Raw genomic sequence first — 144,179 nt, 5'->3', positions numbered from 1 at the left:
CAGTATTCAACCTGTTCCGTTCTGTGACATTTGCGTCACGTTTTGGGTTTTTCTGGGCCCTCGCCCAAGTGAGAGTTTCCTCTGGCTAACACAGAAGGAGAATACGGGCACTTCCTTGCCACGACTGTGCCTGACATCTGTGACCACTCAGGGGGTGCACGCCCACTCAAGATGTTACTATCTTGCATTTCACATGATGAAATAGAGATGGAAATGCACATTGGCCGCAATCACACTTTGTTGTCTGCTTGAATACATCATGCATTTGCACAGAAGACCGTGCATTGTCATTTATCACCATCATCAGTCCACATTGACCCCTGTGGCTCAGATAGCTGCTTATCAATGATGATCATTTTAAACAAGAATGTGGAATTTCAAACGAAATTCAATTTAATTACTCAAGTGTAACATTCAACTACTAAACCACTTTTTTTTTATTTCACAAAAGCTATCATTTGACTTTCTTAAGAAATTTAATGAAAAAAAGAAAGAAAAAAAAGAAAGAAATTTAATGAACAGTCAAATTAAATATTTCGTGAATAATGATGAATAACAATTATTATATTTTAGTACTTAAAATATTATCAATTACACAGCCATAAAACAATATTGGTATTTAATAAATACAAGTTAAAATGATTAAATTTAGTACAGCAGTTGCATAAACCTTACATTGGTTGTTGGTCTAATAAATCTGTTACGCAATACAACTACACTTGTAAGTATACTTGTCAGGTGTTCATCTGTGCTCGATATATTATGTTTTATAAAAACATAGGCTACATTATCACTATGATAATTTGTTTATTTTTTTTTTTTATTTGCATACAGTCTGGTTTAAAGTGAAATGTGGTTTTGTCTTTGCTACATTGTGGGGCCCATACATGTGTGTTTTTTCAGGTTTAACTACGATTGTGGGGACCAACTTGAAATTGTGGGGACATTTTGGTGGTCCCCACAAGTTCAGACCTCTTTTTGAGGGTCAAGACTTGGTTTTAGAATTTAGGTTTGAATTGGGTTATGGTTAAGGTTAGGGTAAGGAATGGGGGTAGGCAATCATTTTTGATGGTTGGGGCTGAAGAAGTATCAAGTCAATGAGATGTCCCCACGACGATACAAAGACAAGTGTGTGTGCGGGCGTGTGTTCGCATGTGTGTGTGAGTGAAATGACTGTGCTCACAATACATTTTGCCTTAGGCTACATCCTTTAATCGGCTTATTTTGCTGTGGAAAAAAAGCATGAGTGCACACACAGAGATACTCGTGAACATGATCGGCTATTGATTGAATTTGTTGTTCCGAAAATGGATGAAAATGATCGAGAGAGAAAAAGAACAACAAAACAGATGAGACGGCATGAAAATTAAACTAAAGTTGAACATATTTAAAGAAGAGTATAAAAGCTTATTTACTACCACCCCTATCCTTCTCCCTCCAGGAAATAAGAAAGAGTGTTGTGATTGTTTTTCCAATCTAAAAAGTGTCTTGCTTTGGCATTGCAGAGATTCTGCAAAAATAATTTTGTGAGAACGTGTTTTTTGTGAGTCTTCCAGCATATGTTGTCATGTATTATTGCCCCAAAGAATTAGATTTTGTGCACCCTTTTGAAACAACGCCCTCTAACTGCACCTGCGCTTGATGAGTTGTTGGATGTTTTTGCTACCAAATGGTTTTTAAGTACGTGTTGTTTTGAATAACTTTAAAACTTTGATATTATTGGGGATATAGTTTAAAGCTGTACATAATCAACATTCATGTAACGCTTATGTGTGGACAAATCCAGATTCCCCTTTGCGTGTTCAGCTTGACACTGCCTACTAGTGGTCTTAGTGTGACTTGCAGGTTCCTGTCGGTCTTTTGGACGCAGAGAAATTGCTCAAACATCTTCAATGTTTCATAGAAGTTACATTGAATGAAACTGCTGACCCTTCATAACCTATTCAGCCTCATAAAATGCCGCCATTACTATGCTTAAACTAGATTAACAATACACACTAGATGGCGCTAGAGTATTAAAAATGAGCAACATGAGAGAAATTCACATTGATGCAGTCGGTCGATGAATGAGAAGACAGTTTGACTCTTGAAAGGTGCCACACACAAAAAAAAAACCGAGATCGTTTGTAATAAATACAAAAACAATTATCTCAATTTGAAAGAGACAGCATTTTATTACATGCTTTTCATTAGGCATTTCATAAGTGAGGCGCATGGCAAGTGTGTGAGCGTGAGCGTGTGTTTGCGTGTATCCATCATGTGTTATCGGTAAACAAGCAGAGCTGACGTCTGGCCGCTCGTCTTATTTGGCAGACACACTGACAAGCGTGGACGTCAAGCGCCCATATTTCTCACCTATGATTCATACTCACTTTATTTGGTTGGTGATGAGGGCTGCTGCCGGCAGCCGACTTCCACTCGTCTTCTCAACCACTCCCTCATTTCTTGGCACATGACATCCTGAAGGTCTCCCTATCTTTACTCTCCAAGGCCTGTGATGAACTTTTATCAGCGTGTTGAGATTAGCGCTCGTTTTCAGAGTCTTTCTATTAACTTCTTGACGTCACTCACTGGGCTTCATCCAGAGAACAACGTAAACATTTAGCAGCCTACCAGGTGTATGTGTGTGTGTGTTTATGTATTATTTTGAGGGAATTTTAGATATCAATTCATGCTTGAATTTTATTCATTAGTGATTTTAACTTTTTAAATCAAATAGCTTTCAGCTAATTTGTCACATTATGACACCAAGTACATTATCATAGTACAATACACACCAGATTTTTTATTATACAAATTTTCTGTATGTACTGTAATTTTATTTTTTTAAATAATTATTCACTGAGGATACAAAAACAAAACTTTGATTATACAAGCTAAGGAGTAGCTTATTAGTAGACCCATGTGAAAAACAATAAAATAATCACAAAAAGTGTATGAGGGAGTGAATTACAGTAATTCAAAGTAGTTTATGATCAGAGCAAGGAATAGCTTGATAGCCTTAGTGCATCTCATTTTGTATTCTTGGCCAGGGATGCATTATAGAATACAGCCAATAGGATTCATGTTAATTTTGGTCTAATTGTGTGCACGTGTGAGGTAAACAGTCACCTGACACAATCACTTAATATACATACATCTCCATTGTGGGGTCATTAGTATAATTTTTCGTGACGAGCTCCTTTCAACCCCGTTAGCATCGTGTATGTAGGTGTGTGTATCTGTGTGGTTTGAAGGAGGCTACCACATGTCTCGTGTTTATGTCATCAACAAAACAAAAAAACAAACGTTATTTCATCCCACAGGCCACTTGAAGTAATATTATGTTAACAACACAAATCTCCACATATGTAAATGAGCACTCATGCCCACTCGACTGTGTGCTTGTTGAAGACGCACGCGCACACACTTCAATTTGCAGTTTTACAAGATTGGACAGTGAAGCGTTTGCCGAGGCATAGTGACGTCAGCAAAGCAAAAGAACGCTTGTGAACCACATGCTCGTCATCGTTGCCTTCCTCTCCAATTACACATGCACAAATCTAGGTCACAATTGAGCAGCAATATAAATGGGCAGGATTTGTATTAGGGAGAGACACATGAGGGTGTGTATGAAATACATTTTGTGCTTTTGGTATATTACAATCAGCATTAGGGATGGCCATTTGACTAAATTTCTTCCTCCTTCGACTAAATGAACAGGACCGCTGTTAGTTGAAGCATTTCACCTATCACTTCCAATTATTGAGCATGACCCCAATTAGTATATTTAAATAGTACAAATACAGTAGTTACTGACATGCTGACGTACAAAATGATTTGTCATGCTTTCATTATTGGTTTACTGTAAGTGGTTACAGGCACATAATATGGATTCTATATAAAGTTTCCAAGTCAAATTGCCTCCCTCTCGTCTTAATAGTCTTAATAGGTCATAATGTATCGACACAATTTAGGATGAGCTTTTTGTTTTTCACCAGCTACATCATTAGGTTTACCTCTTGTACAATAAATGAGATCGATGGGAAATTCAGTTTGCTAGCGTATCAAGTGAAGTGCTCTTCACTTCAATTCATGTTTACCCACGCGTGCAAATTTTACTAGCATTATGGATTATATATATTGTGGAAACAATGACACAATTTAGGATGAGCTTTTTGTTTTTCACCAGCTACATCATTAGGTTTACCTCTTGTACAATAAATGAGATCGATGGGAAATTCAGTTTGCTAGCGTATCAAGTGAAGTGCTCTTCACTTCAATTCATGTTTACCCACGCGTGCAAATTTTACTAGCATTATGGATTATATATATTGTGGAAACAATGAATTGGCTTAGTCAAACATGCTGCTGCTTTTGCAACATATAAATGGGCGTTGTTTGTTTCTTCGGGAATATTCAGTGCGATGGACTTTTTTTCCGTGTCATCTGGAAAACAATGTGAAAATGATTCAGCTTATGTTGTCTGTTTTTGTCGCTTTTTTTGAATAAAAGTATGGCTACAGGGGTCAGAAAAGTCACTAATGTAGCGTCCAAATCAGTATGTTTTGTAAATTAGCTCCTCTCTGTTTGCGGCCATGTTGTTAGTGAGCTAAGCTAGTAAGATAGTAGCTGTAAGTAAGTTAGTAAGCTACTAATGATAGATACATTTATTGAATATTATTCAGTTTGGATGAATGGATTTGGCTCTTCTCTGTTGCGGCCATGTTCTTAGTTAGCTAAGATAGTAAGCTAGTAGCTGTTAGTAAGCTAGGAAGCTACTAATTATTGAATTTTCAGTTGAATTTGGTTGCTTGCAACTTATTTTCTGTTCAACAAGTCAACAATATTTAGGTTGAAGCATTGGTAAATTTCCAGTGGTATTTAGTGTGCACATGGTCGTGGTTACGTCATTTTTGCTGAAAAATCTCTCCCTGTCAGGGGTCGACCTTTATCTAGGGTGGCAATATTCCATATTTTCATTTACCAAAAATGGGACACTTGGCCCAGCCTCAACGAGACACTTAAAGGGTACTCAAAGTTTACTCAAAGATGCCATACCTTCTAAGTATTTTAACATATGCGGTACACTCCGTCTCCCTTTTGCCGTGCAATGACAAACGGACATTTTCATGAATTTATTGAAAACAAGCCCGGACAGGATGTAAAAAAGTGGACGTCCATGCAAAAGATGACTTTAAAAAAATACAAAACATTTATTTAGTATTTTCAGATTTTTTTTTAAATCCCACAGGTAAAGCTAATCTTTTACCATGTCAAAAGTCAACCTTTGTTTTTAAGTAACATTGTGACATTAGTAGTCATAACTGTAAGGTTCATCTTTGTATAATAAAATGAAATTTGATGGCACCATAATTGTCAATATTCGCAGTTTAAAATACTCAACGTTGTTGTTGTTGTGAAATATTAGCTTCTGTTCTCATGTGCATCTTTTGAAAACCACTGCTGCCCTTATGAGGGAGCTCTACAAAACAAAACAAAAAACCAAACACACATCTATCTGTGGATTTAATCGATGCCCAGTCTCATGAATCTCGCTGACGCCTTGTATGACATCACACACTTTTATGGCCTAGTTTTTGGACTGAAGGGGAAATTTGACTTGGGATCTTCCACTTAACGACACGTAATCTGTAATATGAAAATACAAATTAGAAAAATCCTCTCGACATGAGTGCATTTTGACAGACCAAATGTTTCAGTCTACTTCAGTGGAATAAAACACACAATGCTGGTGTCATTGAAAGGTCATTAAAAGGTGTAGTGTGCGTGTGTGTGTAATGCACATAAATTCCATTCTCCATCAAGTGTGCGACACAGTGAGCCGGGCATAATTAGTGGCAGCTCTGTGACGTAGACGACGTGAGGCCCGAATGGCTTCTGTGAGTGGCCGTAACAGCATCTCCTGCTCCAGCCCGCCTGCCCCCGCCTCTGACTTCATTTCCTCTCGTGCTGACGCAGATGCCCACCTCCCCCCACCCTTACGCCCAACTTACACACACACACACACACAACCTAGCCTCCCAGCATCCATCTCTCATCATGTTTTTTTTTTTCTTACTCAGTTAAACGTCTTTTTCTGTTTTTTATTTTATTCATACGCTAAGCCTTGCTCTGCACTGCTCCACATACCTGTGATGTATTCTGTCTACACAAGCTTAGAGTCATGCTTTCAAATTGCAAACATATTCTCTCTCAGAGTGTAATACTTCACATGCATCTTTAAGGTCTTCAGAATTTAAGGAAGCGACGTAGTCAAGTTAGAGTAAAGCAGACTCAAACCGGAGAAAACTGGTGCCCAATTAACACAGCACAAAAGCACTTATTTCATGCAGGATCCAATGTATCCCATAATGCCTCATGATGCAGAGAACAGTGTTTTGAGAGAGGATGTATGACCCCACACCAAAGTTGGTCACTCTTATCCTCCGCAGGTTGCCATAAAAGGCAACCCTTCACTTGATCAGTCTGTTTCCTCTTGACGAGTCCGCGCTGCCTGCACTTCTGCTACAAATCGTATTCATTCAATCAGGGATGGGCAACCTCTGGTGCCCCATTTCGAGGTATTGATAGGGAAACGGAGCAATATTGTAAAGTTTGATAAATACCTGGTGTTAATATAATTCTGCTAGTTAATTTTAATGCTTGTTGCCATGTTGGGGCGGATGTGACTTCACCACTTTGACAGGCCGTCAATTAGTTACTCTTGAGTGATGCCAGATCACTTCCATATGGATTTAAATCAATCATCCAGACTCAAATATTTAACAGTATTTGTTATTTATTTAAATGGAACAGATATGACCTGACAGCCTTCCCGGCTTGCATACGGCACGAGATGACTTACTGTACATGCGCGTACAGCACCTCGTCTGTCGTGTCTCATTTCTCAGCAAATGGGAGTTGCCGGTAACGGATTGACGGCCCTTCCGTCAGTATCGACTAAAGATTCACTATCTTGACCCAACAACAAAGGGTGTGAAACAAAAAAAAAAAAAATTCTAGTGCAAAGGGCTCTCGTGCATAATAATTGATATTCAAAGACGGCACAAAACTGCTGGGCAAGAAACTGACATTAAGTGCAAGAATACATTTTTCTCATAAAAATCAACGCACTCAAAATTTTAATAGTTTGGAGGTACTATCTACAACTTGCATATCATTCCAAATCCGCATATTATTATTTTTTAGGCCTGTTCATGTTGTAATAAAGGACAGTCCAGTGTAAGTGCATCTAACACTGCCATCAAGTGGTGATTTGTGACATTACAACTTAGATATTACAACGACCCCTTGCATTTTTTTCATATTTTTTTCCAACCTCCAATATTTCAACCCGTTTCTCAAGTATTGAATGTTTTTTCTGTCTTTTTAGAAGATTTTTTTAGCTTTGTAAATAAAAAGAAAAAATAAGTTAGATGCATCATGTACTCTAATCAGTGTAATACCCACAATCAGAATGTCAAGCATGGAGTATTATAATCTCAAATACTGAAATACAGTTTTTTTAATAGCTACATTTTGCATTTTAAAAGTTACATTGATTAATTATCGCAAAAAGAGAGGGAACACTGTACTCTTGGTAAAAGTTCTTCAAAATGTCTCTTTCAAAATTAAGCTAATTAGTAAAATAACATTGTGTAATATCTAAAATTGTATTTTTATATTTATATATATTTATAAATTTTATTAGTACTGAAAACATGCAAAGTCCACTCAGGAAGGCCACAGCCCCGATTTGAACACCAAACTTCAGAACTGTGATGCGGACGCGCCACATCCACTGTTGCTGCCTTGTTTTCTAAAAAAAAAAAGTTGGTTTCATGGCAGAAATCAAATCATCTGCATTATTATCCTTCTCACAAACACTCACTGTTTCCTTCATATTTGTCATTCCCAAGCTTGTGTTTTTTTTTTTTTAACTTATATTATAGGCAACATTATGGTACTTTTGTGTCCATTTCATCATGTTTTAGTAAGTAAAAATGTGTTTTTAATCCAAAGATTTTAGCATACCACAAAGAGCAGTAGAGCCAGGCAATGACTGTTACATAATGTCAGATATACTCTCGATGACAGGAGAGAGAAGTACAAGATATAAACGCCTCTCAAGTCCTAATGGCGACTTTGCAGCAAAATCCAAACAAAGATGTCGAGAACGTCGAATTATAAACAAAGATGTCATCTTTTCTCCGGGGCCCGCGCGTCTCCTTTGGGTGTGTTCATTTACGCCAGGCCGACAGTCCCGCTACTTTAATGATGTGCTGTGATGTGTATGTCCATTAACCTAAATTATGTACTTATCTCACATTTGTCCTAATGGATCACGTTGCACGGTGACGTCCATTGACGTCACAGTGAGATGATCCGCAATGCAGTCGCATGCAAATGTGTCCACGCCGGTCTTTGTGGAAATGGGGCTCTTCTTCTTCTTCTTCTTCTTCTTAAATGAGTGCATTTTCAGACAAATAACGGGCCAAGCGTAAAAGAGTGATCCGCCGCTTGGTTGTCGAGCTAGTTACGAGCCAAGCTGTGAAGATGTGCATAGCTCCCTCAGCCCCCCAGGGACCCTGTATTTTCATGGGCCTGCCTCTGACGTCAATGCGCCGGCTGTCCTGTGGATTGTCAGTACAGACTATTCATTTGGGGGGGAGGGGACTGCAAGTCTCTGTAGTGTGTGTGCATGTGTGTGTATGTGATGTGTAAGAGTGCGCCTGTGTGCCTCTGTTAATGTGACCAAGCACCTCTGTGTATGTGTGTTCATGTTTCTATGCTCGCATGTGATCTGTAAATGTTTCACTCACTCATCTTAGTCCTGCGCGTAGGCAGTATGTGAAAAAAAAGCGGCTCGATTTCCTTGAATTGGAAACGTACTTAAGGGGATGATAAGGGGTAGGGGGCGAATGTGAGTGTGTGAACAAGCGCTCGTGTCTGGGGATGCCGGGAGACAGAGGTTGCAGTCATCAGTAGGATGTTTGTTCGAAAACAGCCAAGAGGACAAAATGTTTCATCATGGTTGCCGACCACTTTGAGTCAGATGGTGATCCCACTGTGGACCGTAGGAGCTACTCTGTACATGTGACAGACACACTGTGGCTCGATGATGACACATGTAATACTGTATGATATTTAAAAAACAACATCATTGTTTTATTATTATTAATTATTATTATTATTAGATATTGTTTGTTTTTCTTATTTTATTTATTATTAATGATTCTCAAATCATTATTGTTACAGTGAATGGCATTCTACATTGAGTCCTATTATACTTAGTTTGAGCTTTTCCAAGTACTAATTGAGCTCGGTATTAGTGTAGCACAACGTACGTTTCAAATGTATGTGTCGAGACGAGAGCAACTCCAGTGGCTGGCATTTCTTTGAGTGCAGAAGAGCGACAGCCACAGGGATTAATAATATAAAGATTATTACTACATTGCAACTTTAAGCAACAGTCCAGCCGGGACAGTTGTGTTTCAGTTGATGATATTATGTTATGGCATGGTTAAGAACTCAACAAGAAAGTTTAATTTGCAAAAAAATGTTTTTTTTAATAGGATCAATTATTTAAAATGCCATATTTTATTAACCTAAAAGCACTTGGTATCAATTGATACCAAAATCTCAAGTATCGCACAGCTCTAGTTGTGACGTCCCTTGTGATCTCCCACGTTTCCCTTTAGGTCAGGGGGGTCAAACGTATGGCCTGCGGGCCGAATCAGGGCCGCAAAGCGGTTTAATATGGACCGTGAGACAATTTTGTAAAAAATTTTTTTTTTGTAATGTTGGACCAATTAATCAGCTGGCCACCATCAAAACATATACATTCGTAAATTCACAAGCAGACCTCAGATGAGCAATGCAACTTGGACACGGAATCATCCTGTATGTCATTATTTTACACACAACCTAAACTTATGGTTTGTTTAAAAAATAAATATATATATAATAATAATAATAATAATAATAATAATAATAATTGACAGACTGTCAATTGTTAGACTGTCATTATTTTACACACAACCTAAACTTATGGTTTGTTTAAAAAATAAATATATATATAATAATAATAATAATAATAATAATAATAATTGACAGACTGTCAATTGTTAGACTGACATAAACGTGTTAAATACGACACAAATTCACTCGGTAAAACGCCAGTGAGAAGCGACTCGGACACTTACCCCCGCGTTCGCTGTTTAATTCAAACAGACGCTTGCCTGCAGCGGTTTTCTGCTTGTGTCACCGCAACATCCAATTCCGGCCATATGCCAATGCCGAGAATGGCAAAAATAGCCAAATATTTTCGGTGGCCGAATATTCTGTGCATCACTAGCAAGGGGCATAGATTTTAACCTGGATTTAAACGCATTTAGACTTTATTGATATGTTTTAAATTTTTATTCATTCATATTATTCTCTCTGATAGATTAAAAAAGGATACCAGCAAATCAGGGGACCGTTTTATACACAAATACGAGAGAAAAACAACAACTTTTTGTGGTGATCGGATGGTACTTGCCACAATTGTTATATCATGAATGGACTGGCTAATAAAAAAAAAAATTGGAATCTGAGTTCATTTTCACTGACCACACTGAAGGCAGATTACAGTAATTTCTTGAAAATAACACACCTTTCAAAGGCATTCTTTTTCATGAATTCGTGAATATTATTACCTTCTCTGTCAGTACCTAAAACTCTCTGGACCATATCGAGCAAACTGGCCGCTGTGTTCAGCTCATTCAGCTGGAAACTCGCTTCTCTTTGTCCGGTCGGTACCTTCAAAGGTGCAGATGTATCAACCAAATAGACAGGACGTAATGGCCCGTACACATATTCTTATGGGTCGATTTTTCTTCTATGGCTTTTTGTCCCTCATGCCCTTGCGCACTCCTCTTAACTGTCACACACCTTCTTATCCCACTGAGGGTCAAACATTCGCGAAGGGAACAAATGTTGATTTCACGTCAAGGTTTACCAAAGTTCTTTCAAGGTCTCAACTTTTCTCAAAACGTTCTCCGAACATTCTCCAACACTCTTAATGTTTTTTCTTGTCGCAAGGAAATTTTGTGCATGAAAGCTTGGTTGGCAAAAAACAACATCTGAATGATTCCCAAGACTTATGGTAGAATATTCTGTGGACTGATGAGACAAAAGTTGGACTTTTTTGAAAGTGTGTGTTTCGTTAAGGTTAAGGTTAAAACCTCATTCAGGTTTTGGAGCAGCCTAGGGAAAGTTAGGGTTTGAATCTGATTGAAATGCTGTGACATGACCTAAAAAAGGATGTCCATGCTCAAAACCCACCCAGTGTTGCTGAAATAAAGCAATTGTGCAATAGAAGAGTGGACCAAATAACTCCACAGAGACGTGAAGGAATCATTGCGAGTTATAGAAAACACTCGATATCAGTTGTTGCTGCTGAGGCGTAACCCGACCAATATGAAGATCATTTTTTCCCCCTTGGTAAATAAAATCACCATTTAAAAACGGTATTTTATGTTTACAATCGTTGGTTATTGTTAGCTGATATTTACATTTGTTTGATGATCTGAAACTATTTAAAAAAGAGAATTTGAGAAGAGGGCAAAGACTTTTTCACGCCACTGTAACTTCTGTTTCTGTCACATTTTCCATTTTTACCTTATACAAAATAAAGTAAAAACATTCTTGTGTTAATCCTTTAGATGTTCACTGTCCTATGAAATTTTATATAGTTTCACATTTATACCCCCTATTTTGACAAATAGAGTGCATTTTTTGGGGTACAATTTTAGGGCATTTAACTTTGGTATTTGGTATGGTGAATATATATGTAGGTCGTACTTAGCTCGATAAAGAGGCAAAATATTCAAAACAACTGTCAATATGATGCAGTGCAGTTCTAAAAATAACTACCACTGGCAATCAGAATCAAAACTGAGTATTACAGTGATACCTTGACTTACGAGTTTTTCGAGTAACAAGACGATTTTTTCCTGTGACTTACAAGCAAACTATTGCGATACGAGCGCTCGAAGGTGGCAGCAAACTCAACAACTAAATTTGCCCAATTGCGCCATTAATAAAAAGGGGAAAAGAGTCACAAGCAAGTTGTTTGAACTGTTTTCTAGCGAGCGACAGAATGCGTCAGAGATAATTCATTATGTTTCTACTGTACGTGACCTCTGAATGGACCAGCTGCTGGAGAGTGTAGGAATGCCAGTGATTGATAGCGCACACGCTGACGTAACGCGCCGCCGCTCCCACACCTTCCTCTCTGACTCTCGATATGATCAGAATGTAGCGCTGCGGCACAGAGGGTTTATGCTGGATCATGTTGCCTGACCACTCTGGCGAGCTGCTGTGGTGCACTCAGCGCTAATAAATCAAGTGCACATCTTTGAACGCCGGGCAGCTAAGGAGCTCTTTTCATTTCGGACACCAGGACCTGCTCACTGATAAAAATAAATAAATAATTGTAATTAAAAAAAACTTTTTTGGGGGGGGTATTGTTAAGACTTTCACTTACCAGCCCATCTTTTCACAACATATTTGAAGAGTGTTAGCATTAGTCTAATGTACTTCTAATGTACTAAGGGCCCAAGAGTGCTAATTTGAGCTGCACCATAACAGAAAAATATGCAGCATCCAATACTTTGAATTTCAAGCCTAATTTAAGATTTATGTAATTTTTTTTCATGACTTTTTTTTTAAAAGATAATTTTAACACAAACCTACCAAATAAACCTTATATGATACATATTCATTAGGCTAATAAAGCCTATTTATTTGAAATGCATAATCCTCAGGTTTATGTATTTAGTATTAATAAAGTATAATTACTCTAAATTAATAATAATGAGAGTATTTATTTAAAATACATCAAGTATATTGTTTGAATTGCATAATAATCATGTTACCTATACACAATAAATATACCGCTGTGTAAAAAACACTTATGTCCATTTTTTGTTTTTATTTTTTGCATTTTTATGTTTTTGGGATGAAACTGCAGACATCCCCAAAACGTTTAAAAAAAAGTAATTATACTTTATTAATACTGAATACACAAATAAATAGGCTTTGTTAAACTAATGAGAAAGTACATGGGAATTTGTTATGTAAAAAATTACATAAATCTTAAATTAGGTTTGAAATATTTTTGTGAGTGCTTTTGTCTTCCATTTTTTTTTAATTATATATTTTTTCATGCTTACTTTTTATAAATTTTTTGGGCTTTTCTGCCTTTCTGTCAAATTTCTTATACTTTTGATAATTTGATGGACATACCGGTAATGTGGAAATATTCTCTCTCGTCTTCCTTTTTTGGACATTCTGGCTAATTTTTGACATTTTTTTTCTGACTTTTTTGCTATGAATTATCCTATTTTTTTGGCAATTTTGTGGACATTTTATGGTAATTTTCAGGATTCCTTCTTGTTTTTGGAGATTTTATAGTTACTTTTTTTGAAATATTGTTCCCTCCTTTTCTTAAATCAATGTTCTGACTTTTTTTCGGGGGGGGGGGGTAATTTTACGGTAATTTCTGTGATTTCTTCTTCTTTTTTTTCTTTTGACATTTTACAGTTACTTTTTAAACATGTTCTTTTCTGCCTTAAAAAAAAATTCCGACTGTTTGGCCAATTTCATGAACATTTTATGGTAATTTTCTGCTTTTCCTCTTCTTTTCTTTTTTGTAAAAACTTTTTCATCTACCTTTTGTCTCTTTTTCTGACAAGTTAAAAATTTAGACTCTAACATTTTTTTTTTAATTATTTAATTATTAATTTTTTTAAATATATATCTAAATCTAACCTGGTAATAGCTAAATTGATAATTGTGATTCACTCAAGGGAATTCTTTACAAAATCAATCTGGGACTGCTCGGGAAAGGCGGGACAATCTGTACAATACTTTGAACTGATTGGACGACTTGGCATCTTGTAAACGTTTGTTTTGACCACTCAGGAAAACGGCTTAAAATGTCGTTTCCGGTCTCGTCTTAGGGGGAAAAAAGCACGAACATCTTTTCCAGATAAAAATGCACGAAGTGCCTCTTGCTGTTTAACATTCAACAAGGAACCAGTGAGTAATTCTGCAAAACAGAATTAATTGCAGCGTCCATTCGTCTATGTTTGTTTCCCCTGGAGTCAGCGCTTCCTGGTTTCGTCATAGCTTCATGTCAACACCTGATTGGTCCGACCCAAAAAAGGTCGGTTGCGAACGGATCCACGGGAGCAATACAAGATGGATTCTCGTAGTGTTTGTGAACAAATAGAGCGAGAATTCAGCTTGCTAGTAAGGTTGATCTAAATCATTAATTCATTTAAATAATATTTTATCTAAAAATAAAGATAAATATGTATATAAAAAATAATTTGTACTATGTTTTGTGTGTTTGTGTGTGTGGAGGAGGGGGGGGGGGTCCACAGGGAGCCACAGGAGATGGACTAAAGAGCCACAAACTGTAATGTGTATGAAAGTACAACAGGAGCCTTGGGAGTTGCACAAGCCAGGCAAATGTTTTTCACATCACACAAGAGAACTTTACATGGAATCTCTTGATAGATAAGAGACATAAGACCTTGGTATATCGAATATTTAGACTAATGCTCCATGCACTCACTGTCACGCCATCAAGTGAATGTCTCATACAACAGCTGGCTTTCCACTACAGCTCGTGCCCAATTGGAATTTAGGACCATACTGTTCAGACTTGCATTGACAGGGTTTATCAGATCTGTCCATTTATGCTCGCGCCCGCTGGCAGATCTATTCAAACAAGACTGATTGTAATCTAAAGATATATTTTTTACCCTGCCTCAATGCACATTTGAAGTGTGTCTCCTGCATGGCAAAGAAAAAAAATGACATGGCAATTGTGGCATTTGTGCTTGTTACGCTTCTTCAACAACTTACATATACAAACGTCAAGTCTTAAAATACCTTATATTTAAAAGGTCATTTTTCAATAAGCCCCAGAAAGACATGCAGCTGCGGGCACATGTGTGTAGTTTCTTTACCCCACACTAAAGGTCCGTCATGCTATCATGTTGTTAGTTGTAATCGTTACTGTGCGAGTGGCACATTATGATTTTCTGTTTGCACAACCTTGACCGTTTTTAGTAATCCATTGTCCGTAGGTCCTTTCATTGCAATTTGGTCATTTTGGTGATACTTGCAGTAGTCTAGCACAAAGCTTATCGGTACACTCCCCTCTAATATTTAATAACAGTAGCCTATTAATAATAATAGGCAAATATTTAATAATAATGAGTTAACCTGATTTACGTCTTTACAAAGAACATAACTCACTGCACTGGGAGCTGTATCCATTAATCAATTTTCTATGATCGTGTCCTCATTAGGGTTGCGGATGAGCTGAATCATAACTTAGCTAACATTGGCTGAGTGGTTTGAAAACCGGATTGCGCCATTTAAATGCTGGAGGGGGCCACAATTTTTCATCAGCACCACTGTGGGCCACATAGGACTGCGCACTTCCTGTTGTATGACAGATGTATGAAAAAAATGATTTTAAATGATGAAATGTGTGAATGTGTCTGTTTTTACTGAACCAATGTACAGAACTGCATCTGAATAAATTTTAATGCTGGAATAAAGCACGCTTAAAAAAAAAACGCTTTAATGCAAACAAGAAAAAAACGACTTCATCAGTAAAGCTCACCAGCTCCATTGCCCTCAAAGAAGCCAAGAAAGGCGCATGTGTCGTTTTATTGTGAAACAAAATAATCGGAAAACGTTTGCTCATGGCTGACTTGACACCATGCATGCACGCTCTTTCGCTCTTCCCCTGTGCGCGTGCGCGCGTGTGTGCGAGCGCGTATTTGACTGCGCTCGCTTCCCCCGCCGTCGCCCCTGCTCGCCCAGTCTTCTGCTGCACATCCACGGCGGAGCTAGACGCCGAGGAGGCGGACGGACTGGAGCTACACCTCGGCCAGCGGTGCTGGGTGGAGGTGCGGTGGCGGCGGTGGTGGGGGGCAAGCACACGACCCTCCGCGCCCTTCCTAAAGTCGAGGACCCATCTTGTCCTGGAGTAGTTTCTTTCTTTTTTTTTCCCTTTCTTTTTTAAATTATACAGTTTTTATTGTTGTTGGGTTTAGCGCACTTTTTTTTCTCTCCGTGGCTCCTCTCTCAGTTTGCGCACACTGTCCGAAATGGAAGATGGTCCGTCTTCGACAAGCTGTTTCAGAAGGTTCACGGACTGCTTCCTTGGGGCAAGTAGGTATACTTTTATTTTTAAGAAATAGTAAATTAGAAAGATGTTCCCCAAGCCTTGGAGCGTAGCGCGCGCAGAAGCAGTTCCGTGCGAACGCATCAACATTTTTGACGTCTTGTCTCCTCATGTGAGCTCACTTTAGTTTATGAATGACACATTGATGGCTCCTCCACGGGTGGGGACCTGGAAGCAGTCTGATTCGCTGCTTGTATAGTGTGTGCGGTCCGGTTTAATAAAACATGCAGCGTGTTGGTTGTGAGTCACGCTGAGGATATGAAGCAACGCTGTCACCAATCAAGAAATGCTAAATAATTATTTATTATCATTTAAATATGAGTTTTAATCAATTTCTGGGCATGTGTTAATTACCACATTTCATGTACAATATTATTATTGTAAGAAATGTGGCCTCTAAATTCAGAGCTGGCCCACACCCCCTTAAGCAAAATTATATATATATATATATATATATATATATATATATATAATTTTTTTTTTAATTTATTTATAGCCTAGAATAAAAAAAGTATGTAACAAAATGTCAAGCAAATAAATAAATAATAATGTACAGTAAATAAATAAAAAGGCACAAAATAGGGGACAATAATGGTCAAATATTGTCATTCCTAAATGTAAAAACACAAAAGCTTTAGTTAGAATAAACTATACCTTTAATCCAAACATTAAACTTTTTTGTTACTTCCTCATTACTCTCTTGACTGTTGATTGTTCTTGAATGGTCACAGAACCACAAGCAGGTGCTTTGTTTGCTCTGTATAAATTCACATAACCTCACCAAATAAACTAACTAGGAATGCGTTATTTAACTACCGCAGAATGTAGCATTAAAACAATTTCCTAAAGTAGTGCCATGCACTTATTACCTTGTGTAACTTTTTAAGCCCCCTCCACCCCGTCTCCCCCCAGATACACTCACATACATGCTTCTCAAAATGTCCAGTGTGTTTGATCTCCTCTTTTGTATGTGTCACTCGGCTGTACAGTCTACCACAAGGATGACGTTGTGTTTGATAGTATTTGCGATTAGCTAGCACGCATTCTATCACGCCACTTGAGATATTCCGTCACTGAGTCCGGTGACCTTTAGGGAATGTGCATTTTTTGGAATGTGAGTGATGGCAAAGCACACATACTAAAAATGTTGTTTGTGTATTTACTACAAGTATAAAGTACTTTTTTTTTGTGCATGAGTTGAGTTTCAGAGGCCACGCACAATATGCAAAATGGCTTAATTTATCATGTTATTGGGTGTCCATGTATACTATAGCTAGTCTTTTTTTGTTTGTTTGTTTGTTTTTGAATGTTACAAGAATAATGTCTAATGTGAAGAGTTGGAAAAGTTACATTCAATATTGTATTGTTTAATATTGACATTTGAAAGTATTCAGCGGTATTATAAAATGACTATCTCTGAATTGTAATGAGTTAGACAGCACCACATTACTTTTGCCAAAACAACTGTTATTCTGTAAAGTACGGCATGACATTAATGGAACATTGCCCTTTAAGACGGCAACAGTGGATAAAGAAATGACACCCTCTTCCACAAAACCTAGCGTGACATCAAAACCAATCATTGGTTCTGTTAATTGCAACTGCAGGCCCCAAAGCAGACGGGGAAGTATTTCTAAGTCTTTATTATATTAAAGTTCAAACAAAAAAGTTTGGTATGTTCACACAGTAAAAAACAGGCAAACCCATTAGCAACTCTACTAAGGAGAAAGCGAAAAATGCCAAATTAAAAGACTAATAAAAAAGGATTAGTCTCAGTAGGTAAAAATAGGTACAAAAGAAAACAAAGTGCTTCTGATAAGTTGGGAGGACATGCCATCAAAATAGCCAGCAAGGAGTAGAGACAAAGGATTACCAGGAAAACACCAGAATGTAACGGGAAGAACAAAGAGGAAAAATCAAAAATCAATTGTGAACAGAATCCTGGGAGCGAAACAGGATGAACTGCACCAACTAGTGGAAGAAAAAACAACAATTTAACTTATCGGTCAGTGAGAACGCTTCTTTGATTGGCTACATTCCGTTGACGTCACAGTCAATGTCATACACTTCTTCTATCAGGTTATACTGTGGGATGCATGGGGAATAAATGCCAAGTCACTATTTGCTTGTTTTGCAGCAACAAGATGATGTTTGCTATTGTTCGCGACCTCTGAAACGGGACTTGATGCAAGAGTGTCCGGCTAACGCAGACTCGAGCATGTTGACGTCGCTGCTTGCTCATCTCATTGTAAACCTTACACACAGTTACAGTACCATACTGCCCAGTTGTTTGTAGTGGCTTGTATGGATGCATTGTTGGACTGCCGCGTTCATTTAAGGTCAACCCTAATGTGATCTCTCAGGCATTTTTTTTTCCAACCCGATTGGTTTTTTAAACAAATTGCTTAACTGGATGAAGAACGCTGAACATTGTTAGGCAGGAAGCGCTCACTCTGGATATTTCCGGCCTGACTGCAGGCCTTCTCGCTTTTACCAACATCTTTTCCTGACACTTAGTGAAAATGTAAACACATGCTCGGCTTGGTCTTATGGAATGAAAATAAAAGCTGGATGTGAATGACTGAAGATCCCTTTGCATGGTAGATATTTTGCCGTCATTGATGTCAATGTATTGTTTGATTTTTTTTTTCAAGAATTATAACACACTTCAAATATCATATTTCTGTACTGCATAGCCTCACTCATATTGCTGGGTCCGGCTTTTGTAACCATGATCAACAGGGTTAAAACTAGGGCGTTGTGGCTAAGCAAGCAGTTTCTCATTCCAGAAGCAGAAAGCAGAGGCAACATAAAGCAAGTGTTCGTAAAGACAATTAAAGTGATTATTCATTTTCATTTTTCTATCCACATGTTGATGAACACTTACTGGTATTCTGGCTGTGAAATCTACATACAGTTTTTGAGAATTGATTGAACCTCGTCTCTTGTGTTAAGGTTTTGATGGGCTTCTGAGGTTTTCAGATTTCAAATCGGGCCCTGGAACTCATTAGGTTTGAGAATGACTTGGGTTACTATGATAGCATGTCAGAAGCTGGCCAAAAATGATCAGACCACGCCGATGTCCATGTTTTGCTTGAAAGACAAAGACAATTTGTCTTATTTCAAGGAGGACTAAGGAAATCCGAGGATTTGGATTTTTGTTGTGTTTGAAAATGGTTCTCAAGCGTTTCAGTTCCTTTCACTTTTGTGCGCAAGTTGAACACAAAGAGGTCTGCAATCGAGTATGTGCCGCTTGCCTGTGCATCCGCCACAACTCAATGCAGCTCTGCTTACCTTTGGCTTTGACATGAAAGTGTTTCCGACGTGTAGCGTGGCCATCACTCGAGAGTGGCATTTTCAAGCAGCCTAGCTTCCGAGAAACACCGCATAGGGGGTTATTATGTAATTGAGCTGAATTGGGATGGAAACATTAGCGATATTCTGAATGGTTCGCTCGCTGACATCTTTTTAGAAATTTGCCGGATAACTGAACATTTACACTGGCTTATAAAAGGGACAATAGCATCTTTGTCATCCCCACGGTAGCCCTGGATCAACGTCTTTGTGGTATGGCGTTCTTTAATGCTGTATTGTTGGACCAGCTTGTGTTGTTTAAAAAAACATTGCTATACAATATAAGGCATGCATTTCCAAATGATAACAGTCTTTTGTTTTCATTCAGAACACACACAAAAAAAAGTCATTTTAGTTGAGTAGACCAGTAAAATATACATACTTTCCAATTGACAGCGACTAAATGAACGGTTCCCTCTGATATTTTTGTATTCACCGCAGTGACTTGAATGCTGTTTACATTTAACACCTTAAAGGGGAGCCCTTGAGCACCAACTTTTCTCTTGCTTTAAATGCGTCAAGTTGAAGCCAAAGAAAATAAGCCTGAGATGCGCTTTCAAACCTTTTATGTCAAATTCTGGGGAGCACTGGATCAGCGCCAGGGCACAGTGCGCGATATTAGTGACAAAACAGATGACATTCTCCTCAAGGCATCCTCCATCCATTGACCCCGCTGTCAGCCGGTCAAAGTTTTGCTATCTGAGGGGATGGGAAAAGGCCAAAGACGGATAGATTCCTTTCCAACTTGTCCTCATGTTGGAGCTCATCGAAAAACGTGATCCAGGAGAAGACGCAGGATCTGAGTTCTGTGGTTCTCATTAGCAGCTTCCCATCAGTTCAACATCAGTCCAGATGTGCGGTGACGAACGCGACCCCGTCGTTGACAGGGCTCTGGGAAGCAGTGGAGGTAGTGGGAGGAGGGGTTGTGGTATCGCAGCATTCACGTCAAACCGGTGGTTTGGACAAGATGCTGACTCTGAGGAGTCGTGATTGGTGCCATCCTCACAATTCTGTCAATATAGTGGTTCACACTCACTTTCATGCATTGGCGCAGGCTCAATTCTAGCTCAGTGTCACGCTCGTATTCACTCAGTCCAGGATGGAATCCGCTGTCGCTTGAGTTTGACTCAACTTTTCCTCTAACCCTGAACAGGATAAGCGCTATAGAACATGGATAGATTGCAGAGCAATCACCGAGTTGAAAGGTGATGTTGCATTTGATGTGTCTGTGGCGTGTCACTGCTTGCAAGATGTCTTATCTACATCTCAGCTTGCCATTTATAGCCCCTACCCTTTATGTGTAAATGACCTGGGCCAAAGAAGTGGAAATAATGCAAATTACATTTCCATGGAGATTCTCTCTCTCTCTCTCTCTCTCTCTCTCTCTCTCTCTCTCTCTCTCTCTCTCTCTCTCTCTCTCTCTCTCTCTCTCTCTCTCTCTCTCTCTCTCTCTCTCTCTCTCTCTCGCTCTCGCTCTCGCTCTCTCTCTCTCTCTGATATGTTAGCATGTGTGTGCAGCAAGGTATAAGTTAAAGAAAAAAATACAGCTAAAAAAACATTCATGAAATAAAATAAAAACGAAAATGCTTTTCAAAAAACTAAAGTGAACTGATACTACATTTTATGTTTATAAAACTAACTACAAATAACTGGAATTATAGCAAAAAATCTTTTCATTGTTGTTAATACACAAGACACGTGAGCTTTCAGGGTTCATTTTAAATGTATTTATTTTGGTGTAACTGTCCAGCCTTACAGAAGAAGGAAGAAGGTCAAACATTTTGGGAATTATAGTTAATTTTACTGCACAATACATTAAGCCTTTTTTTTTATTATGTTGCACTCGACACTATATATAAAAATAAATAAATAAAATTAATACTAAAACTAATAAAAACTCAACTTAAGCATTAAAATCATCTAGTGATGTTAGATACCACTTTTTTTCAGACCAGTACAAACACAAGTACTCAATTCTTGAGTAGTTACCGATATTGTTGCCAGGTACCGATACCATTAGTATTTTTGATACAGCCTAAACGATTAATGCATTGTCCACAATATTGTCACAATTATGATGTATTTGCTGTTAAAGAATCATTTCTCAACTAAATTATTTATCTTTTTAAAATAGTATTTTTTTTTATGGACTGTCACATTGAGCAAGTAATGGAGGAGTTGTCATAACAGAGGATTGTGTCTCTGTCATGTTTTCTTCTTTAAGCAGGAAACTAATTGAGACTAGCTCAGCAGTGCCCCTGCAGGTTGCAGCAGGTAGTGCTTTAAGACGTTTTGTCCCACCCCTAATCAAGAAGTGTGACGTTTATCCATTCAATCTGACACCTTTGAACTGACTCGTGTTGATTTAGCAGTGTAGGTCAGGACACATTCTGCAGAGGAGTACAAGAAGTATGTGTGTGCACTCACCTGTATTTGCCCACGCACACACACACAGTCCTCATCTCCTCCCAGCTTGATGAGTAAATGAGGTGAAAAGTGGGAGAGCGGAATCCAAGCCTATTCACCGTCACTCTCAGTGGCCACTGAATGTCGGCGTTGGCCGCTGTGCTGCGCCCCTCTCACACGGTAGATAAGATAAGAACCACATGCTCTTCAAACCTCCTGGCAAGGGACTCCCAGACGGAGCTGCTGACGCACGCACCCTGCATCCAGGCCGACACTCCCCACCCCTCACACATCCTCTCCCTTCCTGCCACAGACTCTTGTCATGAAAAGTGAAAAGTAGTACCCTGGCACCTTGCCCTTGACTCTGTGCCAGGCAGTGTAAGCTTCAATACAAGTGGTCCTTTCCCCTTTTCACTCATTTTTCATGAGTGTAGCAGAGGAGAAACATGCTGCCCACTATAGATCAGCTAGACTTATGACGTGACCACTTGACATCATCTGACCGGAGCACTAAAGGCACAAGCTCACTTAACATGCTCCTGCACAGCTCACTAAGGTCATGACTATATCACCAGCACTCATATATATTATTTTTTTACAAAAACATTTACTTGCTACGTACATAGGGGTATTTCCAGGGCTACACACATATATATATATATATATATATATATATATATATATATTAGGGGTGTGACTTGCCTAGTACCTGGCGATTCGATTTGTATCACGATTCATAGGTCACGATTCGATTCGATACCGATTAATCCCGATACTAATTTATAAATAGATTATTAAGATTTTTTTTTTTTACTCAAATTTAGAAAATACTAATCAGTAAACTTGTATATGTACACTGTAAGATTTGTATGAAAATGTATTTATTTATCTGAAAATTCAGGCTTCTAACTGAGCCACTGCATTTAACAAACAGGTTGCAGTCTGTTTCATGTTTGGACAGCACTGAAATAAAATATTAAGGCTTAATGTTCGATTAATATAACATTCTTCCATGCTTAATGTCTGAATCCTAACCCTAAGTAAGACGTTTTGTTGAATATTCCCCCCAAAAATTAATGTTTAAAACTCGATTTGAGAATTGCACACTGTAATATCGCGATATATTGCAGAATCGATTTTTTCTAACACCCCTAATATATATATATATATATATATATATATATATATATATATATATACTATCAAAAGTTTACGAGAAAAAAACTCGCAAATTTGCAAGAAAAAAACTCAGAAACTTGCGAGAAATGGTAGCATATTGGCAGCCGTGGTTCAGGGTGTAGAGACGGTCGTTCAGTAACCAGAAGGTCGGTTGTTCGATCCCTGCTCTCCCCAAGTCATGTGTTGTTGTGTCCTTGGGCAAGGCACTTCACACACATTGCCTCCTGTGCTACTGTTTGGTGGTGGTCAGAGGTGACGTAGGTGCACACTGGCAGCCTCGCGTCTGGCAGCCTGCCCCAGGACAGCTGTGGCTACTTAAGCAGCTTACTGCCACCACAGTGTGAACGTGTAAGTGCATGAATAATGTATCCGTTCCATTGTAAAGCGTCTTTGAGTATTTATTAGATAGAAAAGCGCTATAAAAATCTGATGCATTATTATTATTATTAGCGTACTCACATGTTTGTGCCAGTACTTTTCGGTCGGGTTTTCAAATAAGGAGATAGTAATTGCTTCAGCAGAGGTGAACCATATCATATTAACTCATTCACTCCCTGCCATTTTCACTGAAGCAACCCCTTTCGCTCCCGGCTGTTTTACTGGATTTTGACTGATTTTGCAAGGCCCACAGAATATTGTGTTCTATTGCTATAAAAACATGGAATCTATCAAAAATAAAGAGTCTCTTCTTTCATCAGGAATAAAAAGTATATTTCTATCTGTTTCTGTTTTGCAATAGAATATAGCTTAAGTTTCATCATTATTTAAAAAATCTATTTAGAAATGTGAGTAATTTAGGTTTTTTTCAACATGGCCCTGGTTAATCTCTTTTGCTCTGCTGCCACCTGCTGGCCGTTTGTGTAGTAACTTCCATTTCTTCAACCGTTCTTTGCAGTTGAGAGGCTGCATCAAAGCCTTCTGTATGCTCTACCATACAGGGGGGGGGGGGGGGGGCGCAAAACGTATAAATACGTCTTTGGGACACTTAAAACATTTAAAATGCTATTAACATGTGGACAGTTATTTGGAGAATGTATTGGTACGCCATTTCTCATGATCCTCCACTGTAGCATTGCATTGATTACATGGATACTTTTACTTACTGGTACATTTTCTCCATTCTGCCACCTCACCGGTCAGGCATTATTGCTGGGCATGGTCCCACGCAAGCCCCACCTGTGCTGAGAAGCTTCCCTCACTGAAATCTCCTCATAACTGGATGCTTTCCATCAACAGCGGACTGGATTGAACTGGTAACAGAGAGCCAACAGCACGAAAGTTTGTTTAGACGGCTGAGCAGGAACTGTTGTGTGGATGTTTTACTGAGTATTAGATCATTCGCCTTGTGAGTAATTTGATGTTTAGTCTTGCTAAATGGTTCCTGCCTGAAAACTTGATCTTTCGTGAGTAAACCATCGCAATCACAGTTTTTTCTTCAGATTTGGCTCATTTGCCAGGAAATATACAGAGTAACTACCAATTTACAGGAAACTAATAAACTGCTAAAACTGTTGTTAGAATCCCCCTGCACTATTTTTTTTTTATTTGCCATTATTTACAAGTTTCACCTTCTGCACATCTACACCACATTCATAGCAGCTGTCTGTTGTCAAAAGATGGTCATTTTCTGAGTCAGCTTGAAGCTTTGCCAGCTTGGTTTGTGATTGAAATGTCATTCCTTTACTCTAATGAATCTAGCAGCCTTGCAACAGCAATAAAAACATAGAAAGTCAAATATGTTGCTCAAGAGTAGAGAACATTCCCATGCAATCCCAATCATTGTTCTACACAAAGGCTGTGGCTAGAAAAATAAGGCCTTGCTTCATAGCACTCTTTTTTTTCCAGCAATTCTCTAAAGGAGGCTCATATAAAAGAAATGTGGCGTCAAATAGACTCATGGGCATTTTCTTCTTGTGTGAAAGTGTAACAGGTCAGATGTCATCAAGCAGTTCGACATTTTCCAGTCCTGATTGAGAAAACGGGGGGAATACAACAGAAGGATGTTGGATTTATAAATAAATTACACTTCAGATAGGTGGCTTGAGCTCGGCTTCTTTCAAATGCTTTAATATCACTAGACTGTAGAATAGAAAGCCTGCAAAGTACTTAATGAAAACACTTCCCCGTGCAAAATATTTACTTCCATATTAAGTCAGCCCTTAGCTAATTGAATAAAAAAGCCTCGAGACTGGGATTGTACCTGACAAAAATCTACAGTTTTGCTCAAATCTGGCAAGTGTAATATTGATTGAGAGACTTTTCATGCTTCAGTTTGAAATGATGACAGCAGCGATCCAGACAGACTGCGACTCGTTTGGCCTTCCCTTTCCCAGTGTCAGGGTGCGGTGTGTTGTCGTCCAGATAAGTATTACGTAACAATACCTCACTGCATGAACTCAGGCTTCAGCTTTTACACAGGAAGCACAAGTCTGAGTCAGGCACCGCATCGCTGCCAAATGGGCTCGACTCACCCGTGAACACGCAGCGCAACAAGCTGCTGTCCGCCGATACAGGACTGGGAAGGTACTGCTATTCAGTCAATATATTTAGTCACTCAAGTTTTGGTGCATGCTATTGTCATTATACTAGTCATACTTCAAACATCAGGGAAGAATCTGCTTCATGGTGTTTATGGTTTAATAGCGAACAGTTTGATATTGTGGCAACATGCCATTATAATAATGTAACCCGGATGGCACCATTTGTTATTAATAATCCTTCCTCTATTTCCACATTTTGGTACTTTTCTCCTTATATACTGGACAAAAATATAAACGCAACACTTGTGGCGTTTGTGCGCCCTGTTTTCTTGACTTGAACTTGAAGGTCTAAGACTTTTTCCATGTTCGCAAAAGGCACACTTCTAAATGTTTCACCAGTTCATGACCTCCGCATTAAGCATCTTCATTTCCAGAATCATCTGAGACCAGCCACCTGGACAACTGTCGCAACATTTGGTTTGTTCCTGAAACAAAGAATGTGTGCTTAAATGGTTAGAAACCATTTATGGGAATCTCATCTGTCGTTTTAAACGACCTAAGAGGGTAAATGATAACATTTAATGGCGACTTTGGAGAGGTGTTCACTTCATGGATGAATTTTCACAGTACAGGACAGTTTGGACCGAGTGCATACAGACACCTTGACGATATCCTGAGGCCCATTGTTGTGCCTACCATCCATTACCATCACCTCATGCTGCGACATAAAAATACATGGCCCCATGTTGCAGGGATGTGTATAAAATTCCTGGAAGCTGAAAACATCCCAGTTCTTGCATGGCCAGCATATCCACCAGATATTGAGCATGTTTGGGATGCTCTGGATCAGCCTATATGATGGCCTGCAGTCCCTGGCAATATCCAGCAACTTTGCACACCCATAGAAGATGAGAAGGCCACAATTAACAACCTCTCTGCAAAATACATATGCATGTGAAATAGTCAATTACATTACATCAGTTTGCCTTGACGCTGCTTGACCTGCACAATCCCCCCGAAAACACACCGTCACATTGAAGTAAAACACTCTCTAGAGTACCAATTCCACGGTTGAACGTCCTCCAAAAGAAACATCCTGTTAACATTTGCTAAAACCCACAGAGCTTAGCTTTTTTTTATTCTTTTTTTTTTTAGGGAAATGAAAGCATGTACTCGTCACCTCGTTTTAAAAGCGGAAGTGTCTTGTGTAAATAAAATGCTTTGCTCATGTGCACACACATAATTTGTATGTAACTTATTTTATCTATTTGTCTAGCTAACTCTAGCTAGCTAGCTAACTCTAGATAGATAGATATCAATATATCTATCTATCTATCTATCTATCCATCCATCCATCCATCCATCCATCCATCCATCCATCCATCCATCCATCCATCCATCCATCCATCTATCTATCTATCTATCTAGAGTTAGCAAGCTAGCTAGCTAGTGTTAGCTAGACAGATAGATAGCTAGATAGATAGCTAGACAGATGGATAGATGGATAGATGGATAGATAGATAGATAGATGGATATCCATGATTCGTAACGTGTTGATAAATCCTAACAGACTATTTGCTTATAGGTCAGTACCTTCCTTGTGTTCCAAATTGCACAAAAGTTTCAGCAATGTTGTGCTCCCGTTTCTGTCTAAAGCAGCTCTCGTCTTCCCTCCCCCACCGCTTAAGTTGCTTTGATTTATTAAGCCATATTCCGCCGATTTGCGTCAGAGCTGGCCAGGAGTTTCATGAGGCCTTGCGCTTCTGAAGCCCTGCGTCTCGTGTCTGGACAGTGTCAGACTGCAGAGCTGCATCCTGCGCCCTCTAAAGCCTCCTTACATCTCATCTACCTTCCATTTCCTTATTTGCCTGCAAATGCAAGCCCTGTGTGACCTTGACACGCACGTATGTTTAATTCTGTGTTTGAACTAATATTTAATTCATATTATAACACAGTCACTGATGTACAAGCGTGGGGTTAGTTTCTACTCAGTGATGTTGTGAAAGTGTGTGAATCATTGTTTGTCGTTTGTCTTTTTGTGTGCCCTTTACCTGACTGCCCACCAGTCCAGTGTGTAGTTCACCTTTTGCCCCAAATGGGCGAATATTAAAAGAGCTGGACTTAATCCTTCATATTAATTTATTTTTGTGTTTTAAAATGAGATGAATGCACAATATATGCCATTTTTTTCTGTTTCATTTAACAATAGTTTTGTGTCATGTTTTTTTAAAATAGTACAATATACATGTAATTATTTCTTAGACATTTCAGAGGGTATAAGAACTTGGATTTGACAACTGTCAATTTCAAACATATTTCCGTTACGGATGAAGTGATGCTAATGTTGTTGTGCAAATAAAAGGTACAGAACTGTTGCATAATTATATGCAAAGGACAGAAAAAAAGCAAAACAGCTGCTAACCGTCTTCAATGTGAAATACTGTACAGTATACTTAAATTGCTCGAACCGCTGCCACTGTCAAACCTAAATCAAATGGAATTCTGCTAAATGTCACCACATTGTTACTATGGAGTAGGCTACATGCTACTATTTGCTGTTTTACTTTGTTAAACCCCTTTTTGGTTCATGCATGGACAAATACATAATCCTTTTGGGACTTTTTCTCTGATATTCTATTTTTATTTTTAATTGTTGATTTTTTGGGAGGCTGGGAAAAATAGACTCAACTTATTTCCTCCTTTGTTTGATGGTCAATTTTGTGTTATGCTTCTTCCAATTCAAACTAGTATTGCTTTTTGCATAGTATATTTGATTTGTGTGTGTGTGTGTGCATGTGTGTGTGTGTGTGTGTGTGATGGCAGACTGCCTTTCTTTACACAACAGCCAGGAGCACTTGTCTAGTTGGTCACCATCCATCCGAGGTATGGCATTTGTTTGATTAACTGGATGGCATTAATTGTTGCACGGTGTCGATCCTTGGTGTCTGTATAATGCTGGTTTTATATTTAAAAAAGAAAACTGTTGTCAAAAAGATGTTATTTTGGCTCACAGTTGAATGATATTCTCGTCCTGTCCTGAATCAGTAGTAGGCCGACAGCCCTTGATGACAGCGGATGACCTAAACATGTTGCTTTCTCCAGCAGACGCCAGTGGTGTATTAAAAACAAATTCCCCTCAACAGAAATGTGGCAAAAGACTTTTTCCCTGACAACAAAAACGTTAACCGCAGCACTTAGCGACCTCTCAAGAACCTAATTGCCTATTAAGCACAATTGAGTTCTCCTTTATTCTGCTGCCTCTGTTGGGGGCTCCCATCCCTTGAGACACAGCTTGACTGTAAACATATAAGCATGGCCCACCTGTATGAGTACTTAAGGTGCTTACCTTACTGTAACAGCATGTCACATGTTGTCACACAAAGTAATACTTCCTCTTCCTGTATCTTGTTTTTCTCCGAACTTCCCTAATATGTTTTTTCCCCCCCCAAAAAAATCTCCTTTCATTAGTTATTCATGAGCACGGCTGTGCAGTAGGTGAGCTAAAACAGTCTTTTGCTTCTGTGCTTCTCAGGCTTGACAGATGACAAAGTGAAGGCCTACCTCTCTCTGCACCCGCAGATGCTGGATGACTTTGTGCTGGAGAGCGTGAGCGCCGAGACGTTGGACAGATGGCTGAAAAGGAAGACCAGCAGCAGGCCTGCAGGTACACCTACGAACACGCACACTCGTCCTCAAACGTACTTTTCGGCATCACTCCAACGTCATGATTGGAACTGCTTACTTCAGTTTCAGTTTATTGACAAGATTTGTAACGTCTGTCATGTGTTCCTTAGGATATGTTTGTACGTTTGAGCACACCTAATCCCAAATAAGTCAACCACTAATATGTGTGATATACAGACAAAAGAAAGGGTACAGGGTCGTCGGTTGTTTACAGGTTGTTGGATGTGTTTGAGCGCTCCATGTTGAGTGTGTGTACCTCACCGCACTCAGCTCGCTGTTTCCCAGACCAACGGCATCCATCAAGGGCCCACAGTGCTGGCGCACAGCCCAGTCGAGCTGCTGACGTCAGAGGCGTCCTCCAGGGACATGCAGCTCGGCTGAAGGGGGCCCAGGGGAGGGGAGGGGGAGGTTGCTTGGGTTTGGGTTGTCGGCGGTGGCAGCGAGGGCGCTGGCTGTGGGTGTGTTGTAGCAAAGGAGGAAACTGGCGCAGGGTAGATTTGTCACATTTTTGTAGCAGCTCTCTTCATACAAATAGAAGGGTGTCCGTTCCTCAAGGCCCTGGTGGTAATCAAACTCTCTGGCGCCAAGTAGGAATAACTCACCGAAGTCATTCGGCTTGGGTCAGTGCAGAGGAATCAGAGCAGAACTTTATCACAGAGCAGTGAGGGAGAAGATGTGAGATCATTTTACGGAGGAGTTTAGCCTGCTTGGTACAAAAACATAGAGGCAATCAGTACCAAAGACGATTTTGCATTTTCTGGCACTCGGACCGTTTGCTGGGCCTTGTTTCCACCAAGCTGTATGAATTTGTTCTCTTTAGTACGCTATATATTTTTTATTGTGTTCCCATGGGTCCCAAAGGGTCCCAAAGAACCCCTTTGTTGGGGTCCTCTCTGCAATTTGATACACTTTGTTACACTTACAATCAAGGAAGGTATCAAAGCCATGTTTTTATACATCCTGACTTAAAACTTGTAATATTTGGTGTTAATGGAAGAGGAACGTGAGTAGAATATTCATTAGAAGTGACAGTAATGGTCGGTAATGCGTGATAAAGCAGAAAGACCCTGGCGATGTTAAAGTACTTTTGTTCAATTTTAGCGAGTGATTTAGAGCCGCACCAATCGGAGATGACTTACAGTTACTGGTTTTATTTTAGCCTCTCAATCAAAGCCACATACTGTATATTGTTGACCATTATTTGTGAACAAAGGCCTTTGATCTGGATCATAAACAACTGGTGTTGTATTTGAGTACAATCTGTTTGTGATGTTTGCCAAGGAGCACCGAAGATATAGACTGCTTTAAGCTTCTTTTACATTAGCTAGCAGCTGACTAGCTAAGCTTCTTTTACATTAGCTAGCAGCTGACTAGCAAACTGCTACATGCTTGTGGCGTCATCAAATGATGGCAACAGAAGGAAACCTGAAACAAATTATTTAAAATGTATTTTCTCTCAACAGTAACTCAACTCTGGATGTACGTCATAGCAATTGGCAATCCAAATCTTACCATGGTGAACCACATGAAACCGTGCCACTTGGTTAGGTCACCATTAAATGTGCATTCTAAACACGTTTTATTATTTGCGAGGTAGTGGTGTGTCAATCGGGGGCAACTAGCTTGGACTAGCACCAGTATTGAGCCATAGGGGTATTCTTTTTGTACTGTATTTTTCTCTTTTCCCATCTGCTGCTTCTTCAGCTATATCCTATTTTTCTACTTCACATCTTAACATTGTTTCATGCGTAACACCTAATCGTGAAATAAGGAATCACAAAGTGTTTATGAAAAGCAAATACGGTAGGCTACAGTTGCAAAACCCTGCTGTTTGTATTGTAACCCTTGGTGTCCCTAATGAAGTCTTGACCTGAAGACCAGAAACTGTGTATGGTGATGCTAAATCTAATCGATATGAAGCCCCCATACCATTAAGGAAACAGACTTGAGAAGAATTGGCAATAGGCTACATATATGCACATACTGTAATGCTTTCCACCTTATCTATAAACAGATACCAGAACAGGGCATCCGAACACAGGGATCAGTCAGGATTAGGCTCTCAAGAGACAGACACCATTGTTAGCAGGAGTCGATGCATTGTCAGGGTCGGGATCCAAATTTCCAGTATAATGAACATTGTTGCATTTGCTCCACATGCCGATTTTGTTCCTTAATAATAAATATTCTTTCCGCAAGTAGTGCAGGCTTTAATGAAGTAGAATCTAACGTTAGGATGGGAAGTAAAGGCGTAATTATTGTGATGTTTCTCTATTGGTAAGCCACTTAGTGGTGGTGATGTTGCTTGGACAACATGTGTCCATAAATTTAAGGGGTGTGGAAGCCAACCTCATCACAGCCCTAGAGGAGCCTAGCTCCTTTGGTATGAACAAAACCAACTGCATGCCAACCATGTAAAACCCCCAGTCTGCTGGTTTTGCCTCAGGAACCGTGACGCCAGCCGACCTCTGTCCATCACATGGTCTGGAACACCACTTGAGCACTGCCCCAACCCAATCTATCTTGGAGTCACCCTGGACCGCAAACACTCTTACAAGAACCAACAAGGCCAAATCTAAAGTTGAGCCCCGAAATAACATCTTACGGAAATTGAGAAACTCAAAATGGGGCTGTCCTGTACTAACAAACTTCTGAAGAAATGGGGGACTGCTATATAACAGCACTTGAAGAAACGAAAAAAGGAAGCGGCGGCGCCTCTGAGTTAGTAACCTTTATTTTGTTGCAGTAGTTCTTAAGTTCTATCAACAAAAAGTTCAAATTTAAATAAAATCCCACCTTTAAAAAAGTTTCTGTTAACTTACATGTTAACTTCCTCACAGAGCCTGTTAGCATTACCATCCTAACAGTTCACGTTAGCATTTTATCCTGTTACATGAGGTGTATAAAATAGTGCCTGAATACAAGGTAGGGCTCAGCCATTAATACATTTTCTTGATCAATTTGGGTTTACTTGACAGGGCAATGTTGTTTTTTTCAGCTTTTGTTGTTCAAAGGCTCTCGTACGCAATAGCTGCTAACTAGCTTACAAAAGCAGAGCGTGTGTTGCCCATTTAGCGACTTTTACGACCCCGTTAGCGAAAAGTTTTAATTAATTCCTGCTAATTCCAGACAAAATGAGCAAAGTCATTTTCACATTGTTTTACGACGTGACCATTAACATGGAAATACGGGAAGTTGCTAACATGTTAATTGTTAATTTTTAAAATAGGTTTTTCATAGCAGCAACAGAACAATTGGAATCACAAAAAGGAATCACAAAAAAGTGACACAACCCTTTACTTAATGCTTAGCCTATTCAAACATTTTGGGAAAATAGACTTTATATGTACGGATTGTCAATTGACACTCTTTTTCGTCTTTTGTTCTCTTTACACATTTGTGGCAATAAAAGCAGTCGTTTCCGTTTTAAAGGTCTAATTCTCTTTCAGTCATATTTTAGTGACACTTTTAAGAGCTGAGTTTTTGTATTGTTTCTAAGCTCAGCGGGCCCAGTCATCATGTGATCAACGCTGAGTTAACTGCTTCCTGGAAGCAGTCCCTGCAGCGTGTCCCGTTCTTTCTTATCATGTGATGGACAACATTGGATTACATCAGCTTTACCCACAAGTGTGTGTGTGCGTGTGTTTGAGAGAGACATTTTGATGTACATGTCTATTTTTGCACGCACGTGTTTACTCTTTTTGCATATACTATTTTATTCTATCATCTCATAGGTTTTTATTTAGTCCTTTTGCTACAGATGTTAGATGATAACTTTTTGGGACGTGTCAATAAAAGGATACTAAAAGACCATGTTATGTACACATACATGTCTAATACTGAAGAGGTCTCTGGTGGAAACTCTTGGCCTGTGTTGGTCAAGATTCTGTCATTGCAATAGCTCAAATCTTAAAATATGATTGGTTAGAGACAAGATCATTTGATTTTTCCTTTGCAAGATGTTTTCAAGTTATTTTCATCCTTCATCTGCAATTGAACAGCACCCATGTTAGATTTGTGATTGACAGTCAGTGGTAGAGGATTGCTGTAATGGCGGTGCCAATGCTTCCTTTGGCTTATGACAGTTTTGCCAAACTTAAGGCATCAAAACCACCATTCCATGTTGTCACTGTGTGGAGCCAGTGGTTTCGGGAGAGTAACACTGAAGCGCTAACTGCTACGTTAGCCCAGATGGCCATGCAGTGGCGGACTTTGTGCATCTGCACAATTGATGTAACTCCTGCTCTTTGTTGTGCTGTGAAATGTCCATTGTTTTATATCAGACTGTACCATCATCGTCAGTATCATAATTATAGAGACACTGTTCGTACAGGTACTGTACGTTGTGTAATGCATTCTTAGTTTGTAAGCTGATTATTGTGCTGTACGGTTTTTAAAGATATTTGTACACATTTAAAATGCTATTTAAGTGATTTGGGATCTTAGTTTGTGTTGTATTGATGGTTAGAAATATATATATATATCAAAGACAAATTGATACGTATCACTATCTTAATATATTTTCAGGTAGAATGATTTAGTTCAGTTCAATGCACTCACATCTGAATCAAAACTGATTTTCCAATTCAAATCGGTTTTCCTTACATCCCTAATAATTTTTTATCATCATTTTTAGGGGAGTGTCAATTATTCACAGATATTCACGATTTGTGGTTGTGCTCAGTCCCTATCTCAAACGGAGAGCAAGAGTCCACTGTAGTTCTATTTAACTCATTCACCGCCATTGACGGTTATAAACGTCAAAAAATAATAATTGTAACTATTTCTATTAGTTTAACTTTTTTTTTCTACTTTTGTTAACAAGAGTTGTGAAAACCTAGATTTTTTATTGTACATTTAGAACAGATATAAAATGTGTGATTAATTGTGAGTTAACTATTCAAGTAAAAAATAATAATAATCTATCATCTCAACAGACGATAATTTTTTTTAATTGTAATTAATCGCATGACTTCACTAGTTAACTCACGATAAATCGCAAATTGTACTTATTTATTAGTTAGTTACTTATTTATTTATTTTACTCTTGTTAACAAAAGTGGGGGGGAAATGTTAAACTAATAGAAATAGTTGAAAGGAATTTTTGAGATTTATAGCCGTCAATGGCAGTGAATGAGTTAAGTGTGGTAATCCAGATCAGGCGGGTTGACCATCCCAATGCCGCTTTGAAAAAGTGCTTGAAAAATATGTATTCTGTTTCAGATTAGACGCTTTCAACTGAGCCTAAAGGCCAAGCGTGTTAAGCAGCTGATTCCCCATTTTAGATCACAGTGTGGATAGCACTGACACACAGACAAAGATGTGTTTGTGTGGCATGCCCCAGTTCCACATACCCCCCACTGGTGGGATAAGAGCTCCGTCTCACCTGCAGGGCTTGCCACCAGGGCGAGGGAGGGGATGCGGGTGCGCATGCCAGCACAACAAAACACTCTTGGTTCAGCTTCAAATGCTGGAAAAGTGTTGTCTGAAATACAGCTAATTTAAAAATAACTACAATGTGTGTTAGTTGATGATTAACGAGTGTTGGGAACTCCAACTCTGGGTGGCATTCTTTTGCTTTTTTCAAAGGTGCAAATCTGTCATTTCAAACTTGCCAGTTTCCTGGAAGACAGCAGACGACATCTTCACCAGCCACTACAGTATGTCCTCCATAAACGAGGTCAATTGAAGACCACCACTAGGCTGACACGTATCGAGCGCTGAGTCAGTCTGGCCGCTTAGTGTCCTGTGGGAGATTATGTAACCGTGGCAGCAGATCAATAAAGCTCCCGTCAATGATCTTGCAAGTTAGACGCAGCCAAATGAGGGATTGTGCATAGCTGAAAGGTCTCAGTCCAGAGTAGTGTCCACACACCTTCTCATTCATGTTTGTGTCCTCAACAACAGTTCACCAAAGAGCTTTGAATTTGGCTATACTGACTCTCGTTTAGTTTTTTCAGTTTGATAAAGTCTGAAAAACTCGTATTCATTTAAAGTAATTTTCATAGTTCAGTAGACGTGTTCTCTAGAGTTATTGGATGGCTTTGTTCACGCCCACGACCGCAGCAAACGGCAATTTTTAAATGCAGCAGCTTGCACGCGTCTGGAAATTGCCAACACCCGGTCTAACCTGCCTCTGCACATACTTAGACTAAATATTAATGAATACAGCGTTACCTCGTTTTCCGCTGGGGTTAGGTTCCAAAAAATACCCACGATAAATGAAATCCGCGAAGTGGTTAGCTTTATGTTTTATATTTATTATAAATGTTTTAAGGCTCATTTTCTCACATTTCTCTCTTGTCTAAACATTCTCAATGTTCGAACCTTCATACATTTTATAAAATAGGTACATAACTGTAAAAAATAAAATAAAATGCATGCATGATTGCACCAAAAAAAATGAATCTTTAAAGCAGATTTTACTTGAGGATCATGCTGTAATTTCTCAAGAATAACGTCCTTTTTTTTGTTTGTATTATACACGAGTACACGCACAATTAAGAAAATTATATGTAATATAATATCCTATAACACACAACTGCATATATACATACTGATATATGCACAATTCTGACTATGACAAAGAAACATTTTATTTATTAGTTATATATTAGACCGCAAATGGCCAACGGGTCGTAGTTTGGACACCTTTGATTTAGACAGTCTAACATCTTGCATAGTTTCCCATCCTTTGTAATCTAATATTTCATATGGACTACATGTAGCACTGGATATAACATTAGGTCTTACTGCATCCAGACTGTGTTGGAATTCCTGCCATTCATTTAGCATTGAGTTTCATTCCATTATTATTCAAATCAAATTCCATATTGGATTGTTCAGTAACAAAGACTCACGTGCTATACTAGTTTACGGCGTTTAAATCTTCTATGCAACAGGCATCAAAAAGTCATTTTTGAAACAAACAAAAAAACTGCCTGTAAAAAAAAAAAAGAACGATGATTTGTCTTATTTTTCTCAAAGGCTTTGCATTCTTTAAGTGCAGTTCCCTGTCCTCTGTTTGACGGCACACATGGCCAGGGGTTGACTTTAAATAGCAACTCACGGCTAACTTAGGAAACTAAGGGAGGCATGTTTAAAACAGCAAACAATGTGGCCGGCTCTAATTCTTTCTTCACATGCACAGAGGGTTGTTTCAAAGCTTGCACCAGCTTGAGTCAGCAAGATTTCTTTTCTCCAATGCACCCGAGGCTTTGCATGGTTGGATCACATGAAATGATATCAAAGCGATCAGAGCACTTTCTGCTCTTGTGCTCTGTTGACTCATGTGCGCTGAAGACTGCTCAAACTGTGTGAATGATTTTATTTTCATCCCAACTAGTGTAAATCCAGTAACTGTTATCATTGGCTATCATCAAATACTGTCATGAATGTCTACATCCAAAGTCAATTTTCGTGTGTTTAGTGTCTTCCCAATAGCCTCAAATCCCTCCAGGAATTTGCACAAGAGGTCTCGGAATTTTCTACTTGTCAAGTCAAATGATTTCTCTCTGGATTTTGCTTTTAATAGCATCATAATTGAAACAAATGTCTCCCCGAGTAAAAGAAGAGGAAATATAAATCCACAATTTATGTGCAATGCGTCCTTCTTTTAATTTATTCATTCATTTTATAGTCTTGCAAACAGTGCTGAGAATTCACCCAGCCTTCAAATGGACGTTTCCTGTTGTTTGCATTATTGCTGGAAAAACTGGATGTGCATGTTTGTGCGATGTATGGACTCACATCTGAGAATCTTTTTTTTATATATAGACTACAAGTGGTTTGCAAGTAGGTTGTTGAACTTACATGTTGGTCAAGAGCAACTGTTCTCCAGGTTACACACATAAAATATTTCCAGATATTTCTTTCATTGGCCAACCAATTGCTCACTCATGTAGTAATAGCAAAGAAAGCCCGCCAGAATGGTATTAGCATACAAATGTCCAATTAAAGGATTATTTCAGGCCGAACACTTCCTTGTATCCAAAATGTTTCTTCAGGTCATAGTCCCCAGATTTAATTCTCTGGAGGGAGTGGCAACTACAGGGTGGTCACATGTGAGTCGTTTGCTCCTAAAATGTGTCTGACGAGTGTTTGGCTTGCATAACGAAGCAGACGCTGACTAAAAATAAATGTTGTTATGTGCTACTCGACACTACACTGACATTAATTGTAATTCATTATTGATAAATACCAATACTTTGTTTGGAGCATCCATACAGCAGAGTTGGTAAAGTGCAAAATCCCACAAAATAAATACTCATAAAATAAAATTGTTACTCACATAGTATTTTTGTTCTGTTTTGCACGCGTAGAAAGATAGTCAGGGTGATTTAAAAAATGATTGCGATCAATGTTGTGGGTTGTGTCTGCTGCTCCCTGATTTGCTACAAAATGTGCACCGATCGGAAATGTCAAACATGTTCAATATTACTGTAAATTGATTTTTTTTTTATGAAGGCTATGTGGTCCTCATCAAGTACGGATGAGCCATGACTCAGTGATTGTGATGAGGAACGGAACGATAGCTATCAGGCAGTGCAGTGGGACTTCAGAAATGAAAGAGCAACTGCTTAAATTGAGTTGGTGTCCCGCAAGTCATCACCACAATACAAATTACCTACAGATGTGTTGCTAAAATGTGTAAAAAGTGTTATGTTACCACATAAGCTAATAGCTAGAGGAGCCTATTCTACTTCTTCTACTACTAATTTATATTTGCATGTAGACTGTATTTCCTGTTGCACCCGGCTGTCTCTCACTGGTCAGTTTAAGCCGGACAAAACTGACCTGACCTGACTTTATTTAAAGTTAAAGTACCACTGATTGTCACACCCACCTAAGTGGGGCGAAATTCATTCTCCGCATTTGACCCATCCTCTGAGGGAGCGGTGAGCAGAGACGCTGGTCCAAAATTGTGTTCAGGTTGCTTAGTTTCTCCAACATAGGGTCTTTGTCCTTGTAGTGAGCCATTATTCACCATTGAACCCTAGAAATAAAATTTACTGACCAGTTTGTCAGAATCAGATTTATTGGCCAAGTATGTAAAAACAGTCATGAAATCTGTCTTCAGTCACAACCTGTCTGAGAAAGAGCAAAAATAAGAATGATCAACAGAGGGCGACAGAATGGGAAGCCTGGCAGCTTGCTAATTAGCGCCCCGAGTTTCTTAGATGGGGAAAAAAAAGGAAACATCAAGAAGGAGGGAGGGAAACAAAAACAAGGCACAATCTGTGCTCGTAAAAGGGGAGCACAGTATAGACCTGGGAAAAAAACTGCACATAGTAAGACAATGATGAGTGGGGTTTAACAACATAGACAACACTGACCAGCTCTTATTAGATCATGAAAGACGGATGAAGATGGATGCTTATTGCCTAGTAATCCTATACACAATGCTAACTAACGATTTTCCAGTGATTTTGTCTAATACGGGTTTGTTTTCTCTTCACAGATGACACGTCATCCAAAGAGATCAGCAGGGTAGGTTTTGCCTCAATGTGATCATAAACTTTTGTATGTTACATAACATGGCAAAATATGCCAAATGTTGCAGGTTTTGTGTGACAATCTGGAGTCTCTGTCATTTGATGGTACACAAATATGAACTTGACAGTTGGACAAATGTCCCTTGCGCAACCACACCTGCCCACAGGAATCAGAACCTCAGTCCGCTTAGTGGGATCCATGACCTCAATGAAAGCGACGTACAAACCCATATACGCAGAAAAAATGAGGGTCACTCAACCTTTCGGTGCGTCATCCATACGTCTGCGCAAACAGGATGTGGGAGGGTCAAATGGATCCCTAGAGGGAGGCTTTCGAGTGCGCCGCTCTCCCCGCCGCACCCCCGTCCTCACCCTCCCTTCAGGCGTAGACATGACAGGTCTTCGGCCCCGTGCGAGGCAGGGGGTCTGCCTGTTACGTAAGCACACTTTTAAGATGAATGTGAGCATCAAAGCTCGACAGCGCTTTAATCAGAGCTGTGAGGCTCCGATGGCCCCCTCTCGGGATACGGGGTTGGTGATCCCTCAGCTAGAATGCGGCGGTGAGGGAGCAGGTTAAGGGTGAGGATGCGGGTAATGTTGTGATTATAGGAGAATGGTGGGAAGATCCTGGTTCGTTCGACAACAAAAATCCTTGCAGTTGTTTTCTATCTATATATTTCATTGTTGTTTACTTAAGATGGATGGTATGGAAAGTAATTTGTGGGTGTTTTTGTGTCTAGCAGTACCAGGATGCGAACATGCAGGGTGTGGTGTATGAACTCAACAGCTACATGGAGCAGCGCCTGGACACTGGAGGAGACAACAAGCTGCTGCTCTATGAACTCTGCAACATCATTAAAACAGGTACAAGATGGTGTTAGGTTTAGTTAGATGCTTAAATTATTATTATTTTTTTTTGTCCATCCCTTTAATAGACACAAATAGCATAAATTAATTGCCAAATGAGTCATACACTTAAGAGAAATAAACGTCTCCTTTGGATACTTTCCTATCCCAAAAAAAGATAGTACTAGTAACTGTAAATATCTCAGCTACTGTTCACACAGACGTTACAAAGTTACCGTAACTACTAAGTTCTGTTGCCAACCTAAACAGAAGCACAAAAGCACGTACACAGGTTTTCAGATTTATTGGTGCAGAGACTCAATGTGCCAATATGAAGCAAGTGAGCATCCAAGCTGATGATGTATTGACAGTTAGTCTTAAACTCCAGTCTTACTTGACATTAAGTATTATTATTATTATTTGTGAAAATATGGAAACAACATTACCCGCGATTGTGTGGCAACCATTTTAGACTGTAGAGTCATCTGGGATAGGTTCCAACTCACCAGCGTCCCTAATGAAGACAAGTGTTATAGTACTGTAAATGGATGGATGGAAAGTGGTATCTACAGAGCTACAATAACTATGTCAAAACAAACAAACAAACAAAAAAAGGATCACAGAATCACCAAAGTTAATCACTATATTTATAAACGATGTACCGGTACATTATAAAATTTTATTTTTGCCGTTACAACATTATTAGTTAATTAGTTAGAAAAACTGCCTTTATTTTAGAATTTATTTTAAATAAATTATTTTTGTTAAGTGAAGTCCAAAAAGACTCTTTTTATTTATTTTTTTAATTAAAAACAATTAGGAAATTTATGTTAAGTGAAAACTTGAAAATACTCTTTTTTTTTATTACAGTCAATAAGTTGTCTTTATTTTATTTTTAGTAAAAACAACGTTTTTTTATGTCACTATTAAAATTTTATTTCTAATTAAGTGGCAAAACCGGTATCTGATAAATGTAACTAAGTTACTTTTGAAGCGAGTAATCTATAAGGTAGCTAAGTTACTTTTAAAAGCGAGTAGTGTGTAAAGTAACTATGTTACTTTTTAAAGCAAGTACCCTATAAAGTAACTAAGTAACTTTTTAAAGCACGTAATCTATAAAATTACTTTTTCAAGGTAACTGACAACACCAACAACTCTATAAGGATCGATTTAAAGGAAGCTATCAACTATCAACTAACCTGTTGTATTTCCACTTATTTTTTAACTGATCATGTTTGTCATGTTTTGTGACTGCAGCAACAAAAGCTGACGGATTTGCACTTTACTTTTTGGGAGAATGCAACAATGTAAGTGCGAGACAATTAATAACACAATTTCTGAGCAACTGTAGTCTTGACATTTTTCTTCATACTTTATCTGTTCTTTCCCATGCTTCCAATCAGAGTTTATGTTTGTTCACCCCAACAAGGACCAAGGACGGTCCCCCAAGCCTTGTCCCCTCTGGCCCCATCGCATTCGGGACAACCATTGCAGCTCATGTTGCCAAGACTCGCAAAACACTTTTAGTAGAAGACATCATGGGGGTAATATCTGCCAGTCCATATTTTGTGTTAATTTAGGAAGAAAGGTGTATATACTTTTTTTTTTTTTTTAATGAAGCACTATGTTATTATATTGGGATATTTTCTCAACAGCATGTATTAATAAAAATATAACTGCAAAGACATTGAAATATTTAACCAGAATTTTCATGTGGTTAAAGTTTCATATTATTGTATGACTGGACCATAGTGAACTATATAAGACCGCTTTCAAAAAGGACCTTCATGGTCTTTTGTGTTCCAGGACGAGCGCTTTCCAGATGGCACAGGGCAGGACTCAGGGATCCGTGTTCATTCTGTCTTGTGCCTTCCCATCCTCACTGCCATCGGGGACCTCATCGCCATACTGGAGCTGCGTCGACACTGGGGAAAGGACCCGTTCAATCTCAGTCACCAAGAGGTCAGTTCAGTTAGAAAGATTTAGCCAAGACTGGCATTCACCCTAATCTGAAACTCAACTCGGAAGGGAGGGATTCTGATTTTTTTAATTTTTACATTACGGGTCTTTCTATGAAGCAAATAATTCCCATGATAATAGTTCATGTAGTTATTGTCAAACGAAGGTTTTGGAACAGTGATGTCAATTCCTTAATTAGGGTTTGCAACTAAATATTAAGTTTCACTCACTCAATTTATTAATTTCCGAAAACCTAAAAATGTGGTGTTTTGTTACAAATAATGTCCTCCTAGCAGTGCATCTGATCCAGCTGTAATAACTGGAAATAAAATCTGAACTGTTGCTTTCTTATCTCATATTTATTTTTTGAAGTCAAACCTCTTTAAGGCCAAAATCAAAACACACCTGTTCAGCATTTCATACTCCCCCTCATCGAGTCTAGTCCATTTACGACAATGATGGTTTTAATGTATTTTTACCTTGATTTTACTGTTTGAAAGTATGGTGTCATTGTGTACTTAGAAAGGTACCTTTTATATAATAGTGCTGTTATTGTGGTAAAACTATAGCCTACTTTTAAAGGGGAGTAATTAAAACTATATTAGCATGAATGTTCATGTTAACTATTCCAACAAAAAATCCATTATAAAAAGGTTGGTAGGTTACATAGAATGCATTTAAATTGACATTTCCCGTGTGGAACTAAATTATATTAAATCTAAATTAAAACTGAATATCCCTTTAGGGAAATTTGCATCAGACAATGCCCTTTTCACAATCTCATACACTGTCATGTAACTAAATACTAGCGTAGCCCATTTTCACCCCATGCATGCAAAAAAAAAATTTTTAATAATAGAATATAAAGTTTGGCAGGATATATCCATGTGGTCAAATTTTAAAAATCAAGCATTCAAATTCAAAATGAGAAAATTTTAACTTTCTTTAAAATACATCTTATTCAACAATCCTACTAATTCTTGTGAAAAGTACATGAAACAAATTGACTTTTATTCATTACTGTTCAAATGTGAAAACGAATTAGCAACACTGTTTTCAAAAGTGTCCTTCGATTCATTTAGTGTTACCACCAAATGTGAGAGTAAACTTTTACCTCTTTTTTTTTCAGGTTGCAACAGCAAACCTAGCGTGGGCGTCAGTTGCCATTCATCAAGTACAGGTGAGCAAATGTCCACAGGGACCTGTGCACACTGTTGCAAATGCAATGCACTTGATTATTATGATGTTAGCAACATTGTTTGTTCTGGTTCGGCTCTGCTGTTTTTAATGGAGAAATCCACTGTGTACTGGAACGGGGTTGTGACCGGGCCCTGTCCAATCAGCTAAGCCGTAGATTCAACAAACAGGTCTCCGAGGACGTCATTACGCCCTGGCACTGTTTTTATGCGAACCCGTAGCATAACACCTAAGAGAAACGGCGTCCCACTGCAGAACTGGCCGCAGTGGGCCTCTGACTCTCTGTGAGCTGCATAGGACTGCAGCGCACGGCACTCCTGGGCTGGCTGCATGCTGCAAAACACTGTCACTAGATGGACATGTTGGTGTGTTTGGAGTACAAGCAGGATTCTGCGAGTGTGCTATGGGAAATGTGTGACTTCACGTATGACCTGACCTACTTCTTCTTCTTGTAGGTGTGCCGAGGCCTCGCTAAACAGACGGAGCTCAATGATTTCCTATTAGATGTGTCAAAGTAAGAGTCACACTGTCTTGACAACACTTAATTAGCATTAGCGTTGTTGGAAATCATTTCCTTGATTTCTGCGTGTTCAAATAAATTCAAAGTGGAAATCTGTGAACAAGTTTGCCAGCTTTATTTCAGATTCTGAAAGTCACCTGTGGTACTGCTCAATCATCGCAGCTCACCCACAGATGTGCTCTTTACAAAGTTCATGCATGCATATATACATATGGTTCCCTCCCCCTCTTTGACCATTCGGCCCTTTCTCAGCATGTGATATTTCCTGTCACCCCAATTCTACACACCCCCTCTCTTATCTCTTCCTTCGGGATGTGGACCACACTTGGCCCCCCTTCTCCCTCTACCAGGCCCCCCTTTTGATCTTGTCCTGTCAGCAGAGTGAGATACAATCTGGCCAACTCCTATTGAGTTCTTCCAGTCCTTAACAAACATGAGGTATACAATTGGCTTCCTAGATAAACTATTGACCTCGGGAGAGCTGGCTCCAGAGATTCTCGCATACCTGCTGTGTGGATTCTGACACCTCACTTCCTTAGGGGGAAAACAGACCACATTCTACCACAGTTTTATTGATCTAACTAAAATCAAAAACACTTTAAAGAATATATATATGTAAAACAGAAAAACAATATTAATAATTGTATCAGCGTAATAACAAGCTAAGAGTGCGCTCTCACTTTCACGTCTTGAATGTTTTGGCAAACGTCTGGAATATTTTCTTCTCTTTTGACAGAACATACTTTGATAATATTGTGGCAATAGATTCTCTACTTGAACACATTATGGTAAGTGGGATTCTTGATTACTTCGTGTTCCTCAAAGCACCTAAAACTTTATTCATGTTGACATCTACAATTGACATTCAAATTGAATCGCATCTAGCATCTCTCCTTCCCCCACAAAAAAATAAAAGAAAGAAAAAAAGTCATAGTTGTCAAGAAGGTAAAGTTTGGTGGAGGAGCCAGTCGCAGGGAAGCAGGGCAAGGAGGCGAAGGTGAAGTGAAAAAAAGGGACTTTAATTTCTACAAAACAAAAAGCGAACTCCAAATTACAAGATAAAACAAAACATGGGGAGGACAGCAAGGCAAAAACGGGCAGCATGACATGAGGGAAAGACAATGAACCAACACAGACAGAGGGGAGACAGGAGACTAAATACACAGACGCTAATGACACAACAAGACACACCTGGGGCAAGACACAAGTGGCTGAGGGCACTGATTGGTTCACACGAGGAAGGGCAGGATCACACACTTGACAAGACCAAGGGAGAACACACAAGGAAAACAGAACCCAAACATGACAATAGTTAAGGTGACCAGACGTACTGGTTTTACGGGACAGTCCCGCATTTGAGCCTTGAGTCCCGGCGGGTTTCACCGGCCTTGTGCATGTCAATCACACAGTTCTCATAGTGATTCATACGACAAACCAATTAAAAAGGAATTTAACTGTTAAATCGCTAGCAGGTGTGTATTTGTCAAACCAGAACTAGAATTACTTCCTGCTTCCATATCTAAGAATCATGGGAAATGACGGTCAGACCCAACACCAGCTGCGTTTTTCTGGCGGCATCGATCCAATGTCACAATACGGTAAAGCGAGGTAGACGGCACAGCCAGCTTCCAATAGATGAAAGGTTGGATAATGAGTAGTGACTATAGTGACAGACTTGACTTGACATTGACAGCTGTTGAACTGCCAACCAAGATACACAGTAAATTCTGTTACGTAAATTTTACTCAAAACTTATTTGGTCCACAGAGCCGAATTTACACTTGGAAGAGAGTTTTAAAAAAAAATAGTCACTCAAGTGTTGAGGAACAGACCCACAGCTTCAGGTTGGGAGACAGCCAATCTGCTCCCTGAACCACGCAGCTCCTACTGTGTGTTAGTATATCGCTCGTGTCAGCTGGAATCTTCGTAACTCCACTCTCATTTTGGATATAAGAAAGAGTAGAGGTGGCATAGCTCAGGTGATAGAGTGGCGGTCTCCCAAGCTGAAGGTCGTTAGTTTGTTCCTCAACGCTTGTGTAACTTTTTTTGAAATAAACTTTCAAATGTAGTCAATCTCTCCTTGCAAATGTTATTTTTTTCATGGGATAGGCACATTCTCTCGTACACACTAAAAATACTTAATATTTAATATTTTACTCTCTTTCAAGTGTAAATTAGAGTGGGACCAAATGGACTCTGTGTAGAGTAAAATTTACTCTACATAATTTACTGTGATAGAATTAGCATGAACTAAAGTAATAACCATATTGAGAATTTATTGTAAATTTTATTTTCAACTAAATTGAAGTGTCCCGTATTCCGCACATAGGTACTCCAGGAAGCAAACTATTGCCATCCTAAAATGTGTACAAATGATACTAATAAATAGTACATCATTATGTTGTGCCTAGTGGTTCTAATGGCTATCTTTGCTTTCTTTGCAGATATATGCAAAAAACCTGGTGAATGCCGACAGGTGTGCACTCTTCCAGGTAGATCAAAACAACAAAGAACTGTATTCTGACCTGTTCGATATTGGTGAGGAGAAAGAAGGCAGGCCAGTCTTTAGGAAAACCAAAGAAATTAGGTGTGTAAAATCATCTTTCTGCCACCCTCAGCTACACGTTTGATTTGCAAAGAATTTGTGAATAGTGCATCTTTGACTGTCTGATCGTGAATTGTCATGTTAATTGACTGCAGGTTTTCTATAGAGAAAGGAATAGCTGGTCAAGTGGCTCGGACAGGGGAAGTCTTAAATATCCCAGATGCCTATGCAGACCCGCGGTTTAACCGGTAAACACTCAAAGCAATTTCATGAACAACTCACCTTCTTCTCTCCCCTCAAAACACCATCAAACTGACTTTGTGATGATTGGATCCTACTCGACAGAGAGGTGGACCTGAAAACCGGTTACACCACGCGGAACATCCTGTGCATGCCCATCGTGAGCAGGGGGGCTGTTATCGGAGTGGTGCAGATGGTGAATAAGTTAAGCGGTAGTGCCTTCACTAAAACAGATGAGAACAACTTCAAGATGTTTGCTGTCTTCTGTGCCCTGGCCTTACACTGTGCAAATGTGAGTCAGTCAACAAATACGCTCATTTACAGCAACAGTACGCATCTATAAAAGATTCATAATGAGATGTTGCTTCCATATGGGAGTGTTTGTTTGTATTAGGATTTAGTTGATTGTTGCGGTGAGTTAACATGCTTGTTGATTTCAACTATATGGACAAAAAGCGTCGTTGCACCTGTTCATTACGCCAGCAGGAAGATAAAATGGAGTCAGCTGGAACACATTCCTGGGAAGACTTTTGGAGCGTGTGGAACTTTTTGCTCATTTAGCCACATGGTCTCAAACTATCAAACTCATCCAACTGTGCTTTTATGGAGTAGGCTGGGACAGTGAAACGGTTCCCACAAAGATAAATTGAGTTATCCGAAATGTGTTGCTAAGATTCTGGAGGAAGAACCGCTGGTTAAAAACTCATTCACTCCCAGCAATTACCCCCTTCCCTTTCGGCTGTTTTACTGGATTTTGACTGATTTTGCAAGGTCCACAAAATATTCTGTTCTATTGCTAGAAAAACATGAAAGCCCTACCAAAAGAAAGATTAGAGTCTCTTCTTTTATCAGGAAAAAAAAAGTATATTTGTATCTGTTTCCGTTTCGCAGCAGTTAGCATTAGAATATAGCTAAGTTTCATCATTATTCACAAACCTGTTGAAAACACTGGCAAAAAGAGCTTGTTGCAACATGGCCCTGGCTGATCTCTTATACTCTGCTGCCACCTGCTGGCCGTTTTTTATAATAACTGCCATTGATTTAAGCGACCTCTTCTGTATACCCTAGCATTAAAAAAAAAAACATTAACATTATAAAAAAACAAGAAAGAAAAAAAAAGGAAAAAAACATTTAAAAAACATATAAATACGTTTTTCTGAGTGAAGGACAAAGTATTAACAACTTATTTAGACGTTTTTGGGTTTAAATGAGTTGATGGAGATATGCCTCAAAACCTTTGTCCATATACTGTAAGATGGATTTATGTCATTGGTTATACTTTCTGCCTTTTCAAGCCTTTCCTATGACTTTCCTGTGTGTGTTTTAGATGTACCATCGAATTCGCCACTCTGAATGCATTTACAGAGTGACAATGGAGAAACTGTCTTACCACAGCATCTGCACCTCAGAAGAATGGAAAACACTCACTCAGCTCAACCTTCCCACTCTCATTTATAAAGAGATCGAAACGTGAGTCTTCTTATGGGTTTCACCTCATGTGGCCTGCAGAAATCTATTAGTCGTGCGACAGTACAGAACCGAATCCAGTCCTCATTTCATCTGTGCTGCTCTATGTTGTCGCCTTATGCTGAAGTTGTTGTTTTTTCTGCATGTATTTACAGTATTTTTCAATATATTACTTTCTATTTGTCTTGATTATTTTTCAGATGTTACTAGATACAATTGATAAAAAAATATATATTTTTTTTCTTTTACTGGAGTAATATTTAAATATGAAGGATGCTTGAACCAAAAAATATTTTTTTTAAATAATTATTATTTAAAAGATGTGAGCGCATCGAAGTGAAAAAAAATGAATCATTCCACTTTGAAACATATCGAGAAACATATCAAATCATCTTTTATTGGCTTTCTCTTCTTCCTCCTCCAGGTTTCACTTTGACATAAATCCCTTTGAGGAGATCTGGCCTGCAGTTTTCATCTACATGGTTCACAGCTCCTGTGGAAAGACCAGGTAAGGTCTTTGCTGAGCTGTTAAGGCGCCGGTATCTGATTTAATGGTCATTTTATATTTGTTCGTCCCTTTTCTCACTTGCTATAGCTTTGAGCTGGAGAAGCTGTGTCGATTTACCATGTCCGTACGCAAGAACTACCGGCGTGTGCCCTACCACAACTGGAAGCACGCCGTGACCGTCGCCCACTGTATGTTTGCTATCCTACAGAAGACCCCTGGGACCTTCACAGAGCTCGAGGTCCGCTGCTCATTGGGTCACGAATGAAATAAGATATGAATCTTTGTTGTGTAGCTGCAAGAATTCTCTTTCTTTTACAGAAGAAGGGACTCTTGGTAGCCTGCCTGTGTCATGATCTGGACCATCGAGGGTACAGCAACACTTATCTGCAGAAGTTTGACCACCCGCTGGCTGCTCTCTACTCCACCTCCACTATGGAGCAGCATCACTTCTCCCAGACTGTCTCCATTTTGCAGGTAGAGCTCCACTATGCAACACTAACTTTATGTCTAGTCAAAATATGTACAATTACAGTTATTAATTACTACTATCCATGACGCGACACGCATCCAACGTGGTAAAGCCACCTTCAAAATTAAATCTTTCCAAACACAATAATGCATTTTTTATTATTATTATTATTAATATTATTTTGAGTCACCATAGTTGCGGCGTCTCGCAAATTGTTGCCACCAACGCCAACAAAGCAACGCTGTCCTGATATCAAGTTTAGTCGCTAATTAAAGGCGAAGTCAACCTTAAACATTTCTTGACAGTAATATGTTATATGTGACCTCAATAGCCTAAACATGACATTCTGATCAATATTACGTTTGTGTAATATGAGTTATGCTGCAAAATCCAGCAGTTGTTATCCATTTCAGTGGGCGGCCATTTTGCCGACTGAAGATGACATTACAGTTGCTCAGGGCTCAGGCAATGACCAATCACAGCTCACCTGTTTTCTGAAGCTGAGCTGTGATTGGTTGTTATCTCAGACCTGAGCAATTGTGATGTCATTTTCAGTGGACAGCAAGTGGCAAAATGGCCGCCCCCTGAGATGGATAAAAACTGCTGGATTTTGCTGCTTAACTCATATTCCTCTAACACAACACATATTTAGACTAGTGGGGCTACATAGAACATATTATTGTCAATAATTTTTTGGGGTGTTGACTTCCCCTTTAAGGGTGCTAAAAAAAAAAGTTTTTAAACAAAAAACAGCAGTGAATGAGTTTGGTCCATCCATTTTTCGGGTTTGGTTGGATAAAACTACAGAAAACGTTATCTTTTTAGTTTAAAATCCCATACCGTAACTAGATTTCCGCATCACATTGTGGCCAAAAGTAGAATCCTTGCTATATGACACATAAGAGCCATGACTACTACTACTACTTCTTCTTCTTCCATTTCTTCCTTTTTTTGGTGAGTGGCAAATACATTTGGTGTATTACCACCTCCTTCTGGCCACCAGTGGTAATGCACCAAAATATTTTGACAACTCCCAAAAGAAAGTTAACACGATAAGAAAACGGGGATTCTGGTTGCCAGTCTGAGTTCTAATGTTACAGTACAAGTTGCAGGACCAATCTATGGGAAAAGAAGTGTGACACGCTGATAATTGAAAATGACTATTTGACTGTCCTACTGATCACTTTTTAAATAACCAAGAAATGGGGATCATTTCCTGATTCAGCAGCTCAGAATTACTCACATTTATTAAAATATCTTTGGCACCTTATAATTTTTTTTATTGTTGGCCAGTGCATTGATGCTAGCAAATCGGGACCGTATTATACAAACGAACACAAAACAAAATTATCGTATTATACACGGGTGCATATTATACATGTGATTTTTTTTAAGATGCAAAATATAAAATAATAGTAATGGAAGATGCTGTTCCAAACTTATTCAACCAAAACTCAGTATGCTCAAGTTATAGGCACACATTACTCTTATAGTGAGATGTTATATATGGGCAAACAAATCAAATAAAAAGCAATCTACCTTTACTAACAAACACTGAGCAAAGGTTAGGGTTATCAGAGCAAGACTCAAACAAACAGACTTTTCTTCTCAAAGTACGCGAACAAATGGTCAACAGACCTGTGCTGGTTAAAATCTTGTTCATCTCTTGTAGTCTAGCTGAAGTGAACGCCTCATAAGTGGAGCCTTTGCTTTTTTATTGATCTCTTTGTTTCTCATAGCTGGAAGGGCACAATATTTTCTCCAACCTGAATTCCAGCGAGTACGAGCAGGTGCTAGAAATCATCCGGAAGGCCATCATCGCCACGGACCTGGCCCTTTACTTCAATAACCACCAGCAACTGTCAGATCTTCTCACCTTAGGTGATCTAGACTTCAACAACCACTCACACAGGTGAGACCGCAGTTGCTTGGAATCCTTCAGGCTTTCGACTTCGGTTCAAAGAATGCTTGCACACCTTTTTAATCGAGTGCTTTGTATCTCTTCTAATGAATAACTGACTGACTGACTATAATACAATAGTTTCCTTGTTACATGCAAAAAGTCACAAGATCTTGGTTTGGATCTACCATGGAACATCATTTGATTATATTCACTTGTTACTTTTTAATTGTCATTATGAGACACTTTGGAAAAGCGTATGAGCTTCTATTGCTGGCTTTGAATCTTTTTCTTATGAGTTGAGTTGGTTTCACACAGAGAAACACGAGTGAACAGTATATCAGCACTCAAGGCGATAACGTAGCTTTGCTCGCCTCCAGGGACCGTGTGATTGGTCTGATGATGACAGCATGTGACCTGTGTTCTGTAACTAAGCAATGGCAGATCACACGACTCACAGCCAACGACATCTATGCGGAATTCTGGGCCGAGGTACAAATTTAGAATGATGTGCATCTGTTGCAAGAGGTTCAATAAACTTTATTTATTTAAAATTTTGTATTTTTTTTTTGTATAAAAAAATATTATTATTATTTTTTTAATAATAATTTAAAAAATATATATTATATTTGTTATATTTTTATTATTTTGTATTTTTTATATATATTTTTATATTTTTATATTTGTATTTTTTTAATATATATATTTATTTTATTTATTTTATTTATTATTATTATTATTTATTATTATTATTATTATTATTATTATTATTATATAAATGTATGCGATCTGTATTTGCTTTTTGCTTTCCCACAGGGCGATGAGATGAAGAAGATCGGGATGCAGCCCATTTCAATGATGGATCGAGACAAGAAGGATGAAGTCCCTCAAGGCCAAGTGAGACCACAATTTTGACTCACTTTACAGATTTCATTGTTTTATAGCCAGTACCTCATAAATATGTTGTTAATTTGTGTTTCGCCGGCGTTGGGCCAAAACCTTGTAAGTTATTATTTGGTCAATTTCGTATATTTTCTCAAAAATCTATAATATCGGTCAGGTACAGGAGGTACAAGGTTTTGGTCGATGGCAGCGCTATGCCGATCGGAAATTGAAAATTCAGTTACATTCAAGGGGTAATTGTATCCCACCAGCATACATTGGATATACATTCTAAAATTGCTATCACACTTTTGCTTCAAATACTGCACGTTAACATTTAGTGTGTGTATAACAGTACTTGAGATATCAACATTTTCCCTTTGTGTCAAGGTTACTGGGTCTATTGGTCTAAAAATAAATAAACACAAAATTAGTTACCACAACTTGTGTCCACTTTTGTATTGGAACGCACGAGAAATCTACAAGCTGTCCCTTAGGATATATTGTGGTCATCTATGACTATGCATTTCTTGTTACTGAAAATGTGTTGAAATGAACAAACCACCAGTAGAAGTGATGAATAGTAACTGTGTTAGACTGATTAGCTCAATCTTTATTATGGTTACAAAGATGCCTTTATTTGTTGCCAAACCTTTAAAGTAGCTTATGGACATGCAACATGTTTTTTTGCAGTGATGAATAAATCACATGAAGTCATGTTGTTGTTCCTGGAGTTTGATTCTGTTGAATGCTTTCTAATTATGCTCCCTTTTTTAGGTGGGATTCTACAATGCTGTAGCAATTCCATGTTATACGACACTAGAAGATCTTTTCCCTCCATCCAGGCCACTTCTAAAAGCGTGCAAGTAAGGAACCTGTATTACACTCGCTCTAAAGAGATTTGTCGGATTGTTTTTGCTTTGCATTTCAATGAGCTTTATTGTTATCGCAGCCAAACTAAATAAAATAATATAACGTAAAATAATTGTGTCACTTTTCAAATAATATTATTATATTACGGGTGAACACAATTTTTTTTTAGAGTTACAGCTATTTTTAAATAATTTTTGGGTGCGAAAAGTGATCTCATTTTTGTTTTAGTTATAGGATGCCTGTAATATTAAAATAAATAAATAAAAGTGAAATACATGCGTATGCATGCAAATAAAACATTAAGATGAAATACTTAACAAGCTTTAAAAACTTTTTTTTTTTAAACCTTAAAAAACAGCATGAAACAAAATAGAAATGACAACGCTATGCTTCTTAATTCCTGCTATGCTGTTTTCTTAAAATGAATAAATAAATAAAGTAAATGATTCAATAAATAAATACAAGTGGAATGAATGTGTATGCATGCAAATAGAACATTAAGATGCAATACTATACTGTTTCTTTAAAATGAATAAACAAAAAAATAATGAATAAGTAAATAAAGTAGATAGATAGATGGCTGGCTGGATGGATGGATGGATAGATAGATAGATAGATAGATAGATAGATAGATAGATAGATAGATAGATAGATAGATAGATAGATAGATAGATAGATAGATAGATAGATAGATAGATAGATAGATAGATAGATAGATAGATAGATAGATAGATAGATAGATAGATAGATAGATAGATGGATAGAGGGAGGCAGGAAAGGAGGGATGGATAGATAGATAGATACATACATAGATAGATAGATAGATAGAGAAAGAGAGAGAGAGGGATGGCTGGAGGCAGGCAGGCAGGGATGGATGAATGGATGGAGAGAGAGGGAGGGAGGAATGGATGGATAGAGAGAGAGAGAGAGAGAGAGAGGGATGGATGGAGGCAGGCAGGGAGGGAGGGAGGGAGGGAGGGATGGATGCATGGATGGATGGATAGATGGATGGATAGATAGAGAGAGAGGGATAGGGAGGGAGGAATGGATGGATGGATGGATAGATAAAAGTATATTAAATGTGTATACATGCAAAAGAAACATTAAGATGGAATACTCAGAAGCTTTGAAAACAAAAAAACAAAACAGCATGAAACAAAATAGAACTTAAACGCTATCCTTTTAAAATCCCGCTATGCTAGTTTTCTGTTTGCAGACATTGATAGTACTGACCTTTTGGGAGCTACACGCCTCACCGCACTTTCTCGGAAAGGGGGTTTTCTGCGGGTACTGCCATATTCCTAAAACGTGCATTTTTCGTTCATTGTTGGCTAAGTTGCCCGTAGATGTGAGTGTAAATGGTTGTGTGCTATCCCAAAGTCACCTTGGATCCAGCGTGACTGTAAAACATGTGCCGTGCGTGTTGCAGGGAGAACTTGAGCCAATGGGAGAAGATCGTGCACGGCGAGGTGGAGGACGTTGTTCCTGTCCGGCCTTCTGATTCAGGACCTGTCAAGGTGGACAACTGACTACCAAAGGGTTGACTGCTTGTCAAAACAAGTTCAACCTCAACCTTGCCACAGTCATGAAGCTTTTTTTTTTTTTTCTCCTTTTTTGGGGGGGAGGAGCGGGAGCGGGAGCTGGATCAGCAAAAAAAAAAAGGCGCCTTGACTTAACAAAAAACACAAGTTACCTCACTGGGTGACGGAGGTGTCAATGCTGATGGTCGTACCGATCCCAGAGACTGACTGACAGCTAACGGGGTGGGACTAAAACCCATCACCCTTCATCCACTCCGTTTGGGAATTGATTTGTTCAAATGGATTTATGCCATGTTGGTTGTTTATTTGGCTTGGTTTATGTTTTTATTATTATTATTGTTACTATTATTATTATTGTTATTATTTGAGTTGATTCTTTGTGGTCTTGCATTTGAGAGGCCTTACACTGAACCTTTCACAGGAAGGTGATGTGAAACCTTGTTGTGAGTGGGTTCGAATCCTTTTAAAATGGTACTGTTTGCCTCCTGTGGTAAATGAGTCACTACTACTTCAGCAAGGTATTCAGAGACAGAAGGAATGTGTAGTACATTGAACATGCATGGTGTAATAATGCCACCTTATAGACGGGGTGGGGGCGGGGTTTGGGGGGGGGGGGGGACGTCAGAATGTTTTTCTTTCTTACTTTTTAGCAAAAATCCTTTGCAGTACTTGAATAAAGACACACAACCTGTTTCAAGAGGGATGGCAGAAATCCCGCACGCTATATCGTACAACTCAAAGAGGATGAACCGCGACCAGGAGAGGTCGGGGATTACTGTATGGCCAATGAAGTTGACCCCCGTCGCCGCACTGCCCCCCCCCCCCCCCCCAGGCCATCACGAGCACTTCTGCAAGCAGTCACATATGTTTTAAGACGGCTTGTAAACATTTCACATGGGATTTCCACACATAAAAGATAAGAGGTGATTGGTGGAAATGAGACTTGAGCACTACTCCGTGTCGTCAGTGTCAAATCTGATAAGCTGCATGTAACTCTGGGATTGTTCCGCAAGATTGTTGCTTGACTTCTTCGCCGTCCGCTCGTTCTACTGCAAATGATTTTTTCCGAGATCTTCCTGAGGACGTTTTCTCGGACCGTTCTGAGCGGTCATTCCAGTGGACGTGGTCCCTCTAAAAAATTGGATTCACAAATGCTAAGGTGGCCCCAACAGTGTGGATGTATAAAAAGTCTACACACCCCCTTTTGAGTGCCAGGCTTAAGAGAAGTAATTCAAAACTTTCTATTAATGTGACCTACGGGGGTAAAAATGTACCGGGGAATAAAAATTTAACTGAGATCAAATGTTTGCATAAATGTGCACACCCTGGCAATTGAACTTGGCTGTGTAGACTTTTGAGTGTTCTGTTGATCCCCTGAATGTGGCATGTGCATCGGTGTGTTCTGTCTTACTGTTCAAAATTGCTTCCAGTAAGTTCCAACCAAGAGCAACAATCAGCATGCACTTAAACTCAAGTTGATATATCATTTGCATATAAAGTACAGTAACAGGTGTGTACTGTGTACAATCTAGAATCCATATTTGCTCAAATGGTGCTAAACTGAATGGCAGTCATGCACTTTTGTAGTGTGCGTGCGTGCGCGCGCGCGCGCGTGTGTGTGTGTGTGTAAGAGTATGAGAGTCTATTAACTTTCACCCCACATGGTTGAGAACACGGTGAAGTCCACAACACTGCACTGTTCCTTCTACTTTTCAGCACCAGTTATATCGTTATCTGCACTATGTTTAGCATATCTTTATCATTATTGTTGGTGATGATGATGATGATGATGATGATTAATATTATTGCTATTATACCTATTATTTTCTCAATTAGAATTACATTTAAATTAACTTATATTTTTTATACAAGAAAAATAATGTTGGCCTTTTTTGTTTGAGACAAACAAAATGGTTCATACATGTTACTGTTACCCAGAATAATTGAGGAATGTTTCAAATGTAAACATAAGAGCAGTAGCCAAAATTACTTTTATTAAATACCTGAAAACACAACATTGTGTCGGATCTTTTGTGTGTGTCATCATGTTTATCAGGTGCAAAGTTTAGTACTCACAGACCAACAGTGTATTTATTGTTGCAAGACATGATATACATATAGAAGTCACGCATATATATATATATATATATATATATATATATATATATATATATATATATATATATATATATATATATATATATATATTAGGGGTGTGAATTGCCTAGTAGGTTGCGATTCGATCACGATTCATAGGTCACGATTCGATACCGATTAATCCCGATACAAATCTATAAGTCCATTATTATGATTTTTATTTTATTTTGAACTCAAATTTAGAAAATACTAATCAATAAACGTGTACATGTACACTGTTAAGTTTTTTATGAAAATGTACTTCAGGCTTATAAACTGTTGTCCACCGTATTTAATAAACAAATACAATTTTAAGGCTTAATGTTCCATTAATATAACATTCTTCCATGCTTAAAGTGTGAACCTTGACCATTTTGTTAATTAATGTAACCAATTTCCATCAAAAATTTATCTTTAAAAATCTATTTGGCTGCATGTTGAATCGATACGAGAATTGTGCGCTGTAATATCGCGATATATATATATATATATATATATATATATATATATATATATATAATTTGTATTGAGGAAAAAAAACATCACCCTTGCACCTTGGCCTATAATTGTAATCACTTTCACACCATTGTAATGCTGATTAAATATTGCGCCATGCGTGTCGTCGTCAGGATCTGAAGAAAGTGTCAGAGCAGAGCAGGTCCAACAGAGAGCGCCTGGCTGTGTTCACTAACGTCTTTGATGATGTGTGTGAAGGCTCATCTGTATTTGGATGCATCCTGAGGGAAATTAAGCTTGTTCCATTTCCACTGTACCCACCGGCTGTTTTTTTCCTTCTTTTCTTTCTTCTTTTTTATTTTTTTTCCGAGCATGTGCCGTCACATGTGTCAGATGGGACGGCGAGCCCCTGGCGTGTTGGGCAGGCGAAAGTGGCACAACAGCAGTCCTGTTGTGCCAGACAACGGGGTCAGGAGTGGACTACGACTCAATCGGTGCTTAGTCCTAAGTGACATGACACATGCGGGAAGTTATTATATTATATTGTATTACATTATATTATCCATCCATCCATTTTCTTAACCGCTTTTCCTCACAAGGGTCGCGGGGGGCGCTGGAGCTTATCCCAGCTTGCTTCGGGCAGTACACCCTGAACTGGTTGCCAGCCAATCGCAGTATATTATATTATATTATATTATATTATATTATATTATATTATATTATATTATATTATATTATATTATATTATATTGTATTATATTATATTATATTATATTATTGTTGGGATAAACTCCTGATACCAAGATCGTATGCAATTTTTAATTAATAAATATAATAATAATAATGAATATAATAATAATAATAATAATAATAATAATAATAATAAATAGCACTGTATTAAACACCTAATAAAAGGATAAAAAAATAATGTAAAGGCATAAACTGCCAGCATAAATAACGTTTGTTGTGTGCCTTTCAGGGGCCGATATCGGAAGGCGGAATCGGTTTGGCCAGTTAGCCTCCATGTGAGTGCCTGTGCTCGAGTTGTGACTAAGAGCAGCTCCTTTTAACTGTTTATATCCTTTTATAAATGGTTGAAAGTGTATCGGCAACTATGGCTCTCCTTACCCACATGTGAAGGTATACATCCTCTTAATTTTTTGGGGGGGGATTTTCACTTAACTCGAGTGGTGGCATACTTGACGTTTTCTGATAACAGCTCATAACAATCAACCAAGCAACACCTTGTAACTTGGAAGAACTCGTAAGGTTATGTACTCATAAGTCATGGTGCCCTTGTATTATAAATATTGAACGATGCGTCATAGACTCTCAGTAGGATTGAGGTCAGCGGATGATCAGATTGTTTATAGCTAAAGCTTCATTTGTAGCTTCTGCAGCAATTTGAAACTACATATTTTGCAGAAGTTATGCACCTTTACGCACAAGGAATTAATCTACCATTTTGTTCCCCGATATTCCAAGTCAAGTCAACTTTATTTATATAGCACCTTATCATGTAAAGAAACAGCACAAAATGCTTTACACACCCCAAAAAAAAAAAAAACACCACAAATGATCACTCTACTGTCAACATCTTCCTTGTGGACGTTGAATGACATTCAAAGCAATTCACATTTTGCATAAAAAAAAAAAAAAAAAGTCATAGTCCATCCAGGATCCATCCATCCAATTTCCGAGTCACTTATCCTACACATGAAAAATCAAATTTTATCAAAATGTTAAATGCTAACATAGGCTACAGTGCACTTATATAGCGCGTTATCTTCATCAAACATTTTACAAAGTCATATTCCCTTATCTTATTCAGATACAGTATTGAAGTGTAGCCTACACTTTTTAGTTTAAAATAACTCACTTTAATCATTCTCCAGTGTCCTGTTACGTACCCTAGCCAGCGGTCCCATCTTAAATCCATCCCCGTCCAGCCTCGTCCTGACTCCTAGCTAGCACTCATCGAGTTGTCTCTTCAAGTCCAGCATCCAACTGTGCAAACTCACGTTAATTTGTTGCTAAGATGATTGTCTTGAAGTGCTTACTGCTTTCATACCTTTTGCAAGGCATTGGAAAATTCCGTGTTTTTTTGTTCTTGTTTTTTATTTACGAGACAAAAGATTCCCCCCCTCCGATTACGCAAATCCAAAAACTGTGACTTGCTTAATAATGTAGAATGATCTTTGATGAATTTACTTCTAATTAGGTTGATTTGGAAATCTTATGACCAATGCTTACTGAGATCCTGTAGTACAGAAGCGTATTGCATTCACTTGAAAACAAATAATCCTGTTTTTCTGACACATTTTTGGGGGGAGCTTTGTTTTTTTGATTTTTTTTTTAATTGTCTGTTTTTCTGAATATTTTTTTCTGTTTTACTGATTTTTTTTTCTGTCAAAAAATATTCAGAAAAACCGGAGGAAAAATTAATCTGGAAAACAGGGGGGGGGGGGGGAGTATTCAAAAAAACGGAAAAAAATGTTTTCAAAAAAACTGGAAAAAAAAAATTGCTGAAAATTTTTTTTTATTTTTTTTTTTAACCTCTGAACTCCAAGTGACTTGTTGCAGACTTGCTAACTTGCATACCTCCATATGCAATAAGATGGTCATGTTTACTTACTGGCTCTCAATAAAGGAATGAATGTGTATACTGTATTGTGGTTTGTTCTCTAATCTCTGAGGTTAAACCCTTTAAAAAAATATTCAGAAAAACTGAAAAAAAATATTCAGAAAAATAATTATTTTATAAAACAGAAAAAAATTACTTAAAAAAACAAAATTTGTCAGAAAAACAGGAATTTTTTTCCCCCAAGTGAATGCAATACGCTTCCGTACTGTAGATATCAGTTGATCTCTAAACTGGGAAAACTACGGCGCCCCTAAGGTGACATGGTAGAGAGAAAAAAACTTTGCATTTCCCGTTAATTTTTTTTTTCTCCCTACCATGTCACCTTAGGGGCTCCGAAGTACGAAAACAACAAATCTAAATAAATTTTTAAAAAAGTATCCCAGAAAAGCACATCTTTTTTGACTGATAGGCAGTAAGAAATCAAATGCTTCTATTACTGGTACCTTATAATGAGGCGTGGTGGCCATTTTGACGAGAAAACGGGTTGCCAATGGCTTCTTGGGTCTATAGACGGCTTACTAAATGAGAGTCAAACAAAAGAACACACACTCAATAACAGAATATTCTATTTAAAACAGGCCCGGAGGAGCGATACATAAAGCGTAGTTGTTGAGACACTACACTGCTCTATGCTGCATGTCAAACCACATTTAAGTCAGTTATCCTTTGGGGCTATTTATTGCACATGCTAACTTGAAATCATATGTCTGTGGTGTGCTGTGAACAAACCATCACTTTGTCACTGCAACAGGCATAAAGAGAGTCCAGTGTACCACGTACTGTGCAACATGTTCTCATATGAGAGTTCAGTTGGAAATCATTTGAAAAGTTTAGCGCTTGAATTGAATTCAGGGAATCTAAACATTTTTTCAGTTAACATGGACATATGGGGGTTTTATAGAAGTATCAGGAATAGCATAAAGGCTGCTTTGACTTCATTTAAATGAGGCTATACCCATCCATCCATCCATCCATCCATCCATCCATGCAAATGCTTTTTTTTTGTTTAAGTCTGGAGAGTGACGTGGTATTTTATTGCGAACGATCTCGCAATCAGTTGAATTGCCTCTTTCTTTGAATTAAACCAAATTTCAATTCATTGTTGGTTGTTGTTTTTTGCAGACTTCAGAGTTTGTTTTTCTGCTGCTCTAATGCATGACATCATTTATAATTCATCAGGCCATCCCAGCCCAAGCCATGTCGAGACTGTTTCACTGATGAGCATGCATGCGTTGAATCATGAGCAAATCCTTTCTTTTGCGGAGCTTCGGCCTTTTCATTACTTCAGTAAAGGACCATAAAACCGATTTTTATAGGCAAACATAAGTACTTTTTTATTTGTATTTATTTTTAGCAATTCCAACCTGGCCTTTTGATTCTTCTTGGTAATGAGTGGTTTGAGTCACAGTATCATTAAGTCTTCACTCCTGCCCTGTGGAGGTTGTTACTGACTGTCACGAACTGTTGCTTTATGGTCTTTGTTCTCAGATTTCACAATGTTTTGGTCATCAAAGTGTAATCGAGCTGTTTGATGGCCTGTTAGAAGACCAGTGACGGAAGTGGAAGCTTTTACGACAGGACCGAATGCTTGACAATTATTGCATGCAACTAAAGTGCTTGTCGAAACTGATCTGTCTTACAAATTACCGCATTTTGTCCGTTTGCTTCCAGAGTGAGATGATGACCCTTGATTTCTTCAAACTTAACTCATTCACTGCCATTGACAGCAATAGACGTCAAAAATGTATTTGAACTATTTCTATTAGTTTCACTTTTTTTCCCATTTTTGTTAACAAGAGTATAAAAGCCTAGATTTTTTTTGTACATTGAGGAACAGATATAAAAGTACTAGTGAATTCATGCGATTAATTATGATTACAAATTGTAATCACCTGATGCCCCTAATTTTTAATAATCTTTTTTTTATTTTATTTTTTTAAATAATCTTTTCTATTTTTTTTAAATAAAAGATTATTATGACTGCACTAGTTAACTCACGATTAATCACAAATTGTATATCTGTTGTAATACAATAAAAAAAATGTCTTGGTATTCATACTCTTGCTAACAAAAACTAATAGAAATAGTTCAAATGAATTTTTGACGTCTATAGCCGTCGATGGCAGTGAATGAGTTAAGACAGATTGTCTGAAAACAGGAGTTCGAACTTTTAGTCTCCTTGCCATCACTTCCATTTCAGCTTTGACGATAACAACAGCTACTTGTAATGTATCTTGACTCAACCTGAATAATCTGGGGGAAAAAATATCAAGGCAGTGCTGAGAAGGGAGAACGCGAGCAAGGCTGTAAAACAATAACATGAAATGTCTTAAACACAATAGAACAGTTAGAAAGGGAGTTGTGACTTTTTTCTCCTTCTCATGGTGTTGTGTAAAAGTGCCTTGTAGTTGTGACATATATGATGCTCACCTGTAATGGGGTGGGGCGGTTGGGTGAAAGATTTATTGAAAATATTTATCTGTCCTCCTATTGTGGGTACATGTTAAAATAGTTGAGATAAACAGTCATGCAGTTTATTCCTCTTTGGGCAAATCTATTCGTTTTTAAATATTTTATACAGATGTGTTTAAAAATAACAACATACTTTAAAACCTTAAAACAGTGACAATAAAGGCGAGGAAACAAATATAAATTGATGTAGACAAAGTGCTATATAAAAAGCAGTCTATTACCATTTATGACACCGGAGCACCTCTCCCTTTCAACACTAGAGGGCGGCAGTGACTTGAAAATTAATATTTTTGAAGTACCGGTATTCTCACATTTCTCAACCAGCACAGCAGTGACATAATTCCTAATAAAGATTAATATTCTAACTGCCCGAAATTGCTTCAAAGATGAGTAATTGCTGATTTTGTTTTGAAGCAACTGAGCTGGAACCTGGACTGTTTAGCTGCAGCCATCATGTGATGTTGAGCGGTCAACTATTTTGCAGTCTGAAGAAGAACAACTATTTGGTAATCCAACACTTTTTTTCCGCACTCACTCACACAAACACGCACACGTACAAACATGGTCTCCCAGGCGGGGAAGCGAACCCACGCCAACCTGCATCGTAGGCAAGTGACCTGGAGAACCTGCTGACCCAACACTAATTTGGTTTTGGCAGGTCAATTGCATAGCTACTAATCTGTCAAATTAATTCAGGGATTTAATTACTGTAATTTGTTTCGAATTACATTGCATAATATAATTGCTGAAAACTGGGGGGGGGGGGGGAAAGGAACTACACAATATCGAATTCTGGAGTGTATAGCAATAACAGTTCTTTATCATTTCTGTTTTCCCTCAACACCCTCTTTATTATATGATAAGGACTTGAGTGCTTTTGCTCACATCAGTGGTTATCATCACTTCTACCACAGCAGCCTGCAGTTAGCTAGCTAGTTAGCTACGCCAACAAAATGTATTTTCCCTTGATGCCACAATTTACAGTAGGCCTACAGCTCAAAATAGAATAGAATAGAATTTAAAAACAATTGGGTCAAAAGTAACCCAGTTGTGGATCAAAAATGGGCCGATCCAATTTATGGGTCAATTTGACCCAACTTTCTGGGATCCATATTTTTGACCCAAGTAAAGGATCTGAACAATATTTATGAGTATTTATTAATATATATTTTACACTAAGATACCCATTTCGTGACTCAAAGTTGGGTCAAATTGACCCAAGTAGAGGATCGGTCCATTTCTTACCCTAGTTGGGTTATTTTTTAGAGTGTATGTTTTATTGCAATGTATAGGCTACATGTAAAATACCAGGTAAAAAAAAAAAAAACAAGTACATAGGAATTCTTGTGCGTGTGACTGAGTGAAGTAACTAAACAGTAACAAGTAAGCAGAATGTATTAAAAGCAAGGTACATGGATAAAAAACTAAAACCTTAAGCATAAACAAACATAAACATCTTTTCTGTGAGGTAACAAATATAGAAGTTTATTTTCACTTTAAGGGACACAAGCTAGTAGATCATCAACATCAGTCTAAAATAATAAAAGACAAACATGTGCCATATGAATTACGTTGTTGTTATAATAATAATAATAATAATTATTATTATTATTATTATTATTATTATTATTATTATGAGATTGGATGGCAACCAGTTCAGGGTGTACATCGCCTACTGCCCGAAGCTAGCTGGAATAGGCTCCGCAACCCTTGTGAGGACAAGTGGTTAAAAATGTGTATTATTATTATTATTATTATTATTATTATTAAATTAAAATGAATGACTTATATATTGAAGCATTTTATATGATTGCTGTAATTAAATACACTTGTAGCGTTGTGGAGTTTTCATGCCGATGACATGGGACTGATCAACTGAAAGTCACAATAACTTACTGTAAATTAGTTTATTTTTCTTACATAATTACATTTTCATGAAAATTTAACTTTTCTTCACTTAGTTATTTTTGACATTTTAGTATTTGGTTTTATGATTTTCAGTAGTTATACTAGTGTGAATATTTACATCATACTATTATGCGACATTGTTATTGAATAATATCTATATATTATATTATAATTATTATTATTATATAACATTATAAAACATTATTAGCATTGGGTTTTTTTTTATCCCCCACGATGGCTTTTGTCTAGGGATGTCATGATATCATCATGATAGAGGGTACAGTATGAGTAAAAGGCGAAGATGTTTCACTCTTACCAAATAAATCATGGAAATCCCGTTCGCCTTGAGATAACTTTGTGATGACATCAGCTACTTGACGTGCTCAATAACCAGAAAGGAGCAGATTAGGTGCGCATATAGATTGATGAGAGTTGACTTTTGCCCCCTTGCGGGGAGCGAGTGCCCCGCTGTCTGCTGCAGCCTAATCACAGGTCAAAGTCTGCTTCCAGTAAGAGGCGAGTGTCGTTGTCGTTGTCGTCGCTCACTCGCAAAGCTCCTCTCACCCTGTTGACAACACATCTGACATTCTCACCACCATGCTTCTCCGGACCGTTACTCTTCTGCTGCTCCTTTGCGTGTCTGCAGGCGTGTGTGCCACACTGGGTCACTACCAATCCACACTAGCAGAAAAGGAGGTGGAGGCTCCGGGTGACAACCAACTCTCTGACGTATTACCAAACAAAGCACCAGAAGCGGTCGAAGAGCCGGGAGAACGTAGCCAAGATGTGGAAGCCCTGCAACAGCCCAAGGAAGAAGACGCGAGCAATGAGATCCAACCAATCCAGATGAACATTTCCACACCACTTGTCAAAAACAACGGCAGCTGGAGCCTCATGTCAATTCGAAACAGTTTCCAAACCATGCACGGCTACTTTGACTCCCTGGTGGAGCTGGTGGGGGGCCACGATGGCGTGTGTCAGTACCGCTGCAGATATGGTGAGTATGCTGTCTTACACACACTCTTATAATGCGTAGGTGAGGCGTAAGTTGTGAATGTTTATCTTCTACGTCGTCTTAGGTGACCGTCCGCAACCTCGTCCTGGCTACGAGCATCAAGAGCCCAACGGCTGCAGCAGTTCCATGGTGGGATTCCAGGTGGATGTTGCCCTCCGTGGCCCGGCAGTGGCACCAAACAGCCAACACGCGCACTTATTGTTTATTTCTTGACGCAGCCGCCATACGGACCGGCATAAACACACGTGTTTCTTTCTCCTGTGCCAGATGGATCTTGGCATCCCAGCCATGACCGAGTGCTGTAACCAGCTTGATGTTTGTTACGACAACTGCGGCATCAACAAGTACGACTGCGACACCAAGTTCCGCTCTTGTCTTCAGAACATTTGCTCGGACCTGAAGAGGAGTCTCGGATTTGTGTCCAGAGTACAAGGTGAGGCATTTAATCACATCCCATGCGAATAATCTGCCATTACAAAGAGAATAATGCACTTTTTTGACAGACAAACTATTGTTAGTTATATTTGGAATTTTGACGTTTCAAACTTTATTGAAGACTACAGAAGATTTTGATGATGAAAGGATACATTTATCTTTAGAGTCAACAACTACTTTGGAAATATTTTATTATACATACCCGTATGTAAGACTCAGAGTGTGAATTATTGTTATTAATTATGATTTATAAATATGAAATGTATTTACTTTAGTTTTATTATCAAAAAACAATATATAACATAAAAAAATACCCCAAAAAATACAGTACAATAGATACAACTGTACATAGAAGAGAAAGTAGCATTTAAATAAATGTAAACAATTATCCGTACTTTAAAGTTATCATTCATCTATGATTGTGCAAATTATTTTATTCAATTATATCTATAATAATAATACATATACGTATTTATATAGCGCTTTTTGGACACTCAAAGACGATTGTGAATGTAGTATGTGAGTCTTCCATGTACAACATTTTTTATTTTATTTTTTTGTGATTCATAAAAATAGCATTTTTATATTCAAAATAAAACCCATTGCAATGCTTTGGAGGCATGTTTTATTTTGTTTCAGCAATATTTAATCACTAAACCTAATTACATTTATTTACATGGCTAAACAATAACACAACCACCTCTTCGTATTATGTGGCGGTTTTATATTTCTGCACTACTATACGGTAATCATCATGTTATTAAAACAATACTCCTCAGACGTGTAGGACTTCATTCGATTTTTTTTTTGTATATTTAATGTGAGTCTACTCTGTACTAATAAAATGCTGCTTGTTGCTTTCCCGCCTGTTAGCCTGTGAGTCGATGGCAGACGCCTTGTACAACACAGTGTGGACACTTGGATGCCGGCCCTACATGAACAGCCAGAGGGCAGCATGTGTGTGCGATGGAGAAGAGAGGGACGAACTGTGACGCTGGAAAACCATGGACAACTTTTGTATGGAGAAAAAAAGAAGAAGACAGTTTTGCACATATTGCCCAAATAATGAACTTCAATGTCATTCATTATTTGGACATTACAACACATAATCCATGCTGAAACATGCCAATTCTTTGGCCTGCATAACTCCATTAACATTCATTTCTTTAAGACTCCAAACAAAGGAAGTGTTTTGTTGCTATGAAACACTTAGCAAGCTAATTGTGCTCAGGAAGTGAGTCAGTGTAAGTTTTTCGCTATTTATAAATGTAAGAGGAACTACTTCTCATTTACGCTCACCAAACGCAGCATTAGGTTCATTGCAGTATACCGTAATTTCATCTAAAAACACTGCTAAAATTAATATATTAATCTCATAATTAAAATTTTGATACAGCTGTAGAAATGCATCGCATTATCAGCAAGTCATTACCTAATGTTTGTTACCTTTAAATGTACAGTAATGCATGAGTCGTTTCTATTATTATGAATGCTCAGCGATGGCGTGAAAAAAAAACGACATTGATGAAAGCCACTCAGACATTCCTGAACAATACAAAAAGCTTTATTTGACATTGTACAGTACTTGTTCCAAATGTCTCCATGTTGCAGTTGTTACAGTCGAGGCACCGTGACCACACTGATGACTTCATACACAGTAAATGTCACTTACTATAATGTCTGCAAATTGCGATGTCAGCAAAAGGGCACGCGTGCTGAGTTGAATCCACTTTCCATCTTTGCTTCAGATCATCACAGTATGACATGGAAACCATAAACCATGCTTTGCATTTCTCGATATGTGTAAGCATGATGGCATAATAACTGTGTCATGTATTTACATGTTTGACCTCCTAACCGACGATGAATTGGGCAAGGGAGAGGACGCGAACGCAGCACAGTGCACAATGCTGATGTCAGCAGCTATATTTTATACAACGCCAAGCTGCGTTCCACTCGTGGTGCTGCAACACTGCAGTTGCTGTTTGAAAGGTTGCCCAAAAGCCCCACCCGCTACGCATAGACAATTAATCAAAACAATACTATATTTAATACATTGTCAGCTTCTATATAGCGTTCTCCCACATATTTGCGGATGTTATTTATTTATTTATTTGTTTACCTTAAATTCAAGTATTTTCTGTTTTTATGTTCAAGTCAAAGCTATGTAGCATTTCAGCTAGAAATAGACCGATATTGCTTTTTGAGGGCCCAGTTGCAACAGGGCTCGGGTAAAGACCAATCACGGCTCAGACCAAACTCAGAAAACACGTGAGCCGTGATTGGCCCTTAGGCACTGTGATGTCATTTTCAGTCAACAGCAGGTAATTTAAATTCCACAAACAAAATAGTCATCAGAATTCTGTGTTTACACCAGTGCATACAAGATTTTATTGTAAAAAAAAATCTTTGGGTTGACTTTCTCTTTAAGCAAGCCTATGACGAGCAGGGGCGTGGCTACGTGGTGGCCAGTGGAGGCCGCGGACAGGAAAGGACCGGCTTCCAAAAGCTTCCAAAGCTCACAATGTTTTTAATCAATTCAATAATATTTTACTAGTTAAATCAATTTAGCAACCTGATATTGACCTGCCTGTATTGAACACATTTGGTCAGGTTACAATACGCACAGCTTTATTGATATTGTCTTGAATACAGTGGGAATGGAAGAGGTGTGTCTGAAGTGGAAGTATGTTGCCACAAAGAAAGATCTTCATCATTAACATAGCATTTTACTGTAAAGTAACAATACATGTTGGAGAACACAAAAACAAACTTCAAACAAACACAAATTTCGACACACGTCTGGTTCCATCAGTGGAATTTGAGTCCATCTGGCTGCTTGGTTCGGGCAAGATGAAGATGGGCCCCCCGCTCAATGTGTGCTGACGCTGAGATGGGGCACCGCGACGGACACGTCGCCGACATGGCTGAGTGCAGCGAGAGTCTCCCAGGCTGCACACCAACACCTGACAGTGGAGGAAGACCTGCTGCAAACACACAGGGGAAAACCATCATCATCATCATCATCATCATCATCATCATCATCATCATCATCATCATCATCATCATCATCATCATATAATGAATACTATTTGTATGGAACATTAACTCATTCACTGCCATTGACGACTATAGACGTCAAAAATTAATTTGAACTATTTCTATTATCTACTATCTAGTTTAACTTTTTTTTCCATTTCATTTTTTATGAAAACCTAGAAATAATTTTTTATTGTACATTTATAACAGATATAAAACTAATGAAGTCATGCGATTAATTTTGATTACAAATTTTAATCGTCTGATGCCCCTTATTTTTTGTATATTTTTTTAAATTTGCGGCGTCAGGTGATTACATTTTTTAATTGTAATTAATCACATGACTTCACTAGTTAACTAACGATTAATCACAAATTTTATATCTGTTCTGAATGTACAATAAAACAATTCTAGGTTTTCATACTTTAGTTAGAAAAAGTGGAAACAAATGTTAAACTAATAGAAATAGTTCAAATGAATTTTTGACGTCTATAGCCGTCAATGGCAGTGAATGAGTTAATTGATCTAAGCGTTACAAGGAAGACATATTAAAAGTAAATAAATAAAATGATATACAATTACCCAAAACAGACAGTAATCCACATGTCCAATAGTCGCAGTCAATAATCTAAACAACAGACTGTCATGCAAACATAAGCCCACTCACTCTCTCTGTAGCCATCTGTCTCCCAGCAGTTTGCTTTACTCACCCGATTCTCCTTGCCAATGAACTTGAAGACAGGGACCTGGTAGTGCCTGGAGAGCTGGTCCTTGGATGTGTACTGAGTCACGGTTTCATCCGAGATACACCTGTTCACAAGACGCACATCTTAAGCCTTTACAGGGACGCTCACTGTGTCCTATCTATCCCTCCATTCTCTCAACTGCTTATTGTTATAAAGTCGCGGCTGTGCTGGAGCCTATAACAGTTAATTAAGTATTGATTATTTGCGGGATAGCTTTATTTGACTTTTTGTAATTTTATGTACAGGCTTGGGGAGTAACACAATACATGTACCGCCGTTACGCAATCATATTGCAAAAAAATTTTTTTAACAGTTACAGGAAAAAACATGTAGTCAGATTACAGGTACATTTATTAAAAATGGGGATTACTTCGAGGGATTACAATTCCTACGATGAGAGAGAGTGCAAAAGAGGGCGAGAGAGAGAAAGAGAGACAGAGAGAGAAAGCGAGAGAGAGAGAGAGAGAAGGACAGAGCGAGAGAGAGAGAGAGAGAGAGCGCGTGCACACCCGCGCGAGTGGGACCGTTGCTGCATGTCGGGAAGGTGGGAACGAACGAACTGACGAGTCGTGTCCTCCACACGCAGTCTGTCTGTCTATCTGTCTGTCTGTCTGTCTGTCTGTCTGTCTGTCTGTCTGTCTATCTATCTATCTATCTATCTATCTATCTATCTATCTATCTATCTATCTATCTATCTATCTATCTATCTATCTATCTATCTATCTATCTATCTATCTATCTATCTATCTATCTATCCATCCATCCATCCATCCATCCATCCATCCATCCATCCATCCATCCATCCATCCATCCATCCATCCATCCATCTATCTAACTGTGAGGTGTGGTTGCTTTCGGTGACAGTTCGAAAACAGCATATGGCCTTCAATCAATCAATCAATCAATAGCCTACATGCTTTTTAATTACACAAGGATTTTTGCTATTTGAATAGCAGCGGCACATTGTATAGAATATATATTGCGGTGATATCTATTTCTATTTTGTCTTCATGAGCATACTCAATATTGGAGTAATCCAAAAGTAATCCAGTTACATTACTTTCATATTATGGTACTTGGATTACGTTACTAACTACATTTTTTAGCAGGTAATTAATAACTGTAATGGATTACATTTTAAAAGTAACCCTCCCAACCCTGGTTGTGAAGCAGTTTGAATAGCCTAATTGCCTGAAAACGTTGACCTGACAGTCAATTGGGGGTAATATAACAAAAACAATTCTCAACAGATCATCAGCAGCCAAGGTCAGTGGTGTTTGACGTTTGATGCGACACGTGAGTTTCACTGTCCTATAACTGTCAATCATTTGATTCCCTCGACAGCAGACACTTCTCCAACAAATTTTCTCACAAATAAAATTAAGGAGTAGAATGAATGTAGTAGCGCAGCTTCTTTTCACACGTTATGACTTCAGGCCGCATGTACTGTAAGTCTTTGCATAAAAAAAAAAGTTTTTCAGACATTGAAAAAGAAAGATTGCTGCTTTTTCTTTTCAATGATCGATTCTGCTTATCTGAGCGACGTCAATTACTGGGCTGACAGTTGCAAATAACAATTATGGTCCCATTCTTGTGTACATTCGTATATGTGTGTAATGTCAGTATACATGCTTTTGTTTCCTGATCACAAATGATTAAATTGCATCTGGTGGAATTGAATTCAAGAGGAATTTATCCTCCTGTTTATTTTAAATGTTCATTAGCTAGAAAGGTGCGACATCACAAAGAGTGGGAGAGGGTGTTAAGCTCTTCATTTTTATCTGCTTTCTCGCATTCTGGACAGAAAAAGACAGAGCAAGTATGTTATAAGACAGCATTGTTGTTAACAAGCAGAGGCACTTTAAGGTTTACTACACATGTTTTTGTTTTTCCAAGTTTTGCTGACAACAGTTATTTGTATAACCATACAATTAAAGTGGTACTTTCTTAAGTGTCAGGACACTTTTATGTGCTCTCCTTGTTCCAGGCCTTTATTACAGGTAATTTATTTGACTGAAACTGCCTCTTAATTCCAACACTGTCAATTAAACAGCAATTAAAGAGACCGTAAATGCTATACAAAACAGCAATCCTGTATAACAGCATGCAAGTGTGCCATGTACATTATCTACAGAAATTTTGAATCAATATTTGTCTACTAACATGACAAAAGAATAAAACATTAAAAACAAATTGCATCATACTCACCAGATATTCTGATTACTAATGAGATTAATTTAGCATTAAATGAATAATTTTATTATTTTTATTTTTTTTTTAATCATGGCTACAGGTGTGTTTTGCAAGTCCAATTCTCATTTGCTATCTAGTTTAAAGGTGGAGTCAACCACCCAAAAATCTTTGCAATACTACTACTACTACTACTACTACTACTACTACTACTACTACTACTACTACTAATAATAATAATAATAATAATAATAATAATAATAATAATAATAATAATAATAATAATAATAGATTTTAAGTTAAAAAAAATCAGGAATAAAAAAATAAAATAAAAATAGAAACCAACCAGGAAATATAAATAGGACTAATAATATGTTTTATGCAGCCAAAGTAGTCTAATCACAGCATTCTGATTAATATTGAGTTTATGGAATATGAGTTAAGTGGTGGTAACGACCAATCATGACTCATTTGTTTTCTGAAGCTGAGCCGTGATTGGTTGTTACCTGAGCCCTGAGCTACTGTGATGTCATTTTCAGTCGACAGCAAGTGGCAAAATGGCCGCAGCCTGAGATTGATAAGAATGGGTGGATTTTGCTCTTTACTCATATTCCACAAACACAATATTAATTGGAATGGCGCGTTTAGACTCGTGGTGGAACGTACAACATCTTATTATTTAAATAAAATAATTTTCATGGTTGACTTCCACTTTAAGTTACATCGGCCAGCACTGCTTAAGTTATCAGACAAAACTATTCTAACATACATGTACAAGCACAACTTGAAAAAAATGCATCCAATAGAAATATGTATATTATTTCATGGAAATAATATTACAAATAGGTTGTAAATGTTTCCTACCACTGCCATTTTCTCATTTGTGCAGCAGCTGAATTAGACTCTGAAACAACTCACCCATCTTTTATGAGGTAATACTTGATGGCCTGGTCGGGTTTGGGCCCTGGCGTCGCAAAGCAGCTCTCTACCAGGGCAGACAGTCCCTCCACTCTCTCTTTGGGCTCCACCCCGAAGAAGAGCGAGTCATGAAGGTGCAGATGAGGCGGCGTGTGGTAAGGTTGAGAAAACTCAGCGTTCTTGAAGAGCTCCAGCGAGAAGGGGAAGACTCCCTCGCTGAAGCCGGCCAGCTCCAAGGCCGAGCCGCGCTGACTTGCCTGGTATCCATCGGACACTTGGTACTCTCTGGGGAACTCACAGGTGATTGGCACTACTAACTTACTGGTGCGTACTATCAAGTCCCTGCTGCTACCTGGATTGGCCCTGGGAAGGCCTGTCACCAGGTTGGTTGCCACAATCTTGTCATCTGTCACCTGCGAGGGAGTGTCTACTTCGTAATTAGTTCTATGAAGCACACAGACAAAACTGACCTCTACAGCGGTGCCACACGTCTTGAGGCTGAAGTTGAGGTTGATGTGTGTGCCATTGGAGATACCACGACATGATGAGTTGGAAAGAAAGAGGTCCAATCCTCCAACAATGTCCTTTGGTATTGACACTGTAATGGAACTTGGGTTGCACTCCACTGGAACTGCAACATATTCACATTAGAAGGGAACTAAATCCACAAATGTTTTTGAATTAATACGCTGCATGTGCCACCACTAGTAAAAAAATAATTTGCTAAATAAGAATTAAACAGAATAATTTAGCAATCTAGTAAAAGCAAGCTAACACAAGAGGAAGGTTAAAATGCCTTTAAAAAGTAATCTGCCGGCTGTCGCTCTCTGGACAAGAGTCGAAGGCCAAGCAGCTAGCTGCTAGCAATAAGCCGCTAAAGCCAAATTTTGTTGTATACCTTTTTGATCAATGACAGCATAATAATTGCTGGTGTAATAAATTGGCATGATCTCAGGATGGTGTTATGTGACATTAGTGGTAGCAGTATATTGTATGATGGCAATAAAGTAGGCTACTACAGACATTAGCCAAGATTCCGCAATTAATAATATGCTGCCTTCATGTGGTATGGAAATTATGGTAAATACCACTTGTCGAGTAGAAAATTGCACGTGAACGCTCCCTCATGTCGTATTTTCCACTGGACAACTGGGAATTTATTTTGATACCCGAGTTTCCGAGTTGAGAGAACCTTTCAAGTTTTCAACATGGCGGAGAGTGTCGCAGGATTCGTGAATGGCAAGAAATATTAACACTTATAGGGGTGTTGTCGTCCACTAGCAGGTTGTTTTAGAATCTACACAATTACATAACATACACAATTCAATGTCCTGTCCTTTACAACTCATTATTTGCCGTAATTGTTTGGTTTTACGAGCAAATACGACGTCAGCTGCCATGTGTATTTTGTTGCTACAACAACAAAAGCGCATGAACAGAACTCAGTCGTAATTAGGAGTGTCCGAGTGGTAAGGTCCATAGCACGTGAAGGCAGGGTAATGTCTGGTAAGTGGATCTGTCTAATAAGCGAGTTAGATGCTTCAAACATATATATATTTTTTTTTAGAATAATACTACTACTAGTAGATTTAGATAAATAGCAGCTGATAAAGAATATATACCACTCAGAATATAACTGAACGTTTGGACATCTTGGGTTCAGTTTCCCTTTTAATAGCAATTAATACTGTAAAATGAGTAAACTTATCAATTTTATACCTTTCTAAAATATAGTAAGAGAGTTATACCCAATACCCCAAAATTTTTTTTGCTTTATTTTGTTTTAAAGAATTTTTTTGTTGTTGCTGCGGACAGCATTGTGGTCTCTGGTATATCTGCCTCACAGTTTTTTTGATGGGGAGGGGGGAATCCCCCAATATTTGTGCTGTGATGAAATTCTAATTTGACAGAATTTCATTTGAGATGTATTTTATTTGAAAAATAAATAACGGTCTGTTATTATTGACGTTGTCATCAAAGTAATAGTTATTATTATTATTATTATTAGTAGTATTATTATTATTATTGCTATACATACCCAGACATGTGCGTGTATCATGGCTCAGCTGCAGTCCGCGTGGACAGTGACACCGGTAAGAGTTGTGCAGCGTTGAGCAGCCATGGCTGCAGCCTCCATTGTTTACATGGCAGCCTGCCATCTCTACAAGACACGCACGACAGCGGAAAAGAAAGGTTACATCAAAGTATTTCAAAAGAGCCAATGTAGACATTCTAGAATTGAGTACAGTACCTAGACAGTTTCCGGCCTCATCCCGCACTCGGCCCGGACCGCACTCACACCGTCTGGATCCTTTGGTGTTGACGCAGACCTCTGCACAGCCACCGTTGGCCTTCTCACACTCATTTACGTCTAAACATAACACAAATGCACACCTGGGTCACACAGCCCATGGCTTTTAATTGGTTTGAGTGCGGGCGGCACGAGAGTCACCTACGGGGATGAGGATGACAAATTTCTTTCAAGGTGGACTTTATAATACTGAAGGGACAAGTAATAATAAAGATGGATGAAAGAAGAGATTTGTTACGGTAGAGTGAGGTCATTATTATGTGTCCTTCAATCATGTACCAGCCAAAACATTAGGTACACTTGAAACTAAAAATATACAATATGCAAAGATAACAATGCTAGTTTATTAAAACGCTACAATATTAGAACTAGCTCACAGTATAGGCGCAGTGCATTTTTACACCACTCTGAACTACAATGACAATAATAAATAGTTTGTTAACCCCCCCCCCCCCCTTTGGCAGTGTCTTTTGAAATAGCTCTTGAATTGGAGCTCATAAAGGTGTATCTAATGAAGTGTAATGAAATCAGTGATTAGTGATGAACTACAACTCAACGTATAAACCAGAGGTCGAGAATAGATAGCAGTATATTTAAAATCAGCCAATAAACATAAGAGAAGGAGAAGAACAAGTAGAGGAAGTAGTAGAAGAAGAAGAAGAAAGAAAAAAAAAGAAAAGAAGAAGAAACTTTTATTTTTTTCTTGTGTCTTGTTTGACCTTTCGGTTTGTGTGCTCAGTTTGAATTGGTGTTTGAATTAATAAAGAAAGCAAAAAAAGAAGAAAGAAGAAAAAGAAGAAGAAGAAAGGGAATAATAATAATAAGATTTGATTTTGAAAAATGACATTTATTTACCGCTCTTATTTACATTATTTTCATAACACACAGCTCGGCAAGAGCAATTAAAGAAGAAGAAGAAGAAGATTTTTTTTTTTTTGATTTTGAAAAATGACATTTATTTGCCGCACTTATTTACATTATTTTCATAACACACAGCTCGGCAAGCGCAATTAAATAAATAGATAAAAAAATAAAAATAAAAAAGAAGAAGAAGAAGAAGAAAGTGGGCACTCACAATCGGTTGTTCTGTTATTGGTTAGTTACTCTTGTCTCATTTTCCTGTAAATTGTCATCCATAGCAAATCTTGTCTACTCCACTCTTCCTTCTTGTCAGTGAATCTCACCCAGGCATGTTTGTCCGTCTGGTCCCAGGACAGTTCCAGGAGCACAGCGACATTCCGACTGAGGACATGTTGGACCGACGCATGGAACTTCATCGCAGATGTCATAGAAATCTGTGCGACATAAAAATGGCAATTCACAAGTAACAATAAAAACAAATAAGGAGAAAGATGAGTGCGACGATGCATTGAAGGTTCGACTTACGAGCACAGTAGACATGGAAGCAAACTGAAGGTCTGGGCAGGCGGTATACAAAGTAACCCCCAATGCAGGCCTTCACATCCACGCTGGCGTTCCACTGGCAGCAGTCGCCTCCAAAGCTGGCGCACACTGGCAGCGTGACGATGCCTTCCTGCGGCCGGGGGTGGTTGCCATTGAGCCAGATGGGAGCGTGAGTGCCGCAGTGGTTCTCCGAGATGCAGAAGGTGGGCATGGCGTCTCCTGCCATTCCCGTGAAGCGATACCACTCCCCGGACATGTGGCTATCACAGAGAGATCGCCCGGAAGACTGGTTGATGTGATATTCCGTGTTCCTCCATGGCTCATTCAAACTGATGTAGGCAGAACATGGGTCCGGAGCTGAGGGTGACGATAATAGATCATAAAGCGATGATAGCAAAATGATATTAACCTTGGATTAATGCGGAACCTTTTCTGCAAAGGACACTTTATAATATTATGTCTGAGTGATTAAGTTGATGACTTTATAAGGGCGTAATGAGTTTGGATGGTAGTTCGAAAAGTGTTATGAAAGGACTCTAATGGTTTAGCAACCGGCTTCCCAACGTGTGGGGTGAGACCAAACGGGCCAGATAATCACAGTACTAAGTAGTTGTGCCAACTTCCAAAGCTAAGGTAAAAATATACTGAACAACATTTAAAGGGATTTGCTAACAGAACACAGAACAAAACACATATAAACTACACTACTCACAAAAAATGTTTTTGCCCTTCAACTGAAATGTAAGAATTTCACCTTCTCTTAAGCTTTTGAATTAAGATTTACAACAGTTTTATGTTTAAGTAGTTCTACATACAGTGTGTATGTATAGTATATGATATATTATATTAATATATATTCATAAAAGGAATGCTTAGCATGCTAGCATCAAAGCTAATCATCCAGTTTAATGATGTTCAATTCAAAATGGCGGCCGCGCGGGCCCCGGTGGCCCATCGATAACAGTATATACACAGTATATATAATGCACAGCGTAGGAAACGACATCATTATTTAAAATGTATTCAACTCAAGCTGTTCTAACCAAAGTTGGTGCACCATAGCATATATTGCTAATTAGCATGTAATTCTCAGTGTCAGCTTGGTTGGTGTCCTGTTGCTTTAAAAATTGCCGTCGTAAATGATTATGAGTAGCCCAACTAGTATTTTCTTTCCTAACATACATATACATATGCTAAAGCTGCGTTAAAGGTTGCATTGAAGAACCTTTCATACGTATTATCAGAATTTGAACAACCCTTTCCTCTCAGCACTTCCTGGTCATCTCGCCCAGTTAGGAAAGGCAGAGTGTTTTCTTCTTTTGCATTCTGTTGATTATATTGTTTTCAGATTCTTGTTTTAAAAGTGCAACATTGTACCTTCACATTCAAAACAAACTCAGGCCCATTGTTTCATCAGTGATAAACTCTTTAGACTCTTTATGTCACCTCCTTAGTTCTTTCCTTTTCTCAACGCTCCGCTGTCAACTCATTGTTTCATGAAATGTGTTCAAATCAAATTTTCTGTAGCGGGAAAATTCCCTTTATATCCACTTGAGAGGAGTTTAAAGTATGACCTCCAGTTCCATGCTTAGTTAAATACAACTGTAAGCAGGCGAGGCAATATTATTTTAGCAATTTGTGTTAACTAACCATATAACTGTGGGTATTGTATGTCCGGTACAGTTGTCTCCTAGGAAGCCGAATGACAATCCAAAGCATACAGTAAATCCAAATCATCAGAAGAATAGCTTCAATAAAGCAAATGAACATTTTAAAATGGCCCAAGTAGAACAAACCGAAATCCTTTTTTTTTTTTTTTTTACAGTTCACTTTTAATATCTATTGTAGTTGATTTAAAGTGAGCTTGATTAATTATTTATATTGTGCTGAATGATAACAGAAGTTATCTCAAGGCGAAACTGCCTGCTTCCGTACAGAACAGAACCATGACTCCATGGGGGAAGGGGGGTGGGGGGGGGGGGGCACCATCTGCCTCAAACAATTGGCTTGAGCCAAACATACAGGAAAGGAGGGATATTGGTATTCGTATTGATGTTATTGCACATAGCAATAACGGTATACGCATGCAATAGTAATGCAAGGCTACCATCGGATTGCTACTGATAATGCTTGTGATATGAACTCATTCACTGCCATTGACGACTATAGACGTCAAAAATTCATGTGAACTATTTGTTTTAGTTAAACATTTTTTTCATTCAAACCTAGATTTTTTTATTGTATCTTTATAACAGATATAAAATTATCATGCGATTAATTACGATTAAAAGACCCTTATTTATTTTTATTTTTTTTAATTAGGCCCGTCAGGCGATTACATTTTTTTTATTGTAATTAATCACATGACTTCACTTGTTAACTAACAATTAATCACACATTTTACATCTGTTCTAAATTTACAAATACATTTTTTCTAGGTTTTCATACTCTTGTGAGCAAAAGTGGAAACAATGTTAAACTAACTAACTAACTTTTTGACGTCTATAGCCGTCAATGGCAGTGAATGAGTTAACAATGAACAATCTGTTGTTGATTCAGATCTGGAAACTTAACAAGGTGAGATAAATATCCTTCTGGGTTTTTAGAAAGGAACAAAAGCCAATTGAGGACAATCAACAAAATGAGCAGTTGATGGTCTTTCTCTTCTTGTGTAATTAAGATGCAAAAGGAGGGAAACCAGAGGGACGTGACGGCATTTTATTATTGCTGCTGGCTTTCCATTTACTTCAATTGATACATAAAAGTTTATGGTGACATTGACAACAAATTGCATTAAAGCCTACTGAATTTACCACAGTTTCTGGATATAATACAATACTTACGCTTTACTAAATACAATCACATAAATAACATAACAATACTTCTTTTTTTTTTATACTCACTGGCAGCTGTGACTTGGAACACTTCTTGGAGTAGAACAGTAACCCAAAAAAACATTATGCTGGCAAAAATGATATTGCACCAACAGGTCAGAGTGGAGAAGCACTAATTGTTCATCCCTTGGCTCCGTCTGCCTTTTAATAGGCGCCTCTTATCTGGAAGTGTGTAACTGTCATGGCTCACCTTGACCTCCTATTTGCCAAATCACAGAAATCACATTCCCATTGTTTCACACAGTATGTCCATCCCATCGCTCACTACTTCAATTTCCTTTAGCTGTAAATAAAGGTATTTTGTACAATAGCGCGGCAGCATTAGAATTAGCCAAGGAGACAGTGTTGTGTTAAAGTAGTGTAAGGGTTTTGAACACTTACCATTATGTGAAGAGGACTAAGACTGTGCAGGAGCTTAGTATTCAAGATAACAAGTGATTTTATGAGGGGCAATTAGTGCAGAGACATACTATAATTCGGGATTACTTTTCACACACACACACACAACTAAAACTTTCACACACAGCCCACATAGATTCTTCATTATAATTAGCTCTTTTTTGTTTTGACTTTTGCTTTTTCAATTCAGTTAGTTTTAATTAGTTTTTAGAATCGGTCAGTTTTTTATTGTGAGAATGCTGAACAGCATTCACACATATGGTATTCGGATTCTTTATTATTATTTCAGGCACATTTTATTCTCCACACTTTTCCGATGTGCAAAAACTCCCACATAATATGATTTCCGATTGACACCGTTCAAATTTCAACTCGCTTCAAAAATTCACGCCATCTTGGGTAAATATCATCTGATTCCACATTACTTACAGTTGGCACAATTTAATGTTAAATTTCAACTTTTCCCCATTTATTTTCAATAGGACTGACATTAAACTTTTTCTTAAGCTCCACTTTCCACGCCCACTCCCATACATACAACTGATCATCATTAGCAGCTGTCTGATACGGCTCAGTGGCACATTTGGTAAGTTGCCTTGTCCACTAACCAGGAGGTTGTGGGTTCAAATCCCACCTCTGACTGTACATTGCAAATATATCCATGGCAATAATGCTGAGGGATATATGCATGTATACCAACTGACTATCAGAGTTCCACTTTTCCATCTATGAATGGACGGTACTGCATGCCTAGATGGCACTATTGAATGATTTATTTTTTTTATTTTTTGCATTTTTCCATTGGATATCATTAGTTCCACATTTCCATCTAAATGAATGGAGCGTACTTACAGATAAATTTTTTTTTTATAACACACTTGTTTCAAAAATTCACACCTGCCGGGTTCACGTGTTCTTTTCATTCATTTACCTTTCAACTACAATTCATACTTTGTAATTTTCACATAATTTATCTTTCAATTTACTTCATAAGCATTCATCTTAGTATTCAGCTTTCTGCATTCCCACACAAATTCTGCAGAAATTGCACTTAGTCTAGTTTTTCCCCCCGTTTCGTTTTGATTGAGTTTATTGGTTTTAGTGCTAGTTTTATTTTTTTTAAATCTAAAAAATATTTGTTGCAAAATAATAATAATAATAATTAAGGTCAGAAAGTATAGTGTGATAAAGTAAAGTACAATTTTAACGACTGTTGGACCTCCCTTCTTCCGAACGGCCATACAGTAATACCAAAATAAATATGATCAGAATCAACCCCAAAAGCAATTATGAAATGAAATGACAAAAACAAAAATGAAGGGTAGTTTGTTAGTTTTATAAACGTAACATTTGGTTTTATTTCAATTCCAGTTAATTCTGTCATTTTTGTTAACTGCAACACACTAGGCACCAACACGCAATTAAAATGCTCTCTCACACTACTGAAATTCTTATGCACATCATTTTTAATGCATCCGTATAATATACTGAAATGTGCATGAGTGTATATAATGAGTGTTGTTTCAGTAGTGTGTTTCAGTCATGTGTAAAATGTGCTTTACAGTAGTATATGAGTTTTAGTTGTGTATTTAAGGTACAGAAAAATCGTGTGTGTGAGAGAGAGAGAGAGAGAGAGCGAGAGCGAGAGAGAATTTCAGTAGTTTGTGTGAGTGAAAGAAAAATTTAGGAGCGTGTGTGTGAAGGGTAATCATGAATTACGCAGTTCCTGACGGCCGCTTGTACTTTGTCATAAAGATCGCTGACATGGCAAGTGGAAGAAAGCAGCAGCTTCACAAACACACACGCTTACTTAAAGGCTTGCGTTTTCAGTTTCTTATATGTAATTAAATCAATGAAGACATTAATTCAAGTTGCTATTTAAGGGTAATGAGGTGGAAAATGCCACGCTTTTCTTTTGTGACTACTCCTGGAAATAAGACATTGATTTCCTTCTTGGCTCAGGCAGGCTTAATCAGCTTCCACTGTGGACACAGAGGAAGCGTTGCAGCCCAAAACACAAGCAATGACTGGTACAACTTAACTCATGACAGCCTGACCCGTAACAATATGTCTGTCTTTTACAAAAAGATATATTTTCCCCTCCAACTGCTGTTATATGTCACACTACACTATTTGAGGAAGTGTTGCTTTTGTTTCACTCTCAACAAAATAAGATTTGTTGTTTTTACTGTTTTAAGAATCCATTCCTGGTGCATAAGTGCAAAGTTCCTGTCACATCTATCTGACAGGATGTGCAAAGGAAGAGCCTGAGAAGATAGTCAAGGTCTTGTAAACATGCAGACAAAAATAAAACAAAAGAGCCAGCGGACCACAAGCTCCAAAACCTGGATAAGGATTTTATTGATAATTGAATTACATTTCTCTTTTATACATATTTCATAAATGATACAGGATTTTACACTTTTTTTTGGGCCAATATTACAGCATCATGTTAACAGAAACATAACGTCCAGAAAGAAATAATAATAATTAAAAAAAAAAAAGAGGTCAGAATGGAGTACAAGGTCATTTCACTCGTATATGCTTCACTCTTAAGTGCACAGCAGAATTTAAAAAACACGCATTCAAGACAGAAGAGTAATTTGGACAACAAAAAAGGGGATGAGGACGACAAGAGCGGTATGTGTTCGGAGGTGTTCCCCTCCAAAAGCTACCACGTGGCACCTGACATTTTCCTTTAGAATCACGTTAGGAAGTGTGGTCAGCAGTCAAAGAGCCTCTTTACTGGTGCGCTGAGGATTTTGGACTTTTGTCATTCTGGGAGGATAAATGCAATGCAGTAAAGAAAATGGATGTGCTTGAGGTGGGATGGCGAGCGGCTGATCGGCGAGGATCAAGTTCGGCAGAACTAATTCTAAACACGCAGGCCGGTCCACTGCTAGGAATCTCTACTAACAACGTTCTGAAATTAGCTTTTCCATTTTTTGTCTTTTGTGTACATCTTTTTTTTTTCTTTTACATAATTTCCCATGTAAACATACATTCATGCAACACCCTCTTTATATAAAGGTCTCTATAGTTGATGTATTCAGATTTTCAAAACACATGAGGGCCCGGGATAAGTAAATGGACGGTGAGATTAAACAAACAAACAAACCAAAGCTAATGAGCACAGTGAGGACAAAGATCACCTCCAACAAGGGAACAACTTCACTGTGTGTGCAACAGGAAAATTATTGTAAACCAGCGACAGATATGAATGGGATGAGGCTGGAAGGGATTTATCACTATTGACAAGCTGCAATGGTGGCAAAGGATTCACATCAGTGCTAATCTCATGGTTCACTCAACGCATCTTCTCACTTCAAGAGGAAGTCAACCCCAAAATGTTGTATGCAGCCCCATTCGTCTAAACACGGTATTATGAGTAATAATACGCTTGTGGAACATGAATTGAACAGCAAAATCCATTTGTTTTTATCCATATCAGGGGGCGGCGGCCATTTTGCCACTTGCACGGGGCTCAACCAATCACGGCTAAGCTTGCAAACGTTACATGACCGAACTCAGAAAATAGGTGAGCCATGATTGGTTGTTACTTTAGCCTGAGCAAGTGTGATGTCATTCTCAGTCGACAGCAAGTGACAAAATGGCCGCCCTCTGATTTTGCTTCTCAGTTTATATTCCACAAACAATATTAATCAGAATGCTGCATTCAGACTTGCATAGGACATATTGTTGTAAAGAAAATTTTGGAATTGACTTCGCCTTTACAACACTCCAATAGTTAGCCATCAAGTTTGACCTAATTGATGATTCCTTGTCAACACTGTTAAAATCCTTAATCATTCCAAAAGGCACCTAATCCCTTAAAGATAATGCGCATGTGCACACACACAATAAACAGATTAGACCAATCCTATCTGCATGGGTAACTTTTAATTGATGTAAACATGCATTTTAGGAGCAGATTTGGAGTTAAATAACAAGATCTGCTCATAGGATTAAGTCAACTGTCGGCTCTCGCTCACACACACGATGTTTGTTCACAGAGGGGCGAAAAATGAGTTTAGACCTTTCTGTACAAAGGAGTATTGCGGTCACAGAGAAAAAGAAAGAAAAAAAGAAAGAAAAATAATATGAGAAAAATGTACCAAAAAAGTTGTAAAGCAATTTTACAGTTAAGGAAATGTGAACATTTCCACATAAATGGAACTGAGATCAGCAGTCTCTTGAGACCTTCCATGTAATCATTATTTAATATTAGTGAAGATTTACTCAATACTAACAATTCTGGTTGATAATGCATTCGTTATCAATATTATCATAAATTACATTTTCACGAATGTATTCGAATAAAATGTTGGTTGCTCGCAAACCTTTTTCCTCATATTCGCATGATATCTATTATTTATTTTCTGCATGGTCCTAATACTCCTTTGTATTTTTGGAGGCATTGACAAAACAGTCAGAGCGAGAGAGGGCCACCAATCCTCACTCAAAAACACAAAAGATTTAACCAATCAAAGGATGACAGAGTGCCTTATACACAACTAACTCTATGAGACAAAGAAGTTTCCACTGGAGTAGAAAATGACTATGGCGCGTCTAGACATTCACAAACTTCTACTGAGGGCATACCACAGCATGCAGTCTACCCTGCCGTGTCATGGAGGGAGCAGGGAGGTGGAACAGCGACAGTGGGGAGAGAACGCTCGCTCACAATGAGCGGAAATTCACGCGTTGAACCCACATTGGGGGGGATGTGATGACATTTTGCTCGAAAACGTGCACATCTTAAAGCGAAATCTACGGAAGCATGAAACTGCCAACGTGACCTAGTAAATATTTTTGAACGGCAAATACGTTGGAACGTATTTAAATATTATTGAGTAGGTTTAAATATACTTACGTTCGAACGTAGCATACTTGAAGGCTAAATGCTAAAAATTTAGCTTTTTTTTTTTTACCCCTCCATAATGCCACGGGGTATTAACTTCAGCCATTGCCTTATGGGAAAAGTGATGAACGGAAATCAAGCACAATAAATATAAATCATAAAAATGTATTTTTATATATATATAATATATTGGTATAATATAGGCCAAATACAAAAAAAAAAATACCCCCTGCCATTATGGGAAATCATGCTAACTTTTTAGCATTTAGCCTAGAAGTACATCCGAACTTGCAAATGCGATCAAGTCTATTTAAATATATTCAAACGTATTTGCGAGTCAAAAATGTTTACTCCACATTGGCTTCCGTAGAAATTCCCATTTGGAGTGTTGACAGGAGTCTGACAGCCAAATCGGGCTTGTTCTAGTGAAACATTCGAGTTAAAGAAATCATGTGTTTAATGCTTTTTGTTCTGTATGACAACATGATGAATGTGATGATAAACGAGCTCCTCCCCCCACTGGGAAACAACTAGCATCTGGTCATTCAGTTTATTTGATTGTATACATATAGATTTATTTCATATTCATTTCATAACAAATATACTATGGCTTTCAAAATAAAAAGTGCCAAAATATTTTTTTTTTGGGGAATAAAAGAACACACAGTGATGTTGTTGTCGGTAGTACTCTCATACTTGCGCAGGCTGGGCTGACCGAGAAGAGGAAACGGGTTTTTTAGACGGACTCCTATCAAAGGTCACATTGAGGAAGGATGGCGGTCCGTCAACCTGGAGGAGGCGTGGCCAGAGTGTGAAGAGGCAGCAGAGATCAGCCACAGGAAATCAGCGTCTCTTTGAGCCTTGCTTGTAAACTTGTTTCATGTGTGGGATAGAGATACTCCCCAGAACCTGGCCCCCGGTGTGTGTGTACTGTTGTATCAACTCACTGAATGGCCATGTTGGTTCTGCCTGCATGTGACACACACATACACAAGTAGTACACAGAAATAACTTCCTCCGTGCTGGAGGGTCAGGTTGTGGTATTTCCTTGCCCCTCAGGTTCACCGCAGGCTGTCCATTCAGAGGCTAAGCAAAGTAGCCAAGTAGCAAGTTTCATTCCACCATCACTGAGTTTTTTTTTCAGCTCACCATGATTCCCTCTTGTGATTTTCAGTTGCAATTCCAAACAGTTGGTTTAGTCAGGGAAGTAAAAAGGGGAGAAAAAAATGTGGGGGAGGGGGGGGGGGGTACTCCCAACTTGAAGAGGGGGATGCAGGAGCGATGGAGAGGAGGGCAGGTTTCATATAAGGCAGGGATGGGGGACGTGTGGGCTTGGCTAAGGGTAGAAAAGGGAAGAGGGAGGCATTACTCTTCCCATCAATCTTTACCACCATTGAGCTGTTGAACCGGGAGCTGGAGCTGGAGCGGGTCCCTAAGACGTTTCAGATCCAACTCCACCTAGAGGACAACATAACAAGTCAGACAAAAGCAAAATACATTTAGTCTACATACCCCTGTTCAATTGCCAGGTTTTGTGACATAAAAAGATGTGACAAAAAATAAAAATAAAATGTGTTTCTGCCAGCAATGTAACAAGGGGAATTAAAAACAAACGGAAAACGTACACACCACATCCTCTTTCAATTGTGGCTGTAGCTGTCCAATCAGATTCAAAGTCATGTTAAATGGGACTCGGCACCCACCTGCCATCATTTAAATAAATCGCTTCTGATTAACCGCAAACAAAGGTCATATGTTCTAGTAGGCTTTTCCGGATATTTTTAATCACATCTTACTTAACAAGCTACGGTCCATTGATCCATTGCCGATCACAACAATCACCGGCGGCTCGTACTTTGGCCTGCAGCCAACGAGACACCAGGCTGTGTGCAGTGTAGCGACCTTTCGCAGTTTCCTTAATAGCACACGACGTGACAGACCAAACCAGTAACTGAATCATTAATTAATAAGATACGATATGTCAATTTGAAATAATCCCCTATTGTTGTATAATAAACGGATGGAAATTTGGACAGAATGTTTTTTTCCAATTAATAAAAAATTAATAAACAAAAAAATAATAGACAGATTTATCGATTATAAAATTATCATTAGTGAACAGCACTAATATTAAAAAATGTGATGGATATCGGCTGAGCTCACTCCTGTATGATTGCTATCTGAATTGGCAGCATAAAATCCCGAACACCAAAACGTCTTATTCCAAAACGATTCTCGATTCAGACTCTCGTAGGGAGCAGCGGCAACGAGGTTTGCATGGTTTAAATCAGTTGTGTCAAACATACGGCTCGCGGGCCGGATCAGGCCCACAAAGGGGTTTAATCCGGCCCGCAAAATTATTTTGTAAAATAAAAAAAAGAAGAGCATATAATTTCGGAATTTCACAAGCAATCCTCAGATGAGCAATGCAACTTGTACACAAAATTGCTCTGGAAGTCGTTATTTTACATGCAATTTAAAGTTAGTTTGTTTAAAAAAAAACGGACCAACATAAATGAAACACAAACGCGCTGAATAAAAGACACATTCAACTACACATATGAAAAGGATTAATGTCCTTTTAGGACTGGCCCGCAAATAGCGAAAATCTGCGTATAATCGACGGCAATTTTATTTAAAAAATTATATACAATGATTTTACCGGTCCGGCCCATTTGGTAATACATTTTCCTCCATGTAGCCCCTGAGCTAATATGAGTTTGACACCCCTGGTTTAAATCAAATATATAAATAAAGTTGTGGGGTTTCCAAACTAAGGCCATCCTTTATTTATTTATGGCATTGACTAAAATGAATATTTGACATGTTTTTATTACATGACTTGCTTTCTACACTGGGTGGCAACAAAGGAGAAGAGAAGAAGAAGTTGGTTATCATCTCTGATTTCCTTGTATTCAACTAATCACATCAGTGAAATTATTGAGTTTATTTTTAACTATACAATATATATAACAATTAACATTATGGCCCTTGCTTGCTTCTATTTTTTCTGTCCGTGGCCCTTAGAAGAAAAAGTACGGCCACCCCTGGCTAAACAGCAAAGCTAACCAGTTAGTTTTTGGATTAAATCATCTAAACTTGTCAACAAAGTCTAATTCTTTTTATGTTTGACTTTTCATCAACTTTACTATGAACTTCTCTGTGTCATTTTTAACAAGTATTAATATCAAACCTATACATAGGTTTTTTTCCCCTCAGTTGTACAGTTTTTAGGTTTTAATAACAGTGGGAAAAGTTGTGAAATCATTTATCTTGGGCTTTAGCTTTGAAGACGGGTGTGTAGACTTTTTCTATCCACTCTATGTATTGTAAATACAAGCATAAAAACATTGTGACAACCAATTGTACCTCAGAGATATCCTCTTTGAGCTTGTTGTACTTCTCAATGTCAAAGCGTGTCCTTTTCACCCCCTTGTGGAGGAAGAGCAGATACTGTCGGTCTCTGGCGTCGGGATACAGGTACTCCTGCAGGTGACAAAGAGACAGCGCATTTCCTAAGCACCAATTTATCAGACGTTCTTTGTGATGCGCTGCCTGACAGATCAGATTAAGCTTATTGAAATAGCTTGGGTAGAGGTGAATTATGAATGCGGAGTAAAGGGCAACGTTGTCACAGTATCAGCCTTTCAATTGGGACAAAACGTATATAATTTGGGGAGGACGTTAGAAAGACGCTCAGCCGAGTTTGTAATACTGCAAATGCTGTCTTTTTAACTTGTCCTCTACTTAACCGGAAAGTATCAATGGGCTCACATTTTGGAGGAAATTTGGGACCAGCAGTTATTACTGAGCCTCACAAGAAAAATGTCGAATTTCATTTCATCAGCGAAATGAACATTTTGTCCACTGTGACTAAGAATGTTGTACCTGCAGAGGATTAGGCCTTCATGATGGTTGGTAAAGTCAAGTTTAAATGCCTTTATGAAGTGATTTCATGTTTCTTAACTCATTCAAACCCCAAAACGTATAAATACATTTTTTAACACTTTGTCCTTCACTTTATGTTTCTTTTTTTTTATGCTAGAGCATTCAGAAGGCTTTGATGCAGGCTCTGACCTGAAGAGGTCGCTTAAAGCAATGGTGGTTATTACAAAAACGGCCACCAGGTGGCAGCAGAGTACAAAGACTAGTTTCCACCGCCGGTATCTACTCTACTCTACTCTACTCTACTCTACTCTACTCTACTCTACTCTACTCTACTCTACTCTACTCTACTCTACTCTGCAAAAGCCTCATCTCCACCAACACATCTACTCTACTCGCTTTTTCTGGTACCTGCTCCTTTGCAGTTCTAAAAAAAAGTAGCCCAGTTCCAAAACGTGACGTAATTATTTTGGAGGCCAATGTTTGGTTCGAGACATGTCGTCATCAATGTGCAGCTGCCATTGACGTTGAAGAGAGGACAACAATGGCTTCCAAACAGATTAATGCTTGGACTTTTGAGGAGGTGCAAACCTTTTTAACATTATTGAATGCAGTCTTTTGGTTGCTGCAATATTCATTCGATGTCTTCAGGCTGAAATAAACAGGCACAAACCATTGTTTGCGCTCTCCATTGTTTTTGCCTGTGTGTGCAGTGCACGCTAGCTGCGGTCGCTTTAGCATGACATCATTAAGCAAGGTGAAGAGGGGCTCCCGGGTGGTGGCCGTGGCAGTGGGGACGCACTGTTTTTTGGTGTAAAGCCAAGTAGAGCAGAGTAGAGTAGTCGGTGGAAATGAGGCTTTTGACAGCGTTTTCAACAGGTTTGCGAATAATGATGAAACTTAGCTATATTCTAATGCTAATTGCTGCAAAACGAAAACAGATACAAATATACTTCTTTTTTTTTTTGATGAAAGAAGAGACTCTAATCTGTTTTATGGTAGGTTCCATGTTTTTATAGCAATAGAAAACAATATTCTGTAAATTCAGTAAATCAGCTGAGAGCGAAGGGGGTTGCTTCAGTGAAAATGGCTGGGAGTGAATGAGTTACGTGCCTGTAAAGTTAATAAAGGTGACAGTAGGTGGGTTTCCATCCACCTATTTTTATTAGAATTTTCAAGAATTGCGAAAAAGAAACTGAATGGAAACGACAGAAATGCGGGAAAAAAAGGCCCAAAATTCTCCCCCAAATTTTTTTACGCTTGGAGGGGGTAATTTTTGAAGAGTATCGAAAAAAGGAAAATGCGCATTTTGCCGATGGAAACAGGTTTTGCAAATAAGCGACTACAAGACCGATATTACGTCACAATAAATGGCTGATAATAAAGTAAGAAATTTGAAGAGCACCGGTTATGTGTTAATTCTTTTAATATAATGAGGACGTCTTCAACATTTTTTGATCCACTGCACACGCTCATCTTCCTCTTTTTCAGTTAATTACTTGCATAATTTAAAATGGAAAAAAATGACCCCGGTATTTTGACATGAACAAATATTCTAAATGTGATACGCAAATATTCATTAAATGTTTTACTTTAATGCATAGGTGTCAAACTCCGGTCCTGGAGGTTTTGGATGTTTCCGTTCTCCAACACAGCTGATATATGATCAGCTCATCAGCAAGCTCTGTATAAACCTGATAACGATCCTGCTGATTGGAATCAGCTTTTGTTGGAAGAGGGAAACCTCCAAAACCTGCAGGAGTCCGACCCTCGAGGACCGGAGTTTGACACCTATATGCTTTAATGCATGAAATTATGTTTATTGCTCAAACACAACCTGTGCTGCCTTAAACGTAGCCGTCCGCTAATCTATGGTCAAAATTAATCTGCGATAATTCATGATGAATGCGATACATTTTTGTGATTAATTAATCAATTAACGCTTTAACTTTGACAGCACTACAAAATTCGCATACAAATTTCGAAACATTTGGATGGAAACCTGACTAGTGTGACCCTGACACAGATTATTTCCATTTGCATTATGTCCAAACAATTTAGTGTCCTTGACTGTAGAAGTTCCTCTCCATATATTCAGTACAGTGCAATGAGATTTTGTTGCTACAGTGATTAAATTATGATGAAATCAGGAACATTTATGTTTACATTTCTCGTCTGTCTCTAACTTTCCCCGTTATGTCGGCATTAGTGCAACCCTTACTACCCTTAAGCAAGCTAATGGTGCAGCAAGGCGGAGTACAAGTGTGACCTGCGATAGTTGTGAACCAAAAGCTAAGGGTTCGTCGAGGGGAAGCAGAGAAGCGCACTACAGGAATTCAAGTCATTCTTCTAAATGATATTCCCTCATCCGAGACAGTCCAGAATAGATATGCAATTGGGGTGAGAACACGTAACGGCAAAGGTCAGAGATGATTCACATCATTTTCATGCTCATCAAAGCATTTGTGACCCCTTGTGTCCTCTGGATGAGACCCAATCCGTTTTCCATTTCAAAACCGGGATGTACGCTCTAATTTGGCCCACCCCCCGTCTGTGTGAATTGCCAATTTTCTTACCTGGCGCGTGAGCACAAAATATGCATAAATGGCCATGGCCGTGCCGTATGTGATGAAATAGGTGACAGGCTCCATGATGTCCCAGGAGTACTCCCACCAGGTCAGTCTGGCCAGGATGCCGAACTGGGTGGCCATGTACGCCATGCCGCCCCACAGCACCCAAGTCGTGCGTCGCTCCGCCTTCCTACTCAGCTCCTCCTTTACCTGCACAATGTGCCAAACAGATCAACATTTAGAGAGGATCTCGTGAATATAACGACATGGTCAGGATTAATTTATGAGCCCGCCAACCGCCAAAATACATATTATAAATGTTTACGACCAAACCGCTATTACTGGAAGCTAAACTTAGCGGCAATTCTGTGATTATTCACCTTCGCCAGAGATCCTGATTGGCATAACAATGAAGAGGGTGGCTTTTTCATTCATCAAGTACTCGTGTGTGCCGCTGAGGGGCGAGTGTTTGCAAAGATAGCAAATATTGATTTCTCCTCAGGGTTCGTTCAAGGTCACAACATTCGCTAAATGTTCTCTAAACACAAGAACATTTTCAAAATGTCAAAAATGTCTAAACTGTTGACGAACGTCTGGTGATTATTTAGTGAACGTTATGACCTTGAATGAACCCTGAAGAGAAAACAACATTAACTAGCTCGTAAACGTTAAGCTCATTGCGGTATGAGCATTAGTGCTAAGTTAAAAAAAATAAAAAAATATTTTAAATAACTTAAGTAAATAGAACTAGGGATAGATACCCGCCCTTATTTCAAGGTATGGGTACAAATGATGGTGGTATCGGCCGCACACTTGTGGTTGTTTTACAATCGGGAACTAGAAATTAGAAGAATAGAAAACTCCCATTAACTTCATGAAAGATTCTATATTGAGAGATAGATATTTCTTTAAAATAATCTGTCATTATTTTTTGAGGGGAACATTTTATGTCTCAAAAGTAGGGATGGGCGAGTATCGAAGCCCAGCCTTATTTTAAGGTATCGGTACCCGTGAAAGTGGTCGATACCAGTATCAGCTGTCCTCTTGCTACTGTGCTACAGGAAATAGAATTTAGAAGAATATAAAATTTTAAGGGAAAATGCTATATTAGGATAGAAAGGTATTTCTGTAAGATGAATGAATTTTATGTGCAAGTGTGTTCGTGTTATCGTAAATGTTATCGGTACTTGGTATCTGGATTAGTACGAGTACTGTACCCGTACTGGTATCAGAAAAAAAGTGGTATTGAACATCCCTAATCAAAAGTACAAGTGGTATCGGTAACTTGGTATCGGTGACTACTTCGTGTTCTGGCATCTGTCTAAAAAAAGTGGAACAACGACAGCATTAAGTGTTCTACGGTTCTTTATCCACTAGGTATTTTAAAGAAAGTTATGTTATTCAGACACCTGGGAACTTGCCAAGTTGCGCAAATAAATAAATAAATACAATTTAGGAAAAAAAACTCATGAAGTTTGAATGTGAAGGACAATGAAGCGAACGCCGGCGTTAACATGCAAACGAGGTCAGACCTTCTCAAGGGGGCGGAGCTGAGAGCTGAGGTCCTCAAGTCGTCCAATCAGCTCGCGCTCTTTGCTGAGTTGGTGCTCCTCAATGCGCAAAGTGGTGTAGAGCTGCTGCACCAAGAACTTGACGTCGTTCAGCCTTTCTGTCTCCTCGTAGGGCAGCAACTCTGATGGCAAGACCAAGAAATCAGCATCAAAAGTTTCTTGTTTGCGTTACAGGAATACGACCGCCATACGAACCTCTCCTTGGTGGCCGGACAAGGTGGGTGGTGTCGTTGATGAGGAGCTTGAAATCATCTAGTAAGAGGATGTCGATGCCTGTAGAGGAAGCGACCCTGGCTCCATCTGGAGAAGAAGGAAAAAAAAGATGGTGGAAAAGTGGAGCAATGAGAAAGCTGCTGGTTAACCACTTCACACACCCTCCAGCTCTTGACCATCGGGCTCGTTTCGCTCCGATTATCACGAGAGGGAGAGCAGAAGCACTTCCATACTGAGAGAAGATTCCGAGCGGCAATTGTTCGCGCATAATGAAGCATCCAAGCGGTGCAAATTCACTTCATGGCACATATGAAAGGATTAAATTCTGTTGCCAGGCCGCAGAAGCAGGAACACTTAACGGCATCAAAATACACTTTGAAAGCATGAAAGGGCAAGTACAAGTGTAATCTACTAGAGGAGGTGGATACAGTGTGCCTGCGTGTGTGTGTGTGTAAAAGAGAGCGAGAGAGCGAGCGAGAGAGAGTACCCGTGGAGTAGATGGCTACCCGATCGATGCCTCTGTCCTCTGCTTGGAGTTGTTGCAGGAAAACTCCCACGCAATCACTCAGAGGCTTGAGGGTGAACTGACAGCGTTCTCGCCTGGACGGCAAACTGACCGAGATGACTGGCAGCCCGTTCTGGTACACCACTGTCACCTCTGGGTGGAGGAGGGGGGACAAAGACAAACAAATATTAATAAAAGGTCATAATCAAGCTATTGACGCTGCCTACAGGAAAATACATTTTCAGTAGAATTAGTTGTGTGTTGCTTTAAGCAGTAAAATCCATCCATTTTCATCCATCTCATTTTGCCACTTGTTCACTGAAAATCACAGTTGCTCGGGGTGCAGTTAACGACCAATCATGACTAAGCTTTAGAATAGAGGTGAGCCGTGATTGGTTTATTTATAAAGAACATTTGTGGGTTGACTTCCCCACTTTTTCTTTAAAGCAGTAATTGTAATAATGAAAGTAAGCATTTGTTTTTGGTGTTTTTTATAAACAAAAAGTACCAAGCTGATAATTTGTATCGTTTAAGAGTAGAACTTAAATATATTGTTAAAATCTTAACGATACCCTACAGGTTTGTCAATAATGCTGCATTCGAGGAAAGCGAGAAGTCTGACTTTTCCGACTTCAAATCAGGAAACTTTCCACTTGCGAAGTCAAGTAACGGGGGGGATAAAAAGTACCCCGACTTCACCGACAGACTATAATGTGACGTCACTTTACAATGGCGACCCCTTTGAAAACACAGACAGTGAATAGTAAAACAAAGGGGTGTGCCCAAAAATCTATTCTCATAAGAATCGCGATTCTGAATTTAGTACTATTCAGAATCGATTTTAAATGTCCCAAAATCGATTTGATTATTTTATACTGTCTTGCCTTTGTTTGTGTGTGCCTTTATTGGGAGCGCTGTTCATGTTGTACTCGATTTGGCCACTTAGGGGCAGTGTGGTTCCACGCGGTCTGATACACTGTTAAGTTGTTAGCCACATTAGAGAGTAGAAGGAAAAAGTCACGATCAAGTTATTCCAATAAAAGTAGTTTTTTTGCAGCGTGGAGCCGTTCTTTTGAGTGATAAAAATGCAGCGAGTAGCGTGCTAATTATCATTAGCGAGTCAGACTGGAGTAGATCATGACGATTCTTTGCACATCTATAAATTGAAGCATAAATCATTGCCAGTCAAATCATTTTGAATCAAAAATCGTTCTTAACCAAAAATCGATTCTGAATCGAATCGCAGAACCAAAAATCGGAATCGAATCGTGAGACATTCAAAGATACCCACCCCTAGTAAAACACAATTTACTCGAGTATAAAACTAGATAGCTTTCTTCATTCATAAATATTCGATGTAACACGTAACACGTAACACCAGGGTTGGGGAATCCAGGTGCAGAGAGAACAAAACCTGAAACCGTTTGACTTTAGCCACAGTTGCTTCTATGAGCTCGTTTACCTGCCAGTAAAGTAGAAACACCTGTGGCCAAAGACAATCTGTGGCAGGGTTTTATAAACTATATATCACTATCCGCCACGAACGCTTTCAGGTCGGAACTGGGAAAAGCCAACTGGGATAAATCCGACTTGCGACCATCACCAATATCTTTTAAATTTTGTGTTATTTATTTACACCTAAGACTGCATACGAAAGGTACTACCACTTTTAAGATATGTGACCTGGACATTCGCAAATGCTGAATTAAATTTACGGAAAGGCAAATCAGTTTTGGGATAAAGTGCCACCACACAACAACTAAGCACAGGTTCTATTCCTGGTCGACTGGAGATGCCCAGTGCCAGTTCGCAAGCCCGGAAAAATGGAAGCGCTGCATCAAAAAGGGTATACAAATTCTGATTGAAATCAACAAAGCATGAATCATGATGGCATCCCATGAAAAGAAGAAGTCTGGCAGGAAATTTAAAAAAAAAAAGTTTAAAAAAAATTAGCATCAAGCAGTGCACGCAAAAGGACAGTTTTATCAAAGTAAGCCCTCTTTACACTGCCAAGCTTGGAAGGTCAATACATTGTAATATCGCTGACCTTTCCCTCGCCGAGCAGTTATGTCAATTTATCGAAGCCAACTATTGATATTTTGTATTCCCATGGACAGGCTTGAAGACCTCTACATTATGTCTGCGTGATTGGACTGACAATCGGTGCAACCAAAAGAACACACAATTTATCTGGCAGCACATTTTCATGACGACAAGAATACACGAGAACCTGGAAATGATCGCCATCTCAACTTTGGATAGAGATTACATAAGAGCGTGTCTACAGGAACCCTGCATGATCCACTTAACTCACGAGTGGGTCTTAATGACAGAGGGCAACGAATCCAAAGTAATTCCACAATCCAAGCTGCAGTGCTGCCGCTCCTCGAGACCACTGCAGTGATTCAGCACATCATCATCTGGCACGGCCGGGTCCAGCTAGTCTGGATGGTCACCAAATACACACAGGTGCACAAATTCATTTTCAATCCCACCCACCCGCCTCGGAGCCACCTCCGCCTGCTGCCTTTATCGTTCCCTGGGCAGCCATCATCACTGAGGGTATCTCCCATCTCAAAATCTCTCAGCTATTACAGCTGACTTGAAGATCAAATCAGCAAAATCTCACCCACTAACTTTTCAATCCTCCTGACAATCGTTCCCGCCTTACTACCCTGAGTTACTCTATAATGACAGCTAGCTGCTATGTGAGGCTCTAATGTGGGAATCAATGCACAATTTTGTTACAGACAGGATGAGAGGCAAAGTGAGGGATTTCCTCCAGTAAAAAGGAAGCTTGTGCTGATCCTCGGGCTTTATGCTCATATGTTCAGGAATAAACAACATCTGAGACTCAAATGAGTACTGCAGGGTGGGGAGGGGAGGACTTACCCTCAGAAGAAGCCGGGGTACACAACATTCTCTGGCCATGCCATGAAGGGGAGCCCCTCCAAATCTGCAAGGAGAGAAAAGGGTCTGCTTATTTTGGTTGTCTGATCTAAACCGAAGCAGAAGATGACACGTGGGGCATGTTACAACAAATGCTTCTGGTTCACATTGGCATCTTCAGCAAAGAATGAAAAGTTGCTCAGTAAAGCACACGAGTAAAACCTACCTGGACAATGGGTGTGTTGGGACAGATTGTGTGAACTTGCAAGTGATTTAATCGGCCGATTATAGCCCTTTAAACATTGGCAAAATTATAAAAATGAAAAAAATGCAATTTTTTAAATATATTTATATATATATAAATACATTTTAAAAAATCTGGATTTTATTTTTATAATTTTTTTATTTTGCCCAATGTTTGAAGGGGTATAAATCGGCCCTTCAAACATTGGGAAAAATTATTTTAAAAATGAAAAAAAAAATTACAGGCAATGATTTGAAAAAAAAGCATTGCCTGTAAAAAAAAAAATAGCTTTTTTAAAATTAATATATATATATTTTGTTATCTGGGATTTAATTAAATTGTTTGTTTTTTTTGCTCAAAGTATGAAGGGCTATAATTGGCCCTTCAAACATTGTGAAAATTTATTTTTAAAAATTGCATTTTTTTATTTATTTATATATATATATATAGAAAAATAAAAAAATCTGGATTTTATTTGTATTTAGTTATTTTTATTTTCATTGTTTTTAATTTTGCCCAATGTTTGAAGGGCTATAATCAGCCCTTTAAACATTACGCAAAATTAATAAACAAAAACATCCTAATTTTGCTTAGATTAGCAATGTAAATTGCACAACGAACTGACCTGGATGGCACTATTTTACACACAGCCTAAAGTCACAGTTTGTTTGTTTGATAAAAATAAAAAAAAACATAAATCAACCATAAATGTGTTAAATATGGTACATATTCAGCTACTGGCTACACAAGCACACATCTGAGAAGGATTAACGTATTTATAACTTCATTACAGTCATTTCTGGACTACAGGCCTCTACTTTTTTCACTTGCATTTGACCCTACGGCGAATGCAAAAGTGCGGCTTATCCATCAGATCACAAGGGGGCGCACTATAAAGGAAGCGCAAGAGCCTCAGATAGAGCAAAAAAAAACAAGTGAGCCCAAATACAGTAGGAGAGAGAACGAGAGCGAGACAATTTGCGCCCTCATTATGGAAAAGAAAGTAGAGGGAACTCGGTGCGGTAACATTAAAACACCTGCGGCTTACAGTCGGGTGCGGCTTATATGTGTAACAAACACGAGTATTCCCCAAATTTAGCTAGTGCGGCTTTTATAGTCAGGTGCGCCCTGTAGTGAAAAAATTACTGTAATTAAATGCATTGCGCTACACAATGCATTCTGGGAACTGAAAAGGAAGGTTATTTATCGTTGGCCGCAGAGAATAGGACCAGACCGACCTGCGAATACCAAAACTCTGCATGTACTGTAATTGATGCCCATTGAAATGCATTATGTATTATATATATATATTTTTTTTAGTAATCGGCCGATTAATCAGTAATTTCTTTTCTGCCCAAAATCGGCATCAACCTAAAAAAAATTCATTTCTGGCCCTATAATAATAATAATTTCTTAAACGCATAACGGAGGGCAGAAAAAGAGTCAAAGAAGTTCTTCCATTGCACACACAGACAGAGACATGCTAATAGAGACGGAAATAACCCAAACCAACAAACACACCCACTTCAATGAGCAATCTCGGTCTGCTTGTTTGGTGCGCACTAGGGTTCTGATGAGAGCAGATGGCAAGTCATGAAAGCAATTTATTGTTAATTTCCGTTAGTATAAATAAACACATATGAATAAATTGTTACTTAAAAGCAGAAACACACGCTCTATGGTATTTATACTAGAGCAGTCAAAACTAATCATTTAATTGACAAATAATCAATTATAATTATAATAATCGAGTAATCGTTTGGATCCATTTTTTTATTCAAAACTGTCCAAATCCTGATTTCACCATATCAACCGTAATTGTTCACTGATTTCTGTAGTCCTTTCATAAAAGACTAATTATCTTCAGTGTTCAATCAAAATAAGACATTTGCAAGCACCTGTTTTTACTTCGGAAAACAATGATCGAACCGATATCGTAGTACAACATCAATCCCACCTTTTTTTTTTTTACCATTATACGAATATAAATTATGAAATAATCACTAATCACTGGTTATTGGTTAATAAACATTAATATACACTTCAATGCTATATTAAAATGAATCAGATTAGTTGATGAATGGATTGAATAATTGATAGATTAATTGATTCTAAAGAATATTCGATAGTAACAGCACTAGTTCATACCATTTGTGACTGTGCCCTGTGACTGATACCCGGACTCTTGACCAGTGTCAGCTGAGAAAGGCTCCAATTTGCTCGCGACCCTATTAAGAGTAATTTGTATATCGATTGGATGGATGAATTTGTGGCTAATTTAATTGTATACAGTGTTTTTCTTGTTCAATTGAACATTTAAAAAAATGCAAATGTAGTATTCTTTCTAATAAATTTTCAGTGCAGAAAGTTTGCTGCTGTTGTTTGTAAGTAGAAGACTGAGGCATGCAAAATGTAACTAACTAATTAGTGTCGTGGCTATTTTAAATTGCACTTATGTTCCTAGTTAAAGACTAATTCCAATTAATTAATTCAGATTAATTCCTTCGATTTCCCATACTTGCTTGTTAATTTCCATGAATTTCCATAATTTTGCAACCCGAGCCACACAATCAATTACATCATTGATTTCATTGATTTTTCTTTTAAGCCATTCTATGTAAATGAAGTCGTGTTTACAGCACCACTTGCAGAAAAACACTGCAGAGGGTGACAAAGAAGGCAGCCTAGATATGTGCCTCAGTTGTGTCAGAAACTGAAGGGAGGAGGCGGGTGCAGCTTGGGGGAAACCCTTTTTTTTTTTATGCTGCAAAAGCAGGAGAGTCCATATGTGCAGCACGTTTCCAATCACACAGCTTGTGCCGTTTTGTGCGGAGCAGCAATCACGCCTTTTAAGGCAATAAATGGGCTGTCACATCCCCTTACACACGCATGTAGAGCGGAGCGGGGCGGTAATGAGGCAGTGAAAACACGGGAAACCAAAATGCCAAAGGCGGTTTCAAATCACGTGCGTGGGTCAAATACGCCACGATCGTAGCACCAAAACAGATAAGTTGTGCTCCTGAAGCCACAATGAGTAGACAGAATTGAGCAATTTATCATACTGGAACGCATCAGGCACACAATAACACAGCTACTAAGCCTTTGGAGTATTTTAGTCAGACTATTGTTCATGGTATCCAGTTCATCTCTAAGGGTAGTAATGTGAGAAGCGGTTCTTGAAAAATAACAACGATGCAAGGTTCTATTTATGACCCTTACACTGACAGTTCTGAGAAAGCATCAGGGACATGTTTGTGAACCTATTCCAGGCATTTGTTTGTTTGTTTTTCTCGTCAGAATCACAGATGCCCGGAGATGGGACTACCTGCCGTCCCCGCGCTAAAGCAAGGCAGCGAGCTGTTGTTGACGAGACGTCTCGGCTGTCTATCAGAGGGTCCGATTGCCAATCACGTCCTCCCCACGGTTGGAGCTTTTAGTCAGCTAGTTGACACAAATCAAACTGCAAACAGTAAACAAAGACAGACGTGTGAGTCGCAGCTTAACTTCATCCATTTTCAAGCACTCATTCAGGGTCACGTCAGGGAGACGGAGACATTCCCAGGTGACTTTGGGCAAGAGACAGGACGCAGCCTGAAATGGTTGCCAACCACACGGCACATACAAACAGCCGTTCACATGCACGATACGGTTTGAATGATCATACAATTCCAGGTATTTTCCCATTTGCAACATTTTGGAATAAGTGGTAATACTAGGGCTGTCAAAATGAAAGCGGTAACTCTGGAGATTAATTGAAATTTTATTAAAGCGTTTTTTTTGTGTTTTTTTTACTCGGTTAATTCAGTGTGCAGCCAAACTTGGAGTCAGTAGTCAGGTTTCCATCCAAATTTGTATGCACATTTTGTGAAAATGCGCAAAACGGTCATGCGACGTATGCCCGTTTCCATCCGCTCTTCTTTTGAGATGACGTTATGGTGACGGAACTTTGGGACAATGGGGAGTTCCGGGTGGGAATGTTGGTTTTAACAGACGGAACGGAAGTCGTTTGGTCGTGTTGTAAGTGAAGTGCGTCGTGACATTGAGAGCTGATGTTAATAAAGCCATCCAAAATTGCCTTCTGTGACGTAGTATCGGTCAAAACGTGCCACGTATATCCTTGTAGTCGCTTATTCGCAAAACCTGTTTCCATCGCCAAAATGCGCATTTTCCTTTTTTCGATACTCTTCAAAATCCAGCCCCTCCAAGCGTAAAAACATTTTTTTGCGAATTTTGGCCCCCACCCCCCCGCATTTCTGCCGTTTCCATTCAGTTGCTTTTTCGCAATTCTTGAAAATTTGAATAAAAATAGGTGGATGGAAACCCACCTACTGGCGATGAGAAAAAAAGACGGCTTGTAAAGCTGAGTCCATTTGAATTGTTTTGTTGAACAGCTGTATTTTACGGAAGTATTCTATTCAAGGTTCAAAATAAAACTATTAGAAGAGTCTTTGATGATACACCTATTTGATGATTTTACATTCATTCCAAGATTTTACTCAAGTAAACATCTGTTGCTAGCTTTGAAGAAAAAAGGTAGAAGCAGAAGTAGAAAAATGTGATTAATCTCGATTAACTCATTCACTCCCAGCCATTTTGACTGAAGCTTCCAGCTGCTTTACTGGATTTTGGCTGATTTTGCAAGGCCCACAGAATATTGTGTTCTATTGCTATAAAAACATGGAACCTACCAAAAGAAAGATTAGTCTCTTCTTTCAACAGAAAAAAAGTATATTTGTATCTGTTTCCGTTTTGCAGCAATTAGCATTAGAATATAGCTAAATTTCATCGTTATTCACAAATCTGTTTAAAACGGTAGGAAAATAACTTTTTGCAACATGGCCCTGGCTGATCTCTTATACTATGCTACCACCTGCTGGCAATTTTTTGTAATAACTACCATTGCTTCAAACGTTCTCTTCAGTTAAGAGGCTGCATCAAAGCCTTAAAAAAACTATATAAATATGTCTTTGGGAGCATGGTAATATTCAAAATAGAGGAAATGAGTTAATCACAGAAAATTGTGCGATTAATTAGTTTAAAAAAACAAAACAATCGTTTAACAGCACTTGTTAATATGCATCAATGTGGTAATGCTTATGACGGTCATATAATCCACAATACCGTGAATTTAGAATAGTTTCAGACTATGATTATAATATTTACATCCACGTACACATACATTTTGATTACACTGGTATTGATTACATACTCGGTACATTAGGCGACGTAACTTTTTTTTCTACAAGGAAACTAGGAGGGGCAATTTTGCTATTAGGAAGTTTCGTTCTAATATTCCAGATTCTGTTTAGCACATGCCAAGAAGACATATCCACATACATTTTGGTGAGAATCCACAACAGTTTTCATACATATGCCACCATAATGGACCAGTTATAGAGTATTGTGACTTTTTTTTTTATATCGTCAACCTTTCCACAATATTGTATCGGGACATTTGGATATCGTTACATCCCTAATAATGACTATAACTGGTAATGCCATTATATGAATTCCAACACAAGTCCGATATCACTCACAATCACCTTTATATATATATATATATATATATATATATATATATATATATATATATATATATATATATATATATATATATTTTATGCAATTTTTTTTAGCTGGCTAAAAGGCCGCAAACAAGCGCGCGCACACACACACCAAGAAATGTGTGTTGTGCACCGATTGCTGTCCCATGGTATCATGGGACCCCAAACAGTGATTAGGCTGCTGATCGGATGACAAGCCCAGAGAGGCATTAGGCAGTCTTGAATCGCTGCTGCACGCACTGTAGCAAGTGCTCATTTACTGACTTTAAGCTCCAAGGAAAGATCGCAGCCGAGTGGCATCACCAACATACGCAAATATGATTGTGACGTGTTAGTGTGTTCCCATCTGTGGTGAGATATCTTGGTCTATTTGCAGGTGGTGTGTGTGCGTTTGTCCACCCGTCTGTTCACCAGCCTGTTTGACAGCAGCAGTTGCACACTCACACACACGCCTCCCATTGCCCCTCGCTCCCTCGGCACGCAGCCACCGAGATGCTGCGTGAAATATTTAAGAGCGGAGCTGCAGTCAATAGCACAACAACCTTGGAATCAATGTCATACGAATAAAAGAGTGGGACCAAAAATGGACACTGAGCACAAACAGGAGGACGGACGTGTGATCTGAAACGGAGGGATGAAGGATGGGAGGATAAATGGAGCGGCAGCAGGGGGGGTGATCGAGATAGATGACGGCTGGAGTAAAACGGTGCGAGTCACGAGCGTGCTTGCGTTTCAAGCCATGTGCTGCTGCATACGCTGTGCCCTGCAGCAGACACACGTACTCACACACACACCCCGCCCGCGTCTCAAACGTGACTTCCCTTTTACTGTGTGTGTGTGTGTGTGTGTGTGTGTGTGTGTGTGTGTGTGTGTGTGTGTGTGTGTGTGTGTGTGTGTGTGTGTGTGTGTGTGTGTGTGTGTGTGTGTGTGTGTGGAGATGGCAGGTTAGAGGAGGAGGGTGAGGGGAAGCAGTAGCAGCAGCAGCAGTAGACGAGGAGGGGAGAGGGAAGGCGGAGGTTGCTGATCACTGCAGTAAAGGAATTCCTCGTCTTGAAACAGGGGGTTGCCCCTCGCCGTCCCCCTCCTCTCGCCGTCTCGCTCACACTGAATCCTGATCTCACCATCTCCCCCCTGCTCATCTGCACTGCGCTTTACCTCACACTGCATTTCACTGTACTTACAGAAGGTTGTGAATGGTGTAAAATAATTTCGTCAATGGCGAATACATTCCGAGACTTGGTTAGAGGTCCAAACAAACTGCCAGTTGAAAGGGTGGACAACCCCAATAAGCATCATCTTTAGCATTACAGGTAAACTTAAGTCAATATGCTAAAAAAAAATTAAAAATAAATAAATAAATAAATAAAAGACACCCCCCTCATTGCATTTCAGACAAGATAATTCATGATGCTGAAACATAAAATGAAAATTTTAACTGAACAAGATTACAGAGGTATCTTAGATAAAAATTACACTCAATTAAAATTTAAACGATTCAATAAGACAGGCGAACAAAGGTTTCAGTGCAGCGCAAGCGTAAATTTGATTTAATAAACAGGCAGCCGTGACTAAAAAGGTTTTTGGTCTTGATTTAAAAGATGGGAGTTGGAGCAAATTTGCAGTCCTCTGAGTGCTTGCAGAACAATTCATTATAAATTGTGATAGGTAGTATAGTCTCTTCCAACAGATAAACACAGGTGGGGCATTTTTCCAAATTTTGCTGGCCCGTCATTCATCAGCGCCTTGGGCACCCTTCCGTCGTCATCGTCATCATCATCATCATCATCATCATCATCATCATCATCATTCCACCATTTTTTCAAGCCCAACCAAACTGTAATTGTAAGTCTGTCATTTTATTTTAACTATGCTTCCGTCATCACTTCATCACTGACAAAGGTGGGCATTCCGTCGGACTGAGAGGTGATGATTACACTGATGGACGAAAAATCGCTTCCGTCAGTGCCTAGTCTGTCATTTTTCTCGTCATTCGTCAAAAAACGGGCATCCGTCACTGACGGACAGAATGCTCACCACCTATGCAGATAAATACAGAGTACAAACTGCTTCAAATATGTTTTACATTTACTAAGGGTGCTGTTGGGTCAGATAATAAATAATATTGCAAAAATATTTATTTTATACAATTTAAATTGTGTTAAATTATTGAGTGGGGGCACAACAGATACCACCTTGATACAAGCAGTAAAAACGGAAAATACAATCTTGCAACACGAGGGAAATAATTGCGGAGTGTCGTACTTAGGGTATCTTTGCTTGTATGTCAGTCTGCAGGTTATACTGTCGTTAATGGAGAATAGATCTTTTTTGTAACACCCCCTCCAAGAAGAAGTAAAGTGAATAATTCAACCCCCCTCCCTGCCAACTATAAATAGTATCATTTGCCTATAAAGTTGTAGAAAGTATACCTCTAATACTCCTTGCGCACTCTCTGACAATGAAAGCGCTACTGCCACCTACTGTAGTGGATGTGCAATTGCACTTGTCAGCCCCCCCCCCCCCCCCCAAAATAAAATTAAATAAATAAATAAATAAATAAAACCATGTTACCTGGGGTCACACGCACCGCCCCCCTATTTGAGAACTGGAATAGACAGGTGGGGAAATAATTTGCTTCATTATTTTCACCAACATTTATAGACTTTCCATTTGAATACATACATAATCATGCTGGACTAACAACCATATGTGAATTGATTTTTGTTAAGGCATATTTTGATGCAGCTCTGGTATTAGACCTCATTAGATTGCAGGTTTAGATTATGTTATATCCGATGACTGTATGTTGTGATGAAAGGTGCATCGTACATTAATCACACCATATCACTTTTGGGAAAGCGGCTTTCAGAGTGAATAAGATGAAAAGTCCAAGTTGTTTTTGTGACAGAAGAACAAACGCAAAAATCCACTTTGTATTCCAATCCTCACTGTGGAGCTGAAAACATTGTGTGTACTGTGACTGACAGGTTTGGCTTTATTTTGGCTGAACTGAACACAAAATGACAAAGCAGTTTAACATTTTTTCTCTCCCTCAGAACACCTCAGGGAATAAAAACCTAAGCATTAGGTGAATTGTGCAAACGTGATACAGCAGTGTTGAAGAATAATGTCGCTGACATAATTCCCTTTTCATGATGCCCTTCCGGAGACATGAAGCACTCTGTCATTTATCTGCACAATGGCTGCATCCATCTATGTGCTAATAAGCTTTTCTGGGCGGCTACATTCCAGATAACGTGGCTGATTTACCAAAATAATTCATGAAGCATTTCATACAGTGCTGTACAGTATATACAACAGCCTGTGTTATTTACAATTGACAGTATGTGAGTGAAGTGTACAGCACTTGGAAATGGTTTTAATATTAATCCAATTTGTCACAAGACAATAACAGATTTACAATCAAATGGATGTGGGGTCAATTTCCCAGTGGCCAAGTCATTAAGTGCTCCATCATGTTTGCATGACAGAAAATGCTAAAACAGGGATGGGCAACTTAAATGCTGGAGGCGGCCACAATTTTTCATTTCTGTACTATGGGGCCCAGATGTATGACAGAAATGCTATTTTAGAAATGGACAAAATATGTATACGGTATAAGCGCAGCTAAGCCATGTATGCCATCTAGTGGTGAATGGTGACATTACAATTTCAAACTACAGTCCATGCATCTTTGCAGTTTGGCACCTGCAAATTCACATTTTTGCTGATTTTTTTGTTCTCTTTTTTAATATTGTCTGTCTAGTTAAAAAAAAAATCCCGGTTATTCTAATTACAAGTCACAAATACATGTGGATGTAACAGAACATAAGAACAGCTTTTAATAATCCAGAAAACAAAACTCGAAATTTTCAACGATTCGATTTTTAAAACGATGATGTATCAAATTAATTTGATTTATTGCCAAGCCCTACTGTGTATTAAATGTTTATCAGTGTTTTTTAAAGAATGTATAAGGTTTGTAAGAAAAAAATATAAAGAAAAAAATGTAATACATTTTTGGGGGTTTGTTTGTAGCAACACTGCAGTCGCAGGCCGCATGCTGCCCCATCCGTGCTAGAACCATGGTCAAGGTAGGATTAGCAGCAATATGATGACAGTCTGTCAGACTCAGAACAGAACACTAAACACATTTATCCCAAAATCACTTCCATTAATCATACTACAAATGCTCATTGAAGAAGGTAAAAGAAACTTGGTTCCGGTTGCTATCCTCTTTTATACATGAGGATCACATCAGCTAGAACCCTAGAAATGTCCTTTTAAGAATTCTTTCTCAAGTGACGCATGCGCGTCGGGGATTTCCGTACCGTTTCAGCACTGCCACCTGCCGGTCGGGAGGGACGAAATAGAACTACGATCTCATCTCTCGTGTGAAGGAATGAAAGAAAACGAGGCTCCCATTCATTAACCCAGTGAGGTAACGCAGTGGGGTTTTTTTTCTATCGTTTCCAGATTTATTGCTCTTCCTTATCATATTGAGGGACTGCTGAGTTTCACACTTCAAAATCAATTTTCTCCTCACTGAATTAGTGTACATAATTCATTATTATAACTGAATGAATACAAGAAATAAACAGTCCTATTAGAAACAATAAAATTAACCCAAGATGTACTGTAGCTATATTTATTTGTGTTCAAGATTTCAAAACCCAATTTTGGAGAATATTTTATCATCTTCTTATTACAAAATAGCTTCAGTCAGTTTACCCAAACAGAAGATTACAAAAGTGCTGCTTCTGACCTTCTAACATGCTAGCACCAGAATTTAACATAAAGATTATGAAAATGAAATCATAACTTTGATCCTATCTTTTATTGGTGGTTTAAGTGGGTGGTAGCTATGGAATTTATGGAGATTTATATCAAGGATGTATTATGCCAGATTATTACACTTAATACAGTTAAAATGTCTCAAGTCCAAACTAAAATATAAAACTGCACTGCTGGCACTTACGTTTTGTTCAGTTCAGAAGTCAAAGTTTTTCAGTTCCATTGTTACAGTTCTAAATAGCACAATGATAGCAATCCTTAACTTCCCCTCCAGGGACCTAGCAGGATGGACTTAACTGTTGACGTGTTAAAACCAGAAACTGAATCACTCCGCTATAGAAGTCCACCAAAAGATAAGGCAGCCACTCTGCACTTGCCAGAGACACAAGTGAAATTTTGTGCGACAGTTATTCAAGTCAAACTTATGCAATAGAGAAAGGGCTGAAAGCTATTGACAGATAATGAAATCTCCGGTCCCATTCTTCAACACCGCCGTATTACACAATCTCCGCTCACACGCTGCGCAAACTGTTACAAAGCACAGCATGCCAGACATAAGACAGTGACAATCTGATTTCTCTACTGCAATGCAGAGTTGGCTGCGATTTGGCTCGTTACAATATCAACATGCCACAGTGGTTACTGCGCACAGTAAATAAATAGATAAATAATTCTATCTAAATATTTTATTCCATTTTGATAAATTGGCTTTCAGGCGCTGGGTATGCATGGATAAATTAATGCCTGCTCATGCCTTGCATAATCCGCAGGATAAAACAGTAGCTCTACATTGAACAATTTCTATACTATTTGGGCAGCCGTCATAATCATACAGCCACCTCACATGACTTCTCAACGCCTTCCTGGGACCGACAATGTAAAAATCTGCTGCATTATTAAAAGAAAAGCAGGCTTCCATGCCTCGGCATTGAAACCGGCGTCCCATTGTGGTATCCTCTCTAAAGAATTTGTACCAACTGAGAGGCAGTGTTTTCCTGGAGATGTAAAACGGCGCTTGCCTGAATAATGTGTTTACACAGTACACACAATATAATATACCCACTGCATATAGAAATGTGGGGGAGCAGGTGTTTCTTTTACAGGCACAATATGACCCTTTTTGATGGCTCATACAGCAGATGGCACTTGCTGCTTGTGTCCGTGATAATTGCATTGCGAGTCACGCAACACTCAGCCCTTTTCCGAGCTACGATAAAGCCTGGACGAATCAGCGACTCCTCCGCTTCTTCATACTCCCTTCCTTCAGTTTCCCTCAAACCTGGCCCATTTGCAAAGGCATACGCAAATCTGGTCCTCCCCATAGACATCGCACACACTCGCTATTTCCTGATCTTAAGGCGATCCTACTAGCTTGTGGCTCATATACAGCAAGCACCTTGCATCACAATCAATGTTGCTGAATAAGCATCTCTAATTCCTTCTTCCCACCATTATCAGCAGCCGGAGGAGTATGCATCTACCTTTTCTGTCCACTAAACTTATTTCGGACTATAAATTGTTCCTTGTACTGATATGTAATCTATATGTCCTGACCTACATTGTGACCGACTTTGAATAGTCAAATGGTGAGTACTGTTCAAACAGCTCACATCTGACTGCTCCTTCTGTGCTGTGAACACCGATTTATTCAGCTGGAGCAGCTTGAGGCAACAAATAAAGACTTTCTACAGAGGTTTACAAAAATGTTAAGCTTTTGGATAGTCTTCCAAATCTGGTCTCCCTCTGGGTGTGAGAAAATAGGCATCAAAAAACTGCACAAAACATTCATTTTGGGATTTTTCAGGGGAAGTCCATGATGGTTGTTATTAAAAACCCACATAAGCATCAGATTATCATCAGTTTTTCTTATCTGCAATGCTGAAGAGTGTAATATGCCCTACTTTTTTAACTGCTTCTTAATCAAAACCTGATTCAAAATTATTAATAAAACATTGACACCAAAGTACGCCAGATGTAAATCTGATTTTTTGCCAGTATTGGAAGCTCCTCTCACACAGCTTGTAAAAGCAGTGTTTTGTTTTTTTTACCATGTCGCTGCTCTGTATAAACATCACTGACGCAGAATTTGGACGAGCCAAAGGACAGCAGGAACATGCTAGCAAGATTCATCATGGCAAGAAATATGCCGTAAAAATGTTGATCCTTGGGGTATTTTGACAAAAGGCATGGCACAGAGATGTTAAATGTTTTAAGTTGAGAAGGAAATGAATAAAATAAGTCCTTTAACAATATGAAATGCATCACTCATATTTTTTGCATGTGTATTCTGAAAAGAAAAAGGACATAAACATGATTGCCAGAGCATTTTTTGTATACTGCTTGTGTTGTGTGTGCTTAAGGGTGACGAGGCAGACGACAGCCTCCCAGTTAAGGCAACAAATTTCTCCTGAGGGTCGCAGCTGCTATTTATGAAGCAGAGCATGGGAATGTTTCTTTTGAGGAAACATTGACTGTGTTCCTCCTCCCCTTGCCAGCTTTTTTTCCTGTGACACAAAACGCCTTGGCCGCAGCTTAGACTAACTATCGAAGGCGTTTCTGTTATTGCACTGATCCGATCCTAACCGCAAGATAAGACAACTCAAGAGTTTAGCTATCAATCAGCCTCAGTAGATGCCTGATTACATCACTTTGTGCTCCATAGAGAGAGAGGCAGAGTGAGAGACGCCTCGAAATCGGACTCCGTGGAATTGCTGCTCTCTGCCTTCTCGCCTGTGTCAGCAGCTCGGTCTGAATTTAACTTTGCTCCAGTCCACATGGACATGCCATAGCATGCAGCAAGAAGTGTTCTAATTAACTGACATGGACTGGACCAGACACCGTGGAGGTTGCTGCGCATGTTCAATTTGGCACTTTTTCCCCAAGATGCATGCATGGTAGAGATTTCATCACTCAGGCTGATGTGAGACACATTATGATACACTGCCAACAATATAATACATTTGAGATGCGTAGAAATCAAATCCCAAAGCAATGCGATTCACTCCAATTAAGAAGGGACAGAATCCAACTTTTTTGCCAGTGGGTCGGGTCTGAAAAAAATCGTACTTTCATTTAATACTTTTAGTGCTTTAATCAAGCAAGAGTCAGTGCAGCAACATTGGAGGAGAATACTTAAAAAGGGACCTTTTATTAAAAAATGTTATAAAAAAAAATTACGAGTTGGATTTTTAATTGTTTTTTTTTTATTATTCTTATAATTTTATCACCAATATTTTTCTTTTCACTGAAAATTAATATCAGCTCCAAATATCAGCCTCCTTGACTGCTAATAATTAGTATTGACCCTGTAAAAAATGGGTCACCTGTTAATGTCAGAACCTTGTTAAGAAGCAGTCTGCATTTCATTTTACTTATTTTATTTTGTAGTCAACACGCAGAGTCAACATAGCATCCATTTTGCAGATTGTTTATATACAGCAGTCTCCTTGGTCATTTTTCAATATGAAGAATGCAGAGTTTGGGCTCACAAACTCGCCAAGTACGGCTTTCTGAAGAACATACGTGAGAATGTTCTTCAGAAAGCTGTACTTGGCGAGTTTGGAAAGTCTATGTATTTGTTAACCCCCAACTCTGACATATTTCCACGATAGTAGTTAGCTGACAAAAACAACTCTGGGAATTCAATGTGTTTTTGGTCTATTCGTTCGATCAATTGGAACAATACTTGGCGTTTCACAAGATCACAAGGATGTAAGAATGGACAAGAACACAAATTGAGAAACATCTTATACTATGCTGTTCTTCATCTTTTATTTCTTCTTGGTCTTATCTATGAATTTGTTTTACATAGTGCCCCCTAGTGCTCAGACTGATTTCACATTACTGCAATGTCTTGCGTTAGAGGCTAGGCTATATTTAAGTTAAATAAGAGGCAGTTGGATGTTAAAATCAGTGACGACAAGTTACTCATGTTACTCAGATGTAATGCAATATCAAGTATCTGTACTCTGTATTGGCAAGTACTTGTACTCAGTCTCACAAAAGGTGTTAATGATAAATCCCTTCATTAAGCTGAACTCACAATAGTGAGAGATTTAGCTGCTGGTGGAAGGATTTTTTTTTGCAATGCAACAAGATGGAACAATTCTAGATTATCTCAACGGCCTACAGATCACTGGCAATTATGAAGATGTATCAATTCGTATCATAATTTTCCATCCTTTTCAAAGGCAAACTGCCAGTATTTATTTATTTTTGCAATCATCTACATTGCCCAGTCCTCTGGTTGCCGTAAAGAGCTCGCTTCCCACACAGTAACCAGCTCCTCCCTTGACCTGGCTGAACTGAAGAATTACCTGCTAACAAGTGAACAAGTGATGTAAGTTTTTCAAAATTCTCTGTAATATGAAAAAATATATACTTAGCAATGAGCCTCATAAAATACTCTGGTCATTAACTGAGTTTTTACATTCAGCATCGACACTGAGTTTTCATCTCTTAAAAATAATCGAATCGAAATCAAATTAAATGCACACGTGCAAAAAGAAAGAGTGGAGGGAGGGTGAGCTTTCAAGCAAACAAGTGGAAGCAAACCTCTTCAAAAATCAGCTCACCAGCTAGCTAGCTCTGTGATGTATTATGCGTGTCAGCGTTCCAATCTGAATTAATAGTGCACATACTGCAATATAACTTAATATCCCATAGGAGGGAATATTTACAGTTTATTTGCAGACCATTACGGTACACTCTGATATATAGGTAGTAAGCTATATTGTTGTTTGTTGTCCACACATGCAATTTTTTCTGGTCCATCAGTTAGGGCTTAACATGGATATTTATTTTGTGGAATATACATGATTTGGTCAAATTAGGTCTGGGCACTAAATCAAATGAATTCGATACATGGTCATTTTAAAAATCGAAACGTTGAAAATTTGCTAAATCGTGAAATTGAATTTTGTCTTCTGGATTATTAAAAGCTGTTGTTCTTATGTTCTGTTACATTCAAATGTTTTTGTGAGTTGTAAATTTGCACATGTGGCAGAATGCTGGATGGGTGGTTTACAAGACATGTTTACAATAGCTACCAACTACTTAATTGTGGCATTTAAGAACAAACTATGAATATAAAATTTATGTTAAAACTATTTTAGAATTAGCATACATTAATGTTGTCTGAACATTTTTGCACAGGAATTATTTTTGAATAAATGAAACCTTTTAAATAAATGTTTGTTGGGTTTATTAGATTAAAATCGTAATCGTCCTGAATGACTTGCATGGCAAAAATCGAGATTTTATTTTTTGGCCATATCACCCAACCCTAGGTCAAATAAAATGGCATATACTTTAAAAGTGGATTATTGTGGATAATAATTATTTCCTTTTCTTATCCTTTATATTGCTATTTTCATACTGGTGAATCCATGCTCTGTATGCAACATGCCAGGAAGGATGCTGTAGGCCCTGAAATCAGCTGCCTAATTAGCCCTTAAAGATTACCAACAGTTAGAGTAAGGAAGGGGTGTGCCCAAATCAGGTAAGAAAATTAGCAGAGCCAAACCAATAAGGACATGTTGGTGCCCAAAGCAGACCCTCCCTGGTCAGCATTCAAGCTGAAACCAATAGGGATCCGAAAAATGGCAGATGAGGCTTGATCGCTCATGGAAGCAAGAATCGAGAAGACAAGTCACAACTGGGAGGAAAGATGACAACTTGTGCTGCATACTAATACAGTCAATGGAGACACTTGTGCAGTGAGATACGACGACAATGACTTTGTTCTGAGGATTATAGAGACTTACTTGCTAAATTTGAGGTCACTGAGTCACATGAAAGGGCAACAATAGAGGACACACTGAACTGAGATTAGCGGAAAGGGGCAAATTTAATAATGGTCTTCGTTGAGCTGTGGAGTTGGATCCAGCACTAATCTCAGATGACTTTATTAGGCATTTTTCAGCATTATCAATCCTCCTTGCTTCTCCTTGTGTAGTCTGTGTGCTGTGTTTGTCATCGCTCCCAAAGCTTGCAGAGCTGGAACCAACACGTCACACTCATAGACACACTCAAGAGGCAATGAGAAACTGCCTGGGACCCTTTTGCGGTCTGAAAATTGAACTGTCTGCTTATTTGACTGCTGCATCCAATCCCTTAAACCAGCAGGTGGCGAGAATTATAAATCTAGAGACACTGGCCCATTTTTCTTCGAGTTGACGCGAGTCAGCGAGTGGACCTGTACAGCCTGCGATATACTAAATCCTTTTTGTTTCAGATTTAACCACAAAAAAATAGAAATAAAACAGGAGCCAAAAAGCCTTGGCCAAATAGCAATGCTATGAACTGAAATAATCTGATTTTTATCACAAAGCTAACAAGATACTTTGAAGCAATGCCATGAAACCGTTATCACATGATATTATTTTGTCTAGTATCTCAGCTTTCATTGTCTAACAGAAAATTTCCCAAAATCTAGCATGATTTTTCTTTCATAAGCAAGTGGTGTGGCTAATGAATGGATGAATAGAAGGCTGTTAAGCGATTGTGACACTAGTAAATTAGAGTACAATGAGCTAAATAACAATAAGGAAAATATGTTTAGCCACACATTAGCATTAGCAATTAATTACCTTTCATAGCTGGAATGCAAGCCTGGAAGCCTACGTCTAACTTCCAAGATCGTGTATACAAAAACATACAATTAAAAAAATAACAGCAGTAATTCCCCTCAAGACTTAAATAATTTGCTTTCCAGCGTGCCCAGAAAGTGTTGCATTCATATTATATGGACTAAATGGTGTAAATACTTTAAAATGAACACAATTTTCCAAAATAATACATGTGATTAATATACAGTGTTATATAAGAGAGGGATTAATTTGAAGCCAGCAATGGAAATAGGTTAAACTAAAGATTCTAAAGATGTAAACAACAATTTAAGATCTATAATATCTGAACTTACCAACATGGTCAAAAATGCAATATCTAGGGAGGGAAAAAAATAGAAAGGTATCAAAGGCAGAAATAGTAGTCTTTTAACACTCAGGGAAATTATTTTTGTTCCATCATTTGTGCTTTTTTTTTTAATGAATGTTGCAATTTGCTAACAAGATAAATACACAACAACAACGGAGCTAAGCATTATGCAAAACACATTACACGCACTAGTGTGAGATTATAGGCTATACTTTAAATCCTTATTAAATGTTGACAAGAATTAGGAAGACTAGGAAAGAAAGTGATTTAACATTTGTAGAACAAAATAACAGTAAACTGGTTCCATAAGTGTGCACTCCCTAATATTAAAGCACATTTTGCTTTAATGACAGCATTCTGTGTTTTCGGTAGCAGTCTATCAAAACAGCTTGGCAATATTTTCTTACTCAGTTGCAAAAGTCCTCCAATCTCTGATGCACAGCCTGCTTCAGATCACTCTGCAAAGTTTCAATTGGTCTCGACTGTGGCTGGGCAATGCAATTTTAAAACTTCAATTTTGGGATTATTGTCAATTGCTTAACAGTGAATTTCCTCTTTTTGTAGCATCTGAGTGATTGTCAATTGCTTTTTGTATTCAGAGGTGGGTATTACCAGTTTTCACACCGAAAATGACTTAAGGGCAAGTTAGACTGTGAATGATATATTGTGTTCACCGTGAAGAACATTTGGGAAGAAAATATTAAATATTGTCGAAAGATGGATTTGAAATCTTTCCTCATACCGATGTGATCATTTTATGGCTACAAACTGACATGGCCAGAATATTTCTGCGACTGCATGCGCTCAAGCTCTGTGGAGCTGGTTTACTCTTCCTGTAAATATAAACAGTACATGCTTACTCATAAGTAAAGTTCTGTTTGACTGCTGAGTGGTGGGAGTAAACATGTTTTTGAACTACATTAAACACTTGTGCAGTAATGTTTGTTCACTTTGCAAACCACCGCGGGAAAATGTCAACAGATCTCAACAGATATGAACACAATTACTAACACAGAAACACACACGAGAAACAAAGCCAATCAATAACGTCATTAGACATTGTAATGGCATCTCAGCTTTACAGGCCACTGTAGGCTTTTCTAAGCCGTCAATTGTTGGTGATCCATGTGACAAGATGGAATAATCAATTTAATTTTAAACTCAATGATACATTCCTAGTACAGCAACATGGTCAAGAAGCAATTTGGCTTTTGTGCAGTATGACTTATTGAGGGCATTTAGGTTTGTTTACAACAATAGAAGAACATGTGTTACAGTATGTCATAATTTCTACTTGAGGTAATTCACAATGAACAACCTTTAGAGTTGAGTTGCGAAATTACACCTTCATTCATTAGAAGTATAAAACGGATTGACAGTATTATGACAAATACATTTTATGGCATGTATTTCTATTCTATTCACTGTACATTTAGTGGCCAACAATGACTAAGAGCATAGAATTTTAGCTCATTCCTCCCTCAGGAAAGCATTGTGCAGATTTATAAAAATTAACCTTCAGAGCCAGTAAGAAATCTCATCAATCTTTTTTTTCATGATTTCACTGTCAAGTCCCTTTTGAGCAGCACACACCTTGCCGCATAAACTGTTGTAATACTACCAGGCTGCCTATATAAACGGGCTATGTTTGTACAATACCGTTTACCTCATGCTTTTGAGGAAAACAGGAGCCATTGTACTCAAGCAACTAGTTCCAGAGGTCTAGAGGATGCAACTTGACAGAGGTCGGGAAACATTTATGTGTATTTCCTCAAAATACAAATAATCATCTTCTTTACTACCAGGAAGAAACACACCCCAAAGCTTGTGGAAAATATGAGTCAACTTAAAAGAACCTGCCAAAGAGCCCCACCCTCGCCCGATCCACGCATCACCTTATATAAATTCTATCAAGTGCCTTTCTTTCCTCAACGTCATCTTTTGTCGGAATGACAAATACTTCCTCATTTAGCTTCCACGCCATCCACGCAAGAAATTAATAACGGATGGGTCAACTTAAAGAGGTCAGCATGTGAATGTTTGTGTGTGTGTATATGTCAACCAGTCAGTCTTATGGGAAGCCGCAGCGAAATTGATGCATGCCAAGCAGCGACACATGGATGGATTGGGTGGCTCTGCCTTTGCCAAGGGGAAGATAAGTGCAGATGCTGCAGTAATGGAGTGATGGAGAAGGATGATGATAGAATGGAAAGGGAGAAATGAAAAAAGGTGAAAACAATAGAGTGGTACAGCTGGTGTACCAGGAATAGCTACAACTGACGATGGCAAGGTGAACTGACCTTCATTCAGGTTGATATATGATATTTCAGCTTTGCTGATTGGTCCACCTACCACAACAAGCCCTGGCAAGGCAAACACTCCAAATTGAACCTCCTGTGTCGTATCCCTGAACAAACAGATGTCCCTCTGAAAGCTGTGTACGTGTCAGGGGAGAGGAACACTTGGGTGTTAAGGGATACCCACTCAATGATTTAGGGTAGGATGACTTGATAATCAAGTAAAAAAATAATTTAAAAAAGTAACATCTTATATACAGACTTGGCTGGCAAGGCGGACTTAAATAAAATCAAAAGGTTTTTTGGGGGGGAAATGTCAACATTTTATCACCTTCCATCAAAAGAAAATGCAAATTGAGTATGACATTACTCTTAACTAAGAAAAAGTGGCCCTTTAAACACAACCCTTAAAAAACTGACACGGGCACAAAAAAAATCAATATATGAAAATAAATAAATTAAACTTGATGTGACCCACAAATTCCAAAACAATGTTCCCTCACTTTTTGCGAGTGGGCACGGAAGTAGAGGGCGTGTAAAAAAATATATATATATATTTTAAGTGTTTGTTTTTGTGGGTGAGTTACGCTTCTACTTAACCATAACGTAGCCACCACACAGTTCCCACCCTTTTAAAAACCTGTTAAATATAATAAGAAAAATAGCAGCATAAATAAAGAATACAGTAAATCTGGCGCGGGCTGGGTTAATAATCTCTCTGAAAACCCCGCAAAATAGAGAGGTACAACCCAAAATAAACCCATTTATAAATAAATGTATACATTTTAGACCCAAACACAAATTTGCGATATAGTGAATCTGCGATAAGTGAACCGCGAAATAGCGAGAGACCATCGCCCATATCTAATACAGACAAAATCGTAAAATAATACCTGTTCACATTGACCTCCAACAACAACTGAAAACACTGTAAATGGAATGCCAGGCCAGTAGATGACAATGTCACAACAGATATGATGCATGTATTTGTCGAATAATATTATTTCATCTAACTAGGGTTAGGGCCCTGAAGCTATTAAAGTACAATGAAATGCACTACTTAGCTGCAACTAGCAAAGGCATCATCTTTTCAATCTCAAGTAGAAGAAGTGATGTCAACTAGGGACTACATTTATTCTGAGCAGCATTCAACTAAAACAGTAAAAATATCCATTATCAAAAACTTCACCATTGATGTGTAAACAACACCTTTTTTCCACCCATTTTCTCTTGTTCAAGGAGCCCCCTCAGGCATAGCTTTGGCGATAAGATTATTATTTTCTATTACCCAAGCAGGAGAAGCAAACATTTCCTCTGTTCTCATTCTCCAACCACCCCAAATGCACGCTGCAGTCAAATGTAAACACAGGCTGAGTATTGCGTGTGCTCATTTTTCATTCAACAACCACCCCCACCCTACACACCTTCTCCATTTCATTGCCCAGTGACACAAAATACATGTGCACCAACACAAATAAAGCACATCACACATTTGCTCACTCCCACAAAGCAAACTTACGCACACAAATCCGCACGTAGAGTAAAAGTTGCTGGGCTAATGCACTACACAGAGCAAAACTGTAAGCACTAAAGGAACAAATAACATGATCTCATCAAAATTTCATCCAATGCAAACTGCTTTGTGGACGAAGGGCTTATCTTGGTGAAAAAAAATGCTTTCTTGACCTTGAGTGTATTTTTAGAATATCATGCGCCTGCGTCACTGCATATGAGCTATAGAGACCAAAAGTAAATAGTTGCAATCTTAACAGGCAAGTCGCGATAAAAGGCAAAGTGGCAGTGAAAAAAGCTGGAAAACAGATATGGACAAGCCTGCTGACAACATTACAATATTGTTGATAAAAATGAATGGAAAACAAAGCAATCCAGTCCCGTAGCCACGCTCATAGAGGAAAGAAAGAGCCATCGTGGTGGTATTTGAAATGTCCTCATTCTTGTTTCATCTATCCAATTAAGCTGGTATATCGCTTAGATATAAAAACACAAAAGTCGACACACTAATATTTCATTTGACTGTAATTCAGTCTTGTTAAAGCAAATAGTAACTGTGACATCGCTTCCCCCCCAAAAATGCAATTGTCCGTCCAGAAAAAATAATGTGGTAGTTCTATAGCTGGTCTGGGATCAATTCCTACTCAATGCCCCATGCACAATCACCCTGCAATTGACTGGCGACCTGTTCATCGTGATCCATCCTTTTGCCAACTGGACAAGGCTCCAGCCACTGATATGATCTTTAACAGCAGTATAGAAAATGGATGGCTCCATGTCCATAGTCATGCTCACTGACTCACAACACATTGCATTTCAGAATCATACCAGCTTGTCAAACCCATTTCAAAATTTTCTTCATGTGAAACTGTCGTCACATGACTACACAGACTGCTTCAGATCCTCAAAAACAGTCCAGCACAATGACACCCCGGTGGAACGCTTTGCTTTGAACACAGTGAATACATTTGAATAGATTTTTCCTATTAATGAGATTAATCAGAGCTGCGGTGCCAAGTAGGACTTGCATACTAATGGCTTGTAAACTGAAGATTATAAAAACAACCATTAACTAGTTGTCAAAATAGACAATTTTTTTAGGTGTAGCAGGCCAAGCAGAATAATGGATATTTAAAAAAAATAATACATAAATAAATTAAGTTGAAGTACTGAAAATTTTGATGCAACTGTCAAAATAGTTGTACCAGACTTATAAGGCTCATACAAAGTTTGGTAATGTCCATATTGTGCGAATTTTTGTATTTCCAATTTTCATACGCAACATGAAGTGCCTTGAAAGGGCGTGTGGGAGCCCCTGCAAGTTATTTTCAGTTAATCTTATTCATAGTTTTGCTAATTATGCATAAAAAAAAGAAGAAATATATTGTTTGGATAAAATGCATATGAAAATAAATAAATAAACAAATAAAATACTAACCTGCGGAGACAGGGCAGAGGGAGACTGAGTGAAGAGTGTGGAGTGGGCTGCCGACCGGAGGCCATGTGCTCTCCGGACATTCTGGCGCGTGAATGGCGCAGACAGTACCTCCTGCCGAAAAGAAAACATGTGAAGAGGAAGAAATAAGTTAGGAAACATCATCATCAGCTCAAATTGGAAATAAAGTGACTGATGTAGCAGTTAAACACCAGCAGGGTTTACACTAGCTTCCTAAAAGAGGATTAATATAATGAAGCATAAAAGTGGATGCTGTTTAGTTTCCTCATCACAGACAACAGATTTTTTTCCTGCAATTTAAATACACCACGTGGTAGCAAAAGTATGTGCAAGATGTTATTGTACAATGTGTGCATGTGTAGTATATTTCTCTTATTCAAGCTCACTAGCGTAAAGATTAGTCAGCCATTGCATGGAATAACCTTATAGTAATAATTGAATGCCATTCGTTATTATTATTACCACTGCTGTGTATCGTCTGATGACAAATCAACTTAGTGCAATGTGTATACATTGCAACCTCTAACATCTATCACCTAAGGAATGGATGAATTCTATTTCCACTATTTACGATAGGATGATAAAAGGATGATAAAAGCAGCAATCAGTTTTAAAAACTTTAGCAGGACATTTTAGGGCCATCAAGTTTGTGTGCATTATCCCAAATAAACTTGGTTTGTGAACTAACTTTATTTAATTATAAATTAATAAATGTATTTACTTATATAGGTCTGCAGCCACTTCGGTTATTGTGGCACTGCAGCTATCTTACGTACACAGTAAAAATGATGCAACATACACCCAATTGTTGCATCTCAAACAAACCTTTAATGAAAACTCCCCAAAGGAAAGAACAAATGTTCACACCAAATAAAGCGTATCACTAATGTAATGCTGGACTAGAAAAACAAAACAAAACTACAGATTGCATTTAAAAACAATATTTTCAAAAAGATGAGGCTCTTCATCCACAGTCTTGCAATATTTTAAATCAGAATACTGTACTTTATCCAATCAGTTGATGATTTCAGTACATGCAATATTCGATCACACGTAAAGGGTTTTACACATAAAATATTTAAGAGTAAGAATGTTAAGGTAAAGTGAACCTCATTCTTTGCAACCTTCATCAAGTTCTTATTAGAAGCCGGGGACAGACATTTGCTGTTGAGAAGAAAGGTAGGCTATGTTGTGAAACACAGTGGTCAATTGATTAAACAATTTTCTGGTGTGAGTGTAAAGAAAAAAATCAATTGCAATACAGTTTATCATTTATAGTACACAATTTTAATGCTAAAGAACTCAGTAGAAAACATTTGGTGGTGTGTACTACATAATGAACACGGTCTGAAGAAGCAAAAGAATAGACAAACTTAATTACAATTGACAACTTTATTTACTACACTAACTGCAAAGATAACCAGGCATCTATTAAGGGGAAAAGCATTAAATTGGGAGAAGGCTTCTATCACAGATAATGAAGCTTGATTATAATAATAAATAATAGAATGTGAAATGAAACCAGACTTTAAAACTAAAATTAAAGACATTTGCAAAGAAAATACAGAGAAATGGAATGAACTAGGGCAGGCTTGACAGACGCAGACTTGGCAGAAATAATTTGAGGGTGCAGAGACCGTGGAACATAAAAATGGACAACCTTTTAGAGCAAGAACAGACGCGTCTGGAACACTCCACATAACATGAGTTCACCTTTAATACAGAACAGGGAATCTAGAGACATAATCGGGTAGCTATGAATGAACCAAGGCAATAATTACAGATACCAACTCCTTTTTTTTGTTTTGGTTTTTGTTTTATTGACTGTATATGTATGACGTGCACTTACACAGTGCATGGAATCTAAACTATCCAGGTTGGTCCACCACTGTTAGTTATAGATCATTAAAGCAGGTTATCTGGAGATACCATAGCTATGACAGATGTCCTTATTAGTACAATTACCATGGTTTTAAAATAGTATTTTAAAGAGTATTCAAAGGTTTCATCGCCCATCGATTGCTTGGATCGCTCACAAGAAATCTCTATTCACATGTGAACTTCATCTGAATTAATTTAATGGTAATAATACAAAGGCAGTTCGTTGGCACAGATTATGTCAAAACATATCTCTGGTGTCCTTATGGCAACAACATTCAGCCTTGATAAAAATCCCTGCTCATTGCTAAAACAAGGTATTGTTACAGAAATATTGAACTAGGACTAAACTAAAGAGGAGTTAGCCTCAGTGCAAACTCAAATATGAATTCATTGTTAGAACATCCTTTTAACGGTTCAAAACCAGTGAAGCTGGAACACTAGTGAAAATTGTTGAATGTTGACAATGATTGGATGTGAGGACGATGAGGTAGTTCACGAAAACATTTCTATTAATCACAAACGTGTTAGCAGGATTTGCAAAATAAACTACAGCGACTTTGGTTGGCCCAGGCTAGGCAATTCAATGCTTGACCACTCTACCGGTTTCAAAGAGGACACCGCGCTAAAGCTCACCATTAAGATAAGCAGTGAACCTTGATAAAACAAGGTATTGTTACAGAAATATTGAACTAAGACTAAACTAAAGAGGAGTTAGCCTCAGTGCAAACTCAAATATGAATTCATTGTTAGAAAATCCTTTTAACGGTTCAAAACCAGTGAAGCTGGAACACTAGTGAAAATTGTTGAATGTTGACAATGATTGGATGTGAGGACGATGAGGTAGTTCATGAAAACATTTCTATTAATCACAAAGTGTTAGCAGGATTTGCAAAATAAACTACAGCGACTTTGCTTGGCCCAGGCTAGGCAATTCAATGCTTGACCACTCTACCGGTTTCAAAGAGGACACCGCGCTAAAGCTCACCATTAAGATAAGCAGTGAACCTTGATACTATGATCGAGTGTTGCTGCAGGATTATTGCCTCTTGCTTATCTATTTTAGGTCAGGCATACTGCGCCAACCCTTACGTGGGGCGTGACTTCAAGCCTCCAGTGTCTACAAACAATGTTTTTGAACAAGACGGCTCTCTTCCTTTGCAGGAACAAGTTTTTAACACAATGATGTCACTTCCATACAAGCAGTCAAATAAAATTAGTGTACATTTAAAAAATGTCTTAAAGTTAACAGGCCGTCGAAATATAGACAACCATACAAAGACTCAACGGGAAATTGAAAAATTTAACGTCCTCCCAGATATTAAAATGTGGCTGCTTGCTTCAGAGGTGCAGTATATAACACATGAAGTGTGTTGAGTGTATTAACTGTGACCTATCTGCACCATCAGGCCTGTGAGCCATGGAGGGAAGGCCCAATCTATTTCTGGAGATTTGATTGTCAGAGAAGACAGCAGCTGTTCTCTCTAGATACCTGCTCTACAACAAACCAAGTCGAATCATACAGCAATCTATACACGCACAAAACGTCCACACGTCTTGGCCTCCTTACACAAGAGAACCAGCAGGTTAAAATAACACTTCCCTCCTTTCATGGATACAACACACAACAAACAAGGTCAGAATAGTTTGTTCTGGAGTAGAAAGTCAAATGCAAGGTTGGGAGAATGTCCTGAATGCCTCTGACTTCAGAATGTCAGTGATCCTGTCCCAAGATTGAAGTTCAGAACGAGTTGAGATGAGGTGAATAACAATTGGAATTCAAAGAGTTTTGCTGATGTATTTTCTTCCTAAAAACGATACCTGAATTCCAGATTGTATGCCCTCAGAGATCTGACTAAAAAGGTTCCACTAACAGCAGTTGCTTCTACTCTTCACTGTCAGTCAATGTGAATTTGCTGATACCTGAGTTCAACCTGGTTCACAGAAACGCGAAAGGAGTGATCAGAGCTCAGACCATAAACCAGCAGCCTGTCATTGTTTTAATTGGTTTTATCATTTAAACCTTTAAAATGTGACTAGGTACAAGACACTACTTGCTCACTGATGCTCACTGACCGTCAGCTTTGTGTATTCACACCTTAACGGAGAACCTTGCTTCAGCAATGGGAAGTTGAGCTACATCCATTCATACAAGGCAGCTCTTTATTCTGCTCAATCCACTACTGCCGTTGAAACAATCTTAGATCATTCAAAGTGTGATACCGCCCATACCGTTAAAGTAGTTAAAAATAAAAATCAATAATTGATCCTTTTCCCCATGTACAATCAAGGAAATGTTGATTAATGCAATCTTGACATGCCCAAATTGACCGTGCCACTTCTAATGAATGGAAACAACTAACTGCCAAAGACTCAGATTGGCTCCTACTGGAAGATATACAGTACCTAAACTCAGGATGACTAATGAGTGATTTTATCTATCCCAGATGCTGCATAAAATAGTAGTTCTCTGTGTTAGAGCATAAAAAGCCTGTCAATGTGCTCACTTCAAGAGAGAATTTTAATTCCCAGTCTCTTAGCATCCTTTTGCTAATCTAATTCCATCTGTCACAACAGATTGACACACTAGAATAATGGAAACATCTTTCCGATACACAAGCAATGACTTTGGTCAAATTCCACATTATATTTGGCCAGAATCATGCCAAATGGTTACGTGATTATGATTTAAGAAGATTGCAAGTGCACGTGTGATTCACATAACAATCTAAAAAAAACATAATTTAGTGCAGGATGATAATTCAATATCAAAATGTATCATGAAATGGCGGCAATTGGTTGCGGCAGCCAACTACAGTAATTTATATAAGGCGCACCTGACTATAAGCCGCGCTAGCTAAATTTGGGGAATACTGGAGTTTATTACACATATAAGCCGTACCCAACTGTAAGCCGCTGATGTTTTAATGTTACCGCAACGGGTTCCCGCTACTTTATTTTCCATAATGAGGGCACAAATTGTCTTGCGCTTGTTCTGTCTCTTGTATTTGGGCTCACTTGGTTTGTTTTGCTCTGGCTGACGCTCTTGCGCTTCCTTTATAGTCCGCCTTCTTGTTATCTGATGGATAAGCCGCACCTTTGTATTAGCCGCAGGGTTGAATGCAAGTAAAAAAAGTAGCGTCTTATAGTAGTATAGTACAGTATAGAAATTACTGTACTTGCTTCTCAGCGCCCAGAAAAAAAGTGAGGGCCCAAAACAATGAAAGCATATTTTAAACTTTACTGGTGGGCAGGCACACCAACATCCTATTTGTACACAAACATAAATTATCCATGATATGTCTTCTTTAATATGAACTAGTTTGAAAGATAGCTAGATTAGTAAAGTCTTTGGGTCAGCTCAGTCGGGTAGACATTTTAATTGTCAAAGGTTTTGGAGTCACTGACTGTATTGCAACTGCTGCTTGTATAATAATATATAAATTTCATAAACGGAACTGGAATGGAATGTAAAAAGAACCATATGCCCAATAAACAGCCACATACCAAAGTGAAAGTACCGTACATGAAATGTTGGAAACCAGGTCAGGGTCTACCATTCCTAACACTTGTGAATCGAACGGAACTATACATGGTCGAAAAGCGGCTCCAGAGAACACTCTATAAGAGCCACACAGATGTCAGAGCCAGACATCTATTAGTGAAGGGCAAGAGCAGAAGATCATAACAGGTCAGGATAGGTAGAAGCTGCTGAAGATATTTGCAAACAAATTAACAGGAATGTTACTAATATATATATATATATATATATATATACAAGAGGACAAGAGAACACAAAATAGGTAAAAAGGGCAATCAAACCCTAATATATATATATATATATATATATATATATATATATATATATATATATATATATATATATATATATATATTTGCGTTGAATGCATATAGTTACTTAATACTGAAAATAGTCTTGGCATGTGCAACTTTATGCTTTAGCATTACTGCAATGGTGACAATGCAGCAAAAACAGAAATATTACCAAAAAATGATGTGCTTTCTTATCCGACCATCTCTCTTCCTCTTATCTTTCAGTTCATTCAGTTTCTCATTCATCATCTCTACACTTGTAAGGGAAAGGCAGTTAGCCTGCTGGTGAAGGGGAAAGATGTCTAGGGGCAAGAGTGGGCAGGCAAAAAGGCAATCACTGGCCAGTGAGAAGAGTATGACGAGGAAGATAGGAGTGGGGAAATGAAGAGACAAATGAAATTTCCAACACATTAAGCACATATAGTAAAACCAGTGTCTACCCAGGCTGACTAATGAGGGCCGGGCTACTGCTGAGTGACCGCAAGCCAATGAAGACATTTGGAGCAGAGGAGAATTCATCCAGTTAGAGGGGCTTTCCTGGAAGTTCACTGATGACAAGCAGGAGCTCAAGGATATAAAACAGCATGGCCACAGAAACTGAGGTACTTTGAAGAACTTAAACCATTTATGACACAAGTCTGATTTCCATCCAAATGAAAATCAAATTAATCAAATTGCATCTGCAGAGGCACTTGCGGAGAGCTGGCAAAAATTCTCACTTGCACAGCATTGTTTGCTACTCTATTCTATTGTCTCTCGCTTTAAGTTTTTAAAGCAAAGACAGCAAAAAAGACAGCTGCTCTTTTGGAAGGCAAGCAGCTGATCAGTCATGTTGGCCCTATAATTAAATACATTAACTTTAAATAAGACAGGAAAGCTATTTAATGCGATTCTTCACTCTCCCAGCAAACACAATACATTATGTATTTCCTCATTAGTCTTCAGGACTGTTTCTCTGCTCAAATGCAGTGTTTACCAGGCATCTATAAGAGTTAAGCATGAATTACAAGGAAGCATTTTGCTAATAATATTTAACAAAATTACATTGAATTGAATTTAGCACACACAGTGTGATATAGCACCAAATTATGCTGGTTGATTTTGTGTCTTTAAATAGCACTTTTTAAATGTAGGCAGGCACAAAGCAGAACCAATATACCAATGTAGCACAGGCAAAATAAGAGGCGGCGGGGAGAACTTTTCCACTCGTATGGGACGATTTTGAAAATGAAACTTTGACCATTTATGTTCGTATTTAAAAACAAAACAAACAAACAGGCTTTACACTTGATGTGTCAGTGGAAGGGGCAAACTAACATATTAATAAGTTAAATGTTTTGTTTGATTTAACAAGTATCACGTGTGTAACAATGAGATGTACGTGATCATCCTGTGTAACTGTGTGTTGCTGCTAAAGGGTTTTTGTCATAGGTGATATGGCAGGACTCCTTCTTGTGATTGACTCCAAGTCAGCCCTGTGATCATTAATGAATAGATGCTATGTCACGTCATTTTGCTGGTATTTCAAAAAAAATTCACGCAACCAGAAAAGTTCTCCCCATCGCCTCACTTTTTGCGCACTACCCTAGCGCTGTTTCATATGCTGGTTTGCAGCTGCCTTTCAGACCCGCTATATAAAGATACAAAAATCAGCCCATGCAATTTGTCTCAGGTTTGATAAATCAATTGTGTGTGCTCTATTGGCACATACTCCTCCTACAACGCAAAAAAACAACAACAGCTCAGCAATCCGCAAATGGAATCCTGGTTGTGCCTGGTTAATACATCAGAACTTCCTCATCGGTTTACCTGTACAATCAATTTTGAGCCCATTTTTGCATGCCCAGACTTTTTTGTTAATCAAGCCCATGTTCTTTTGTTTTTGTTTTTTTAACCTAAAATTATTTGAAGTTATTTTACTTTACTTTGCCCTTTAGAGGGGGAAAAAATGTATCTGGCAGATTGTCAGTATCTATTAAAGTGGACAATATGCATCAATTAATTGGTCACGGGCATTAGAACAAAGACTAATACTGAAGAAATGCAGAAATATCATTATGGGTGATGTGTAAAATGCTTGTAAAGTAGGAAAAAGGGAAGAAACACCACAAAACTGTGAGAACAATGTAAACCAGACAGAAGGTGACATGGGTACATCATCAGTACCCGGCTTCACAAGTTATCGCCTAACAAACATGAAAACACTCACCCACGCACACGTGATGTAATCACAACTCACATACGCACATGCAAGAATCAGGGTCATGAAGGCGAATGTACTGGGCTGTAAGCTTAGCATCATTTGCTGCATTGCTGATGAATGGGCAAGCTCTAAAAAGCTTTCATTCATAATAGGCAACAGCAACTTCAGAAGCTTTAGCCCAGGTGTGTGGAGAACAAAAACAAAAGGGCCGTAACAGAAACGAGCGAACAAAGACAGCCCTTCTGCCATTAAATCATTTTCTAATGTATTCCTTGAGGTGTAATTGGAATAAACCAAAAGAAATCATCTTAAAGTTGGACAAGTCGATTTATCTAAAAATGACCATGGCTCCAGGTTTATTACAAAATTGAATTCCTTGCTGTTCCATGTTGATTTTAAATGGGGCTCCTAAGGGCTTGTAAGTAAGGATCAACTCAATATGAAGAAGAAGTGCAGGACAGCAACAATTTCCAAAAGTACAGAGAGCAGAAGTGTGAGGGGGAGGCAGACGAGAGGAAATGAGTGAAAAAGCATCACGGAGATGAGGGATTGCTGTAGAGGAGAAAATTCTGGCTTCATGTATGTCTAATGAGAGTGTTTTTCCAAACCGCTCATCCTCAACTTCAACTACCGACTGACACTGCCACGGTTCATCGCCAAGGTCATTTAATTTAAACGACTACAAGACATGACATAAAATTAAATCGGCTTTCAACACTCCCAGGATCTAAGTGGGTCTACCTTACCTTACCATACCATACCAACATGTATTCCTGCATACACAAAGCTGTTTAATTTTCCTGCCCTATTGAAAATCATCCATCCATCTATTTCCCATACCGCTCATCCTCACAAGGGTCGCAGGCCTGCTGAAGCGCATTCCAGATGACTTGAGACATCAGTCAAGCATGGTACACGTTGGACTGGTTCCCACTATTTTCTTGAAATTATTTTCCAGGACTTTTTCATCTGCTACTTGAGTCAAGTTATCACTCCATACCCTAATAAATTCCACCTCCAAGTTTTGGAGATGTGTTATTTTCTAAAAGTGTACCTTATATTTTGTACATTTAACCAAATTGTTTCAATGTTACCAGAAATACTGTACCAAGTTGGCAATTTGCGTCTCTCACACAGCTGTGAATTGTTTCTAATATGATTCTCATGGTTCATTCAAAACAGACGTTTGCGAACGTCACAGTAAGATCTCACTGGATGTGGACATCTAAATGAATTTCATTGCTAAGTAAATCAAGACGATGGAATATAGCTGATTGCCTCATGAGCTGCTGATGAGTTGGAGAGAGGCCGAAGGCCCATGCTAGCACCCATGGCACTGCCACAGCCAGGTTGACTAGCCCAGGGATGCAACACTAGCTAAAAACTGTATGAAAAATAGGAACTCAATACCTAATGAAGTTTTTCTCTCTCAAATATTTTCTGTTTCTGCTGTCGGACAATGGAGCAAGTATGAAATACTGAGTGAAATGTGGTCCAGTAAGACTACCCATCTCAAAGCCGTTGTCATGGACGCTGTGGCTCTAATGAAACCAGAGATGTATTTCATCTCAGAGCGCACAGCCCAAAGTGACAGCATGCACACTACAGCTCTCTGTCACTCAAGAAGAGTACAAGAAAGAGAGAGAAAAACCTCAAACTCGATATACAGCACTACAGCAACACCCTTAGTTTCAGTGCTTCTTTCGAGAAAATAAATCCTTACTTGGGTCTGAAAAGTCAGTAATCTAGCAACAAAGTCATATGGAAACACTGGGCAGCAGAACTTTTCTAAGGGAATATGCAATTTGATTGGCTGGGAGTATCACGTGTGGATGTCGAGATGAAGCAGAAAAAGGCTACAGCTCAATGTTGCCCATTAAAGGCAGCTGAAAACAGACTAAATTGTCTCTTTAGCCCGGTTGTGTACACCCACAAGGCAGAGAGAAGCAGAGGGAGGGGAAATAATTCTCTAAGACAACTCAGCTTTTCCAGGACATTTTGTTATTTTCCCCTCATTTTCCTGGAGCCCAGATACCAACCCATGACCTATGAACTGTGAGGTGGATGGGCTAATCAGTCGGCCGCCTGTTGAAAATGGCAAATTTTCAAAGGAACAAAAAAAAGGTTATTAATTGTGCAATAGTTGTCCCCTACTCAAAATATAAATGTTAACGTCTTCATTATTAGATGTGTTCGAGTAGCCACGTTGAGTCTGCGTTCTAACTCAAGTTCACCACATCAATCTAATTTTATGGCTTTTTCTCTGCTGAGCTGACATATTATGTTGGATGGCTCGCCTCAGAACAAGATTCAATTCAGAAGAAGGATCTACTCGTGTTCGAAGTCACTGACCGTACCATCACAACCACCTGGCAATCAAACCATCATCCACATTGCATTACAAAACGTTGAGCAGCCCTGCAAGCATTCTTCAAATTGAGATCATGGATAATGGTCGAAAAATTATAACCCAGATCTCAGTGGATGAAGGGAACAGACGTGCATTGTGGTGGCCATAATCACTTGAATTTGGCATGTCTATGCGGATATGTCTGTTGAAAGAGATGAGTGAAGAGACATGAGATAATGATTTGGACTACCTATAGTAGAAAAGGGCATTTTCAGTAATCATACAGTTACCTTGGCAACAGAAGCACAGCGATGTGAAAAGTTTACAACATATTCAGAAATCTTGTTTCAAAACGAACCTTTATTTTTGTCAAGCAGAAAGGGACAGTAGTAGTATGAGTATACGATTCATAAAAATCTTGGCACGCTACATTGCGAATATGGCCTCAGGCTAACAATGCAACTGCAATGAAAATATGTTGGAATTCTCCCACTAACAGTCCATGCCTTTTTGTTTAATTCTTCCATTGCCTGTGCGTTGTTCACTAAGTTCATGTGCAGGTTGGGTTTTCCCCAGGGTGAAATTAGAGCTCCAGCAGTGCAAGTTAAAACTGCAGCTTCACTGATTTGTTCCAATACAAGGAACTAGTATTCTGCTAACCAAGTGCTTTTTACTAAGATAACAGTTGCCATAAAATGATCAACATTTAATCATCATAAACAGACAACATTCAAAGACATCATGAAAATAAAGACGGATGAGATTTACTAAAAGTATAAACGGCCCACATAATCCACAAATAACATCAGCAGAGTCTTTCCATATCCATAAATAGAACCCCCACAACACCAATGGAACACAATGTTATTTTAAATTGTCATGGCATGCGCCAAGAAAAAACACCCTCACGAGTAACTGATGATTGTAGACAGCCCAGTTGTGTCAAGTCTGTCAGTACCTTACTCCAGCGAGGAACAAAAGAGGAATTGAATAAATATGTCGTATGCTGATTAGGCTAGGTTAAATAAACTTTATTAGTCCCACATTAGGGAAATTGTAATCATTTCAGAAGCAAGAGGGGTTACACGAATAGTGGTTAGAGGACAAACACACACGCGCAAAAAAAACCCCCAATGAAATAGCAAGCAAGGAGGACACAAATGTAGGCTACCTAGTACCTACCCATCGCATGTGCGCAAGTATATCAACACAACATACAGTACATGAATCTGCACACAGTGCCGAGGGAACCTAGCAACCCTTGAAATTAATCTGAGATGTGCTGAATAGCCAGAGGGAGGGAACAGGCCCAAATTAATTTGATTGTGTGTGGTATCAAGTTAAACACATGACCTTCAGGGTTTTATTAGTGTTTTTGTTTTTTTCAATTTCACAAAAGAACAGTGGTATTTACTATCTATTCTAGACTCCAATAATTGGGGTGACTCAGACCTCCGCAACCACAAGACTGAGCTTTCAAATTATTTATTTAATTTGTAGGAGCTTTTTTTCTTCTTCTTTTAAACAAAATTAAGATTGAATCCTGCCCTAAATACACTTTAAAGCCAAAACTAAACACTGTCTCCATGGTAATTCTCTAGCAGAAGTGTCCTCCAACATCTCCTCCATCCTATTTATAGACTAGTGGATGACTGGTTAGCTGGCAAAGGATCAGTAACACTGTAGTGAAACTGTAGTGAAACATGTCTGCAACCCTGCGGGCCTTCACATCTTTGCTTTCTAATAAAAGATTTTAAACAAAAAGAACAATTACCAGAGTTGGCACAAGGAGTAGGTTCAATGTGTCTGAAGCGTGACAGGTCTGCATGCATGGAGGAAACTGTATACCTTCTGATTTTTTTACCTGAACACTTCCCAACCTTAAAACCCGGATTGCTGGTGTCGGGCAGAATCCTCGCATGTCCAAAACCATCACTTTCCAGGACAACAAAAGCATCTTGAACCACTTTTAACACTATAAATTACATCAGTAATTTGTGAAAATAGCAGATTCAAGTGGGGACCAATCAAATATTTCTTAATGAAAACATTAAATCGAACAAATGTTAATAGATGAATGGATGGACACTGGGGGAGGTTTCACCCAACAGTGAGTGCAATTATGTATTGGTACTGCAACACACCAGAAAGATACACCTCAACACAATGGTAATGTAAATGACTTAAAATTACAGCCATCAGGAGAAAAATATTTGTTGCTAGCATTTAGTATGGTGGCTTGAGTAAAGACACAAATAGTAGTCGCAATGACAAAAGTCATTGCGCAATTTATGTCCACATTATTTGAGCATTTGCTCCCAAGAAATAGTAGCCATGTTTTTATACCAACATCATCATAACTCTTGGGTTGCCCTTGTTGGATGCTTATGGTGCAATGAGTTGCCAGTTTGACTCAAAATCAAAGAGCAAAAGAATACCCACATCTGTAGCATCTTATTATCTAGTCAGATTCCACATCAACAATGGATTATAGTTGCAGGGCTATTTACATAAGCAATCATGTTACTGGCCAGCCACCTTGAGGTGGCTTTGAGTAGAGACAGGATTGTATCCATCATATCATCCCGTTAGACCCACCTGACTTTCATATGACACAAGAGAGAACATCTTAGTCCAAGTAGGGATATGACACTTTATGGCAAGGTTAGGCCACTTAACTCATTTAGAAATCGTTTTCATTTTACTTAAGGCCAAACTCCACAACAGATAATGTTTTTTTAGTTAAGGATTATCTTATTTACAGGTTATGTCGTTCAACACTAAAATTTGAATGAACTTTTTTTTTACCCCCAAGGTCGATACAGGTTACCGATTATTACTAGTCAAGGAGGCCGATAACGATATTTGGAATACAATATTAATTTTTAGTAATAGGGAAAATATTGGCGTCAAAATATATATATAAAAAAATTGAGAACTTCAACTCTTAATTTTGTTGAAATGTCTTTAATCATATGTTCATTGGGGGGGAAAAAGATTTTCTAGATGTTTAATCTTAGAAAATAGACATCAGTTATAAAAATCTAACAAGGATCATCAGCATGTCTTAAAAAGTTATACGAAAACATTAACAATTAAATAGCTCCTTAGTTCTACAAAATTTCACAATAACTAAAATGATAAGCTTTCACTTATCTTTGTTTTAATTTCAAACAAAAACAAAAGGTGCAGAGTTCTCAGGGTTGGCAGCATCTCTTATGAAGTTAACTGTATAGCATTTTTCCAAAATATCCTTCAAATAGGGATTACACAGTTAAAACCTCTATACCACACAAAATACTGCACCCTATTATATTGCCTCACTGATTTGAATAATCAACCAGGCAATAAATCAATTAAATCCATTATTTATGTATGTATAGTATGTTTTCCAAAATATCCTTTAAATAGGGATTATACACTTAAAAGTAAACCTCTATACCACACAAAATACTGCACCCTATTAAATTTCCTGATTGATTTGAATGAAGCTCCAAAGTGCCAAGGAAGCAAAAGAGAACTCCTGTGCTATTACCATACTTTATACTTCTGCCTACCCCTCTTTCTTGCATCAGTCTGCACTGCTCTCTAAATCTACATTGCTCCAGTTATTGATCCATTGCTGATCTCTATCTGATTTAAAAGAGACCTCAATCCACAAATTAATTTAAAAACTAGCAGTTCGGTAGACATAGAGAAGGAGCAATTGCTGTTAGAGCGAGGCAGTACAACACAGCAACTAATGCTTTGACATCATGCTACCTTGGAGGTCTGTTGAAAAGAGGCGTGCGTCGTTATTATCCACATGCAATGTGAGTCTCCGGTGTCTGCCCTCCATGGCAATACTCCAGCATGTGTAATTACAGTGTAAACAACAAGTATAGTTCCCTGGGCGTCATGGACTCACTGAATGTGCTCAGAGACTGATTCGTCGCAGTTAAGGCTCAGTACTTAACTTCTGCCTCTCTAATGAGGTTGCCAACAACATCTCTCACAAAGCACAAAGAGAGTTTCAAACAAGTGTTGAAACGGAGGGGAAACGGCTGGAGCCCATCCCACCTAACCCAGATCACCTGTCAATCGTAGCTCACATTCATATCCACATGTGGGCAATTTGGAGTCTTTCCAAATGCACAAAGGAGGACCTAAGTGGAGATTGGAACCCCAAGTCTTGACTGTGAAGTGCCAATAGTGCCATCTTAATTTAATACACTAAATAGTTCAAAGCTTACACTCAAGAGACTTTTCCCACAACACATGGAAGGGCCAAAAAGTACCTTTCCATCACATTTCTAAAAGTTGGTGAAATAACACCATAAAACATTGTTCTACTAGTCTATCTGTTTTCTATATCTTGGATTGCTTAATTTGCATTGATCAGGGATTGATGACTACTATTCATCTGCTTAAGTTCCATTTTAATAGACGTGTTTAATCTTCACGCTCATTTAATTGCTTCAGGCAAAAGTATAGAGTAGCAATAAAGATCCCAAGTGACGGCTCCAATTAACATGTGCCAACTATTCAGACTGAATGGGGGGCCAGATAAAAAAGAAACAACCAACCAACAAACAGCAGCCTGCTTCGCAACAAGCACTTCTAAGCCACTGTGGAGAAAGAATCTTCTCAAGTGGAAACAAACATGCACTCCCATTAACCGTGATGCCCTCAACACAAGAGCGTTGTCACATTCATCCAGTTAAACTGAGGCCGGCAAAGACCTCATTTACATGGCAACAGAACACAGTTAGGTTTCACCCAGCAGGGTAAGTCTGCTGATAGTTTACCAACAGAGAAGTCTTTGTCTAGTGCACACACTGGAGGAGACACTTGATGTTAGTTTGTTCAAATAAATCAGACCACAATGGTGGATGCTGTTTAGAAACAGAGCAGCAAAGGGAATGGGCCCTTTTTTACTTGGTTCGTTTGATATGACTGTTTTTCTTGACAGTTTTTCATTGTTGGGTCATTGACGGATGGATAAGCTTGTTCGATGAGGCCCGTTATATGAATTGTCATGTGGTGTGACCAAAGTGTTTTAAATTTTTATTTGGAAATACATTTAAAGACAGGAGTTTGTAACATCCACAAGACAGTCAAGAACACATGATGTAAATAAAAAATAAAAATAAAAAGTTACCCTTTGAGTATGTAGTAGTCATATTTTATGTGCATCATGTGGTAAGACCTGAAAAAATAATTATTAATTTTGTCCAACAAATATATATCTGCATTATATTTTTTGGTGCGGTGTGTATTTACGTCACTTTACTCCGCGACGTGCCGACGTCTGGGCCGACGCACAGCGGGTAAGCGTCGGTCCCATTTGGCCGACGTCAAATTGGTGTATTTAGGCCTTTAGACCAAAGCAAGTGGAGCTAAAAGCTGAGACAAACCTGTAGGCCTAGTGTGTAGTGGAAAAGTGAGCACCGTTAACCTACTTAGCACAGCTCCCTATTTGATAGTGAATTGCAAAGTCATTTATATATCTTTCAGGTTTTATCTCGAGTGTGTTGTGTTATATTTTTTATAAACTATAACAATTGAATCTTTACACCCCCAAATTTCTCTGGGACTTTTATGACATTTTTATTGCATACTGCACAAGTCAGCCATCAGAGAATCTCCTTGGAGTAGCATACCAGACAGATACTCAATCAATTTTGTGGTTTGGTCCCATTTTATATGTCTAAAAGCAGAAAAAAGCTTTAACATTAAAGTTGCATGCGGTGGCCAGCGACACTATGGAAAACAGATTTTCTAGGTTGTATGCACTATGCAGTATTCGCGTTACTATGGTGCAGGCCTGGCAGCCTATTTTCTCTTGAGCGAAAGAGGTGAGCTTGAGGGCGAGGGAATCCTCTGTCATTAACAGGACTCTTTCATACATAGCAGCAGCCAATTAAGAAGAGCGTCACTGTTGGCAAATAGGAAGATGATGATTTTTCTGCTGCTGACAATCAACCGTTAATGCTTGTTCTCTTTCTGCTCTGCACTGATATGATTGTCTCTCTTTTTGGCACGGATGTAATTATTCATATGCCTCTTTCAACGCACGCCATATTGTTTTCAATTCAATAAATCTGTGGATTGTAGCAAAGGAAGATAGCTGAGTTGAAAAGGTTCACAGAATGGGTTTAATCAATGTATTATGATATGTAAAGGCTCAACGCGCAATAATCTAACTATTCTATTCATCTTGTTTTATTACACTACATTTAAATTTGACTTGCATTCTTATATCACGTATGAGAAAAACAATGGGCTTACTTATGGTTGTACAACTAATTTAAGTTGTAAGAAAAAAAATACATAGCTAATATCAAAACTGAAGTTAGGGATACCATTCTTGGACCACGTTAAGATCACAAGTACGGTTATAAACACACTTACACATAACCTGATCCAAATAAAACTGTGACCCATGACCTAGGTTCTGCCCTCTGCAGTCAGAATTCTGTGGATGATCAAATTCACATAGTTGGGACAGCATCTCTGGTGGTTGTATTCAATGATTCAAGACGAGATTACAATTACATAAGACCAAGATCAACCATTTAAGGCTCTCCTAGTTCTCAGTGTTAGCGGTCGATGCTGCCAGCATCACTTCTCCTCCGCTGCCTGCATTAATTTGTGGCGGTGAACTTGCATAAACAAGGGTACAAACAATCAATACTTGGTGAAGGAGAGGTCAAGCCGACCCTCCCTATCCATAATTAGCTGCATAAATTAGACAGTCTTCATGTTTTCGGAGGGCAAAGCTTTATCAATTTGACCCATGTGGGAAGCAAACAAGGTGGAGGAATTTAGCAACAAGAAAGCACAGACGCTGTGGTTGAACAGCCGCCATTTAGAATAAATTACATTAGTCTGTGTCTTGCACTTGCACTTACTAGAAGACGGAACCACTTTCAAGCAAGATGAACACAGCAAAGGTTTTAGAAAAGCACTAACAAGTGGTTTTATAGTGATTTTAGCTATGTAAAAATGTCAAGGATACAAAAATATAAACTGACAGCAGAGCATCACATTCTGTAAATGTGTGTACTGCTGTCACAATAAGGATCTTCTCATATTTGACAACTTGAAAATGAGTGAAGATGATGACCATCTCCAAACAGCACCCCCACCTGTGCTCCTGGCAGCGGACACGGCACCAGCCCACTGTCCTTGAGATGCGGGGTAACCGAGCGGTGCTTCCATCCATCACCACATTACACACATCGGCCTACTAGTTTAATTGTCCTTTGCGGACTTGAATCGAGCCACACTGGGCCACCCAGAAACATGGGGCAGCTAATTAGTCTATGCCAAGAGCTGAGGTTCACCAGTCATTTACCACCTCGAGGGTGTAATCCCTTCCAGTATGTTAATGAGGACCCGACCAATCACAACAGTCTCATCCAGTGCTGCTCCAGCCTCTGCACTATGAAGAGTAGATTTTAGTGGCAGGAGGCCATGCAGTTACTGCAGGATCCGCCTGACAAGGAGTTGGAGAATGAATAATATTGCACTGAGCATACTGATGAGGCAGCAGGAAAAGAGAGAATGTTTTTTTCATTTCTATAAGTGCATATCAATGAACACATCCAGGCCTGGAGCCTACAGGGAAACAGCTGGTGAGTGTGAAAAAAGGTACATATGCAACAACTGGATGTATGGAGCACATTGGGGAACAAATGAGAGAAGTTAAGGGTGAGAGTAAAGAAATATGTGGTCCAATGCGCAATATGGCCTTGTGTCCCTCATGTTTTGGAAAAAGATATTTAGTGTCCAATTTGCAACTATGCACTTTCCACATCTTTTCGGATTGAGATTTTGCTTTTTCTTTAATTTTTTTGTTTGTTTTATAATACAATAATAATGTTGTCATATCGATATCAACATATCTGGCAGAAATCAGATATCACCCCCGGTCCTAATCAAAAAGGGCACGGCACTCAGAATGAATACAGAGACAACACAGACATGGCTGCCAACTCTCACGCTCTTGCAGACATGAGACTCCTTGTGAAGAAACACGCAATGTTGTCTGGACTTATTTTACCTACATGTACGACAGGCAGGGCGTGTTGAATGGACACATAGCAGGTAGCTTTAGAACACAACTTACAGACAAACTTTCTGCATAAGTTAAGAGCACACTGACAGCCGGGCCATGCTCAATTGTCACTAATCCCCGATCAAACCGATTCGAAAAGGGACTTTTTGTATAGCAAAGTACGACATACGGCTACACAGTTGCATTATGTGATAGCGATTAAATCAAGACATATTTTGCCTGTGATTCAGATGTGTTGGAGATTGGGTTTTTCCCCCTGTAATATGACATCAGATGCACCAGCCACCCCCCAAGAATCGTCTGTTCCCCATCCTCCTGGACATAGCCTTTCAGCTAAGGTAACACTTGGACAAACAAACCCAAAAACAAAGCTCTATGAATTGTTTTGTTTTCAGGTTGTTGTTTTTTTTAACTAGTTTAGTCTTAGTGGAAGTCTATGATAAAATTAGTAGCCTTCCAGTTATATATGGTTGATCATGACAACATTGTTAAAACAAATATTTTGTACAATACTAAATATATTATATATCGAATATTTACTCGCGTGAGTTGCTCATTTGCGCCCCAAAACACATAAATGTATATTTTTTTAATATTAGCATGCTCCAAAAGACACATTTATATATGTTTTATGTTTTTTTATGCTAGATGCAGCCTCTGAACTGAAGAGAATGCTTGAAGAAATGGTAGTTATTACAAAAACGGTCAGCAGGTGGCAGCAGAGTAGAAGATCAACCAGGGCCATGTTGCAAAAAGGTCTTTCCCCCACTGTTTTAAACAGATTTGAGAATAATGATGAAATTTAGCTATATTGTAATGATAATTGCCTCAAAACGGAAACAGATAGAAACATACTTTTTTCCTGATGACAGATGAGACGCTAATCGTTCTTTTGGTAGGTTCCATGTTTTTATAGCAAAACACACAATATTCTGTGGGCCTTGCAAAATCAGTCCAAATCCAGTAAAACGGGGGTTGCTTCAGTGAAAATGGCTGGGAGTGAATGTGTTAAAAAAAAAATAACTTGTATTTGTTTTATCAAATGAATATCCTTATAATGTTCTAATTATTACAAATAAATGGAATTTGTTTAGCTGTTAGATTTTACTATTATTTTTTAATTTGTGTCAATAGTATTTGTCATTGTCGATAGCAAGCAGGTTCCACAAGAGCCAAATCTTGTTTGTAAAATAATTTAAGTGTTACAGAAATTTGCTTGCACAGGTTAGCTACGAGGAACTTGAAACTTCCTTCCGACATAACCACCAATGTTAAAGATTGAATTATGCTATATGCATGTAAACTGGGGCCTTGAAGAGAAGTGCATTTCATGTGTGCATGGAAATCAATGACTGGCTGACACTATAAAGATGACAAACTATACATTTTAAAAAGATGAGTGACTGGTTGACTTTGAGGATTACGTCTAAGATACCAGACAGACGCTTGAAAAAGTTACATTACTATAGTACCCACGCTAAATTATTCAATTGTATTTTTCCAGCTTCAACAGTTTATTGACTAGTGTAATTATTAAGAAGAAAAAAAGAGTCAGAAAAAGAAGAGGCAATTTGTTGAACAACTGCAGCACTCTTAATTGGAGAGGAGAGAGCTCAAATCATAGCAGGCCACGCTTGCTGGGCTTTTGCACCTCAACGGACAGGAAGGAAATCTGTCAGAGGCAGAGCCACTGAGGCCGACGCCGTCATCTCAAAAATGTCCAAAAACATTTGCCATTTTGTTCAGAGTGCGACAAAATACATGACATCATGCTGTACGTGTCAGCAAAAGCAATGATTTAACAGGTCTCCCTGAGTCCCTCTCTCAGGAAGGTCTCATCATGAAGTTCATAATTAATTTCATTTTATTTCATGCTATATTAAGGTTAAGAGACTTCTTAAATATGAGGGTTAATGTCTGTCAGACTGTCACCTTGTCTTTTGTAAAAAATAAATATGTTCTGTTAATGACAGGAATCTCAATCACATTAGAAGAATATATAATGAAATGTTGAACATGTAGCTTACGGTGTTGAACAAGCACCGTTGTGTACAATAGTGTGTCCGGTCACCTCTGGTATCTTTTCATGCCTATTGTATTGAAGGGTGAATTGCTGAGGCGCTGTTATTAACTAAAGCTCATCAGTTGCTCATTCAATTGTCAAATACTTCCAGTGTGCCGAATATAGGTCCATCCTTTACTCTCATCCCCTACGGATGCATGCAAGCGTTATCATTAGCATTAAACGATATAAGGTATGTGCTATTGCAAAACAAAGGATATAAAGCTGAAAGATCGAGGCCTTCATTATGGTAGGCTGCTCCCATGATGAACAATACAAACAACGAAGGGCTCATTGCGCTTGTCAAAAGCAACATTTAATTGCTCTACAGTATCCTCAAGAAATCTGTCAATTAAAATGAAATGCTTTTGCGCTGAGAAACAAGGCTAACAACTGCAGAGTGAACTGACGTGGCTGGCTGGACACACAACAGTAACTGTCTCGCTTCGACTTCCTGTTTCTGTCTTAGCAGCCCATTGTGAACATTACAATCCAAAGCTTATAAAGCAGGCCATCATTAATAAGCAGCATTTATTTGAACTTCTATATATCAGATATCAGTCCTTATTTTGTCAAACCTCGTGTAAACAAACAGCAATGGGAATATTTTTCCCCTCCATCTTTCAGTTATGTTAGTGAACTGGTCAAGATCCTGAGTTGACATGGAAATGTGGAAAACCTGTCAGCTGGAAGATGCAATTATGTATACAATACAATATACAGTCAGCCATATCGCTAACCACATCACATTGCTCATAACCCCTAGCGAGGGTATTAAACTCTCCATGAAGACTCGGATCAATTTTGTATCATCTGTAGGAACCCTCTCTCTCACTTGCACTCCATGCCCTTTAACTTCACAGTGAGAGATAATTCTACGACAAAATATAAAACTGGACAAGGAAGTTGAGCTGCTCAAAACATAGATAATAAACGTCCAAAATAAGATTAATAGTACAATATAAGACCAAGACTGTCAAAACATCCTGAATTGTAGTGTCTGTAAACAGCATATCAATTTATTTAATAACCATAATCATTCCAAATAAATTCCATATAATAGATGATCACAAATGAGCGAAGTAATATCATGCAGATTTAGGCATTTACAGATCTTGACATGATTCAAGCTAACTAGCCATAATACTGAGCATGAGTCGTAGTTTCTATTTTTGATACTGTGGTCATCATCACACTTTTTTTCCCCTCTTAGCAATCACGGGTACCCTCAACGGTGTGTTGACATAACCAAAAAAAGAAGAAGAAAAGGCAAAATACACTTGTGAAGTTACTCCTTTTTGAAGCTCACCGAACTGTGAAATCTACACAATGATGCAACCCCTAATATTTGGGCATACTTTTTTTTCAGAACATTGTGCTTGTTTCCTAAATTGTTAGAGCTTTGGAATTGTAAGAGTCTGGTGTGTAATCAAAAAATGATCCTACCCAAGTCACATGATAATAGATAAGATGTACTATGATGTTCCAAGATGGCCAGTTATAACTAATATGGGAGGATTTGCTCTGAGTAATTAAGAAAATCCAACAACAACAACCCAGTCCATGTGTCTCGTTTTTGTGCAAGAAAAATGTGATTTGTTGTAAGAAAATAAAACATACCTCACAAAACCCCATCCCAGACTGCAGTACTGACATTTAATGTGTCGCAAAATTGTAAACGTTTTATCGGCCCCCCCAAAAAAACAAGGTACTCTTAAATTGGCTCAGTCATTGATGTGGACATGAAATCATACCTTAGAGACACCACACTGACCACTGACAAGATCCCAGTAAAGTGACGGCTTCTGAAGACAGCTTTGTCAGTCATTTAAGCGAATCGCCTTCTCCCAGACGACAGTCACTCTTCTTATCACACTAATCTGGATGACTTCAGCACTAAGTCAGTGAAGGCAGCATGGATAAATGAGTTTACTCCTATGTTAATTGGATTATAAGGCAGGAGGGGCTTGACCCGATGGCCCTAACCACGAGCTGCTGAGCTTTAATGAACACGAGAGCTTTGATTGCAAAGACAGAATATGAGCAATCTGATGAACAACCCACAAAAATACTTCAACATTAATCTGTATATTTATATTATTATATGTGCAGTATATGTTGACTCCATATAGAGCAGGCTTGTAGTATTAATATTAAACTAGTGATTTATTCTATGTATTTTTACAAGGACAGTTTACCCGCAATGATTCAACTCCTGAGACACATTTGAGGGGAGCTGCATTTTATATGACAGCGGACTCAATAGTAATCTCTTGGAGGTTAAACGTGAGCCTCTGGGGTCCAGAGGCTGCTTTGCCTCTATGGAGGAGATGAGAGGCTGCAGCTACACCAAAAAGCGAGTGTTTTGTATCAGTTTTCTGCCAACCTTGCAAATTAAAAAACAATGCTACATGCATGAAAGCAACTCTGAAGTAATGCAGCTCAGACAGAATCTTGAAACTGAGTTCTCATGCTGCAATGAGGGGACTCATAAAAACACACTGAACCAAAAGCAGGGATGCTTACAATACAATACAATACAGGCAGGCAAGTAAATCTGAGCAGATGATGACATTTGCTCACTCATACAATTATTTTCAGAGAATACTGGGGGTGGGAATCTTTGACTGCCTCACGATTCGATTTGATTTTTCATTACTCACCGGCATATGCTGTTCCTACGTTGCAAAAAAACTACTTTTATTGGCATAACTTGATTGTGACTTTTTTTCTTCTACTCTCTAATGTGGCTACAATTTAACAGTGTATCAGAACGCGCGTAACCACACTGCCCTAAGTGGCCAAATCGGGTACAACATGAACAGCGCTCCCAGTAAAGTCACACAAACAAGGGCAAGACCGTATATAATAATTTTAATAAAATCGACTCTGGGGCATTTAAAATCGATCCTGAATCGTACTAAATGAGAATTGCGATTCTTATGAGAAACCACTACTTAATTGTAGAGCCAAAATTATTTACAAGTGAACTTCAAATATGCTGCTACCATCTTAAGTGGGAAAAAAAAAAGAAGAGAGAAAACAATTCATGTGTTTGGGGGAGTGGAGCGGGTGAAATGGTTTAATGGCACATCAGTAAATGTAAATGGTGAAAATTGTTGATATGCAAGTTAACAGTTCCGATCTTTGCCACGTAACAAGATATACTTGCAAGTCAAGGTCCCACCACTGTACAGTGTTAGTATAAAGAAGTCAGGTCTGATTTTAAAGGCAGATAGAAAGGACTGCAAGGGCTTCCTCATTCTTCAGTCCAGGTGGAAAATCTGCTCTCTCATTGGATCACTGAGGTTGTAAAAGATTTAAGCGGAGCTTCAGCATATATATAAGGTAGGAACAAGATGAGCAACTACTGCATTGTACCAACAGCTTAAATAAAAATCTGCACCCGCCTGCATGAAAACACATGGATCTCCCAGATGAATGGGGAAACACCCGCAGGGAGGGGAGAGCCAGCAGGCATGCTGTCTGACATCATCCAAGCCTGGCTGTTACTGTCAAGTATCATGTTTAATGTTTGTGTTTATGGTATGCCCATTCAAGGCGCACAAGTACAACTGAGGCATTTTGAGGTCTATGTGCAGTCATTGATGGTACTGCAGCAGAAACTACACTCTCATCCCACTCACACGCTGCAGTTTCACAGCATATAGAAGGAAGGAGAAGGAGGTTGCCCCACTGAACATCAGCCATAGGCGTTAAAACACAAGCTCAACATTTACAGCAGACTCTGCAACACCCTTAAATAATTGGCACGTGTACACAAACACCGCCACACGATCGAATCAATATCACAAAGTTGAAGGGTATGACGGCAGATAAAAGGAGAAACGAGGGCTAGTTTAGTAGTGAGCGGCCGGGGCAGCGCCAGATGATGGTCTTCATCAATCAGCAGGCGCTCCAAACAACTGCATTGCCTCCTTGCCAAAGCTCCACGTCCCGTGGAAATACTGTAACTCGCACGCGACACCAGATCGAGACGCATTTCCTGACTCACAATGAGCTCCAACGTTTACGCAATCTCAAGACAAGAGCAGTGCGGGAAACCTTGAGGCTAGTTAGCTTTACTTCCGTAGCAAGACCAACCGGCCGCCACCGTGCGCCTCGCTCCGGGCAGGCAGTTCCAACACGTCCCTCTCACCCACTCACTCTCACTCTCACAGACACGTCCTGGGACTTACCGGTCTTATGTGCTGCTGGTGCCGCGGAGAAGGAGCGATGAGTGCGGGGAGGCTGCCGGCCGTCGCTCCGCCGCTTCGGGACAACAGCAAGACTGATCTGCACACTTTCGCAGCCATCTCTGAAGTGAAAGCTCACCGGGAAAGGAGACTGCTGCGGGCGGACCGAGACGCACAGAGGGGAAGAGGGAGGGAAAGGGGGGTGGCGGAGGAGGGGTGCTGGTGGTGGGCGGGTTTGCGGGGACTGTCCGCCGTCCACGCCACGGCAAAATTATTTGCATAAATCTTGAAAGCAGAAACTGTCATTAATACTAATTAATACTTTGAAAAAAAAAAAATAATAATAATAATCGTAATTGTGTGATTGTAAAATAACTTTATATGAAAAGTTCCCTTACGTAAAATTGACTGGCTGTTTTGCGTAATTCAAGTGTTGACTATAAAATACGGAATTGCAACATTTTAGATTACGGTTAATACACAAAGATACAAATACAAATACATACAAATCTAAACTATAGTCTTACTGGAATGAAATGTGTTTTACTGCTTTATTAAAAATGTCCACTGAAGAGTCTTATCTTAAAAGTTAGTGAATGCCACAATTCGAGGGCAATTGACTGCAAGACTATCACCAACATGGTGCCCATGGGCATCAGGTAGCCCTTTTGACTCATTCACTGCCTTTGACAAGTATATAAAAATAAAAAATAAATCTAGATGGGGGAGAACCTGAGTATGTTCACTATAAATGCCAAACTTGAAAACAACTATACTAAAGCCCAACAACCAGTAGATGACATCGTTGCCCCATTTTACACAAAACAAACACAGTTTGAGAGTCCATGGAAGTAATGGCTGCATTTTGTGTCACCAATTCCCCCCCCCCCCTACTGTCGAATGTAATACGTATACGAATACGTAATATTGTGTGGGTATTGGAAATTTTCTAAAATGGATGGCAGTGAATTAATTAAGAACCACATGAGTAGTCAGTGGGCCTGTTTTAAAAATAGCTCACCTGGTGAGCCTCCCCGGTGATGAGCCATTGTGATTTCCTAGGAAATTTCTAGTAGTGATCAATTGAACGACAGGTCCATTCTAGGCTGAAATTGTCGCACATCAGGGCATCATATCAAGTACTAAGGTTAATCTAAGGGTAAGGGTAAACCCTTAGGTATGATTGTTCTATGTCAAATCAATAGCATATGCAAAATCAATTAGCTTTTTCAATAGATATGATCTGCTTCAAGTCTTGTCCTCACAGATCTTGTCTCATGGCTCTGCTCCCTTTTATTGAAAGGTTTAGCCATAGTTTCCATCAAAAGCAGGGCCTGTTGATTTTAAAAGCAAAATAAATAAATAATAAGGACCATTATGGAGAAAGTTGAAGGGAGTTGGGTAAGGGGTTAGCACGTCTGCCTCACATGTTCTCCCTGAGTTTTGTGAGTTTTCTCCTCCCACATTCCAAAAACTTGCATGTTAGGTTCATTGAAGACTTTAAATTGCCCTTAGGTGTGAATGTGTGTGAATGGTTGTTTGTCTT

General features: G+C 38.6%; 4 protein-coding genes and 1 long non-coding RNA gene across 13 annotated transcripts in view; 2 read left to right on the top strand and 3 right to left on the bottom strand.

Annotated features, from left to right (window-relative positions):
* pde10a (phosphodiesterase 10A) overlaps window positions 1–55,799 on the top strand; it is a 59,334-nt gene extending 3,535 nt beyond the window's left edge. The window contains exons 1-22 of one of the 7 annotated variants that reach the window (XM_086093648.1): window positions 15,814–16,227; window positions 29,239–29,323; window positions 38,804–38,832; window positions 39,578–39,701; window positions 40,941–40,990; window positions 41,087–41,227; window positions 41,490–41,645; window positions 42,772–42,822; window positions 43,295–43,353; window positions 44,096–44,147; window positions 45,804–45,946; window positions 46,060–46,152; window positions 46,250–46,436; window positions 47,472–47,614; window positions 48,036–48,119; window positions 48,207–48,357; window positions 48,438–48,593; window positions 50,328–50,500; window positions 50,869–50,980; window positions 51,305–51,385; window positions 52,148–52,236; window positions 53,673–55,799. In XM_086093648.1, the coding sequence (XP_085949774.1) occupies window positions 16,171–16,227; window positions 29,239–29,323; window positions 38,804–38,832; window positions 39,578–39,701; window positions 40,941–40,990; window positions 41,087–41,227; window positions 41,490–41,645; window positions 42,772–42,822; window positions 43,295–43,353; window positions 44,096–44,147; window positions 45,804–45,946; window positions 46,060–46,152; window positions 46,250–46,436; window positions 47,472–47,614; window positions 48,036–48,119; window positions 48,207–48,357; window positions 48,438–48,593; window positions 50,328–50,500; window positions 50,869–50,980; window positions 51,305–51,385; window positions 52,148–52,236; window positions 53,673–53,772 (2,316 nt within the window). In that variant the 5' untranslated portion in view covers window positions 15,814–16,170 and the 3' untranslated portion in view covers window positions 53,773–55,799. Of the gene's footprint in view, window positions 1–15,813; window positions 16,228–29,191; window positions 29,324–38,803; window positions 38,833–39,577; window positions 39,702–40,940; window positions 40,991–41,086; window positions 41,228–41,489; window positions 41,646–42,771; window positions 42,823–43,294; window positions 43,354–44,095; window positions 44,148–45,803; window positions 45,947–46,059; window positions 46,153–46,249; window positions 46,437–47,471; window positions 47,615–48,035; window positions 48,120–48,206; window positions 48,358–48,437; window positions 48,595–50,327; window positions 50,501–50,868; window positions 50,981–51,304; window positions 51,386–52,147; window positions 52,237–53,672 lie in introns of those variants that run through there. The other 6 variants (XM_086093646.1, XM_086093645.1, XM_086093643.1 and 3 more) reach the window with 6 other exon arrangements.
* LOC147163950 (uncharacterized) lies at window positions 38,878–46,252 on the bottom strand. Its single transcript, XR_015096957.1, has 4 exons — window positions 46,187–46,252; window positions 41,467–41,608; window positions 40,130–40,197; window positions 38,878–39,681 (listed from the first exon to the last, which is right to left on the bottom strand). It is a non-coding gene; the product is annotated as an uncharacterized LOC147163950 (long non-coding RNA).
* An 8,122-nt stretch (window positions 55,800–63,921) lies between the features above and the next one.
* On the top strand, window positions 63,922–66,461 carry pla2g12b (phospholipase A2, group XIIB). Its single transcript, XM_086093104.1, has 4 exons — window positions 63,922–64,397; window positions 64,480–64,556; window positions 64,683–64,848; window positions 65,724–66,461. Exons 1-4 carry the CDS (start codon window positions 63,998–64,000, stop codon window positions 65,840–65,842), a joined length of 762 nt encoding a protein of 253 aa, XP_085949230.1. The 5' UTR covers window positions 63,922–63,997; the 3' UTR covers window positions 65,843–66,461.
* Window positions 66,462–67,214: 753 nt separating this feature from the next.
* oit3 (oncoprotein induced transcript 3) lies at window positions 67,215–78,505 on the bottom strand. Of its 2 annotated transcripts, none has more exons than XM_086093390.1 (9): window positions 78,362–78,505; window positions 75,441–75,815; window positions 75,239–75,349; window positions 73,995–74,114; window positions 73,782–73,904; window positions 72,214–72,374; window positions 71,744–72,156; window positions 68,600–68,699; window positions 67,215–67,834 (listed from the first exon to the last, which is right to left on the bottom strand). In XM_086093390.1, the coding sequence occupies exons 1-9, from the start codon at window positions 78,414–78,416 to the stop codon at window positions 67,625–67,627; spliced, it is 1,668 nt and encodes a 555-aa protein (XP_085949516.1). In that variant the 5' UTR covers window positions 78,417–78,505; the 3' UTR covers window positions 67,215–67,624. The 2 variants fall into 2 exon arrangements, with proteins under 2 accessions (XP_085949516.1, XP_085949515.1); XM_086093389.1 differs by having other exon boundaries at window positions 67,217–67,837.
* A 2,583-nt stretch (window positions 78,506–81,088) lies between these two features.
* Window positions 81,089–142,810, bottom strand: mcu (mitochondrial calcium uniporter). Of its 2 annotated transcripts, none has more exons than XM_086093391.1 (9): window positions 142,637–142,810; window positions 118,031–118,141; window positions 95,249–95,312; window positions 92,339–92,509; window positions 91,834–91,938; window positions 91,600–91,760; window positions 90,074–90,277; window positions 86,982–87,098; window positions 81,089–85,070 (listed from the first exon to the last, which is right to left on the bottom strand). In XM_086093391.1, the coding sequence occupies exons 1-9, from the start codon at window positions 142,751–142,753 to the stop codon at window positions 84,990–84,992; spliced, it is 1,131 nt and encodes a 376-aa protein (XP_085949517.1). In that variant the 5' UTR covers window positions 142,754–142,810; the 3' UTR covers window positions 81,089–84,989. The 2 variants fall into 2 exon arrangements, with proteins under 2 accessions (XP_085949517.1, XP_085949518.1); XM_086093392.1 differs by lacking the exon at window positions 142,637–142,810 and adding an exon at window positions 112,770–112,792 and having other exon boundaries at window positions 118,031–118,052.
* Window positions 142,811–144,179: the final 1,369 nt, after the last annotated feature.

This window comes from Leptonotus elevatus, chromosome 13 (assembly GCF_054856555.1).
Source record: "Leptonotus elevatus isolate MCC_2025b chromosome 13, RoL_Lele_1.0, whole genome shotgun sequence".
In the NCBI taxonomy this organism is placed as follows: domain Eukaryota; kingdom Metazoa; phylum Chordata; class Actinopteri; order Syngnathiformes; family Syngnathidae; genus Leptonotus; species Leptonotus elevatus.
This window is presented reverse-complemented; position numbering and strand designations above follow the sequence as displayed.

What these genes read in the sequence shown, in the direction of transcription:
- pla2g12b (XM_086093104.1), top strand. Translation starts at nt 63,998, where the DNA reads ATGCTTCTCCGGACCGTTACTCTTCTGCTGCTCCTTTGCGTGTCTGCA. An exon ending in TCAGTACCGCTGCAGATATG is followed by an intron (nt 64,398 to 64,479) that starts GTGAGTATGCTG and finishes ACGTCGTCTTAG; the next exon opens with GTGACCGTCCGCAACCTCGT. An exon ending in GTTCCATGGTGGGATTCCAG is followed by an intron (nt 64,557 to 64,682) that starts GTGGATGTTGCC and finishes CTCCTGTGCCAG; the next exon opens with ATGGATCTTGGCATCCCAGC.
- oit3 (XM_086093389.1), bottom strand. Translation starts at nt 78,416, where the DNA reads ATGTTTTTTTGGGTTACTGTTCTACTCCAAGAAGTGTTCCAAGTCACA. An exon ending in AGACGGACAAACATGCCTGG is followed by an intron (nt 74,115 to 75,238) that starts GTGAGATTCACT and finishes TGTTATGTTTAG; the next exon opens with ACGTAAATGAGTGTGAGAAG. An exon ending in TGAGGCCGGAAACTGTCTAG is followed by an intron (nt 73,905 to 73,994) that starts GTACTGTACTCA and finishes CGTGTCTTGTAG; the next exon opens with AGATGGCAGGCTGCCATGTA.
- mcu (XM_086093391.1), bottom strand. Translation starts at nt 142,753, where the DNA reads ATGGCTGCGAAAGTGTGCAGATCAGTCTTGCTGTTGTCCCGAAGCGGC. An exon ending in ACCAGCAGCACATAAGACCG is followed by an intron (nt 118,142 to 142,636) that starts GTAAGTCCCAGG and finishes TCTTTTCGGCAG; the next exon opens with GAGGTACTGTCTGCGCCATT. An exon ending in TACCCCGGCTTCTTCTGAGG is followed by an intron (nt 92,510 to 95,248) that starts GTAAGTCCTCCC and finishes TCCTCCACCCAG; the next exon opens with AGGTGACAGTGGTGTACCAG.